The sequence below is a fragment of the Anarhichas minor genome, unplaced genomic scaffold, assembly GCF_050575085.1.
Source record: "Anarhichas minor isolate MPS153535 unplaced genomic scaffold, ASM5057508v1 ptg000028l, whole genome shotgun sequence".
Classification (NCBI taxonomy): domain Eukaryota; kingdom Metazoa; phylum Chordata; class Actinopteri; order Perciformes; family Anarhichadidae; genus Anarhichas; species Anarhichas minor.
The window spans coordinates 11,422,081-11,542,500 of NW_027466474.1; the positions used below are offsets into that span (position 1 = coordinate 11,422,081).

The window sequence follows — 120,420 nt, forward strand, 5'->3', positions numbered from 1 at the left end:
CGCAGTCTTCTGTCATCTGCCTGATGAGAGACCAGAGCAGCGCCTCTCTCCTGAGAGATCCCCAAATGGTCCAGGCTAACAACGCTCTCCCATGGAATTAGCTGGCTCAACCGCCCAACACACACACACACAACTTAACCACCAATACACACACACACACACACACTGAATTGTCAGATTCTGGCTGGGTCTTACATAACTGAGGCCAGTCCCTGAGCCCGGATCAAGGATTCTGATCACTGCTTTGTTATTCTTGCACAATATCATCTCTCATATGACGCAACTTCAAAGTCATGCTCCCAGTTATTCATGTAAGCCATAAATACTGTAAAACCATTTCTCCGTTATTTTAATTTCATGACATAACAGGGCAGCAAACGACTGACTACAACAGTCTTGTACAGTTTAATTATTCAGCCATGCTTGCGGCGTGTCTCTAGGATGGCTGTCGGTTGGTTGATTGGTCGGTCGGTCCTCTACCTTTCTCAGACAGTATAGCAGTTTTTGACATGTTACATTTTAATTGATATTTGTATACTAATTAAAGAGTTTATCTTAATGATGCAAAATTAGCATATTGTGTTTGTAAACTTATCATAATTAAGCATATTGAACAGTTTACAAAATTACTGTTCTAAAAAAAGAACTTTCAAAGCATCAGGAAACATTAATGACTTCAAGTCCTCTGTGGATCATGAAATGAAATAGATCTATAAGCCAATACTCATTGACGAAAAGCTAATCACTACTCCCTCATTTTAAAGGGCAATGGACACATATTAATGGCTTATTTGGATTTTTGTGGTTGCTGTCAGTCGGTACCTGTAGCCCATGTAATTTCCTGTTTTGGTCTCTTACTCTCCAGACTTCATTGTATAAAACAGGAAACCAGTATAATTACTTTCAAAGGAGTTCATCCTCGAAGAATGTGACTCATCCAGCCTTCACTGGACTTCAAATGAGCCATTGCATCACTTCTGACTGGGGATTTCTTGACGCCACTTCACCCTTCCTCTTTCAACTCAGACAGGCAATTTACTCGAATTCATTACTGAGTCAACACAGAGTTTATCAAAGAGCTCAAATATTGTTTATAACTACATTCGTGGATTATGGAGCCTCTGTATTTTTAAATAGCGTTCAATTTAAGCTCTAGTTATATATTGAACACTGGTGAGAATAGGGAGTGAAATCAAGCTGTGAGAAGAAGCGAACGTGTGAATGGAAGTGACAGTGAACATAGCTTTTACAAATGCCATGGGCTACAGTACCTAGTGGGCAGGAATAACGATGCTCTTTATTGTATTGTACCAATGTAGTAAGCTGTCAGTCAAACAAGGACATCTCGGTGCGTCTTTACAGCTTTGAAAATGTTTCCAGTGTATCAGTAGTTTCAGGAGAGTGAATAGAAACAAATGTGTACAATCTTTAAGATCCAAGAGTAGACATGACGTTTTATAATAGTGCAAAACCTTTTTGTGGTTGAGATGATACTTCTTTCCAATTGATCAGCTGTCATTTTTATACCACAACTAACGACATAACAGCTACTCTAAATCTATTATAAGGCAGAGGATGTGAAATGTATTCGTTGAACACTGAAGGCAAACGGACCTGCATTTTTAAATACGGTGGGCTTCAAATTAGATTCCCATCAGCAAAACTATTGCATCTTTAAAAAGAAATTTGTAAAAGTTTCATGAGGTCAGACTTTTATTAAACTTTGTGATTAAGTTTGAACAATATCTGGGTCTATTTGGGTTAAAAAATGACCACGCAATCATCTATTCAATTTGTCAGAAAAATTGGAGAATTCACTTCACAGGACTAACATTTAGGCGTCACTGACGAATGAATGTCTCTGCCTCTTGGCGCAAAAATAAGCTTAACTTCAAAGGATGTTTCCAGTAGTTTTCACATAAAAAAATGGTGCAGATTTTTTTTAGGGAGTAAGCTCAGATATTGACATGAAACTCACAGTGCATTTGATCTGAAAGATCTGTGAAAAGCCTGGTAGCCTGGATTAGCACTTAAGATCAAATTGGTGCCACTGAAAGTCATTGTAATGTGATCTAAGTGATAAGATACTTTCGGGAAGTCCTCCGGGAGTCCTCTGTAGTCTGTGCTGGAGCACCAAAGGCTGGTGAGTTCATACACGAAAGGTCCACTGACGCAACCTTCCACTGCCACCAGTAAGCCACATCTGAGAAAGGCATTAGTGGACTGCCATCTGATGGTGAACTCCAGCTGATGCAACCAAGAGATAGCGGCTTGGGTCCGGGCTCAGCTGGCTATAGGAACGCCTTTTCAAAAATAGCTCTGCATCTGCAAGATAATGCTGTGAATAATGAGAGCAGTTAGTGAAGGAATGAAACACTCTCGACGTTGTGAATCTTGCCGTGAAAGTCCCGCTGGAACCTGGACTAACAGGCAGGAAAAATTAGCCGTCAAACAGCATCTTGTGGTAACAGGGTTTTCTGGACAGGAAACAATAGATACCATGTAGATGCTTAAAATGTGCTTGTTGCCTGCTTGTTGTTACTTCTCTCACACACACACTGAGAGCGTGCAGGCTTTAGTTTCAGCAGCCTCAGTGGTATCTCCGGGCCATCCATCTTACAGAGGGCAGATCATTATGTAGTCGACAGGCAGCTTTAGGCCGGTTGCAGGTGGGACTGCTTGTACTAGATGAACTATGGGCTGCCGTTGTTCTTTACTAGACCTCCATAAAAAACAAACCGGCCCTTTTTACTGTTGAATAGTACATTACACTCGAGCTTGTTGCACTCTTACAATGCTGCTTAAGTTTGTTGCACCCAAAGCTGCGGTAAAGGACCAAGTTGGTGTTACTTCATCTTTTTTTATTTTGACCAACAAATCCCATTAAAAGAACAAAACACAGCAATGAATTTATCCTGCTAACAAGTGCTGCCTGTGCAGCCACAGCTTGTAGCTTATGCCTCTGTGCCACAGATCTCCATCACCATCCAAACACCATTAAAACCATGTAAAACAGCCTCACCGTTGGGTGATAATCTAGTTTATTTTGACACAACTCTGCAGCAGCATCTTCTCTGGACAGAAGCTCCGTGTTGGGCAGACAGAGCATGCAGGGGGATGTGGCTCTTTGCTTTAGTTTGACGAGCTGTGAGGAAAGAGCTACACTGTCTTTATTCACTGTAATTAAAGAATATGTCACCAGTCTGGCTCTTTTTTCTGTCTTTTTATTCGTTTTTTGGACTGCAATGAGTTCAATGGCACAGATGCATACCCTATACCTCTGGCTGTGAAGTCTTGTTAGCAGGACACATTCATTGTTGCTTTAGATCTGTTGGGGGATTTGTTGATAATAAAATAAAAGATAAAATATGCCGGTCTTATCCTTTAATGCAAAAGCTGTGTGATTTTTTTTAGGAGGAACAGAGCACTCAAATACACTTACAAAGATGCTCTCTTGGATTGCAAAACACTCTCTATAATCATTTTGTTGAATGAAAAATATACAAAACCACTATTATCAGCGCCAACCGTCCTGGTCTCACGCCCAGTGAAAGTCATGTTCTATATTCATGAGAACCACAATAAGATACAGAAAGAATAGATATTTTATTTTTGATTACTCCAGTTTGCGAGATTATAAATACATTCTATGGACACAAACATAGAAGTAACAGGGCATCTTTAGTAATCTGTACAATGACACTGAGATAACAGAGATTTATCATGATGTATTTGGGCTCAAACGCCATCGGTTTTGTTGTATCAGTCCTAGTTTCTGGTGAAGAATGTGTTCGAGTGTCTGGGTGTGGTGCCACCAAAAAAGCTCCAGTGCAGGTTGGCCCTTGTATATGTATATGACAATAAAAATGGTTTCTTTATATGAAATCCTGAATATGCCAATGATTTGTCTATGCTCTGTGGGTACAAAAGAAAATTGTCTAGAGTGTGTTTTTCACATGGAAATAATAGATTATTGATGTTTTGACAGAAAGCAGAATGATTTTCCTTTGGAGAAAAACAGGCTATTTACATTTGAACTACAAGAGTTTTGGTTCTATTTGGCTTCCCAATAAGTAATCTTGATTAGCGTCTTAGTCAGCAGAGAAGCGTAGTAACTCAACAAAATTAGACCTTAAATGATTGGAAATGAACAGGGAGTCCACATTATGGCACTTACAAAGCAGAAGAAAAGGAAAATAGGCCAGTCGTCTCCGTGTGAGACAGAGGTAGAGCTGCTCAGATTGCATTTTGGATGAGGAAGGATAAAAAAAACAAAAAAAAACTGCATGAAAGAGGAAGGAGAGAGTAAAGTCGAATGAGACGCAGGAAGAGAGAGCAATGAGGGTGAGTGAGAGGAAATATAGGTAACAACACGTTCGCCGCGGTAGAAATAAAATTCTCAATTTCTGCACACACACGCCCACGCACACGCACACACCTGCAGCTCTCTCCCAGCGGGTGGCACTGTGTAATTTGGCACATCCATTTCCTAGGCTGGGTTTGTCTTCCATGCTGTCGAGGCAGGAGGCAGTCACAAACCCCATCGGGCTATTCCAGCCAATCCCTGAATGATGTCACTTTCGAAACACACTCACTGAACTGCAAACAAATCTCGACTGTGGAAAAAGTGTCTCGCTCATAACTGTCCTATTTTTCTACTTGTGGTGATTCTTGTCACAGGAGGTTTGGTCTGATTTCATCCAGCCTTCAGGTGTCTGATTGCTCAAGGAGTTCGACCCCGTTCTCTCTCACTGCACCACACCACTGCACTTTACATGGTCTTCCCCTTTGGTCAGGCACTTTATGTGGCTCTTCACAGGGCCATGTATCCCAGACCGTGTCCCTGAGGCCACCAGGTCTAACCCTGCCAAAGTGAAATCTGTCTGCTTTGACAGCATATGGGAAAATTACATGGCAAAAAACAAGTTGCCCTCTCATGACATTTCTTCCCTTTGATACTTCACTCTCAACTCCGCCACTCAATTTTAGCCCTGTGCCACAGTATGTGTGTGTGTGTGAGTTGGAGCCAATGGAAACTAACCTCCCACCACGGCAGACGGATCAGAAGAGGGGACTACTTTGATTCATATTCTGTCTTAAAGGTTTGGGTCACTGGAATAGAAAAAACAACAACAACAACAATAAAAGAAAAGACAACATATTTTGAACAAAAGATCTTCCGGGCCTTTCAGCCACATCTCATTGTCCTCACTAGCGGATGGACTTTTCTTACAATAAATAAGGAATCAATAATAAATTGAATGGCAGATGACATCTTGTTTGTGGCGCAAACAGCACAACATTTTTTAAAATCTAAACTCAACAGATTTTTTGGGCCACACAACACTGACATATTATCATCCTTTAAGTTGATGAAGTCTACTTGTTAGCAAACAGTTGCGTATTTGCACATCCAGGAGCTCTATTCACTCACTCACGCCAATATTGTCTGTCTGCTGTTTGGTGTTGGTCAGGTAGCGTGCAGTGGATTAGTGGCTTTTTTTTTGCTGAAAGCCTGCTGTGTCTTGAAATGAAACAATGAGAGCAGTGAAAGGAACCAAAGGTTGAAGTAAAGTTGCCAGCCATAAACCAAAACAATGAGCTAAAAGATGGTTAAATGCTCTGTAGAGCTGCAGAGATAACTATGAGTGGGTTCGTCCCCATGACACACACGAGTCATTTCAACCATTGTTAGTTAAAAAAATAATGATTGCAGCAGCTTTAAAGAATTCAACGGTAACTTGTTTTTCTGAAACAATGTCCTTGTGACCTCAGACCTCACTGTGAACAGTTTTTATTGGAACTATTTTCAACCAAAGAAAAAGTACCTCAATCAGTCAGAGGAATGTGTTTTAGAACGGATGTTTTCTTTCTGGAAATACATTTTTTCTTTTGTTAAATGTGATATTTCGATGCTGTGAGCGCCACAAACAAAATTCCTTCAACTTCCATTGTATTGAGGTGGCTGCTGAAAGAGACACATTTCTAAAAAGCTTGACCAATTAAAAAACCCAAACTCTCTGCATGGTTAGATGTCACAACAGGTAAGTTAAAAAAAAATATTATGCTTTTGAGTAATTTAGGTGAATCAAATCTTTAAGGACACATTCCAATTAGAAAGGTTCAAATCTATGTTGCAGTCAGGAGCATTTAAAAAATATTTTTTTGCTCATCAACATGCCATCGATAATGTTTGTTCATATCAATGCCGGAAAACAACGTATTTACAGATATTTCCGCTAACAAGTTGAACTATTTGCATAGCCTTCTTCTTACGTAAGCCACAAGCACAGAGATATTATTAAATGTTTCTGTATGTGTGAGACAGCTCCAGGTAGAAACCAGCCTGTTTATCTCTTAGCGGCTGGTGCTCAGCTGAAGACGGTATAGCTGATTAAGAGGTGAGACCATATAAGGCACGATGAGCAGAAACAAGATGACTCACATGGATCAGTCTCCGAGCAATTTCCCTCATATAACCCCTTCTCTCTTTCTGCGACTGGCAGGATCGGTGATGAGCTGACCAGGCTGTGCTTCTCGCTCTGCTGCATCTCCAATCATTAACTACTAGGGGAAGTTGTAATGGAATACTTCATGAAAATGTTGAGGTCTATGTGCATGAGCTATAAGGATTGAAACACTGTAAAACTGGATCACTAGGATCACTGGTCAGGTCGCATTACTGCACTTCGCTGTAGGACAGGAGACAATCTGTGCCACGCCAAGTCACTTAATGAAAATTGTCAGTTTTACTCGCAGAATCAATAACTCCAGTTTTGTCCCCGAGAATAAAATATAATAGGATGCAATATGAGTACATCAAGGCAATCTTTTCACAATCTCCCATTGCTGCAGCACTACTTTGCATGAATTACAGTAAAATCTGGAGTTATGCACGCAGATAGGCCCCAAGCTGTTAGCCTGTTTTTCCTCAAAGGTTTCAGCAAGTGAAGAGAGGGAGGGGGAGGAGGAGAGGAGAGAGGAAGGGGGAGGTAGAGAGGAAGTCCTGGGGGGGGGGAGACTTGCACTTGCTGCAAGAATGTTTCTTTTTAACTCATTCAAAATGGAAATAATAAAAAGTCATAAAAGGGATGGAAAATAACTTTGATCAAGAAGAGAAAAAAGTTTTGTAAAACTTTATATTATTCATTTTTTACAGTTTTAATTTGGCACATGGCACAATCAGCATGTATGCATCTGGTATACATAAATAAATATTAAATATTTTATACATAAATATACATATAGAGCTCTTACAAAGACACCTGGAGAAGTCTTTGCTTAGGATGTTTCAAATGACAACAACAATACATAGAAATTATTTGTGTTGGTGCTTTGCAGTCTGAACATTGTCTGAATTGTTTTTTAAGTGGGAGCCCTATACATATATGTATGTATGCCCATATTTATATATATATTCAAAGAAATACAAGTGTGCACTGATGGAGGTTTATTCAGTGCAAACAGGCCACTGTCTGCTTTTGAAGAGGAACTCTTACAAAGTCAATGGAATCATGTCAGTTAGTTCAGTTGAATCTTTAGCTATTTTTTTTCTCTTACACGTAAAATAATATATTTATTTTGTAACCTTTAAGCAAAATTAGACATATATAACTTTGAAAATAACGAAAGTGCTATTTCGCGAAGACATACACCCAGAGACGCAGCAGAAACACTACTGGTGGTGAACGAAAATCAACAACATGAGAAAGTACTCAGCCCCCCCCCCCCCCCACCACCCCCACCCCCCCAAAAAAAAACACATTATACAACCTACAAACAAAAAAACAGGTGCAGCGACACACACACACACACACACACACACACACACACACACACACACACACACGCACACACTCTCTCACTCACACTCACACACACTCACTCACTCGCTTGCTCGCCACTCTTGCTTTTGCAAGTTCCGACAATGAGTCTCTTCCTTTATCTTGGCCTCTTAACCACGCTTGCCCTGCAAGGAACGAGAAATCATTTTCACATGCACACAAACACACAGGTGCTCTAAGCAGCATGTGTACGTGCACACTTTGTGGAGATATCAGATAGCTTAACAGATAAATTGGCTGTAAAAGATGCACTTTTTTTTCTTAACAAAACAATCACAGTAACATAGTATTTATCTCTGCCTTCTCATCTCCCGGCAAGAGCTGTCCCAGACAAATCATTTCTATACGAGATTTAAAAAAAAAAAAAAAAAGATAACACCATTTGTGTGGCTGTTGTGTTGGTACGCAACAGAAAGAAAAAAATGAGTTGCTCAAAATGGGTTTAAAATCTCTACATCTGCATATCCTCTAGATTCCCATCCTGGATTCAGTCTCTCATCTTTGAGTCATATCGGTTTCTAACACACTCCACTTGGAATAGTCTCAGGGAATAGAAATAATGACAAAAAAGAACAAGCTTTGTAAGGCATTGAAACGTAAAAGAAAACAAAGAAGCAATTAAAAACATTTGCGAATATTGACGTAGAGGCCATTGTTCGAGATGTGTCCCCCGCAGGACGAAGGGATGGGAAATAAAAAGCACTTCTCTTTGTTTTTGTTATGAATTCAAGATAAGTGTTGATATCTCCTTAGTCTGCTTAAAAAGGCTTTTAAAATGATTATTTTAGAAAAAAACACTGCAGAAAGACCCCCTCCCCCGATCAGGGGAAGGGAAGCAGTTTGATTTTGGCAGCTCTGCACAACTTGACATCCATAGAGAGCTCTCAGCAACTCTCCTCGTAGTAAAAGTCTAGTTAAATCTCTTCACGTTTTAATCCGACTCATGCCCTTCCCCGCCCCTCCCCCTCCCTGTGATATTTATAAAACACAATCCTCTCCTCCGTTCGTTCATCCTGCTTCTCCTCCTCCACCGCCACCACCGCCGCCGCCTCCTCCTCCCCCGCCTGAGCCGGCTGCCCCTGGCCTCCTTAAAGCTATACGCGGGTGGTTGAGTGGGAGTGCGGCAGGCCGGTGGAGTTGAAGCCGGTTGTGAAGGTGTTGTAGGGGTGCAGATTGGGCATACCCACCAGGGAATTGGGGATCATGGTGATGGTGTTGGGGGTCATGAGGGGAATGTCGTCCGGAGAGCGCCGCAGAGTGAGCGTGTAGTCGGGCAGCGAGGCCAAGCGCAGTGCCCCCTCGTTGCTGTTCCCCGCCTCGCACTCATGGTGCGTCTGGTTCATCTGCAGCGACATGATCTCCTCCTCGGGCGCGTGGTGGCCAATGTCGTTGGAGGTGGTCTGACGTTGCGGGCTGGGCTGCCCGTGGCCGGAGTCCTGCCGCCGCTTGTCCTTGCGGTAGTAGAGGGCTGCGAAAGCCAGCACATTGAGGAACAGCAGCGAGGCTCCCACAGCGATAGTGACGCTGAGCTCTGTGGAATAATCCCGCTGGTTCTCCACCACTAGCGGCCCCGTCTCCTCGTCGTCACCCCAAGAGTCTTTGTCCTCACTGTTGTAGGCCGGGGACATGGGAGGCCGCTTGGTGTTGAACGGCCAGGTTTTCCCGTTTCCCTTGGTGGACAAGGTGTTCTGGGTGGTCTCCGGCGGGGGCACTTTGGTGGTGGTGGAGGTGTAGTGGAACATGTCGTGGAGGTTGTACAGGTGGGGCACTAGGTGTTTCCAGAAGGCCACTTTGGTGGCGCGGTAGTGGTCCCGCACGCGTGGCTTCAGGCCGATATGCAGGTAGAGCTGGTCCTGGGGGTTGTACTTGGACCAGGCCACCTCCTCAAAGCGGTTGGCCTTGGTGTGGATGAACTTGGTGTCTTGGGGTACTGGCTTGTTGGGATCCCTACAGAAAGAGAGTTGACAGACATGATAACGTGTTAAATGGGATTCTGACAGTACATTTATTTATTCATGCTCCCACATTCATGTGGGAATATGAAGCGCATGAAAATACTCAAAACAAAACATAACAGTATCTGTCACAGCTTCAACTTTTTGGTGAGAAAGAGGTTCAGCCTCCACTGGAGAATTTATTGATCATGCTTGGCGAAAGCACAAACCCACAACAGCAACTAACAGGCTGCAGGTAATAATTGATCAAGGTGTGTGTGGTACACTTTCTGTCGCTGCATCAACAGACGCTGATTTCAATTTATTTCCCCAATCCACTAACATTTTTTGTTTGTACCACAAGATCTCCATACAGCCCGACCCAATCCTCTTCCAGCGACCTCTGCGTGGGCATAATGTGTCTCAATGTCTGTCTCATCCTCCCCTATCCTCTCACCCCAGATGTTGTTCTAAATTCAGTTCTGATGCAGCCCACCCACAAAAACCAGGGCAGAGGCTTTTAAAGTAAACACATATGAATAAGTCAGCAGGCTTTAGGGCTCGCGTCAGGAGGCATCTTGTTGTTGATAATCCAACGCTGGTGGAGCCCCTCTGCTAATTGCTTAGGGAAGGCAGCACAGTGTGCATTGGCATCCAGTGTACTGATGTAAAGTGGACCATATTAATCAAGACACTAAGAGGGAACTGCAGAGGAGCGTGTGTGTGCTTGCATTTGAGGATGTTTGCGTATGTTTGAGACTGAAAGCGAGAGACAAAAGGGATGTGTGAGAGTGTGTGAGAGTGTGTGAGAGTGTGTGAGAGTGAGCGAGAGAAAGAGAGAGAGAGAGAAAGCAAGAGATATTTTCTGGATGCAGTACTTCTTTTGATCCACAGAGTTCACTGTTCCACTTTTCAGTTTTTTGACACGTTGCTTCAACACCGGGTGGCCAACAATTTCAATTACAGTGAAGTTATTGATTTATTGAATGAATTAACATATAGCAGGGTCCCACAATCACACAACTCCATGTTGCCCTGTTGCCATACGATGTCGGGAGTGGGAGTTCTGCGACTCATTGCTATAGCCTTCGGTACTGAGGAAATTACTTTCTGCAAAAGAAACAGAAGAATAGCGCTGCGGCCTTGAAAACACAAGAATTGATGTTGGAACCGAAAAGTTAAGACTGTATTTTTGCAAGGAGGAAAGGATCTTTGCAGCATTTCTCTAAATGTCATGAAATATCCCTTTGCGGGTCTGATTGCGATGTCAGTGGCAAGCAAAGTTCAAATTCAATTCGGGGTTTAGGGATATGGCGCCTACAGTGTTTTTTTGGCACGGGCTGAAAAACCTCTAAACACAGCCAAGAGAATTAAAAGCCATGCCAGAAGAATTCACCCTCCATCCTCTCTCCTGTTCGTTCCTCTGCTGTCATTTTTTCTTTTCCAGGTCAGTGCTTCAGAGAGAGAGAGAGAGAGAGAGAGAGAGAGAGAGAGAGAGAGAGAGAGAGAGAGAGAGAGAGAGAGAGAGAGAAAATAGGTAAAACAAATTGAGATGGCTGGAGCTGAATCCCTGGACCTGGGCCGGTGTCAGCAGAGCAGCCCGTAAATAACCTCTTTTATTAGGCCCGTAATGATCCCCAATGAATATTGACAGCTAGGCTATGATGACTTTGTAGCTGAATATCTGTAATTAAGTTTCAAAGGAGTGGGTGGTGGAGGTAAGGTCATATTGATCTCCCCGTGTGCAACATGCCAGAGAACAGGACGTCAATGGAGCAGCCTGAGACGTGGTTGTCTGCAGCCTGCGTGCTTCATGCATTTTCACAGCGGTCTTGTGCATCCTGTCACACACACACGCACACACACACACACACACACGGAATGCAAATGTTCTCCCCCTCTCTTTTTGTCACACAAGTATACATACACGCACATGACAACAATGATGGGGGTCAGAGCAATCTCAGTTAATGGGAATTCTGGGCATTTCCGAAACACTGCAAATGCTCTCTTTTCAGGAGGGTCTATTTGCCCAATTGTTAGAGCAAAAATATTGAAAAGGTACATGGATGGATCTCACAAAACAATCAGTGTGTGCAGGGAGCAAAGGAGCGGTGGTGTGGAGGAGTTAGAAAAGCTCTTTGGTGGCTGGCTGGTTCAGAGCAAGTGAAGATGAATAATTTAGGGAACACAAAGAAATCAATGTGGCATCTTTAGTTAATTTGATTTGCCGCATTAGAGAACAACTGGCTGCCTTATCTAATTACACACACATATGCTTGGGTAATTGTTGCAAAGTCAATAGTAAACAGGCTACATTCCTTTGAACAATTTCTACCACCGCTGCTCAACTCTGGGCTGCATGCTGGCTTTGAAGTCCTGCCCTGAGCTGTGGAGAGAGAGAGTGATCTCTGCTGCTCAATGTGGTGAGGGATACCAGGTTACCCTGCTGCATTTGTACTGAGGCTTACTGGGCGCTGTGTGATGCGCTGTAGTCAGATCCACTTTATAATGGTTCCTGAGTGCTGCGCTGCTGCGTTTTCCATCTGAACGTGGAAAAAACGGAGATGCAATCATTGCCGACGTTTTCTGTAGGTGGCGGAAATTGTAGGTGGTTCAGCTTTTAACTGTTCAATATGATCCAACACAATGGTTCTATGCTGAATAATGCCAGAGTGGAGCTGATGATCTAGAAACCTTACAGACATCTTACAGGTCTTAATTTGTCTCTCCCTTGTATGCGTGTGAGGACAAAATAACATGATAAACTTTCTACATAATTAAGAACAAAACAACAGCAAAGCCCACAGACGTTCTTTGCAACAGCCACAATGTGACGCACGATGAATTATAAGCTGCACAAGATATTATTGTGTGCACCCTTTGTAGATAATAAATAAATAAATAAATAAGGAAAGGTTGAAGCTGTGATACCGAAACTGTGCAGTGTGTCTTAATCTCTACAGTGAGCTTCATGGTTGTGTGAACAGCAACATTTAGTTTGGGCTCTGTGCTCTTATTACTTTCAAACAATGTTGTGACTATGACGTCAACTGGTCGCAGCTGAACACTCAGACACACCGACGGAACAAAATAGAACTAAATCGGCCGGAAAGATAAGCTCGGAGATAAGATATCAACAGTCTGCTGATCTTGATGGGCTGAAGACTTTTAGAAGTCACTGCACAGTAAAGAGTTTTTGTTGGAGATTAAAAAAAAAAAATAAAAAAAAATAAGTGAAAACACTTATTGAACATTATCTTAAGCTGCAAGCTGAAAAGAAGAGATGTGTCAAGGGTACAATTACAAAATAAAAGGCTGCATTTGCGTTGCCTGTTCGTTTGAGGTGCCTGAATAGCCTCAAATTACAGCTGCCATTCGAACCTGCTGGTCATAATTTCACATTCAAATATTTCAACCGGGATAAAACGCTGAACACTGCGTCGCTGTCAAAGCACTTCCCCGAGCTCGCTGTACGTGTTCAGCTCTGTAGCAAACGCCTCGCTGAGACTTGTATGAACAGCCCTGGCATTATGTGATGTTTGTGGTCCTGCTGGGCTCTCAGAGCTCCCCTGCATTAGCTGATAGCTTGCCTCCTGTCAGACCTCCCACTTAATCTGGATGGTCATTGGAGCTATGGCTGGACTCCCAGGCAGAGGAGAGGGATTATTACACCCATAAAAGCAGGCGTTTTAATGGCCTTTCGGATTTCCTCTGATGTGTTCATATGACTGCGGTACGATAAACCATCGCCTTCGTCCCCTCCTCAGTCCCCCCCCCCCCCCCCACCCTCGCGATGACCTGCTGACCCCCGCTAACCTTGGCCTGTCTTGCGTGTGTAAGTGCTCCCATGTGTTTGTATCTGTGATTGACTGAGAGTTTATGTGTGTGCTTTTCATTGTGTGTGTGCTCTTCATCTCCTGTCTGTCAGCTTGTGTACCTGTTTGTGTGTTTGTATTTGTGACGCATCATGGTTTGATGACCTCTGGGGCCACACAAGCGCGGCACTTGAACACAAGACACGTCGCATTTCACGAAACAGTACATGTCGTGCAGTGATGATGACGAGCCTCTCCAGGCTGATATGAGAAAAAAAAACAAGGCTTCTGTAGGTGTTAAACTGCTCTTCTATAGGATGCTGCAGCACCTGGATGACAGACACGACTCCCAGCTCTACCCAAACGTGTGGCAGGACGGGGGCCTGAGCTCATTACCTATTCTAAGCCCCATCTTCACGCACTGATGTATAAGGTAGATAAGGGGGAAGAATGAATATCATTTTCTTTCTTTTTTCATTTCCCATGTACCTCCTTCCCCTTCTCATCCTGATGTAATTTGAAGCGCTTGAATGATCATAGACCTAGCCATCACCAAATCTGAAAAGACACGTTTAGGTGCCCCAAGGCAAAAGACAAGAATCTATTTCCCCTACACTCAGGGTCTCTGAATCTGCAGCTATAGCTCCCAATATAAAACAAGGAAAATGCATTAATTCAGCGGCACTGATGCTCATTTTGCGTAGCTGCTAAAATATGCGAAGTTGAAGCCTGTTTTTGAATTTTTTTTTCAAATTATTGTTGTTACTGTTGTGAAACAAATCAATCCCCTGAAGTTGTTTATCAACTTACCAGGTAACACAAAATAAGCAGCTAATTGTAATTTTCAACTCCAACAGAAGGTTCCCAACACCTCTCGCTGCATTCGGTGTAAATCTTTAATAAATACACTCTTTGTAATTCCCTTTGTAGACTTGGTCTCGGCTCGGTGTAGGGGGCAACTTCAGCACTGAGCGGGCAAATTACAAGGCTGTGCTCTTTTACCCTTCATGTGGCTGCACGCTGGGGCGGAGGGCTGACTGATGCGTGGTTCATATTTAATGGCAGCCTCCGGTTCAGCAGGCTAAGTGATGCAGGGCGAGGCGCTGTGACTTTGGGGCGTGCCGAAGTCTTGTAGGACACATCTCTCGGACCACTCCTTATTATGGATGCTATTGATTTGTTTGATTAGATGAGTGGCAGCCACCAAAACACCTCCCACACCTTCCTTGCATCCCCATTCTCCCTGTTTAAACCAATTAGCAGCTTTCTACCTCTACCTTCTAATGATTTTAGCATTTCACTTACATTTAGGATAGATCCCCATTTTAATCTGACCGCAACATACACATGCAGATCTACTTCCTTTTCTCCTCCTCCCCTGCCGCCCTCCTCTCATTACATACAGCTCACAGCATGGACACCGATCAATGGCAACCAGGCCCCTTAACAAGCCACACCACTTCCTTACCTTCTCTAATGCAAATCAGAGTATTGGCTACAAATCTCCCATCAAGTGAGTGCCTATTTAATGGAGTAGCTAGGTGGCTGTGCTGTTCCACAATGCCGAGCATTCACAGACTCCTGGTACAGGTTGAGTACGGTCCTAACGAAGGAAGCTGGAGGGAACAGGGGATAATCTGGAGAAAGGACAAGGAGGGGGATCAGGGATGAGTGATGTAACTGCTAGACAGCTGGGGTAAAAAAAAGGAGTGCGTGAATGAGGTCAAACGGGAAAAACAGTTGATGTATGCATTGTTAACCCGACAGAGGAGGGGTGTCTGATTGACAAGCGGGAGGAGAACAAAAAAAACATCAACTAGCAGTGTTGTAAATCAAAGAGCTGGCTGTTTAACTGCACTGCAGACACGCTGTAGTTACTTCTATCTACATTTGTTTGGTCGACAGCCGTTGTCACTAAAGACAAAGCAATCCATACTGCATATTGCTCATGTTGTAAACGTAAAACATGAGTAGACTTTCTTTTTTTTTTTGGTATAGATTAATGAAAGAGAGGGGGATGGAGGAGAATGAGGAAAAATATTCAACACATGACAGCGCTCTGCTCTTTAACTACCTAGCAAGGCCGTGCGCAGCATGTGGCACAGCTCACACATAGAACAGGGGAAATGAGCGCCAGCCAGCAGGAAGAGAAAAAAAACAAGTAGTGGGAAGACGGACCAACATATTTACGGCACTAATGATATATAATGATTGAACTTTTCTGGGGCTTTCATCACTTTGTCTGTTTTGAAGTGTTCTGCCAGTGTTTTTGTGTATAGTCGCGCTGCTGTGCTTGCATTTGTGTTCCAGAAGGTGTGGAAGTCGCAGTATGTGGACTTGCTGCAAAACTTTCGGAGAAACTGTTCAGAAGAAGAAGTTGTGGCAATAAAGCGCAGGCAATTTTTGCCTGTCAATAGTAAAACAAATGTTACAGCCAGAAAAATAACTCTGAGGTGAGTAAATCCCCGGCTTCTGAAACATCCCGAACTCTCGTACTGTAAACACACACTCTCACAATCGCACTCACACGCACGCTAAGAAGATTTGACAGCATGCACTCTCTGTATGCTTTTATGCTTCACTGACACTGATGGAGGAAAAAAAATAAAAAATCAAGCGCATGGGCAGGGATTTGCCCTGTAAAGATGACACATGAGAGCCCGGGACAGGAAGAGCTTTGGGGCCAACGCTGCTATGATATACACTGTTGACATGCAGTCCAAGTGTCTCAACATCATGTCACACATGTTTCTACAGCCAATTTAGAGAGGGGGCAGGAAGTGCAATCTGGGTCAGTTCATTACGAACATCTGGAAGGGGAGCGAGAGCTGCTTTACAGATATAGGGAAGATGGTTGTTGGACGGCAAGGGAATTCAACTGTGTCTTAATTAAGAGGATGTCCTCTCGAGCCAGACTGGGTTGGGTGGTGTTGGGGGAGAGATCTATATCCCCTAGTGTGGTCTAAATGAGGAGGATGAACTTCAGAATCTATGAGAAATATCTCACATCCTCAACCCCCACCCCCCCACCCCCGAGGTTGATGGTAGATTCCTATACTAGATTCCTATAAGCAGCATGGCTGGGTTTTTTATTATCCTGGAATCTAATCCCAGTCTCTTTACCATCTCAGTGCCTAATTGTGGTCTGCATGTAATCCCCCAGTCTGGAATTATGCCAAGGCGACACACCAGAGTGTGGATACTACCCTTTACATGGTGAGGTCTAGAACCACTTTACTCTCTCACAACTCTGTTTCTTTTGTCTCAATAAATTAGTGACGTGGAAATCTACAAAACTGACATAGGCTACATCCACACTACTACGTTTCCATTTTAAAATGCATGTCTTTTGCTTCGTTTACTTTGAGTGTCCACACTAATATGGAGTTTTAGAGCACTGAAAACGAAGGAGTTGTGTGGACAGGCGTAACCGCATGAATTTTTAAAATGATGACGTAGACACCCGCGTTCGCTACTTGATTGGGTCTTAGCAGTCACGACGTGTTCTTCCCTGATTCGTCACGCCCCTATCACATGACCCTTTTCTGGAAGAAAACAAAAAACAACAGCCTTGATTGAAGACCAGTGGTTAATTCAACATAGATCACGGATTATAGGCATTGCTGACCTTGTCTATACTAGCAGCTGTTGTGCAGTTAAAGTCTGCATTTTATAATTCTCCCACTGCCGACATGCGGAGCAAGCATGCTGTTACTGGAGCGATTAGCGAGCGGCATGTCCAGCGGCATTATCAGCCCTACAGAGCGGACGTTTGATGTCACGGTTTTGCGGCTTTGAGGAGGGCGATGGACACAAAAACGCAGAACTATTGTGAAGTCCACACAGAAACTGTAAAGGAACAAAAGCATGAATGCTCTCCAGTGCAACAGAGACTTCAGCCATCCGACAGAGCAACGAGTGTGAGAACAGACAACAACAAAACAGGAAACAAGTGAGACGTGTGCTGACCAAATCGTTTTTTTTCTTTTTAAACGTATTAGTGTGGATGCAGCCATAGGGTCAGGAGTGAAAGTGCTTTGTTTTTTGACTTTTGATACTTGCCAGGTTGAAGGCCAGGTCAGGGTTACGAAAGGCCTTCTGCTCATGGCATTGTGTTGAGTCTGAATGGTTGTGGGTAAGACAGGCAGGTCTGTCTGTCATCATCCTTTAGTATAAATTTCACTGATGTCGCAAGATCCAAGTTAAGCACCGTGCATTGTTACCTTGAGGCCTCAACGTTTCTCATTAAAACTAAACACACTCGCTCTTCTTTAAACAGCAGATAATATTCTTGAAAGGACGAGTAAGAAATCTGTATGTACAAATTGCAGCCTTGTATGTGTTGACACAAGATGGTTGCCTGGCAGGCAGAGGAGACAGCTGTTTAGTCCCAGCATCACTGATGGACCTCAGTGCTTTCCTTGAGGTGCCGACATCAGTCCATCTGCACTAGTCTGCCATTAGCAGTTCAAGGAACTAGCAGAGCCGGCGGCACGGGGCTCAGCCTATCAGACAGATGTAAATGCCACCTGATTGGACAGCGGATGATAGAGAGACAGATAAAAAAAATAGAACAAGATTTCAGGATGCCTCCCATTCAGGGTGGGATCAATACCTCTCTGGTAACGGGGAATGTCAAATTAAATTTCCGTTGTAAGAAATGATTACTAGTAGTCATACAAAATGGCCAGGCATTGTGATGGGTGGGGGTGAAAGTGAGCATTGTGGGGAGCGGGACTCACCCAGGGCACGGGTGATCGACTGGGTCCACGGTGAGGGAATCGATACCACTGAGGGCAAGAGTTTGATATGTCTCCCTGATAAGTCTCTGTGTCTTTTGAGCCTTGGTGTAATAGAGCATAGATAGTATTTCCAGCCAAATACACACACAAGCACACACATGCACACAGAAGGATACAGAAGGGCAGGCAGCCATGCACACATACTCAACCCAAACAGGCAGCCAAGCACAAATAGCACACGCTCTGGAGGAACATTTTATCTTCCTCAGATTCAATATGTCTCAGGTTTTCAGACTAGGACCCAGGAAGTCCAGGCAAAAAACATCTCTGAAAAAAATGTTGAAAAATGCCTTTTCTGTCCAATACCATCCATTGTAGACCTTCGTTTTTCCTGCAGCTTCTCTTCTGTAGCACAGACATCCTTTTAATAGGACTGAGATAGAATTTCTCTCCGTGACTTTCTATTTATAACAAGTTTGTAATTGTGTGATCACTGGTTTTACTAAATTGAAGGTAATGCTGTTAAAAGTAATTTAAAAGACAAACTATGTGTGAATAAGTTTTGTTACAACTATTATTAGACCCAAGATAAAAATAAAATAAATTGGTATTAGGGATGGATAGTGATAACAGGTCTTAAATTGGTATTGATTGGTTCCTGATTGCTCAGATTCATAACACTGTAATGATCCTTCAGCAGTCAGTATGGCTAACAGTATTTGAATGTCATTCATTCAATCGACATTTTCAGTTAGACTACCGTTAAATAATTTTTTCCTGGCATGTAGCCATCTGCTAATGCCGATGGTCTTTTGCATTGCGCAACTCCATCATGGTTGTGTTAACAACGTGAGGACTGAAATACCATATATATTCACCAAAGCAACTGCAGCTCCACCATCACTGCAGCCAGCCCACTGCCCCTGATTCAATACATATATACCTGTTTTGGAGGTCTGGTTGCTGGTTAATGTTGGTGAGAGGCTTGTCACTAAAATAAGTACAGCTGTCCACCTTAATGGTCATCCCACCTTAAGTGAGCCTGGGCAGAAGTCACTGGCCTCGGAGTTGTAGCATTTATTCACCAACAATTAAACTGTACCCAATGCACTGCTATGTTCACAGCTATAACATTACTGATACTCACGGTCACACAAATGTTCTCTTTCTCTGTCTTTGCCGACCACACACTCGCTCATATTACGCCGCTAACCCCGCTCGTTAACCCCGCTACATTGATCCAGATTGATGGATCGTTACACCCTTAGTACCAGCCATCGATCTCACAATTTTCTCTTCCTCCTGATGGACTATTAAAAGTATACTGAACACTGGTGCGTCTAGTTACACATTTGAATCCTATTAAAATGAAGGAGGATTATTGATAAGATTACCAATAAGTATTGATACCGATAAGCAGTATCGGTATCAATACCAGTTGGGATAACTGATGAAAAAATGTACTCACCCAGTCTTGGCAAAGTTGGTCCAATAGGTCATGACCACAGCACTGAGCATGACATCATTCTTCGAGAAATTACAGGGGAAAAGGTCAGTGGGACCAATCATAGGAATTCCGAAAACATAGGGCACCTCGTCCCCGTGGGCGGAGTCTGACCAGGCGGGCTTCATCAGGCTCTGGCAGTGGTGGTAAAAGGCGTAGAAGTAGGTGGGTGAGCCGTAGCGAGCGTGGAGATCAGCCGTCACCACCGAAGGCTCCACCCACTGGTGGTCGGTGAACAGAGCCACCAGCGTCTTGCGCCTGGTCTCTGGATTGTCTCTGTCTGCCCAGTCGGTATACATGAACTTAATGGTCTCCCTCAACGTGTCCTTGCCCTCCGGATACCCGTACAGACTGTCCACAAAGTCTGACACTGAGAAGTCAAAGTCATTTCCAGACACGCCATCCTCTGAATCCACCACGTTCTCCACAAACCGCAGCCCTTCGCCCTGGTTGACCCCCAGCATGATGTCGTAGTTGAGGAACTCGCCCTGCTCCATCAGGATCTCGGGGTCGTCAGGGATAACATCCCCATCGATTACAGGTCCAAAGGCCACGTGGTACCTCGCTGGTTGTATGTCCTGCTCCACCAGCTCCCTGGAGCTCTTCTTCCTCAGACAGTCCACCATGTCTAAGGTGTCCAGGACATTACAGCCCACCTTCTCCGACAGGAGACGTGTATACTTGACCGGCTGGTAGTTCACCGCCCAGCTGGAGAGGGCTGACCCGCTCTGAATGATGGCTCTGTGGAACAGACCTGCACAAGGACACAGAAAGAAGAGACAGGATGATGTTCACTGTGTCACTACTACGGAGGATAATTCAGTTATGTGCTATACTACATGATTGTTAATTTTGTTGCTGCCATGATCAAAAGGGGTCTGTCAGCTACACAGTTGATAAGAATAACAGAGGCCAGACAGAACAAGTGCTTGTTGCCACACAGAACAATAATGGAATCGTGGCTGTGATAATGACTGTGCAGATGGCCTGGTCTCTCTGACAGCTCGCAGACAGAGAAGGGAATCAGTACTCTGTCTGTCATCTTCCCTTCTTCCATCCATCTCTATAGGCTCTCTCGATATTAATCCCTGCATGTTTGTCAGGAGCAGATGCTGCCAATGTGGCTCGATGGGTTTTGTTGCAAATAGAGGATGGACTATACCATACCAAAAAAATCAAGTCATTTCCTTGTATGAAATGCAGAAATGCAGTAAGAGTTCGTCTATAAACCCTGCACACATGCCATCCCCCCTGTTAATGTACTTTTCAAGGTAGCTTGAATTGGATGAACCTCAAACACTACAATTATAGACACAGATGCTCCCTTTTGCAGTCATTACATACACACACAGTACCTCTGCATCAGTTATGCCTCTCGCAAGTTAAAAGTCATTTTTACCTGAAAGATCACTAAATTCTACAGTTTGTGGGTGGATTGCTATAAATAAAACTAGACTCCTACTCGCTACATAAGCAGAAGGAACGGAGCTGCACACATTCACCCGGCAACACAATGCAACATAGTGGCACACAATGAAAGAAGCTGAGCAGAATAACCACGGTTTCCTGCATCTGATATACATAAATAGACTTATGTTGCACTCAGAGTCAACAGACCATTCATTATGTGAATCTACATAGGAGCTTGGTGTTTGTGCATGGGTGGGCTTCAAAGGGGGGCGGAGGGGGTTCAGAGACGAAGGCAAACAAACCTACTAATCAAATGAAATTACATTTTAGTCGCAGGGCAGGATGAAGGAAATCTTCAATGACTTTGCACCACAAGGAACAGATCCCTAACAACAAACATAATTTCCTTAGAAATAATTGAATTGCTTCCCCTTTGAAAAAGAATCCTCCTTCCGCCTTACAGACAGTAGAGTGAAGGTGACATGTCATCCTCTTTGTCTCGGGGCCCTCCTCCACATCGTTGTTGATGCCTCGCAGTCTCTGTTTGACAGCCCCACTCATCCGTCCTCCCGGGGTTTTCAAAATCACGAGTGCTGTTTTACCAATCTCAAAGAAAATCAGAGACCACTTCACCATGCCACTTTATCGCTCATGGCGGTTTCACTGCCAGAGTCATGGAATACCACTGAACTCATGATATTGAAAGCCACAGCAGATGAAATGCTCCAGAAATGGCACGCAGACATAAAAAAAAAGAAGAGAAAAAGTCAATAGAAGATCACACATTTAAGCCACAAAGACTAGCAGAGAAATATACAGGCACGCAGACTCGGTTTGTGATATTTCAGCGTCAGTGTGGGTGGCGGTGTTGAAGTCTTTGTGTTTATGAGGTAAACAGCAGACTTAAGTGCCAGATATATCACTTTGGTAGTCTTAATCAGAGGCGGCGGGGGGCTTATTTCTTCTTGGCGAAGATGAAGCGTTTATTTACAGAGCTATTTACATTTATTTGTTCGCAAGTAGTAAGTAGAATTAATGTGTCTGGGTGAGTGAACTGTGAAATGTTTCTGTGGTGAGTGTGTTTACTGGTATAAGCCACAATTTGTGTATTTGAACAATGAGTTTGGGTCTGAATGCGGCAGCTGTTGGCAGCGAAGATTTCACAACATGTCCTAATATAAGTTTTTGATTTAACCGCAATGAAAGAAATGTGTGTTTATGTGTTTCTGCATCTTACTACGTGGAAGAGCTCGTCAGCTCTCTGAGGCCTTGCCAGGACGCTGACCTTCGAGACGTCCTGTGGTTGTGCGTCTCTGCAGGACGGTGGCCTATGCCGTGTCCCAGGGAGCGGAAGCAGATGTCGAGGGTTTCACCCACTTGAAAGCATTAGAGGGGCAGCCGCGAGATGAAAGATGGCCGCTCGGAGGCAGAGAGGGGGGCTGGGGCTTAATCCTGCAATCCCTCCCCTCTCCTCCTCCTCTCCTCCTCCCCTCGCTCTTTAGTGGTATTGCCTCGCTTCACATCTCAACTCAAGATTGCGCTGTGCAAACAGAGCCAGTCATGGTGCAGGGAGTCCGTCCAGAATTCCAATGCCGACAGACAGGCCACAGGCACTTTCTAAATGTCTTTGATCAGAAAGTTGCTCGAGGAAAACGTTTGCCAACAGAACCCTGTGATTGGCAAGGCGATTTTGACAGACATATGTATATCAAATCCCTTTGCCGTAATTGAGGAGAGCGGCTTGAATGCAACTGGGCTTGTCTGAACCAAAATATGGCCGACTGCTGAGGAGGCTGCAGCCAGGTTGACAACGTTAGATTTATCTCCTGCTTTGGTTGATGAAATGGAGGACGAGTGACTGAGGCTTTACAATTGTTTGTCGAGAAACATAAATCCAGCGCACATGAGCTGTCACCGGACCGATGAATATGCATTAGAGCTGTGTGTGATGAGCCCCACTGTGGTAGGAAGCTCACGGGGGAAGGTCAGGGAGAGAGGAGAGAAGAGCGCAGGCTCTCTCACCCACTGAGGGAATCCACTAATTATCCACACTGGGAGGTGTACATGTGTGTCTGTGAGTGCACGTGTGTGCATGCACGTGTATTTATGCTGACGTTGATCGATAAGAAACGGAGATGATGAATGGACCGACAGACGACAGGCATCATCATGATTGGGGTTAACCGTTTGGGACATTGTTTTGTATTCAGTATCTACTCACATCGCGAAAAAATTTAACAGAAAGGGCATGACGCAACATGTGTGTCACATTCATATCTTGCATATTTCACCCTGTAAAAGCAACAGATAGCCCCCTATCATTATCTGCCTGTGTTTGACATGCGAGAATCCGACACCCAAACTGCGAGCAGATCCATCAAACCATAGTGTTGCTGGCAGATTGAGGTCACGCTGAATTATGAGCGGAGCTCCGAGGTAATCACTCATTGGATCCTTGCTAAAATGCTGTCGCGTCACTCCGCAGCCGCCTCTGTGCTGCGGTATGCCGACCTCGACCGCGCTGCCCTCTCACTAGACACCCGTTAAATGGGCATGCAGTTCAGCCCTGGATTGGCCGAGTTGCCTGCGGAGATAATTCACAGCTGATAGGGGAAAGAAAAAAAAGCTTGACCTTGAGGGTATGACGACCGCCGCATAGGTTAGAGAGCCACAATCCACACAAACACACACAAGCTCAAACAAACACAAGTTGAGGCCATGTTTTGACAACAGCAATATGGATAAATTGCTGATATAAACAAGCCAATGCCGCACCAGTGGAGAGAGAGTAACACGACGTGGCTGGATCACTGCTAATGTATTACATGGCAACTATGGGCATGTGAGAGTGTTCAGTCCGTGTTAATGGACAAGGATGTTCTGTTGGTGATGATGCCAGTAAGCGCCGTAAATGACTGTACTTTGTAATGCGGAACAGCTGGCAAAAATCACTGAGGCATCAGCGGTGAGTTTTATCAGTCTGGCCCGGAAATAAATGTGCCTGTAAAAAATGCACGCTGCAGAAACCCCACTACAACCTCAACAATGTCATCCGCATGAAAAAACAAAAAAACAAAACAACTGCACAAAGACGTCTATCAGATGACCTTGAAAGTTTGGATCGGTCAAGTTTCATTTTATAGGTCAGTGATTCATTTTCTTAACAGCATTCCACATGACTTTAAGAGGTAACAGGATAGAAAATATGCAAAGCAGCAAAATCTTATCGGAATTCTTCTCAGACACATAAAAGCCATCGCAAGAGAGAAATAACGTGGCCACAGGGACACGTCTTTCTCTTTTCTTCCCCCCTACAACTCCTCCTAAATCTTGTACATGCCTTTTCCTCGCCTTTCAATCCTTCCTCTGCTCTGTTTTTCTGTCTCTCTCCATCTCACTCTCCGTGTCTCTTTTTCTGAGGGACCATGCTGAGTCCCTCCCTGCTGATTATTAGACATAAGCTCGCGTTCAGCAGAGCCTGAATCCTCTGAGCCATCTTACCTCCACCATCACTTCACTGTAAGCAAATCTCCACAGACCCGTGGACCCGTGCAGAGCTCCCTCTGTTGCAAACATTTCTCTCTGTCTACAGTCAAACTAGGCTAGCGCTCAGTTGGACACACTCAATGAATGTTGCTCTGCCTCTGTTGCTTCATTTCACTCTTCTTTATTTTCTCTTTGTCACTGCTGTTTTTCCCCATTCTTTCTTAACTCAATCCACAGTGTTTTTTTTTTTATCTAAATGATAAATATGAAGTACTTTTAATCCAACCTGAAATATTTTAAGCCCGCTGGGAGATGAACACTTATACATTTTGCCTAATTATACATCCCTGGCCATTTGCAGTCTCATAACACAGGGTTAAAGCTGCTGTCTCCATGACTACAGCCTACAGTACCACAGGCTGCATCCACTTAAACACAAGTGCCTTTGGTGTGATCATGCATTAGTCCATGGGTAATTTCACATTGGTCTGGCAGCCCTGAAACAACACCTACATAGTTTTTCTGTTTCATAAAAATTAACGCCCAACATCAAACTCGTCGACTTCAAAACCAACGAACGCGCTGATGGAATCAGCAAAAGGGCAATGCTCTGCTTTCTGAGACAGTAGTCACTTCCTGGATTGCCTCGGTCCACACATATACTGTAAATTAAAGCACAAAAGAATCCAGGCAGTGTGTGTGTGCGTGAGCTTTAATCCGAGCAAGGCTGTTATTTGCTGTACTTGTTTGCTTAAACATTAAAAATGAAAAATGACATAAAGCGGACCAAATAGGACTCACTACTTGTGATTCATCGTGTGCAGGGTTTGTTGTCTTGCTCTTTTATGACTGTTCTTGTTACCTGGCTTCACATGTTTCCTCTGAACCAGATTTCCACTGGACTGATTTCATAACAAATGATCCAAAAGGATAGCTGCCAGAGAAAATGCATCTTCATCCCAGAAACTGACTGTTTTGTTTTGCATGGATCAGAGCACAAAAGCGACTGTTGCCTAATTCCTAGAAAACTTAAGTCTGTCTTCCATCCATGGGAGGTGTTGAAGCAATCTACAAGTGAAGAGCAGTGGGCTTCAAAACAGAAGGACTGCCCTGCTCATGTTACATCATGTCCATATAGAGTGTCTGAGGGACCATCAGTGTGAGACATGCTTCATGCCAGCCCTATATAATGTTGTTTGAAGCTGTCGGTCTTCTGCTCCAGCCTCTGTAGAGACAGCCTGCTTGCCTGCAGGCTGTGGCTTAGGCCAGATAAAGAGTTTGATCCATGGGGGTGGATGGAGGGAAGAGGGAGGGAACGGGAAAGCAGAACAGAGGAGAGACAGATGAGAGGGGGGAATAAAAGACAAAGAAAGGATGGGATGGGAGAGGAAGAGATGAAGGTATGAGTACGGGAGAGGATAGAAAATGGAAAGTAGCAGGAGGCAAAAGGGGAGGGTAGGAGAGGAGAGGAGGATAAAAATGACCCCACTGACAGGCTGTACCCAGGTTGCAGGATCGATGTGTATCTGAGCCCAGCGAGTGTGATACCTCCTACTAATCACGACATGACATCCACTGGTCAATACCACACACTCCAGGCGTCGTCATCGCGCGCACGCCGGCCTCCCTCGGTCTGCACGCACAGCACAACAGGGCCACTGCTCCTCCTTGACCTCATCAATCTGGCTGCTAATCAGAGGCATGCACACCACACATGTGCCAAACAGCATTTGTTGACTAATTCTCAGCATGTATTTTCAGCCTAGAAATTGGCGTCGGCGGGCGGGGGTTTACCTATCTGCATCAGGACATTTCAGATTAGTGCATGTCGTCGGTCGCTGTAAATGTAAATTGTAATAGAAAATTCCAATACCCTTCTGTGATTGTCGAAACTTTTTGGTCCTTCTGTGTTGTATTGTCCAAATATGCCAAATTGGATCCGGTACTCTTCGTAGGATAACAATGCTATTTATTTGAAAATCCTATGTGATCCAGTTTTGGTGCCCACCGACTTATTCATAAGCGTGAATAGGCATGAACCCATTCACTTAGTGTCTTATGACACTTAAATGAAAGCAAGGGCAGCTTTTACTGCACTGTAAGTAATTTGCTGGTAAAGTGTGTTTAATTGCAGGGTGCTAGCAGGTTCTCCTTTCTGTAGTTGACATTTGGTGACTGACAGAGTCATGCAGAATATTCAGCATATAAGACATACAAGTCACGGCACTTGAATTGTATGAGGAAAAACTACAAGATGGAAAAGTTTCAACAAGGGAAGGAGGAAATCACTGAACAATTTTCTATCATTATCGATCGTATGTGCACTTAAATCATGGCAACAAAATGCCCTTTACTGCATTTACTAATTCTTCAGCTGTTTCCTGTATTTTTGGGGACGTTATCTGTGCACGCCTGCACATATACAAACAGAATTGATTTCTGTCCTCCTCTCCCCGCGCAGCCTCCCTGCCAAACCAAGAGAAACAGAGAGCCTGCACGGCGATTTTTTTTCCATTTGCACTCATGCATGTGTCACTAATGCTGCAGCCTCTGAAAAGCAGAGAACGCTATCTCCGTGTCCTTCAACTGCTAGCTCTCGTTGTGCTGTCGCATTCGCAGCAGTATATACACCGAGCTCACTCCACGTTGCTGCAGTGCCTAGATTGGCCTGATAGCTGTGTACGCACAACAACACGCACTGTCAGCGAGCCTCGACTAGGCTGTCGATGTGGAAATGGGAAGAATAATGAGTTATTACAGGGTTGTCTGTGTGCATCTCCATGTCATGACTGTGTAAGCGGCTCCGCTAATCTCATTAGATGGGACAAGTTGTTAAATATGTTTTCTGATTTCCTCTCTCTTCTCCTGCTGCGTCCACAAATAGATTGCAGATCAGCGCGCTGAGAGGAAGTGCCTTTAGCTCCCAGAGAAGCTGGTTTTCATAGGAGCATTGTGGCTGCTGTTTAGTAACCATGCAAACATCTGACTCCTGTTGTTTCTAAATATATGCAGCCATGTTTTACACCCCATGTGCATCGTATAGCAGCCCCATCGCTTGGTTCATTTTTATATATGCAGCAAGCAGTGACAGCAAAAGACAAAGAGTGCACTCACTTCAAGGAAGCAAAGCTCCATCAGTACAAATCAGATGTAAAATATGTCTAGCAGGGGCGGGTCAAAGATATAAGTCACACACAAATATGACAATTCAGCCGTGAAATGTGGAAGGATGGGAAGCTTCTACTCTTGGCGACATCTTGCCTGTGACAGCCAGATGGGATGGCTGAAACTCATTTTTGGGCCAAGCAACGCCACGGAGACAGCGCAGTTGCATTTGTGACAGACAAATTATCGCAAGGGGTGTACACACCCCCCTGGGGGGGGGGGGGAATCAGAGGAATTCAGAAGGAAAGAAGGAAAGAAAGAGTGACAGAGAGCGAGAGACGGAGAGAGAGAGAGGGAGAGACGGAGAGAGAGAGAGAGAGAGACAGATCTCGGCCTAAGTGCCTAAGTCTTGCAGAAACAGATTAGCTGTGAGCTGTAGGGGTACAGGAGGTGAAACTGAGATGGATACACACATCCCAGTTAAAAGTAGGAGGTAGGTGGAAGCTTACTGCTTACCCTGGCCCTTTTCACAGTCTTCCAATACAGAAGATCACTTGCTTACAAGCCTTTGCGTCTGGTTCAGAAAAGGATATGTTCCCAATTTACATCTGATTGTAGCTTACGTACAAAGGCAAACAATTTAAATGTGCATGGTGTTCATGCAGACGCAGAGCATGAACATTTTGGCTTAGCTACACATGCGCATCCTCTAAATACCGACTGTTTCTAGAGGGAAGTCCAATTCTACTGTAGCTACACAGAAAATACCAACATGTAATAAATGTACTGTATATTATACAACCCACCCACATAAATGATAACATGATAGCATGCACACACACACACCTGCACACAAACACACGCTCATATAATTCAGGAAGCTCATTAGGCGCCACACACACACACACAGAGCACCTAGCAGGCAGCAACCTTTTTTCTCTGACCAAGAACATCAGCAACCCCTTTAATCTAAACCACCATTAATGAAGCAGAACCAGAGGAGACGTTAGGGAGGGGGGGGAGTACTCCCCTGGATGTGCTGTAATTCCTGCACCCCGCTCGAAAATATAGCGGCCTTCCTATTAGCCCCCCCTGTTACCAAAGCCTTTTAGGGTCTGTGGTCACATCAGCAGCAGCGTCCGAGCTGATTAACTATTGTGCGAAGCATGAACATGCCAGGCCGGGCGCGGGCTGCAACAGTGTGAACATATTCTTCTAGCTGTGCCTGTGACACTCTGTGTGTTCCTCCCTCACAGCGCCTGACACCACTGTTCCCTGCTCTTGCCCATTGTGCCAGCAGCCCTGCAGCCAGAAGCCACACAAGCTCGGTCTAATTCAAGGCGGCACACCATGCAAACAGCGGACCAAAATAGGATGGATACGCGTCGCCCTCGCCTCGCCCTCATTCTTCGGCACGCATTAAAGATTGAGAGCGAAGCTCAGGCTCGGGATGGGACGGCGCTCCGAATGTGATCCCAGCACCTGACCGTGGAACTACCTGCTCAGCGGAAGGCTGCTGTGTTTGTGCCTTTATTGAGCGTGTGTGTGTGTGTGTGTGTGTGCGATGAGTGGCCTGTATTCTGTGTGCTGAAAGAAACACAGTTGAGGGATAGCAGCACTGTCACAACAGCCCATCCCTGGAGAGCACTATGTCTGCCTCCCCTGCCTCATTCTTCATACTGTAAACTCCCATTGAGTCAATTACTGTGGCAGAAGCTTTAGTCACCATAGCCATTTACTGTAAGTGGACATTGAGACAATTGGGTTATGACATGTCGTACTGTATGTCCATTGGCAGCAGCGGCTCCCAGTAATTCTACTTGAACAAATCAAGTCGACTGTAAATCCCAACAATTAGGAGCTATTTGTGCAGCCTATCTGAACTCTGTATTCGGCCACTGAGCATCGATGTGCTGCACAACTAATCTAAATCAATTTGTTCAAATGTTTTTTATTTTGATTAGGGAATACGCCGGCCTGCTAAGATGTTGACTTTAGCAATAAAGACGAAAAACGTGTCGACCAAAGTGTCTTCATTTCTGCCTCCTCTGAACAAAAGCGTGCTGACTACACATTTATCTGCGCTACAAAGTAGAAAATACATCTTAGCAAGACAAACAGACAGTCGTATGGATGAACTAGGCTGCACACATCTATCCTCATTGTGTCACCGACTGAGAGAGGGGGGAGGAAAAAAAAGGGGGAGGTCATGGGAGGATAAGAGAGGAGGAGAAAGTTAAAAAAGAAAAAAGCGAGAAGACTCAAAAGTCCTTAGTGGGTGCTATTGTCCCAGTGGAGTATTCACAGCAGGCAAAGGCTCTCTGCATAAGGAAATGGCACTCTGCATGCTAACTGTGACTTTGCATTCATTGTGAGGAAGACACAGGCATTTCAATGCATTGGATGACTCATGCAACCATTTCATATCCAATATGCGCTGTTCTCGAGCTCAATACCCAAGGCTCTGAAATGATTTCAGAGTGTGATTTGGTTGAATTAAACGTCTTAACACCAACATCTTTCTATACATGATATACCACAGATTCAGAAGTACATTTGTCAGACCTATTCAACAACAATTTGATTATTGTTGAATCTAAGACGATGACAAAAATGTGTTAAAGGGCTTTTGGCAATGCATTGGAGAAACTACAGTCTGAGCTAGTTCATGGCTAAGAAGCTTCAACGGCTTTCGGAACAGTTTGCTCAAAGCATTTTCATTTAACTGTATTTTGTGCAGCTCCGCCACCCCTCTATAGGGTCATATTGGCTTATGACGCTCTGCAACTGTGAGTAAATATAAGTCTGTGTATTAGATCTGGGGGCCTGAGATGAAATCTAATTTCGGTGAGCTCAGAGAGAGAGAGAGAGAGATTGCTTGCTGATACACATCCACATATCCAAGGCCACATCTGGCAGGCCCTATCAAATATACATGGGCCTCAGGAAATCACGATATGGCTGCACTCCCATTATTTCCTCAACGCCACAACACATTCTTGTTCCTTGTAAGGTGTTTGATACCAACACCGTCCGACCTCATGAGGATACCATTTAAGAGATGAATATTGTAATGAAGGCAATAAAGCACGAAGATGACTTGGCTGATATTGAGAAGTGACAGTTAATTTCAGTCATTGGGGTAGCCAGCTGATAACAGATTGATAGTGTCACAAACCATAATGGACAAGTAATTAATATCTATTGCACAGACTCATTTGGGACACTAATGTATCATATTGAATTTTAGATTACACACAAAAAAAAAAACCCCGAAGTGACAGAAAACATCTCAATGTCTGGCGCCGTGTCAAACTCATTTCAGACCAGCCGGCCTAATAACAAGGCCTATATACATTCCCCTTTCACAGCAGCACTCCAGCAATTTGCAATTTTGGCAGCACAGAATGCAGTGTATTTATTTATTTTTTTACCTCCGGCCCTTTCTGTCAAGCTCTGAAAAGGCCAAATGGGTAGTGGAGGACAGTTTCTTCACCATCTCGATACACAATGATGTTGGTTGCTTACAGAGGAGTGGTGGCGCAGGGAGGAAAACGCAGAGTGACATGGCAGAGATCCCCGGCACAAGGGCAGAGAGCTGTGAGCTTCGCTGTGGTGACCTCGCCGCGGCTGCCTCGTTCTCTATTTATTTGTGTGCGTGTATGTGTGTGTTAACATACTGCCCATGCTAGCTAGCGTCCTCCTGTTAGCCCACATTGTGTGGGTCCTTGTGCGTTCACACACGTCTGCCATTCTGGTGAACTTTGAGCCGTGCGATCGCCTCGCAGAGGTCAGAAAGGCATTCAATAGTTGCCTTTCCGCCTCAGCGGGCACACTTCAGATTATCAGTCTTTTACATTCAAACCAGGCAGTAGGCAGTGGAAGAGAGAAAATAAAAAAAGAGCAAAAAAAGAATCACAATCGTCCAAGAGAGTGCACAAGTTCCTTTCTGATGTTGTTGTCCTCTTTTCCATGGTAACATGCCTTTTACTGCAATCTGCCGATTTCCATATCTCCCTCTATATTATCTTGTCTTTGTTGTGTCTCTTGCTGCCAGTGCCAGTGCCAGTAGGCACACAGCTGTAGCCACATGAAATCCCCTGGAGTGGAAGAGTATGTGGACGTACATGTACACATGGACTGTGTGTGTGTGTGTGTGTGTGTGTGTTTGCTTATGTGCAGAGCTGAGCCGGTGTATAGAAGTATTTGCGCAAGTACGTACATGTTTGTGCAGTATTGATGTGAGTCTGTGGAGATGAGTTATATGTGTGTACGAGCCTGTGTGTGTGTGTGTGTGTGTGTGTGTGTGTGTGAGAGAGACTGAGTGTGCTCGTCTATCAGTTCGGCTGCATGCTGGCACGCTCCACTTTCTCAATGTCAAGCGAACACATATTCAACAGCAACTAACGTCACAACACTTGACACATATCTCACCCACAGACATTCTTTTCAAGCACACATTCTGAGTGGCATTGGTGAGCCTATTGCCATTATGATATAACGTGCCATTGTCGGCTTCCATCACCACATAAAGAAATGACACACAGGTCTGGTCTGTATCACACAAATTAGCTCCTCAGCGTGAGGGAAATATTAATCTATACACCAAACAGCAGGAGCTCACTTTGGGTTTTAAAGTATAAATATTACAATTTATTTGTTTACATTGATTGCAGTAATTTATGTTACTTTAAATGTAATTACTTTAAAAGGTTTTACATGTTCTGATCATTATTATGATTGTTATTCTTTTTTCCTTTTATAGGTATTTAGGGAATATTGGTTCTCTATGTGTTTTGACAATTTATTGCAACAGGCTTTTTTTCATAGAGGACACATTGACATGAAACAGGAGGAAAATCATCACAGGTGTACATCATAAAATGAATGGTGACTGAATTCCATTTGGCTGCTTTGGTTTCAGGGTCCTGTTGTCATGCTGGCTTATTGCCACAACTTAACGGGACACTTAAATAGAACGGAGCCATCGTTAATATTATTGGTAACGTCTGGGCTTTTTCAACTGTGACAAGTCAAAATGTCTGCTGTGAAAAAGACGTATCGTAGGTTGTTTATTTTCATCTAACAAGGATCTAGAACAGAGATGTTCACACAGTTCTAATGAAAATGTATTGATCTATTTGATTACAGTGTGAACTCTGTTCATACCAACGCTTACAGATCTCATTCAGTTTGACATCTTTTCAATATGAAATAAAAAAGTTTGACAACAACGAACTGAATGACGTATTGGAGTGGTATCATGTTGATGTTGATTTTCTATTAGCATACTAGCCTAAATATAAGACAGTGTGAAAAACTGATGTCCATCTGTGTCTCTCCCTTCGTCTTCTCTTGGTGGAGAAAAATAAAGCATTAGTTAGGTGGGAAAATATCTGAATAAACTCCATTAACTGAGCACTGATGACAGTTAATAAACACATAATTAAATTAAGGATACTATTACTCTAATAGGAAATAGAAATCTGACAAAACAATCCCACCGTAATGTCCACTAAGTTGCTTTTTCGGCTGCTTTCAACCAAATGACAGGGTCTTCATCGATGGATGGGCAAGTAGTCCTTAAAGGGATATGGATAAAAATTGAACAGGTACAAAGTACAAGGATTCATCTCCGTGAAAACAGATTGAACTCCATCTGTTGATTAAAGCACAGATTTCGTCCAAAAAATTATATTTGTAAAATAAATGTTGTGGTTTATTGAATGCTTGCAACGCCCCTATGGGACATTTGAGACTTGAACAAGAAAAGATAATCGGAAGGACCTCGATAACAGCGGATTTCCTTATAATTTTGACAAATAAAATCCTTTCTTCCAACTGATGTCATAAAAAATATCGCCGTCATTATGCTTTTTTATTTTCTGAATTCCCGCACCCCGTTTTTGCATCGCACTGGTGAGAAACGACTTTTGAGCTCCAGGATAAAGCTAGTTAGTGGACCTAGAGTTGGGATTGTTTTGTCAATACCAACTGTCATCTTGTTTTTCATGATAATGCCGTTTAATTAAATATGTAATCACCTTATTTGAATGTATTTTCGCAGGTATACTCTATTTTATTTTTATGAAATATGTCCATATGGATGAAATCCAGTATCACTGTTTATGTCATTTTAAACTGTCATATTGATTTTTATTGTGATGTAGTAGAAGAAAAAATATACTAAGAAAGTGTTTTGGAGTGAAATAGCCAGACAGGAATGTCTGTAGGCAAATGTAGCAAAATAGATAACTGACAAGTCCCAGCACTTTTGAGGCACATCACATTTGAGGCAAACATTCTGAAAGAAAATCCACTTTGACAGAAAACATTCCTGCTGATTGATTTGCAACATTGCCCACAATCGTCAAGTAACAATATGGAATCTCTGACAGTTCGTCTAATCATTAACCAACCTTAATTTAAAAGATTTAAGATATAAATCTGCCCACCTTGTCTCATTCAGAGTGCTTCTTATCTTACAAAAAAGTATTTATCAACTACTCCCCTAGTACATTTCCACATGACAGCAGAATCTACAGTTGCTGTCATTTACTGTAAATAGCTTGGAGCACATCAGTTCTACCACACATTGTCCCCCTCCTCTCATGTCGCTGTGCACTTTGTTTGCCTGCATTTCTGCACGGGGAATGTTAGCGAATGGCCTGTGTTTATTCAATGAAGTACCTCCATGGTAACATGTTTTCCCGTTTGGATTTTGATCAAACACGGGCCACCTTCTTTCAGCCAGGGATGTGTTTTGGCTGTGACGGGGGTGCAGTGTTTCTGGCTCTGATCTGTAGCTGTTCCCATGAACACCATCAGATATTCACAGTGCCAGCTCTGATGTCGCAGCTTTCCCTCCTCCTCCTCCAGCTTCATCGGTTTTGACACGGAGAAATAGACTGGTGCTTTTGGGTTACTGACAAATTACGGCGGCACAATCTACAGTGTTTGAATAATTTAAAACCGTACCGCTTGGGGAAATTTGCAAAAAGAAAAAAGAAAACCTACACACCAAACTAACCCCTTCTGTCCTCAGGGTTTGAAGCAGGAGGTGTCATCCGACTTTCCTCTGGGATTGTTTTATATCTACCATGTTTTGGAATCACAGAGGTTGGGTTTATTTTATACAGTGCTTTAATAGAGACCAGAGGGAGAGGAGGAGTTGTAGGAGCTGGTAGGGCTGCAGCAGAGTGGCGCTGTTTCCCATCGAGTCTCCCTCCCCTCTCCTAATGAGCATTCTATTAGCAGCTAGGGGACGGATTTAGGCAGTTAGGCATACGGAGAAGGCTGGCTAACAATGCAAGTGGTTAGCTAAACAGCTGTTCTCTCTCTGCTGCCACCTCCCATCCCCGGCTAATGAAGCCCTCACCGATGAGCAGGAGTCCCGGGACATGCGGTAGAACAGCCACAGACACCCAGACAGGGAATCTGAGTCACTCACAGGCCTCGTAAAAAAGTCTGTGTGGAGGATAGCTTCAACGACAGGACAACCAAGGCTCCAATTAGATAGTGGCTCTAAGGGGAACCCTAAGAATAGCACATTGGGCAGCGAAGACATTTTTATGAGCACTCTGCGCGGCTCTGTGTTTGGAGATTAAACACTCTTTTGCATTGGTTTTTTTACCGAGTGCAAAACAGCAGAGGCCATGATGCCTTTCATAATGGATAATAAACAGATCACTGTGATGATTTTTGTGAAATGTTGCATTGCTACACTTCATTATCCTCTACAGTGGAAGAAGTGTTCGCAGTGGTGGGCATCGATCAAGATTAGTGGCATGCCATATGGGTATGTCAACATCTGAAATACTGCGGAGGATGCATGCTCTCCAAACAGCCTTCACTTAAACAAGGAGTAATGTTTCAGCAGCGATGCCTATTTTTCATTTGATGAACTTGATACAGCATTATGTTTGACTACCAAAAAGCCACATTTGTTTTAGTTAGATGTCGAGTCTGTCAAAGGAGTGATTTTCTGACGGGGGCTCAGGTCACCTTCGAATGATACATGCGTTCACTTTGCAGCTTTTCTTCATGCCACAGTTGAGCAGCCTCTTCAGCTGTCAGGCATGCTGCATGCTTTGAATGAAGAGCTGTTCTGAACGTGGGACCGCATCAGAGCTTCTGATTCTGAAAGTCTACACCTATATTTTTGCAGCAATTAGCAAGGTGTGCTTAGGTGTGAAAATAGGCAGAGTTTCCAGAAGTTAATTTCGTTTTTTTTTGTTCATTCTTCACACAGCTACACGCCCGCCACTGTGTTGAATACTAAACTGCTCATCATGAACAGCTTTGAGGAAGCGCTTTGCTTTTCGTGTTTGCTTTAATCTGCATTTGTTAGCTCATGGATATCTTAAGAGTCGCACTGGGAGTTTTGCTTTACTCCTACATTCCTGTTCGTACCTTTCATCTAACAGATAGCAGCCTCACTGGTTTCTGATCCACTTCATTGCTGCGCTTTGTCAGCAAACACTTCCTCAGCACTTCCTGCAGCTGCTTCACAATAAAAGCCTTCAGGCTGCATAATCAATTTTTTTTAGGTAACACTATTTTTCTGGTTGCTTGATTGCTGTTTGTATGCCTACCTTTGTGTTTCTATTGAAATCATGGGAACACCTTCATGAAATCTGACCAATACAAAAACAGTAGTGTAGATGTATCGTGTGATTACAGCAACTTAAAAATGAATTTTGATGGTATATGTTTTTGTTTGTTGAAAAATGTTGCATTTTTATTATTAAAATGGAGAAGTTATTACAAAGGAATTATTCTGCAAATCAACAGCTGCTTATAAACTCAACCAACTAAACTATGACTGCCTAAAATGACGATCTCTCTCTTGCTTATAATTGGCACCAAATTACATAATTCTTCCCAGAAAACCTCGGAAATGATGGACCCAAAAAATAAAGCGTGATTTCATCTCCCCACATGAAGGTCTAAATATTGTTTCAAAACCCTCCCCATGCTGAAAGAAATACAATTCTGTTAGAGAGATACTGAATTATTTAATTCTTTCTTTCTTTTATTAGAATAAGCTTATAAAATAGCCATCACATACATTTTTACTATTCTGCAGTTACCAAAATTAGACATTTTTACCTCCTACACATGAGGGCTGTAAGGTGCCCTTGAAGGCCTTTTCTGTTAAGCTGTTGTAAGGATAGCCAAGAACTTTAGAGCTACAGTTAAGTTTGTATATAGTTAATGCTACAACAGCTCGGCATTTTGGGACATTTCTTTGCAGGCAGAAGATTTCTATCTGATTAGGAAACACAGTGCACAAATCTCCAAAAGGAATCCTGGAGCTGCTCAGGTTCATTACCTTTCCTGTTTACAACCCAACGCCTTTCTATGTCAGACAGCTTCTCACCCCACCTTCGATCCAGCTAGCTGTGGAAAACATGCGAATGATTTGCTGTCACACGTGATCGGTCGTGCAAGCGAGTTTGTTCACAGCTTGCAGGAACCCTTGCACCTGAGATAATACTTCATTTGTAAAATGCTATTTTCAGACTGTCAAACTGCATATATGTCTTTTCGGTCTGCAGCAGCAGGTAGCCTCTCTGTCCAGGTGTTAACCTAATATGAGCACCGCAACTTGATGTTGAGATTCCTACCCAGGAGAAGGAAACTGTCTTCAAGTTGTGAAATAGCACTTGTGCAATATTTTTCTCTGACAGTTTCAGACGCATTGGCGAGTAACTCCCTTTTACCACTGAAAAAGGATCTATAGTGTATGTTACCTCTCTAAGCTAAAAAAATCTATCACAGCCTTGCGGCCCTGAAAGCTAAAGATTTAGTCTTTTTGTCAGGTTGCACAATGTTGGCCCTTTATAGTAGAGGTTTCTGCTCGTCAGCATGTTTGCTGAAGTTCCTCTCATTGGGGATTTAATTGTGCTCAGACTATGCAAATTTCACAGCTAAGGCTAATGCATTTGCACTGCCCAGAATTGAACGTCTTGGTAGACAGGCTACAGCTTGTGACTGCATGTGCACACGCACACACACACACACACACACACACACACACACACACACACACACACACACACACACACACACACACACACACACACACACACACACACATACACACACACACACAGGTAGCGGACAGTTAAAGTGTGCACTTAACGCAGTGAGAGGGATCCAGATGGCATACATGAATTCCATTCTCTATATCACGTTGTTATAGGCTCTCACCAAGCATATCACACCAGCTTATTCCATACAGCAAAGTAATTGGACTGATGTTTTTCCTATGCGACATTTCTTATCACACATTGGAAAAACAATTTTCTTTCCATATCATTCTGTCTGTAAGCACAGACTGTAGCAAGCAGACTCTGTGTAAACAGAACGATATATTCCTGGATGCCTATAATCATGCAGTAAGTATTTGTTCCTCTCTGTGCAGATGAAGTGGTTGTACCAGAATTGGGTGAGCACAACTTCATACATTTCCTATTTCAAAAATAATTCTGAAGTTTCCAAAAACACCACCCGAAACAGTTTAAAACACCCGGTAATGTTCCCTTTCCCGCTGCAGAAGATGTCTATAAATCACATATTATGCAAACCTGTGAAATTGATGATGAGATGATGTGTGTGGCGTGGCTTCATAGCAGCTCTCTCTCTGTTATTCATGCAGAGGCTTTTCTCTCAGCACGGATAAACAGATGTACGGAAAGTGAACGACTGACCTGGCTCGCCGCAGAGGTGAGCTGTCAGCAACAACAAGAAAACACAGAGTGCTCGTGGTCATCACTAAAGGGCAAAGTTCAGCTAATTATGCTGGAGTTGTTCATCTGGCGGACAAACAGGGAAACAACAGTCTATTTAACAACATATCTAGCTGGCTGTGTTTCCTAGTGCGGAATGCCAAATGAATACACACTTAATCGTGGGTAAAAAAAAAAAGCCCAAACAAATAAAAATGTGCAGTGAAGAAGATGGTGCAAAGGAAAAGATGGATAGACATGATGAAATGTGAAAATGGCGAAAGGGAAACTAGTGAGTGGTGGCAGAAATCGGGCCAATATGTGTGGAACAACAGGGAATAAAGGGAGGGTGAGAAAGAGAGGGAGATGGAGAAGGTGTGAGAGGAGGAGGGAGGTCAGTAGAGATGTGGAGATGGGCGGAGGAGGAGGGGGAGAGATGAGCCCCCAATGTTCAGCTGTCAGTGCTTCCTCTGCAGGTGGGGCAGGAGGAGTGCCAAGTCCCTCTCTCCCACTCACACAGACACCCATGCATCACTCTATAATGGATGCTTTACACTGGTGCCAGAGAGAGAAAGACTGAGGCAGAGAGAGAGGGAGACATGGTGAGAAGACGAAAGAGAGACATGGGGGAGGGTGAGTACTGGAAAAAAAAAAGAAAGAAACTGCTATGAGCAACAGGGAAAAGGAGCTAAGGAAAATGCCAGCGAGGATTAAGGCAGTGGAGTCGAGGTAGCAAGGAAACAGACAGACAGACAGACAGACAGAAACCTCCATCAAGTCATTAGACCAATCAAGAGAGGAAACAGACGAGACCGTCTGGGAGCAATATGATGCAGCTATTGGTTTAATTGATCTAAAGCCTAACAGGATCAAAGCACGCCAGCCAGCCAGGAGCTGCAGCCACCGTCCCCCCTCCAGCATCCTGTCACTGTCCATTAGGAGGTGTATGAATGCGCCCATGACAATGATTTATCAAGAATGATTCATAGATGGCATCTACCTGAACTAATGACTTGCCAGCGTCTTCACTGGGGATTGCAGGTCATCAACAGATGACATATTCTGTAGTCGCCTCGTTCATCAGCTGCGATTAGATTCCAAAAGCAATCTCAGCGATACATCACCAGATGGGTCTCATTGTATTGTCTTGGAGAATATTGCTGAGGCAGCCCATGTGTGCCACGTGTCGCTCAAGCTGCCGAAGCCCATCCGTACGGCCGTGGATCTGGGGCTACAGGTATATGCAATGCTCTGAGATATTACCTCGGTTGATGGAGGCACGGATTTACTAAAGTACTCAATTATCCCCTGCTTCTTTCTCTGACCCGCTGCTCGGCTCTTTAACACCTATAACTCCATGCTTTATAGGCTCAACTACCTGCTGCAAGCAGAGACAGACTGATGGCTGGACTACCTGAATGAACTGCCTCCACCGTTTTCAGGCCATTTGTCAATTCTTCATTCCTCTGCTCTCTTCTGGCAAGGGATAGGTAAAGCTGCCTCACTCTGATGGACAGCCCAACTGGATATTATTTTCTAAAATGTGTTACCTCAAACAGGCTATCTGACCTCAGTGGAGTCATCTTTACCCCAATAACACCCCTCCCACCCCACATTAGTCGGCGGGGCCCCCTTTTCTTTTTTCTTCTGCTCGATGCAACTTTTCTCTTTGCAACCATGAGTAGTGAGGAGAAAAAAACCTATTTGCTGCTTGAATTAGGCCGTTTCCAATTTCTTACGAGCCCAAAAGAGAGTAATGTTTTTTAGTTGGTGAGTAATTCTCCATCTTTAATATAAAGCATTTTTTCTCCTGCTGTACAAAGTCAAAAGACACTGCTGTTTCAAAGAATGACTGGAAAATGCCACATAGGCCACTTGTTAAAAGCAGTTTGCTTTTTCCACACAATGACGGCCACACTATATGGCAGACAACAAAGCCGGATAGTCAGCGTAAATAAATACAAGCATTCTTGCTCCGCAGAGATGGCATCCCCCTGGTTTAATTATCGCTCTTGTCAATCGAGGTGGAATAATACCTGACGCACCTGACAAGGCGCGTCCCCATTCTCTCATCTCGCATAGGCCTTTTTCACACCCTGAGATGCACAGACACCCTTCAGCAAACAGCCAAATCAAACCTCGAGATGGAGGCATTCTGTTGCCCCAAACACCCATGTAACTTTACAGTGTCGAGTTGCTGAATGCCTTTGACATCTCAGAAATAGGGTCTATTCAACTTCGACAATTGTCCCTGGTTTTTCTTAAGCACAAGGCATTTGCACAACAATGGCAGCTGAAACGTGTATGAATAACATCCCAGGGATGTGGTTGTGCAGCTATCTTTCTCGGTGACTCCAATTCACATTGCAGCTCTTGCAAGGTGCCTTTATTTGATGCTGAAACTCTACAGGAGATGAGCGGCTGCCACAGGATGACTGAGCCAACAGAAATTAAGTCGACATCGAATGTGGATGGATCGCACCTCCATATCTCAACGTTAAGAGCTCAGCACAGGGGCACTATGGAGTGGGGGTATGCAGCCCTGTAGGCCATTCCACAAGGAGAAGCTCCCACGGGTCTCGTTTCAGAGAGGAAGCCCACACTTGTTATTTCCAAAGGTCATAGCCAGATATAACATTACGGTTGAAGCAGTGATGTAGAGTAACACTCGCACATTCTTCATCTATATAGCCTGCTGGCCTCCTTCCCCACTCCGTACGATAAGGTAATTTAGGGCAGCATTTTACATTAGCCTTGGATTACCTGGCGATATCTCAAGATACGGCGATGAATGAGTACACAAGTTCTCAAACACACCCGCACAATTCCCCAGCAGCCTCACTACAACCGTTTGTTTGTAGTGTTCCCTCTCAGGACAACTGTTAGCCTACATGTACATGCTAACTGATTGTCAGAGCAGAGGTTAGGTGCTCGTGGCAATGCAGGCTCTGAATCCCACAACGACAGCACGGTATCAGCCAGATTGACAAGAGGGAGATTGATTCGAGTTCCAATAAACATTGTTGTCAGTCTTACTTACCTCCTCTCTAGGTCCACGAGGTAAATACATGCCAGAAACAGCACAGTAGTCATTTGCACTGATTTGTGCGGTGAAATAACAACAGGGCCCAGACAACACCTTAACAAAGAGGTCTGTTCCAGAACCTTCTACGTGATGTCACACACAAAGCCGTTTAACCCCCAAAATATTAAGCGATTCAAATATAATTATCAAAACAGTCATGAATAATGCGCCGCTTCACGTCAGGTGGGGTGTATAAAAAAGTGTGACACGCTGACAGTTATTTTAATCATTGATTCATTTGACAGTTGATCAATTTATAATTTGGTCCAAATATCTCAAAACACCCACACGACTTCCCAAAGCCCAAGTTGACATATTCATATTGCTTGTTCTGTCCGACCAACAGACGGCAACATATTAGAGTTACCATCATGGAGGTTAACCAGCAAATATTCACACGTGTTGCTCTGGAAGCAGTTCATTTTTGATTTATTGATTATCAAAGTAGTTTCTAGATAATTCTCAGCCAACTGACTAATCGACTAATTGTGTCATCTCCAGACATGTCAGCTCTTGACATATATTAGAAAACATTATGTTTGTGTGTGTAGCTTATAACTGATCGCTCACCACTACAAAAAAGTCAGACTAGCGCAAACTCAGTGACAAATGTTGATGTATTGGTGTTAAATATCACAAAGTTAATAATAAAATCAAGATAAATGTTCAGTATATATTTAAATAAGTCTTCATCAAATTAAATGTATCCATTGGATAATCCTTTATCAACTCCGCTTTATTATTTAACAAACTAATCCTCTCATAAGTGCAAGTCTACATTTCTGAAGATCTGAAGCTTTTCTTTGCCAGCCATTTGGCCTTCAGATGATTCACTGAATGCACATAAGAGTACTTGACCATACTTGATCATAAAGGACACGGCTGTTTGTGCCTCCCTGTAATCACAACATCACGCTGAAGTCACTCTAACAGAAGCTAGTTTCTCACCCAATCAGCAGAGGAAAGCTGTACAGTAATACATCAATTCCTGTGACTTCCAAGCCAGATGCTTTCCAAGACTGCATGAATCATACATTTTTCGTCCGAAAATCCAGAGCAAGTAGTTCACTATGGAGAGCAGCCGTTAATAAAGATAATATTTCAGATTTGATTTGAGAAAAACATCCTGCCACGCCATTTTGTTTTTTTCAGTCTCTCTGATCCTCGATTCCTACACATCCCACGTTGCATTCCTCCACTTAATCAGCTTCTTTGCTATCCTTCACTCTAAATGGATTCAAAAACTTCTTACCCTTAGCTGAAAACAGAGTACCTGTCACACTGCCCTCTTAATACTCGTGGTTCAAGCGGTTTCAGCTGTTTGCTAGGTGGTGGTCTTGCATTAAAAAGCCTTGGTACTCATTGCGCTGCTGTAATAAAAGCCAAGCATTTAACATGAACATTTATGGTCCTCAATAACCCAGAAGTCTTAATAAAAATGAAAGCTGACATTGGCATGAAGGATCCTCCACACTAGCTGTCTTTAATGTCCAAGACGTTCCATTAAAAGGAGAGCACTTCCTCAGAAGCGGAGCTTTTATCCTGATTGCTTACAGGAAGAGAAGAAAAAAGAAAAGAAACCGAACGACCTTCAGCAGCTCCACAGCTAGCCCTTCATGAGAGCTCTGTGAGCAGAGGCGTGCACAGCCGGGACGCGAACGCCGAAACATGTGCATAGATAGACAGCAGGCTTTCTGTAGGTTGTCAAGAGAGAAACAGATAAATATATATACAAAATATAGGCTTCACCTCTGAGTCATTGGCTACTTGGTATTCTTTTCAAGTGCAGAGAAACTATCTTCCATTTTATATCATAATGATTATTACGAGATAAGGAAAAAGCCAAATCTGCATGTTCAATTAGTGCCTGCGCGATGCCAGATAGATAATACATGGAACTGGCTAATGTCCTTGCTTGTGAACTTCTTCAGCCGTTTCCTGTTTGAAGCCCGGGAAAAAGAAGATGGGGACAGAGATTTCCATCTGTGATGAACACAACTGTTGAGCTATATTTAATAAGCTGGTCAAAAACACTCTGCTGCCGAGAGGGACTGCGCTTTTAATGACCATTCTGCTTCCAAAGTCTCAGATGTGCGGCTAGATTGCTTGCCACATAGCAGACAAGGCAGCCATCTTATTAATAGCAACACACCACACATGCTGCAGACTAGGGAGCAGAAACCCAGAGAGAGAGAAAGGGAGAGAGAAACACTGGCACATGGAGAGAAAGCGTGTGTCCCTTGCATGCTTTTATTGTGTGTGAAGGCAGGGAGACAGATGGGTGCAGTGAGGAGGAGATTAGATGGAGGAGGCAGGGCACAGACCGGGGTCTAAAATCCAGCCCTCACGAGAGTACGTCCAAGCCATGCCTCCACACAGGCCAGAGGAGGGGGGAGGTGATGGATGTACCCTGTGACTGGAGCCCTCGGCACGCCCACATGGAGACGCCACCAAGGCCAGGCCAGAGGAGCAGGCAATCAAAGAGAAAGGCCAGAGGGCTAGGATGATATAGTAGGATCCAGCTTATTAAATAGGCTTCAGGAGGAGCACGGAGCATCTGAAGTAAGTTGTCACTCTGCCACCAACGGGCATAAAAGGAGTCTCTATTAGATGGAAAGTCTATGTACTGTAGGCAGCGATGACAGACTGTGTACAGTAAGGGTGGGAATACTGTCATTAAATGCACCGACACACCAGGGAGCTCCAGAACAGTGTGTCACCCCGCTGATTTACTTCTTTTTTAGCCGGCGCCTCGTTATCCCGCATCTGAGCAGCAGGTGAAGGGAAATGTTTGTGTGAGACGCATGAGAACCCGATCCATGCTATGTTATCATATCCTACCGTGTGCCACTCCTGAATTCAAACGCGCCGCATTCAATGTGACACCACTGCCTCTATTTCTAGGCGCAGAGTATGAATTTATATTTCCTGACTTAATTTCCATTCAGAGTGCAAAGTAGAAAACTGAATCTAAGCTTCTCTTCACACAAATCCTTTACTAGAAGCCACCTGAAACCAGGTGTGCTCACGCCACAGTGTCTAATTCATTTGATTATAGATTTTTGCATCGAGGATCACCACGAAGCAGATCCAGACACTTTGATTCCTTTCTTGTTTACTGCGTTGTCTTGGCAACAAGAACGTCCAACCAGGTTTCAGCTCAACATTTAAGACTATAGGAGAGGAGGAGGAGGAGGATGAGGAGAGGAGGGGTAGAGTACAGCGGAGGCTGTGAAAGCAGGTGCAAAAAGACTTTTCTTCACTTGGATTTCCTGTCACATCCTGCAGCCCACTCCAGTCCTAAACTTTATATAATTACAACAATCTGTGCTCCGAGAGAGACTGTGTGAAATCCGATTGCCATTGGTAACATTCGCAGCAAGAGTCCCGGCGTGATAGAAGGCTTCCTGTTTCAATTTGCTAGAATCCCTCAAGTTTTAGTGGCTTTTTTTTTTTTTTTTTTTTATCCCATCAGCGGGGCATACATTTCCATTCACGGGAAAAAAACAGACCCGGTAATATCCAATTTACTGGGAGGCGGAGGATATGGTTTCACTGGCAGTATAATAACATGCTACATGGAGCGTAACATTATGGAGTATGAATAAAAAAGGCATTTATGGTAAAAATTCAATCGAAAAGCAGTCATCATTCATCGGAGGAAATCAAGGCAATTAGTAACACTTTAATGCAAATTGGAGAACGCAAAACAGATCACAAATCCCTGGCACTGTATTAGGGCCCGAAGAAGAGCAGCTCAAATGACCTCTTTCAAATGCACGTGGGCCTACTAATCAAAAATCCAAGAACACAGCATCTCCTCTGCCTAGTGACAATAAAATGAAATGTGCGTGTATGTATGCAATGCCTGATTTATATACCTCTCACGCACGCCAGGCATACATACTGCGGTGGATTGCGTGTAGCATGTCATTTTTTTACAATTTCAAATCCTTTGTCAGGCGTCTTTCATTTAAAGTATTCCTTTGGCGTGATACAATAGTTCCATATAAGTTTGGCCCAACACAACTCCATGGCTGTAAATAAATTGATGGAAGAGTTGGATGATGAGGAGGGGCTCCTGGGCCTAGAATTAATAAAGGAGGTCGTTGTTGTAACAGGATGTGAGGTACTTATCAGGAAAACCCATCTCCCGGCTCTGATGTCCGCGGTGCATGTTGCGAAAGTCACATTTTTCAGGAGGTGCGGCTCTCTGCCAGCTCCACAAACCCTCTCTGCACAAGCTTTTCCGCAGAAGTATAAATTAGGCATTAGTGTGTGGTGTTAGGGAGTGTGCCACTTAATAGCTTCCTGACCACAGTACCGCCTTAGACCGATCCTTTATCTCATGCAAGAGTGATTTCTTTAATGCAATTCACTTATATGTGATGTAGAGTAAAAGCCCCGTGTTACATTTCCAATCATGCATGTCCAAAGCAGCATGTTTGTGGCTTGTTAACATGTTCACAAGCAGCCTTCGTGAGTGTAAAGATTTTCCATTTGGAATATTACCACCACATCAACAAAGTAGAACATAAACATTGCTATACACACCAACGCCTCAATATCCTAATAGCCTGTCATGTACATTGTACACAACACCGCTATCAATTAAATGCTAAACAAACAAGCCAGCTTTTTAAACGTACGGACGAATACGTGACTGACGGTAATAATTTCAGGTTCAGGATGATGCTGTGTTGATTTGGCTCTGCAGGCTGCAATTCATGGACGGAGCTCAAAGGACCAGCTCCTGAGCCAAAGCACTCCCTGTAAGAACGTACCAATAAGGAGTAATTCAATGACGCATTAGAGGAGAATGAGTATGACGAATGTTTATCGCATGTCCGGGTTCACTGTGCATGCTGCAGTCAGTATTTAAGACATGAGGGCAGTTAATCATCACGAAGGAGCACTAAGGTAGCCAGCAGATAAACAACATTGTTGACAAAGAGACGGTGTGTTATTTATAATGACACTAAAAAGCTCTCCCTAGTACACCATGTCCCTTTCTTTTATCTTGCTTACAAAGACACATTATAGCTACATGTATATTTCTGACAGAGAGGGATACGAGGAAACCAGCAGAGTACATCAAGACCCATATGTGGTTTGAAATCTGCCGTGCAGTTTCAATTTCCGGATGGTAATGAACATCACAATAATTTAAATGCAAACACCTGCTCCTACAGCATTCGTTATGCTGTGCAGTACAGTAGAATACATTAGTCAATAACTCTCTAGCTGCATCGCCAGTTCCTGAAATCAAGCAGCCTACACACCAGCAGGCATGAGCTCCACAGCTGTATCACCCACCCCCCTCATTCCGGCTCTACTGTACCTTCAGAGTGGTGGGAGAGGGTGAGCAGGCTGACGCAGGAAGCTCCAATGCCAGAACCGAACACAGTGATGCGGTTGGAGTCTCCTCCGAAGAAGCCGATGTTCTCGCTAATCCACCTTAAAGCCTGGATCTGGTCCAGGAGCCCGTAGTTCCCTTTAGCAGCCTGGTCACCAGTACTGAGGAAGCCTGCAACACACACAGACAATAATTGATTAAAAAGTCACCCAGAGACAGCTAGGCTAATTAGAAGAAGAAAAACAAATCACATTTCATACCAATATATGCACTTGACCAAAAATAAAAAAGTAGGTGTTCTGCAACTTGCACGTGCAATAGGCCACAGATAATTATTTTGCATGCGCACCTGCAGCATAAAAGGTTTTCTGCAGGGACTAGCCCCACCCCAAATGTTTTCAGAAGAACAATCAAACCGGGTGACAGCGGCGCTGAAACCAGGACTTATTGGATGACACGGCTGTTGGTCAAACCACATGTCATCTGCACCTTATGGGAAATCAATGGCATGTCTCCCCGGGTGAGCACCCATCATCGGATGTATTGAGCAGTCCTGATGAAAACCTTAGGAATCTATGAAAATTCCACAGATGGAGAGAAAAAGATGATAACAAGATTTACAATCATTTTGATGCTGCAAAAACCCTCCATATGGACTGCAACCTCATTATATATCCCATCAGAGATACCACCTTGCTCTGACATATTTCAATTGTCTCTCACGCTCTGAAGTCCCACACACTTCCAGTCCAAACATTCACAACAGGCACTATCCGCGCACTTTTTCCCTCCGTGTCTGTGTAATTTGCCATATGATGTCTTGAGTTGAACAGTGAGTCTCTCTTGGGTACATCATAGCTCATGTTAACACACCACCCTCTCCCAGCTGCTCTCCAGGGCCTAAGCCCAGCTGAATGATGGGTAATCGAGAGTCGTGGGAGAAGATCAAAGGCAAGCAATTCCTGAAGTCCCCACGGTGGACTCAGTGTCCATCAAACCCCTGAACGTGTATACGAGCTGACAGCTAGGAGACGTGCGTGGAAACCGAGACCTATATGTGGTTTGAAATCTGCCGTGCAGTGGCAGCACTTCACCAGCAATAACTGTGTTGGTATCACACGATTGTTTCTAACATCTATTTCATGGTCGATGCCTCATATAATGATAAGCTCTCTGTGTTCAAGTCCTAAGGGGGCAAAAAGGAATACTTTGGATATCAACAATGCAAAAATAACTAAATAAATCTTTGTTTTTTTTGACTCAGCACCGCCATGCTCACTTTAGATAAACACCGATTCGATTAGCAGCTGCTCTGGTCTCATGTATGTACAAAAAGGATGCATGTCCGCCAGTCCCCTGTTTTGTCTCTTTGTGTGAATCAGAGACTATGCAGGGCACAGCCTCCTGCCCCACCCCTAACAGGACACCCGCCTCTCCCCGAGTGCCTGTTGGCAGCAACCAAGAGGGTGGGCAGGGAAAAGGCCAGGCCTGATCATCGATAGGAGAGAGGCGGTGGCACAGTAAGCAAAGCAGGAGACAAATGGATCAACAGATGGTCTCCTTCAGACGCATCCCTGAGGATGACAGAGCAGCAGGGCACATGCAGAGAGAGAGTGAAAGAGACAGGCAGGGGAACAGAGACGCAGACAGAGGAAGAGGGAGAGAGGAGAAAGGAGGACTCCAATTGAAAAGCTTTTCTTTTTCTCTTGCGGCTCCTCCTTGCGTCATACTCATAACTAAAGGACAACAGCTTTTACAACCCTCTCCCGGGTGCCGTGGAGACGTGACTCTCCCAGAATAACCCTCATTTGCGAATTGGTTCACACTTCACCAAGGGTATGTCAGATGGGTTGAGGAAATGTCAGGAGACCGGCATGAAAAACGGATTTTCTGCAACTGTTATTCTAATTGAAAATATATAGCAAAAACGTTTTCCGTTTGGCATTGTAATACGAGGCATCACTAAGTGACAACACGTACATCATTGGAGCTGGATCCCCAGCTGGCAGAATAAAGCACTGCTCAATGTTCCAGTTTTTTTGTGATTTTTTTGTTTTGTTTTGTTGAGCAGTGTTGGTTCCTCTGCATCTATAAATTAAACTGGTCATTAAAATGTAGAGGTGGAGTCCAATGTCTTAGACAACAAGACATGCTGCAGGCACCATTTTAAAATACATCAAATATGGCTGCTGGTTATGTTTTAATTGGAAAGGTGACAGAAAGTATTTTCTTTGGAAAGCAATTAAGATAGCAAAGTAATTGTTTTCATGCATGGTTATTTCTATTTTTACATTTATAGAAGACCATTGACTTTACGCTTGTGCTCCGGAGGTGTTTGGTCTTTTTAGTTTCCTGCATGACCTTGGGTTATCTAAATTTCCAAACCTCCTCACTCATCAGGGATTGGTTTATAGATTTCCAGATCTAGCAGATGATCCCCGCCTCATCAGCACTGCGTGGGCTTTGGCCACACGTGAACCATGATGTGCAGTGTATCTGCTCACAGCTCCCTCCTACACAGGACCTTGGGATTCTGGGCTGCAGCTCAGTGCTTCTGAACTATTTGGTCAGGCTGACTATGTGCTTGACTTCGCTACTCAACCTGACATTCAATTGAGAGTTTTAATACACACTAGGTGCCGCTTTACAATAAGCATTTAATTATGAACTGTAATCACATTATATCCATCTTTGTTTGCGGCCTGAACTCAAATCGATATGCAAATTCTCTTCTAAATGATCTGACCAATTAACTTTGGCACAAACAGTAAACACAATCACAGTGTCCCAGTCAAGTTAATTCAACCAACATAAAATAATCATTAAATTGTAAATAGTTCTAGTTGTTCTGATACTTTGAAAGTGACGTGCATGCAAATCAATTTGTGCTAATTCAATTTTCTCCGCGACATTATTGTGGCTCTTGCTTGTTCTGTAACGGATGTTTGTTTTTTTTCAATTCGGTCTCAATAAGAGAGAGAGAACGCTGGAGAGAAGAAATCCCACAACTTATCTGTTAGTCAAACCATCTTGAATCATGTTTGTCAAATCCAAAACACATTTGAGAAAACCGTTTGTATAAGTTGCAAACAGTCATGCCAACCGATAACATCTGAAATTGTCTCGACGCTTGAAACAAAGATACTCCAAAATGGAATCCAACCCATCTACCCGTCACCTGGATATGATGTGAAACTTGCAAGAGAGTTCCTTATTCACAGCAAACAAACTGCATGAGTTAATAACAGTGATCCTGTGCTCTTTCGCTGCACTCTGAACTGTAATTTGTCCTGAAGGATTACATGATGTGTTTTTGCATGGAGTCTCAGAGCGGCCCGTCCTTGACAGTGATGCGGTGCACTGTTGCTGTATGAAGACCTGGTATTTTCTTGTTGTGGCAGCACAGAGTCAGAGATTCAGTCCTGATCTCAGTCGGAGTGGCAGCGGCGGCCGTGGTCCGGTCGCAGCCGTGGTCAGGTCGCACCTGTCACCTTGCATCGCCCATTGCCGGACAAAACATTGTGTGTCTGCAGTGCGGCTCTCCCTACGAGGAACTGAGCCCGCCCTTGTCATTCTTAACATGACCAGAGAGTCAGTTAATGCATACAGCATGGCAGCGTCCCCCTCTCTGCCGTGTTTGAGCTTCAGCCAACGTGCAATACACGAGCAGCAGAGACCGGGAGATCACCGCTCGAATCCAACACCTTCCCAATTCCACACATATTCACACACCAGCCAGAATCGTTGCATCACCGTCATATCAACGAAAGTGAGTTTATTTTTCAGGGAAAAGGCAGCGCCGAGCGTGATGCCACATAATGCATTTTGCGGCTTGATCGTATTTTATCAATAAGCGAGCACCACTATCTCAGTCTAAACTGAGCTTCTCCGTTTCCTCCTGAGCCGCGGCAGTGATTTCCTTTAGCCATGCCTCTCAGCATTGATATTGCTCTATTGATTATGATTTAAATGTCTGTTTCCCATACGGTGGGCTATAACTCAGAGTGTTGCGGCGAGAGAGGTGATGATAATGATCGCTCCGACCCCAGACATCTCTCTTAGCCTGGTCTCCCGGATAATGGAATGTGTGTAAAGTAATGGCGGAGGGTGAGAAGGGGGCGAGGAAGGGTGACAGGGAGGGCAAAAGCTTGTTATTGAGCTGAAGAGTTAGCTTACATAGGGACAAATGGAGGGAGCGGATAGGGAGGAGTGGAGGAAAAGAGGAGGAGGAGAAGGAGGACGGGAATAACAGCGGTGACGTAACGGAGGGAAAGTTTTTTGGCTTTCATTCATTCTCGCTGTTACTTTGCTTTCTCCCTCTCATCCTCTCCCTCTTTGGGGGTGCCTGTTAACAAGGCCGTCTGTGTCCAAACTCTCCTTTGGAACCCCCCCCCCCCCCCCTCCTCCTCATCTCCCTCTTGCCCTCTCTCTCTATCGTTTCTCCCCCCTCCTCTTCTCTGGGGAAATAAAGGTCCACACAGTTGCAGCCTTGACAGCCTCCCCTAAGAATCCCCCACGACAAAAGAGCTCCAACTTCCCCCCAGCCAGGCCCGGGCTGAATGGGAGCCTCTGGGGTGTGGATGAGAAGCAGAGGAGGGAAGGGGGCCACCCTCCACACAGCCACATAAAGGGCCTGTGTGTCATGCTCCCGATGAGCAAGGGACATACCCAGCGATCCATCCTCCACACAGGGACTCATTCCAACAAGATTTTTCATCCTCATTTTTTGAGGATGGTTTCAGCATGCCGACGAAACAAAACAAAACAAAAACAAAAAAAAGCTGGGTGAAGGAAGGGAAAGGGGGCAGGAGGGGGGGGGGGGGGGGACGAATGAAGGTGATTGCCACTTGGATCAGTGTACAGCTCCTGTTTACAGCTCGCTGCCCAATAGCATGGCTGGAGCGCAGTCTATATCTGAGGGCAGGAGAGCGAGAGAGATAGAGAAACAGAGAGAGAGAGACAGAGAGAGAAGGGCAGGCAAGCACAAGAAAGGCTCTTTATGGTAGCCTGAACACTGAAGGCCATTTACCCAACACCACATCCTTGTTTCCGGTGGAGGAGAAAATAAAGACTTGGGAAAAAAAACTAAAGAAACCCAACTTTTTGATTGTCATCCCTACTAGTTCTGTATAAAATTAATGTAGCGTAATAGCATTATCAAACAAAAAAATGGTGAAAAAGAATTTATGCATGAGCCCCTGATTCCAGCTGGCCTCACCACGAATCAATAATTAAAGAAAATATCAGACGGCCTTGAAAGGAAACAAAGTCATCCCATGTTTCAGGGGCCTGCCCCTCGACACTGGGCGAGCTCAAACTGAATGAGAACACGCTCACTAAACTGTAGGTCTCAAATAGGACTAAACCGACGACGAACAGAAACCTAAATAGTTCAGCTTGAATATTCGTCCCCTGTGCACACAATGACACGGATAGATGAGGCGTACGAAGCGTGAACCAACACTGCGACTCCATTGTGTGTGCTGAAAAGGTTGTGGGACAGTGTGATGCATGATGCTGGAGATAAAGCTTAATGCATACTGCGCTGCTGTATAAAGACTGAGCCACTCAAATGGAAAATGTGGTTTGTGTGCAACAAACCACTGTAAGGAGAGAAAAGAAAAAAAAGCAAACAAAATGTCAAGAGTAAAAAACCTGCGCCGCACAAACACCAAAGCCCATCTGACACATATCTGAGCCCCTAAAACCCAGATCCCTTACAGACAGACAAGGGCCTGTTAGAGCAGACAGGGATGAGAAACAGATACTGTAAGCAGTGCTGGTGGTGCACGTGGCAGCTGTTGGTCGTCCTGCATGTGACTTTGTGGCTGCTTAATCTGATTGTTTGATGTGTCCCGGTGGTCAGGCGACACTATTCAAGGGCTCTGGTGAGCAGCAGCACTAGCAGCAACTACAAATGAGCAGTTTGCATATGTATGACCCCTGGCACCTGAACGCCACTCAATCAATCACACATCGTCTATAGCTGCTGTCGGCTTTCAGGTTTGTTTTTTTTATCTTCCCTTTGCTTCCCTCCCACCCTCCCTTCACCATCTCTCCCTTTGCTCGAGTCATGTTTCCTGTCGTCCTTCGCTCTCAGTGTCTCTCTCTGTTCTCCGTCTCTGCCTCCATCGTTTTCCTTTCCCACTTATCACCTTCTCTCTTCTTTGTATCTCTCGACATCTTTTCCTTTCAGTGAATAGCACAGACAGTGGATTCTCAAAGACAGAGAAATGCTTTTACATTAAAGGAGAGCTTTGCATCTCACAGCTGGTGCGGAGGCGGGCCTGCATGCTCCTTCCTGCAGAGGGAGAGGGAGACGCTGGTGCTGCAGAGTCACAACTGTGAGGTCAAGCAGCTCTTTGGTTCCACTTGGAGGAACATGCATCGTGGGGGGATTCTTCATAAATAACAATTTGCCTTTACTTAATTCTCGCATTTAAAAGAATATACATTCTTAAAGTATACTCTCGATCCTTTGTTCACACAACACAACACTCTGGCAAGGTGTTCCGTCTCAATTTTTGGCCAGTGGCTGCACAAGTTCAAAGGCATAGTGTGAAACATGACAGCTAGCCGGGGTGATGTAATTTGAGGGCGTGGTGAGAAAGTTTTGCACCATCCAGCTCGGGGAGGCCGGGGCAGTTGTGCAGTGATGCGCCGTGATCCCACGGAGGAGATCAGACGCCGGCTTATTAAAGCATATCAGCGGAGCAGAGTAGGACAGAGAGGTCATCATTTAACGGATCTTCAAAGCCCGGCTGCTCAGGTTTCGGGAGCCCTGATAGCTGGCTATAATGAGTTTAGTTTAGGTTGACCCCTCCTAGGTTGACAAGAAATAAGCCCAGACAGCCCGTTCTACAGCTTTCATTCCCGCTAGTGTAAATCCTTTCTTCTTAAATTTGTTCATTTGTAAAACCCTGCCAACTTTAGTTGCAAATCAACGACAGCAATTTCAATGAACATCTGTTTTCCTGAGGTTTAGCACTGTGGTGTGTAACGTGTGAGTGATGTTTTATTTGTCTTCAGAAGGGTGTATAATATTTCTGGCTACAAAAAGTGGTGCTGCTGCCAGTGAGGTTGTGTTCCGATTTAGAACTGGCTCCAAATTTAGAAGAAGTAATGATTAGTAAGGAAGCGTGCATTTTGATTCTGCTCATCATACACGGAAAGCTTGGACCTGCTCCGATTTTAACTCAATCAATATTTTTTCGTGTATAGTGTTTACACAATGCCACACAATTAAGCACTTAAATAAAAACCTGTAAAATGTAGGTATGGTGACGTACGTATATGATTCTATTTACAACAAATCAAATAACATTGTACCCAAAGGCTAATATATCTTGTTCCTATGTGTCATAGACCTCCATTGTTGTCTAAAAACTATAAAAAACACATAAATCAGACACAGCGTAGCACTGGATGACATGTTCCTCCATTATGATGAAAACTGACACTGTCGTTTGTTTTTGTCAATCTCACATAAACTGCACTTCTGCTTTTAATACCAGCACACCAAATCTTTGGCTGAAAGAAATGCCCCAACACGTTTTACTCCCGTGTAACATCTCCTAAAAACAACAGTGTCAAGATCTTATGAGGAATTATTTGGTATATTCGTGATCTTTTTTTAAAAGTGATTTACATCTTCAATAGCCACAAATAGGCTTGGTGTTGGTGGCAGAGATTACAGCTTTATATCATTACGTGAAAATAATTACATGGGCAAAGTTTATCCAACATGACGGTAGCATTTCCTGACAATATAAGAAAACAGTGTTTTCATGCCATGTTGCTTTAAAAAAATATCGAAAAAGTTGTATTATAATAAAATATTGTAAACCAGAATTCAATAAACACTGGAATTAGTAAGCAGAACCAGAATCAATCAAATGTATACGCAACCAAGGAGCAAGGACAGTTTGTGTTTGGAACAATTAGGAAGTTTGTATGTGTGACTGGCTGCGCCCTGATGGGCTCCAGCCATGTGTGTACGAGAGAGTAAATGGGAGTGCCGTGGCACTGAGTGTGGGTGAGTGCGCAGCCACTGTGTGCATAAGTGAAGAAGAGGGCTTCCAACAGAGAACAGTGTGTGTGTGAGTATTTGTTTGCGGGTGAGCGTGTGTGGAGCCGCAGCAGTAGTGTGCGAGTGCTCGGAGGGGGGGAGGTGTATGCAGTGCGGTGAGGGAGGTATGGATATTAATCACCAGGAGGAGTATGGTTCTGTGGCGCCGGGCGGAGATGGATGGGGTGTGAGTGCAGTGATGTCACCCTGACAAATGGACCGGCCATGTTGGCTGAGACTCGCACATCGCCTCTCATTTCAATTAGTTCCTCACACAACAACCCACCTAACCCACAATCTGCAGGTGACACACGCACAAACACGTACACTTTGGCCACACAACACACAACCCCCACCGGTGCCCCTACCCCACAGCACAGCCCTCTAACAAGATGCACTGATCTGCAGGAATACAGTGGAGCTCCGTTAATTAATCTAACTCAATTATGACAGCACTTTTGCTTTCAATCCCAGCAGCCAGTCACTCATTACCATTCATATTATCAGCCAAGCACACTGACTAGGTCTACGGCCAGCACGCTAGCCAGTGGGAGCTGGCAGAGGGTCTGCGTGTGTTTGCGGACTAAAGATTGGGCACTGCCCGTGTGTTTTCCCACAACATCAATTTGATGAAGTGCCGGCGCGACGGCTATATGCGAGCGGTCTCCTGGGCCAATGGTACCGGCGTGCGTCTACTCTCGGTATAAGACCTGTACCAGCCACCACAGTGAGCAGTGGTGCTGACTAACTGAGTTCAGGTATAAAAGGCCTCGCCTCCTCACGAGCCTTGTTCTTAAAAGCCTGACACCAATAGCGAATGGAGCCAGGGCTGATTTTAAAGTGTCTGTCAACTACACAAGAGCTGTTAAGGCCTGTTTTCAAAGGTCTGATGCAGCTATCTGGAGCCAGTGAGCCTCATTTCAAAGTCCTTCCCGTCTCGAGTGAACTTCGACCCTGGAGGACTTCACTATGCTGTGGACTTTCCTCCTCGCCCTTCATGTTAAACTACCTCCCAATCACCATCTTACTTCTCCCACACCGTCTCTCTTTACGCTTCCTCCCTCTTCTCCATCTGATCTCTGTCTCTCTCCGCTGCGATCCTCCTCTTCCTCACTCTGGTGGGATGGTGCAAGAAGATCACTTTGGTGTAAGCTAGGGCAGGCTGGGCCATGTGAGGCTGAACTGGGCTACGCAGCGCACACTCGAGAACTAAGTTGGGGATTTGATCAGAGCCTCCGGGGGTTCCAGCTCCGATTTCCAGCTTAACATCAGTGATGGGTATCTCTTCATCTGCCTGTGAAAGCGTCAGGAGGTTAATGCCAACCCTATAGAGAGGAGTGAGAAAGGGAAGGAACTTCATTGTGCTACAGATCTAATTAGACCCCTACACATCTGTATTTATAGGTCCATCTAAATCTGAAGCTGGAGAAAGAAATGCATGTTTAGGAGCTCCATAATTACAGATGTTCTATCAGTGTGTCAATGCAGCAGCCCTTCTGTGAACTGTGATCAAGACTGCAGGTCTTCATCATACAATCAAAGGATGATATATAACTCGAGTGCCACCGAGAAAAGCAATCAAAGTGGGTGACTTGGGAATATGAACCTGTGGTTATGTGGTTTGTTAACAACGCTCGCCAACACTGCACATATTTTGATATGTCGATATTGGTGGTAGGAAACCACTGAAACCACTCGGTTTTGTACATGTGCAGAATTTATTACCTTCTACCTTGAGAGGGTGCTTGGCTTCACATAGTCCTTTGTTGATGAAACATGCCTGTTCTCTCACCCCGAGAACAGTGGGAAATGAAAAATGGATGAAAAGCCTTTGAAATAGTGTGTATGATTACCATAACACTTCTACAATAGGGGTAGTGTGCCTGTCATGTATTGTTGCACGTAACACAAGGGGCCCGCCCGATACAAAAGACACTTGTACCCATGTCCTACAAAAGATGGCTTATTTGCTTTATTTTCTTCCCTTTCAATTGATATTGAAGTCCTGTTCCCAGCGAGGGTCTCCACAATTGAACAGCTGAAGTTAGTCAGTATTTCATTTCACTTTGCCGTTCTTTCTTTTAATCTAGCAGCACTAAAGGACGAGGTTCCAGCAACAACAAAAAGGTTAGATCTCGCTTTCCGTTTCATCTCGGCCTCCTGCAATCCCCAGGGACGTCTCTCTGTGCTCGTCTGCACTGCTTGGCGATGGGAGATTGTGCCAGGGCTCTGTTTGTTTGGCTTTCTTCCCCTTCCTCATCGCGCTGAAATCTACCTGACAGTTTCGGCAACATGGCCCCAGTCCCACAGGAGCTACCGTCAGATAAGATGTCACCGTGGCTTTGTTCCACGTGCCCTATAGGCTGGCCAGATGCACTATACACCTGAGAGCCCGAAAGCCAAAGCACAGAGTGAGACAAGACAGTGAAAGAGAGCAGCATCCAGTCTTGTTAATATTGCTGCATAACTGCTCACGTTTTATCTCCATTGACAAAAAAAAAAAGCTTTGATGCACAATTAGGTAAGAGGGTTTAACCTTAGAGATCATTACAGATACATCATCATCAACATCACTAATTTAGCAGGGAGACGTGATTGGATAAGAGCCCCGTATGCTCACCACCGCTTAAAGGGATAGTTCGGATTTTTCAAAGTGGGGTTGTATGAGGTACTTATCCATAGTCATTGTATTACCTCCAGTAGATGGCGGCCGGCACGCCCCCAGTTTGGAGAAACAGGCAGGAGTACCAGCATGTAAACTGAGCAATGCACTGCTGTGGAGGGGGGCAGTAGAAACACGTATTTTACCCACCTAAAAGAAATGGCCACCTAAAAAAATCTGTATCAGATTAAGTGTACCATAATTTGTACAGAACAAGGAAGTTGTTGGTCTAATGCTGCCTCCAACAGTTAGTTAGTTATTGTGTGACTTTAAAGGGTTAGCCCGGATTCACCACAGTCATACGTGTTCTAGAAGCTAAAATTATTGTTTCTGTCAAAGGAGTCTGGTGGCTTTAAAGAGAGCTTAGATAATGGCTCCCTGTTGGAAAGGGTGGTCTGACGCAAGGCAGAGCAGTGAAAATGCTCTAAATATAGTGTACATTTAATCTTATTTTTGTATTTTTTAGGTGGGCTTTTCCAAGCTTTTACTCCTGCCTGCCTCTCAAACCTGGGGGGTGACTATGAATTAGTACCTCACAGGACTCCACTTGGGAAACATCTGAACTATCCCTTTAAGATGACAGCTTCTCAGCCTCAAAGTCTTGACAGCTACAGTCAAACCTGATCCATTTTTTTCTCAGCAGCACCAGAGCCAGCTCCCGTTCTCCGAGCCTCAGATGACTCTTCTCACAGTTTCCCTAAAGAGGCCCGAGCGAAAAAGCCGACTGGTCCTCTCACAGTCGAGCAGTAGGGCGGTTGCCGCTGTCAGCTCCCGTTAGCTCGGCCGTCTCTGGTACACGTTTCAGAGAGCACAAACACACTCATCCCAGAGGAGCTCATCTGTGCACCCTCACCCACCCCGACTCCCCTCACCCCGCTTCAATAAATTAATAAAAGGAAGGAGCAGCTCTCGCAGGTAATTTGATTAAATACGACATCCCTGCTTTAAAGAGCATGCTGACGAAGCAAAAATATGACGGGACATTGTCGGAAGAAATTGTCACAGTACTCGTACATGACCCCAGCCCCGGCGGCTATGTTCTCGTCCCTCTCTATCAGCTGAGCATCACATACATACCCCATTTTCCAAGGACATCTCTGAGTTTTATCGTATGAAAAATGCTTTGTGCTCCAGATTTCAGGGCCTGTCAGTCACCTAATTTGATGCTATCCCCACCAGATCTCTTCCCTTAATTGAGTTTCTCTTGCTTTATTTGATAGCCGACATCTATAAATGTATATGTTTGAACCGGGGCTGCATGCTGCATAAGCCTAGGGGCTTGTCTAGCGCACACGCTCACACTTTTCAGACAGTGTAAACAACAACATTAGCTCAGATATTTATTATACACCAAGGACGTGAATAAGTGTAACCAATTTCTGCCGAATATGCAAAGGGAACTGTATTAGCATTTATGAAAAAAAACTTAATTCAAATGATAAATTCTCATATGTCAGTTAACATGGTTACTCTGTAATTGCGATATTATAATCAAAGCAACTGAATCAGTGTGATCATTTATTTAATTTAAAGACAGTGTATGTTGCTCTGTCCGTTGGTGAACACTTCATCTTTCTCTGTGTGTATGACATCCCCACTATCTTCTCTTCCCCCCTCAGGCTTAAGAGGGCAGATTAGAGCGGGGAAGGATGTATCGAGCTACGACGTATGAATGGAATGACATCTCAGTCAGAGAGGGAAACCACTCATTATACAGATTGCTTTGTGGAGTTTCTGGGTAGTCAAGGCCAATGTCACCTCTCCTGAGTCCAGCCCAAGCCTGAACGAGCATTGCCCCCCCACGCTCGCCATCTCCCATGTGACACACTTTGTTGTCAACTCTGTATCCTTCAGAGTCAGTTTGCCTAGAGGTTAGGAGGGTGGATTGCTGACCCGACAACGATGCCAATAATGGGAGGGAAACAGACATGTTCTAATGGAAGGAAGGACTGTGAATCTTATTAGTGGGACATCTTGTTTCAGTCAGTGCTCCAGTATCCCCTCTGGCTCCATGATAGCATCAGCAGCAAACAGTTAGCAGGTGCAGAGCAGAAATAAAGCCAATTGTCTTGATCGAATCATCCCCCGTTCTGCCACCCCACGTCTATTCCTTCACTTCAGTGTCCACTAACTGGCTGCTCTGTGGATAATGCTCTATAATGTCTATTAATGCTCTCTGTGGTGCTATCAAGACATATGCTGATGACAATACTTTCCTCTTTACTTTGATAGGTTAACTACGCTGCAATAGCTCCCGTGTTATAAGACAGGTGGTTAACTGCTCTTCGTGTCTGGGAGTTGTTGCTCACTGTCGGTAACGTCCCTACCTGTGGCTGGAAATCATGCAGCCCTGCTACCTGTCAGCCGGTGCAACGGTGGCAGGTTTGTTCCATACCGAGCTGCCTGAGTTGAGCCTTATCTCCCCCAGCCTGAGAATCCACCTTTCTGTCCTCAGGATTGGCGTGAGGAACAGCCCTGAGTGGCAGGCTCCTGCTCTAATTAAACCAGCAGAAGCATTAGTCCCGCTTGTGAGCAGTGTGAGAGTTTTCATAATTAACCGTGCAATTCATTCATTATTTAACTTAACAAGGTGGCTCAGTGGCCAAACATACAGTGGACCGGAGGCCTAATTTGGGAAAATGCCACAAAGATATTGAATATCTGAGATTTTATATCCCAGCCACCTGTAAAGCTCCCGGATGATGGGGGATCAGGAATAATGACTGCATATTTGGTCTTATTAACTTTGACAGTGTCTGCTGTGTAAGCAAACACAGCAAAGCACTCGTATTGCTTTGTCTATTAAGTTCAAATGAAATGTAATTCTAACCTTTCTGAGCTCCTTAATTCAGCTAAATTGGCTCCAGAGGAGGCTAATTTAGCCCTTTACAACACGGGGGGAAATGGGCATTAGAGCAGTGGTGCCACCAGCAAATGGCACTGAACCCAGACTTGTTTGCATAGAAAAATGTGTTAGCTTTCTATCTCAAAGAGGTGGGACTGTCCCTGTTCTTAAAAGCCTTACAGCCATTTTTCCTCCAAACTACTTATTCACACACAATTGCTGGCATTACCATTATCGGTTTGACGACCGTGGTATTGTTAGTAAATGTAAATGGCGGGGGGGGGGGGGGGGGGGGTTGACATTAAAATGCAAATGCAGCCCGTAAAAACATATGGAGTCAGCAATTTATAATCCCGCATGAAAAATGTTACCTTAGGAAGAACATGCATTTAGATACCAGAACTATGATACCAAATCATACCGGGCTGTACTTAGAACCCAGCCTGCTCTTGCCGGGGAGGTAATTTATACACAATTCATGTCTAAAACGATGGGGGCGGATGATCAAGTTAGACTGGTGTGATACAACCCTGCAAAATTATTGAGTCAGTCGATAATCTGTTTTGATGCAGCCCGTATACCACTTATGATAATTCATACCGTTCCATATTCTCAGTCATACATAACAGCTGGAGCCACTGATCACAGGCACCGTGTGACTCATCCCGCCTATGCCCTTTCTTATTTCACGAAAGGCAGATATAAAACGTGTAACATCCTCCATATATTGTTGTTGTCGGGTGAAAACCTCGTACAGCCAGCTTTTGGGGATCTTGACGTTTCAAGGAGGTCAAAGAATTTCACGTTTCCTGTTTGAGTCACGGACAACAAGTGAGACACAACTTGAAATCTGAATTCAGCTTACATGGTCTGACACTTTTAACAGTTCAACTAATATGATCTGTGTCATTGAATTTCTGCCACTCAGGAACCCATATCCATTTTAATCCCTGTCAAGCATTGTTAACTTGTTTACTGCTATATAAAGCAGCAGATATGCTGCCTCAGAGAGAGGTCTATAGCCCGTGGCAATTTGCTTCCAATGAAAGCATTAGACTCACAGCGGTGTTACAGCAACAATGGATTGAATTACACATGTGTTCGAGTCGGCAGACCCTGTATTTTAGATTTCATCAAAAATGTATGGAATACTGAGGTCTATTTTCGTGGCAATATTACTCAAAACGGTACACGGTACAGTGTACTGTGCACATGGGAAATGTTGGCCTTGTTTACATTTGTCTTCGCTTCCTTGTAGCTGGGTTACTGCTCATGCATTTGTATTGTCACTGCTGTGTTTGCGGCACAGATTTAAGGACTGCTGAGATGGGGAGAGCAAGATTGGAATATACAGTATAAAGTAAAAGCCTGGAAATCTATGGCATTGTTGCGAGTGTAAGCCAGTTTAAACAAAGCAGCAGGCATGGCGTTTCCAGCACAGAGATATCACAACACAAATCAGACAAAAGCCAGAGTAAAGCCACTTCCTCTGCCTCTACTGTCAGGAAATAGAATAGCATAACCAGACTTGTAACTGTGCTCCACTAACCCAGAAACACACATTTCTAATTGTTCTAGCTGGCCTCTGGGGCTCCCTTCACAAAGCTATGACCTCTTTGCAATCGGACCACGGCGCACGGCCCACCAGCACCCACAGGAGAGCCCGACTGAGTATATACGCTCCCCTTCGGCATGGGAGCCCTCCCCTGAGAGGGCAAATCCAAATGCCACCTCCATATCTGTCTGCGAGTCATGTTTTATGTGGCGGTGCACACACACACACAAGTACTTGTACACGCGTCAACATCAAACACACAAACACACTTTTGCACCCGCGCACACAAAAGTCAAACACCCTCAGACAGCTCTATTTGTTCTATATCCCCTTGAAAGTGCACCGAAGACCAAATGAAAGGCGATATGGACCGCATATGTTTTTTCAACCTTTCTCCTTCCTGGACAATCTAATAACATCAGACTGCGGTGATGCAGCAAGGTCGGCCCCCGGTCCAAGGTCACTCTCTTGCTGGGTCCACGGCTGTGGAGGTGTGCACGGAGGGGAAGGGAGGGGAGGGGAGGGGAGGGGAGGGGGGGGGGGGGGGGGGGGGGTGGCAGGCACACGGCGAGTTAGATGAGGTCTGATCCCGGATCCAAGAGCCCTTGTGATTACAGTACAATACCTTTATAATTGAGAGCGATAAGGTCTGTGCCATTTGAAATGTTGCAAGTGCGCTGTTGATAATTAGTGACCCTGGAGAACAGCTTAGTTGTTTTTTTTTCACAGTGCAACGAGAAGCTCTTGGTGCTTGTGACGAGGTCCATGCTGATGCCGACAAAATAAAAGCCACCTAAACAGCTGAGCGATGAAGAATTACGCACTTATCAACTACGATCTTATCGGCGGGCAAGTATGATTTGAAAGCAGAGCCACGACTTCTTATGCAATGCTGTTTGGGAGTTCGAAACAATAATCTCTATATTTGCCTTCTATCTCTATCCACTAGAGTCCTCTCTATCTGTTTTCTGGGGGACATGTCAGGGGCTAATTGTTAAAAATTGAGTTATTGAGCTGTATGCCCTTCTTCTGCCCCTGAAGGACTAACACCAATACAAATAGCTTCTAAACGCTATTGGAATTCCAGTGGAGTGCCCCTGACTTACCCCCGCCATAATATTGTTCTAATAATTGGAGCTCACAGGCCATCAAACATCATGCTGGTTTGTTCAATTGATTCAGACAGGCTCAAGAAGGGGAAAAAAACACGCATTTGCAATTTTTCCATTTGTAATCAGAATGGCATTCCTCTGCTCTAATTTTTAATGATGGGACATTTTGCGAGGTGAAAGCGTTTTGAAATGTTGTCCTTTGGGCTAACTTTGGTGTAATATGTTATGCAGGGCTGTACAGGTTTTGACAGGACTACAAACAAGAACACATGCAAACAATATGCACAACTAAGCTGTGTCATTTGGCTCTAAACACAAGGTTGACATTCCCCCTCCCCACCTGCCATTGCAAGTGCCTCGATGATAGCCGCACCTAAACACTGTAATTGGATGTATAACATAATCAAGTAATTAGGTAGGATTCACGTTGATAGTGTTCTGTTCAAATTTAATAGTTAATAAGGCGGAAGCGGGGTGTCAAGCGCCTGTTTGCCACATTCTGTGGCCATCGCTGCAGCACTGAGACGATGAGAGCCATATCACAGCCCATCAGTAAAGGCAGTGGATTACTTTTTGTGCGAGACTGCTGACTTGGCGCGCAGCAGAATGAGGGTAAGTGAAGGTAAGTGGCTGAGCCGAATGATAATGAAAAACAGTTGTGATAAAGATGTAATGGATGTGGGATCGGGTTAAAAAACATTCGTGAATAATATCACAACGAAAGTGTGTGACGCGGATTGACTTGGTTCGATAACGCGCAGACAATCTGCACAAAATACATCCCTGCCGACTTCTGTCGAGCACGCTGCTCTTATCACCTGCGAACAGGACAGAAGCAGCAATGTGTCCTATCAAACAGTTGTCGTTCAGAAGTGTTTGAACATGTTTTAAAGCATTTCAAGTGCAAACTGAGTTTAATTAGAACGGCTGCTGATTAACACTGCCGCGGAAAAAGACGAGTGTCGAGAATATCAACGGTGCCTCAGCCGCAGTGTGTGCCTCTCGTCTGGCTGGGCTTTAAACATCAAAGCAAAAAAAAAAATGCTGCTGTATGAAAGAAACTGTGACTATAGTGGAGAGATGAGACTAATCAATAATATTAAAAAAAGAGCAGTTGATGTTTCAGTTTGTTTGCATTTATGTATTCTTTTCAAAGCATGGTACAATATTGTGCTGAAGCCAATGCATGTGGGTGTGTGCAGTAGTAAACAGGGATATGTGCCCGTGAGATCAAGTGAAAGGAGCATGTCTTTCTGCTGGTGTGTTGCTGCATGTATGAGAGAAAACTCACCTTTTTTTTTTTGTATTTCATGTATTTGTGCGCTTGAAAATTCTTTGTTGGTTTCCCTCAGCAGCGACTAAGTGCTGTAATTGCCGAGTGTAAATGTGCGAGCAGCCCTCCTCCGTGCTCCCCGGTATACAATATACCCAAAGGGAAGCGTGAATAATAAAGACTTCAAATGACAAGCACGCAGCAGGGTTAATGATAAAGGTCAACTTGCCAGCATGCAGCCAGTGAGTGTAAAGGACAAGTGGCATGGGGTCACAACTCACATGGGCTCCTGGCCAATATATGGGAGCAGGACCCACAATTCTCCCGAACCAGATGAGAGCTGCTACTCTGCAGCGACTGTCCCCAAGCGGCTGCCATGTGCTGCACACTTCACTGATGCTTTTATTAGCCTGCTACGTCGCGTTAGCGGTGGTAGAAACTAATACAGTTTGATATGGGAAAACACAGCAAGGCTCATATCTGTGTAAACGAAAAAGCAACAGACGATATCTGGGAATATAATGGGTGGGGAATGTGGATTTTCGGTATTACACTCATATTGCTTAAGAGCAGCAGGATATTCAAGTGCAGCGATTGAAAAATAGCACGGAAAGAGAGAGACGGTTCTCCAGAGGGCCAGCATCGGTTTGACAGGCAGCTCCACGGAGAGAATGTCAGCCAACACCTGAAGCCACGCAACTCCAACAAGACATTCAGGATTTATCAACACATTTCGCTTCTATTATTCATGAGAAAAACTGGCATTCGCTCACAACAGTCCGGAGTGATATTTACAAGAATCCCTTGAACTTCTTTTGCCTGCGAGGAACAAAGCCTCTTCCTGTTCTATGGACTAATCTCAATTAAGCCCTGCTGTTGATTAAGTACCCTGTTTTTTTGAAAAAAAATTGTACAGAATTAACACTGTGAAATAAAAGGTCCAACAATATGAGGTTTGAAGGAAATCATTTTTTTCCCTCTTCCTTGTTTTAATTAAATTTAATTATATTTCTATAGCTTACTATTTCATATTGCTATGTTCATTTTTGTATTTTTAAAAAAAATCTAAAATGGACTATCTGGTTCAAAATGTACCATTTCATCCCCCATCATCACAGTCTTCCTGTGATTTATCAGTGAGTTATATTTGTGGTGAACCCTCTCAACTCTTCTGCTGGTCAAACAAACCCTTGATCAACGTATTCAATCCTCTGATAAACATTACAAATCAAATGAAGTGACAAAAGCTTAAAAGGTAGAACTGTAGTAGTCAATTTTGACGGAACCATTTCCAATTAATTTCCCTGCATGCATCACACACACATGCAACCGCTCAGACCATGTGCAGGGATTCAGCTTCCTTGGTTGAACCTGATTCTCTCTGCCTATCATGATGGCATTTTAATTTATTTCCCATGATTTTTTTTTTCCAGTTTATCCACAAGCATGTCAGACTTACACTGTAAATATGTCACTTTCAAATGAATTGTTAGATATCGTCACTACTTTCCTTCCCCTGTAAGCTGCTTTTTCATGGCGTTATTTGATATCCTCTCTTCATGCTGCTGTTTCTTTTGTTGTTGTTGTTTTCTTACGTTAGAATCAAAACAAATCAATCCTCAGCAACACGCTGATGAGACATTTTGAATTCTGGTCATGAAGCACCAAAAGGAAGGTCAGTCTTTCAGGGATAAGATTCCGGTTTCAAGGATTTTCTACAAGTGCTGAAAATGGACTCTGGTGCAATGTTAATTTTTTTATCTTCTATTATGCACAATTATTTCACATTGAAACCTTCAAATATGCCAAACTACCCTGTAAACATTTAAAACTGACCTATTTCAAAGCATCAAATGCTACTAAATATTCTGTCCGTCTCTTTCTCCATATCAATAATCATAATTTATACAATAGTGTAGCCACCCATACCTAAAGTTAAATCAGTAAATGTCATGACCGCTGTCCAAGGTGCTGAAATGGGGCTTGTCCTGGGTGTTCACCGCAGGGATCCCGCTGCTGGGGACTAATGCTTAATAGTTACTTTGACTGATCAGCCTCATCATTTGCTTCACCGGCAAAGCTCCTTATATATACACCTTGCTGCCCCAGATCCTATTTGCTGAGTCTTAGAGACGCCAACGCAGAGCTCCCTCCACTCCACAAAGTTCTGCCTTGTTAGGAGAGTTTTTTAAAGTTAATTGGGTGCCTTTTGTCGGTGGCCGCTTCAGATACTTTCGCCTGCCTATTGTGGCGGAAGACTCTCCTGTTTTTTTGTTTGCTTGAGCAAAGAAAAGATTTACCAAGGTTGTTTGAAGTCAGAAATGATGCATGTGGTGTGTTCTCTGCACTCGGGTCATGTTGAGCAGCATTGCACTGTAACAGACACAGTTATGTGTTATTGTAATCAGACACCTACTGATGGGGTAGAAACGATATTTACATTGTGATTTGAAGTGGCAGAAATTTCACTGTTAATAATGTTTTTTTTTAAACTTTAAATCTCCCAATTAGCCGCCACCATTCCCTTACAGTTTTGCACATTCGACCTTTACTATAGGTTTATTTCTAAAAGAGCCAGTCCTAAAAAAAAACACTGAAGTCAGATTCTGTTTTTCATCCACATTTCCACAAAAAAGAAGAACTGATCAGGCTCATACAATGATGCCTACAGACAGGTACAGCCCCCACTACCTGAAATGACTGCAAAAGTTACATAAGCAGAGGGCACTCGGGCAAAGGCAGTGCCTGCAAAAATTCCTTGTACACTGGCTTACTACAACAAAGCCCTTCCAGTGTGTTCTAATTCTCTACATTTCCCTGCAGAGCATCTCCTCGTTCCTGGGGTTGAAAGGAATGGACGGGCAAAGGAGACGGTGGGAAAATCCCGCTTGGATCAATTTTATACCAATCAAGGCTCCTAAATACTGAAGGAGATGAAGTTGGACTAAGCAGAGCTGCAGCCACGGCTCAGTTCGCCGCAGAATGTAAGGATAAAGAGCACCTCTTGTTCACACCGCCGAGGAAATTATTGTATTTTCCTCATAGCAGTCAGTTTGAGTAGAAATGCCCTCACACACTCCTCCGTGGGGTTATGACACATTCAAAATCATATATAGCCCTATAAAATTAACTCTCATAGGAGAAAGATGGTACTTGCCGGACTTGTAATATAACCTGTCGTGGATATATTGCCATCTATTTGCTTACTATGGTCCTTCTGTGGATATTTGTGTTAAGTGTAAGCACTACACTGGATAGCTGGCTCTGTATTCTGCTACATTAGCAGCACCTTTATCATCTGGCATCTTTCACAAAGCTCCAAGCAGTCACGATTCTCCCTAAATGGGTATTCATTCTCACCTCTGTCCCGTTCTAATAATACCAGACTCCTACTCGAGGTGTGATTAAAAGCATTGTGACCAGACCTTGTTCACACGCTGTCCCTCCCAACCTTCCTCCCTCTGACTGGTGCAGTTCCACCCACTGTACAAGTGCATCGCATGCTGTTATTGTGCTCCCCCTCCCCAGTAGTGCTGCCCACTCCAATCCATTATCCCAAGATGTCCACCTACCTTTGCTTAGCAATCTCCTTCACTACCACCTCAATTGGCGCTGTTTACCAACCACGCCTACGCCCCCCCCCCCCCCCCCCCCCCCCCCCCCCCCCAGGGTCTTTACTGATTAAACTATGATCTCCTCCCCTTTCTTCTGGTCCTACTTTCACCTTGTCAATTCAACACCCTACTCCTCACCCTCTTCAGACTCCTGCCTCCCGCCTCTGTTAGCCCCTCTGCTGCAGTGCTTTGTGGTGGCAGCTGCCTCCCACACATGCTAAGACTGCTGACCTTGGCGGTTAGGCTCGGCCGCTGCTATGATTAATGCCTCGACAAGACAAGAAGCTAGTACCTCTACCTGCCTGGCCAATATATATCTTCTTACACATATCATTCCTGTCTCAGGACACACCTGATAATGGACAAATCTTAACCTCCGGCCTTCCTCCTGTTCTTGCTCTCTATCCCCCCCCCCCCCCCCACCCGTGACAATGCTGCTGAGAAGGAGTAAGAAGCTGAAAAGGAGGGAGTTTTAGATTCAAAGAATTCTTTTTTTCTTCTCTGAATGATCAAACATGCCGCACTGGGCTCATCTGGAAGGTGTACATGCTGGCTTCCGCTCGATAAGGCTGTTACCTGTACGTATTTTGCCCTGAGGAAGAAGAAGCGCTTGTGCGTTTTTTTTTTTTTTTTTTAGTTGTGAAGTTAAAACTCCCTCAAGGACAAATGCACTAAGAAGAAAAGCAGGGCTGCCATTAGAAGCCCCATACTCCCTCCTAGAGCCGAGAATAAAGCAAAACAAAGCATTCAAGCAATGAATCACCACAGATAGATCTTTCAGGCGCCATAAACAAGAAGCCCAATACGAGATGGGAATAGACTAAAGTTATAAAAGTCTCAGAAATACAAATATTCACCTTCGGGTATACAATATATCTCGCTTGTGTCATCTTCTGACAGAGTGATATTTGTTCAAAGACCTCGTACAATGATATGTACTGTTTTCATTTAATTGATTTTCGTTCCCACAGTCGGTATCTCAGTGGAGAAACAAAACAGTAATTTGCAGTTCCCATTACCCAGACTGCAATGCTTTTTCTTTTTCTGTGGCATTTTGAGCCCCTCAGTGTACTTTAGTTTGGTAATGCTCTTGATTTTGCATTCTTTAGTGCTACAATCTGATCCATTTACTGTTTTATTGAGAGTCTGGAACTTTTCAGATGTGTTCAGAAATCTCAGCTCAGTATTTATGTGGTTTCGTATGACCCAGGGGAGTACGCTGATACATCAACTATAACAGCTACACGTTGAACGGTGGTGTTGTTATAAAGCTGATGCGTTACGCAACGACGCATTAAAGCTTGAGGTGACCTTCCATTGCAAACCATGGTCATCTTGCAATTGCTGGGCAATAAACCAGCCCAAACACAACCAAGTATAGCAGGTCACACAAAAGCCCCTGTTGGTGTGAATATATTTGGGGATTTACTGGGGTGGCAGGGCATCTGGCTCTGAAAGCAAAGGCGAAGGCCAGCCGGGGATTCACAAAACTCTGAAACGTCTATTTGTGCGAGTTAATAGCCTCTGCCACGACAAACCTAAGGTGACAGAATAGCTTAATCACTACGTTGTGCATTGCATTGTGAATTGCCTCTTGGGTACTTGATTTGAGGCTCACACTCAAATACACTCAATTTAAGGACCACTTGAAAATATGTAAAAAAAAGTTTTGGCACACAGGGTCACACCTGGAAATTGCAGCTCTACCTCTGAATCAGTGTTAGGTCAGATTTTGCTGAGGTGGAAACATAAATGCCATCTCTTGCTGCTCCACCGTGCCATGTCAGTGCAAGAGAGATAGAAGCTCAGTAAGTACTCGTCTTCTTTCTGTTCGTCTTCCGCTCAGATCCCCCCCCCCCCCCCGCCGCGGAACTCTTTAGTTTTGCCACTAGACTGAATAAGAATAATGTTTACTAATGTTTAGGAATCAAATGAAAGCTTCACAAGAAGCACATCTTCCATCACAAGCAGTAAAGGTCAAACATCCATCAATAAAGCATCTCAACCACAAACACTGACACAAGGTTGACATTTTCCTTCAGCGATCCGCCGTTCCATCTGTGCACTTCATAACGGGTGAAGTGCTCCGTTCTTACATGAGACGCTGCAGAAGACCCCTTGACCGGATGAAAGCAAATGTTCGGGTGAGCTCTTTGATGTCTTTGTTATGCATATTTGCTCTTTCGGTGGAAGTACTGCGATAATCTAAAGATGTTTTCATCTCAGGGCAGTGCTACGGCAAAGCTTGTTTTGCATAGTGAAAATCACTACTGTACCGTAGAAATTGATTTCTTAATGTCACAGTTTTCTGAAATGTCATGCTTGTGAAATATAATGAGCTTTGTTCCTGTTTCCATTTGTTGTAAGATGAAAAAGAAGGACAAAGTCTCATTAAAAATACATCAGCAATCTGAGTTCAAGTCACAACAGCGAGGGGGAAATGTGTTGTTCGTTCAGTGTAGAACATCTTTACACAACGCTGCTGTGATGATTCTGAGCAGGTGGTTAGACTCAAAGAAACAGTACGTAAAAACAAGGTATTTCTTCTACCAGCCGTTCAAGATATCACAGCTGGTTATGCCTCATATCAATAGAAAATGGAAAAAGTAATTAAGCATTGTGTCCGTCAGCAGTGGGGTTGGGCTGACCATGTCAAAGTTGGAATTGAGTTAATATTCATAACATCAGCCTGAATACTTGTTTCTGAGCGATCAAAGGTGAAATAAAGAAGCTTTTATTCTGCTGCCTCTCTGTGTCCATATTTCCTTTTCTAATTTAGTAAGTGTGATTTTTTTAGCAGATGTAGCCATGAGACTAAATGAAAACAAATTAATTCTCCACGACTGTGAGCTAAAAGGATCTGCTGGTAATTTTTTGGGGGAAATACAAACCAACAGAATCCAATATGCAGATCTTCATGTTGCCTGACCATATGTTAAACTGATCCCCCATCACAAAATGCCGCAAATGACAACGTCTTGTTCTGCATTTCCTGTGCCTGCTTCACATACGCCACAGCAGGTTTTGCCAGTTAGTTGCTTTTGATGTGAGCTAGTGGCAGTAGGAAATATTTGGTTTGCATGAGCAGTAACTTAATACACCTCTGATACGACTTCAGGATCCTTTTGTTTGAATATTGTGCGTGAGTATCAATCAATGAATCAAGTCGTACTGATATAGCACATTTCAAACAAATCAAATGTAATCCAAATTGTTTTACAAATGATTGACACAAACAAACAGGATGTTAAAAGAAGAAAAAACTAATCGAAAACAGAAAGGAAGATGAAGAGTCTACTGCGCACCAAATGACATACAACACTGAATAAAGTGATCATGGGACATCAGTAAAATGTAAAAATAAAATAAAAGATAAAATATGTAGAAATACCAAAACCATAATAACACATAAAACACTTTATGAAATAAGCGTGATTAAATAATAAGCAATAATAATGAACACTTTACAATTATAAAACACTACATAAAAGCCAGACTGAATTTTAGTTTCTGTTTAAAAATACCAATATTTTTATCAACTCTCAGATCCTCTGGAAGGCTGCTCCAACGGCTTGGAGCGTCACGGCTAAAAGCAGCATCACCAAATGTTTTTGTTCTGCTTTGTGGAACAGCTACAAGAGAAGAACCAGAGGATCTGAGGGGCCTCACTGGTTCATAAACTAAAAGCATTCCTGAGAGGAAGTCTTGTGCATGGCCATGTGGTGCCTTATAAACTAGAACAAGAACTTTAAACTCAATATGAAAACTATCAAGGAACCAGTATAAAAATATAGAAAATAGGCAAAATATGTTCTCTCCTTTTGGTCTTAGTTAATACTCGGGCAGAAGAATTTTGAGTATATTGTAGCTGTCTTTGGTAGACCAAAAAGGAGAGTGTTGCGATAGTCCAGCCTGCTAGCTATAAAAGTACGCATCAGTCTGTCTATGTTCCTCAGAGAGAAATGGCCTCACTTTGGAGATGCTCTTCAAATGATAAAAAATTATGTTTTTATGATACGCCACATGTGAGCCTTGAAGTTAAAATTAGAGTCAAAAATCAATCCCAGATTCCTTGCTTCTTGGCTTGGGTTGAGACCTAGTGCGTTCATTCATGACAGCCAGTTTCTCTCACTGAGCTACTGAACCAATTATTAGTACTTCTGTTTCGTCCAGGTCAAGCAGCCCCACAACTGCTCGTTTCGGACCCGTCCTGACATCATTCACTACTTTTAGTCGGGCTGTCCGTGCTGTGATGTGTCCTGGAAACTGATTGAAACATTTCTAATCTAGTGTTTGCATTAAAAAAAAGGTACTTAGCTGACTTAAAACCAGTTTATCAAAAATGTTGAAATCGGTCTAAAATTGTTGACGTTAAAATATCCAAGTTCCATTTCTTTGAAAAGCAATTACACTAAATCAGGTTTAAAATCTGTTGGGAAGACACAAAGCCGTAGGGAGTCATTTAGAATGGCAGCGATGTCTTCAGATACAGAGTTTAAAATGGTTTAAAAATTGAGGCTGGAATTGGGTCAAGGGAACGCGTGGAGGGCTTCAGCTCATTTCCTGAGAGTTCCAGCATCAAACATTCAAACCTGACATCATTGTGTATACAAGATAGATTAAAAGTACACTGTGCCCTTTCAGATGCTAGCTCTCATGATTATATGCAGGAGCAAACCATCATTTTTAGAACTAAGAGTCTTGATACTGTGGTTCGTTGTGGTTTACGAGAGACTCTATTGTACTGTGTGTTGGTGTTTAGCAGATTAGAAAAATGTTTGCTGTGATGTTTGAATTGCACTGTTTTTTTCAACGGGTATATTATGATGGATTACTAATTTTCTTGGCTGCCATCTGCGTTCAGCAATTGAGCAGTCTCTTCTGAGGTCCATTGTTTGATTATTTTTCCAAGAGGCAACATTTCTTCAAGTAGCATTAATCTAGTCTTCACAGGATGATGGTGAGACGTTATTTTTTTGTAGGCTGCAATATGTGATGTAAGAGTTGTGGCTACTTCGGGGGTAATGTAGCGTTTTATGATAATACGTTCTGTGATGCTTTGAGAGAATGATCAAAACTGTTAAAAAAACACAGAGTGGTGGTCAGAAAGAGCCGGATCAATGACTGAAGATATACTAATGTTAAGACCAAAATGTACAATAAAATCTAGGGTGAGTGCAAGCATTGAAGCGCGTGTGGATGACAGACAGTGGGTCTGTAGATTACAGCTGTCCCTCCACCCTTATTTCCTTAACGATATTGCGGCAGTACGGCAATCTGAGATGAGACAGGAGAGGAAGAGGGTTGTGTTGTAGTGGGTGTGCGTCGTGTAAATGGTCATGCGCATGGAGAGGATTGGACAGGATGCCGAATGTTACCCCGCTTGTTTGGATGAATCCCGTCTCTTTTTAAACAAGGAGGCACGGCCCCCGGAAGAAGTTATAAATGATGGTTAAAAGCCATGTTGTGAGATCTGCAGCCTGGTGTGCAGACGGCTAAAACGTTTGAATCCACGACCGAGTAATGGAGGAATGGGTTCTGAGAAAAAAAAACACTCTCTTTCCTTTAAAATAATTTGTGGTGCACTCAGACTCCCAATGGGATGTGTCGTTTGCCCCCACATGCAGCACTATTCTTTTGATGGAGCGAGGGAGTGAGGGCGGGAGGTCCAAGAGTTTATCCAGTGTGACGGGGACTGTGGTACGAGGAAGACGGTGTGTGATGGCGTTTGTGAAGAGCATGTCCCTGGTTATTGAGTCTCCAATGATCAATGTTGTGGGGGGGGGGGAGAGGTCTAGGGGATGATGTGTGTGAGCCGTATTTCAGTCCTGGTTGATTTAGAGGTTCTATTTGAGTGAAAACAATGGAATTGTACTGAGGTTTAGCAGTCTGGAGTATTATATATACATGCAGGAATGGCGCCACAGACACACAGACGCAAAAACATAAATATTGCAATACTTTCATCAGTGGGACGTAGGGTTAATCACCTTTGTGTTACCTCCTTCAGCGATAGTGACTGAACAGACATTTATCTCAATGAAAATGTTCAAGATTGCCACTTTAACTGTGAGAATTGAAGTTTGCAGTCCACCCACAGCCATTGTAGTTTAGAGAACAGACGTATTCTCTTCAAGAGGAAGGAAGACGGTCTTTTAAATAAAAGAATAGCATTAAAAACATATTTTGCTTCGCAGTAGAGAGTGGCGTTCTCGGACGTGTGCTCTCGCACTAGCAGAAGACTAAAAACAACTTTAAAATCCACATCCGATGATTAAAATCTGTTTTCCAGTTAAAAGATGTGGTTATGCAAGCAAGATCTAAAAATGTATCATAAAAGTATATGGCCTAAAACTGGATAAAAACTGGATTCAAGCTGAATCACGACAGAGCTTCTGACAGGTGCACAAACTGTGGAAGTGGACATAAGGCTCATGCACGTAGGAGAGGTAATCTGTATGGCTGACTATGCCACTAGCAATAAAGATTACTATTCAGCGAGGTAATTATGGATGTAAACATTGAGAATACATTGAGTGGCTAATGCTGAAAAAACACAGACTATAAGTAGCATTAAAAACTTTAACCATATTACCCTGTTAAGTTTCAAAATGTCTACTTATGTTGTTTCATGTCTGTATGGCTTGAAAAATGAAGGCGATGCTGCGAGAAACCCAGTTGGAGGTCCCAAATTTTGGACGTTCCCATCAGTGTGCGAAAACACAATTAGTCTTGATTGGTTCTCCTCCCTCAACATCGACTAAATCCTTTCAATCAGGGAGGTCTCCAGCATTTGAAATTTCACACTTTCTGGATGTGGCGCATAATTGCTTCGTGAGCCAATCAAAGCACAGCGCCACGACTGCAACTGAGAACTCACTTTATAGAGGATTTAATATAGTAATAATTATTCTAAAGTGCGATTTGAGAAACAACATAAGCAAAAAAAAAAAATGTCATGAAAAGTTGATAACACACAATCTATAGATTTTTGTTAAGTGCTGTATTTAAAACTCCTACATGAGGAAGATTTTAGTTCCTGCTGTGTAAGCACTGTTTGATATCAATTGCAAAGGAACTGAGTCCTACTCAGTGGTATTTCCACTTTATCAATCAATACTTATCCAACAGTTTTAAGCTGGAAAGCAAACTTCTTCTTGGGGGACGGTGAAAAGCCGAGCACTGGGAAACAATAGGCCCCATCTGGGCCCTGTCTTGCAGAGCCAGACGTTTGTTGCAGTGTGTCTGGCAAGAGCGGCTTAAGAGTTAATTTCCTGGCAGTGATTTGTAGGAGAGCAGCATCAACAAGCGGCTGCAGACTGGAGCATGAAAACCATTACTTCAATCCCTCACTCCCTGACATTAATAGGATGAATAAATGTTTTTGTTCTCTGCTTAATTTGGATGAATTCATCCAAATGGCAATGAAAACAAGTAAATATCCATCTCCGCTCTCTTCCTGGTAATAGAAGACAAAGAGAACTCGCTCTGCCTTCGCTTTTTCTTCCACCTACTGTTTGAGAATTCCTCTGCTTGGCGCCAAGCTCATACATCAGATGATAACCGAAATGACTGTGACTGGGAACACTTACCGAGGGAGGCTCTTTATTTTAAGTTGATTCACCCTCGCCACACGGGAGGTTGTCATGCTGAACTTTATTCCGCAGTAACTCACAGGGCGATTTTTGTGATCCCAGACATCCGATGTGACAAATTAGATGCACCCAGACAGATTATATCCTGCATATTAACTTGTAGTAAAACAAAACAAAACAACAAATGTCCATACTCATTTTATAAATGCAATGATACAATAACATCATGGGGCCAGGAGCATTTTGCATTTTGCAGTTTTAAAACAGCCTCAGGTGCATTACCGCTCCTTCTGGACTGGAGGAGGGCCGAACCTGATTTGCCTGTAGCTTGGGAAAACCTGAAGATTGGAATGAGATCTGGCCAACCGAGACGTATATAAGTGTAAATGGAAGTGTATTAAATCACATCTGGACTTAATCCGGATAGAAGACAGTTGGAGTGACAAGTGTAAATGGGGCCAATGGTTTTAAACCTCAGACAAGTCATCCTATAGCATTACTACTTAACCAGCATCCAGCAGACTACAGCGTCTGGGTCAGGAGGCCGTGAGCACACGGCGCTCTTCAGCTCTCAGTGGACCTCCGCAGCAATTCTTCAGTAAGTGGAAAACAACTATACAAACTTGTGCGATAGACTATCTTTTGCTCTGCAATATTGCTCACACGCAGCCAAACATATCCTCTGCTCCCCAAATCCCTGGCTGAATTACCAACAGTCACCATCTTTAGTTTGGGAGAGGGACAGGACAGAAAGTCAGAGTCACTTTACCACACACAGAATAACTCCGGCCAACGAACAAATCAATGCTACAACACCTGCGCTGCTGCTTCAGCGTTGCTTCCACGTACGCTCTTACAGTAGGCCGAGGTTATTTTGATTGGATCTAAAACTATTCCTTTGAAGGCCCGAATAACTCGGGTGTACTGAGGTGACAGTCCATAGCTTTGCGGCGGTCCCACTATAAAATGGCTGCGATCAAACAGATATGGGAGATAGACATCAAAGGTCACAAATAAACCCCGTCGAAGGGTGACAACTCTCCACAAGTGCAGACCGCACTTGACCATTCTCCTCTTTTTTAGAGGGAGGACAAATCTCACCTTGAGTTTTGGCCGGAGAGGCAGCCTTTGTTAATTTTTAATGCATTTTGAAACTAGTAATTAAGTCCCCCCCCCCCCCCAATGGACTCGGAAATTGACATGCTCTGGAGAGCCAGTGAGTAATTATATTTGTAAAGAGCAGTGATACAAGATACTCCCCTCTGACTGGGACTCATTACACATCATTAGAGAGGCGCGGCAACTAGGCACACGCGCGTGCACGCGCCTCACACGCACATATGCGGGCGGTTGAAAAGTCACACACTTTGAGACAGACACACGATGTCTACACACACACATACAGATCAATGAGCAGAAATCCAAACACTGTTGCTCTCTGGTAAAACAAACTCTGCTCCTCAGGTCCACTGACCCGAGCAGAGTGTGACAAGTCCTGACAGGTCAGTGAACAACTCTTCACATCTCATCTGGTGATAATCATACTGCAGTGGGTAAATTAGTAATTAAAGATAAAATTTAAAACGAATCCTCATTCATCTAAATAGTTAAAGGTTCAGATATGAAAGTTTCCAAATGGTGCCTCAGGAGAATTGTGGTCCACCCTTTGAAGCAATAATTACCATTACAGCAGCGTAGGGCTAAAAGCTGCAGGGGGATGATAGAACTGGAAACTTCGTGGACTGCTCTTTAATTGGAACTGTGAGTGGCCGAGGGTCTCCGAATACAATTTGTCTCCACCATGTTACCTCTTCTTTCTAGATTTCTCCTCGCTCTCTTTTTTTTCTCTCTTAGCTAGTGTTTGAGTTTCACTGTAGAACGTGAAGCCGCCCATGCACATATTATAAAACCACGCTGAAAATATAGACCAGATCCACTGCGGCCTGTCTTTTGGAAAGCACCAAACAAATGCTAAATCTATATTTCATAACGCACTGAGCACCGTCTTTCAATAACTTTGCTCCATTTTAGTGAAAGTTTGAAAAAAAAGCACCGCAACGCTGGAAATAGTGTTGCTACAAAAAATGTTAGATTGAAAGTGGAAATGAATGCAATAGATATATAACACATTCGTCACGGACATTTACCAATGTTTCGCTTCGGTCCGATTTGTTGAAGTTTGCTGGTGAAAATGTTTTTTGTTCTTCGTATTAAAAAACAGCTTTCAGAGATTTGCTAGTGAAGGCTGCTGTTGCGTAATAGTTCTGGGCCTATTGTTTCTGTGAGTTACTATTCAGATTGTTGTGTGTATTTCAAACTAAGGTATTTAATGCATTATTAATGCCATATTCAGATTGCCCAGGGATGGTGGGAGAGCTGCATTAGTGTCAGAAAGCGTAGCTTGTTGCCTTGTCTGCTCTCCCTTTAAACTCATTATCTTGTCTAATTCTCTCAGCCTTCATTATTCCCTCATCCCTTTAAGCAGCCTAATTAAAAGAGCTTTCATTTTTTCATTAATATTTATTTATTTATTCTGCATTTCTACATGGAACTGCGTCACCCAGTGTGGAATCTAAATGACTGACTTTTCTTTTCTTGCACAGTACTTGAGCTGAAGCCACAGAGGAAGTACAAACTGGAGTATTTGTTCTCATCTAGCCGTCAGATGACCTGATGTTACACTCCGTGTGCAGTGGCTAATGCACAAAACGCTAATCTACTCCACGTAATGCTGCCTAGACTAGATTAACGCTGAAAGTGTTAGCGGTACCCATATTCAATAAGAAACTGCAAACAAAAATAAAATAACAGACATGTAATTACAATTTGTTATGTTCTGAGTATTGCAATTCACACTTTATGACTGCAAGTCTTCAGACAGCTTAACATTAATTGGCCCATCATGGTCTGATTTCTCTCTGGCCTTGGTTTTATTTGGTTTATACGAGTGTATCTGTAATAACAGTTTAGAGCCATACCATGGGGAGATTATCAGTCCATGCTTCAGCGGTGGACATTATCGTTCAGCTACATGCATCGCTTCTTCTCTGCTCATTTCTCAGAATGGCTGCTGGGGAGCTTTACCAAGAGAGCCGCTTTGTGAACTGTACAAATGTGTATGTCTGTGCATGGTTCTGAAAAAAAAAAAGAAAACGCAACTGCATGTGTGTGTGTGTGTGTGCAGATACCTTTTGCTTGTGTCTCACACACATGCTAGTGTGTGAGCATGCACACGCTCAGAGCACTCGTATGTGGCGTTCGAGGGTGTGTGTGCATGCATGTAGAATGACATTTAGTGAAATGTGGCAGCGAGAGAAGAAACATCTGACTCATAATTGAAGTGCCATGAAAGAAATATGATCATGAATCTGTGTTAGGCTTACGTGCTCGGCTTTAAACCCAGCAGCAGTGGCGGCACGAGGCAGCGCGCTCAGCCAGTACTCCGACTACCTTACCACCCCGAAGGCTGATTACAATGCTCAAAGTGATACTGCAACAAAAATGACAGGAAATGAGGAAAACACTGCGCATTCAAGGCGAGCAATCCTGATGACAAAATCGATAGGCCGCAGCGCTCTCATCTCCATCAAACAGAGAGTCTCAGGATGAATGAAGCTGTGCCTGTGTGAGTCAACCCCACCAGTCATCTCAATGTCCTGAAGGGTAAGGAGGCATCTCTCCTCAGTCACCCTCTTGCTCTCAACATGTGGAGCAGCAAGGCTCTGCTCCTTTAAGGATGAGGCTGGTCATATTCAATATTTTTCTTGTTGTCACCAAATGCCACGAAAAGACCAATGTCAACAACGAACTGATCCTAACAACGAGCATGTGCTGCCGCCGTCTGATATAGCTCAGTGCCCCCGATCCTTTAAGACAATGTCTAGTGATGGCACCTTGTCACGGATTGTTTATTTCATACATTTTAGAGGTCTGAAAAAGTAAATCTATCCAACGTATAACAAGAAAAATAAGAGACGGGAAAAAATGTAACACACATCTTTATGTAGCAGACACTTCTCTTCTTCTTTCCCATCTTGCTAATCATCCTGTGACCTTTGATTGAGCAACCTCTTATGGGGCTCCGACCCTCAGGTTAGGAGAGACTAACTGGCCATGGACACTGTCGTGTGTTTGAGTCAATGCTGCATACAGCCGTCCTCCTGCTGTTGACACTCGTTAGCACACTAGTGAATACAAAAGCGATACAATGTAACTTTTAAATAAAGAGGAAATAGCACATTCTTTCTCTTACAAATAAAATACAACCTATTATAAGTAATAAAAAACACTCTTCACTGCACTCAGGGTAGTGTACAGTGGTTCATGTTAGCTTGTCCTTGCAAACTTTAAATAGATAGTGCTTTATAGACAGTACGGAGTCAGTTCTCTGCTGCTGCTCTTCTCAGCTAACCTGACGCGCCGGATGGTTTGTCACACAGAACCATCTGAGGAGCCGTCATTTGAAACGGTTTGGAAAGGGCAGGCACTTTAAAAAAATACATGGCAGGTCCAACGGTTGAACCATCGGTCAATCAAACTCTTACCGAAGCGAGACGTGAGAAGAGCAAAAACATCTTTTCCATTTGGGGAAAAGCCTTCAGTGCCGTTCTTTGCTCTTCTATAAATGAAGAAAAACTCCTCAGTTCTGATAAAACTGATGCTGTAACAGCATCTACGCTAAGCTATTCCGGAGCCAAACACGTCCAAATCTAAGGCAATATTCTCCACAAACGCAGACAACAACTCGGGGAAATTCTATCTTCTATCCAAAGTGTTTGTACTCAGAACACAACCTAAACCTCTAAATGAAAATCAAGAGATGGATGGAAAAGCTACAAAGCTTGGGTATAGTGTGCTAACAAACTCCATTTTGTGTCGCTGCAGCTGTTTCCATGGAGCTCCCTCTCCTTCTCTTTCGCTCTCTCTCTTTCTCTGCCTCTCCACTCTTTTCTCACACTCTCTCTCTCACACACACACACACACACACACAATCCTGAAAGAGGATTCAGCTGTGTGAGTCAATCTGCAACCAACTGCAACTCAGAGAGAGAACCCCTCGTTCTCTCTAACAGACTCTTCTCCTCTCTTCTATCTCACCAGCATCACGCCCATCTCATCATTTCTTTTTTTTCAAACTCATTACAATAATTTCTTAATTTATTCAAAACCCCAATCACAACAACAAACCCACATTCAGCACACTCAATTACTGTGATTTTGATACACGAGCACCACATCAACAAGAAGCACAGGAACCGGTCAGTGTATTTACAGTGCCGTGTTTTTCCCTCGGCCTTATTTGGAGTGCATGTGGCAATCAGCAGCGCTCATTACACCTAGCTGCCCTATTAAGATGGCCCAGAAAAATGTCCTTGAAGGAGGAGCTGGAGTCAAAAAGAAAAAAAGAAAAAAAAGGAAATAGACAGGAAAAGATGCTTACCGAGGACGCCGACGCGGTAGTTGATAGTGATAACGATGACATTTCCGTAGCTGGCCAGGACGCTGCCATCGATCATGTTGCCCGTCCCCTCCATGTAGGATCCTCCGTGGATGTAGACCATCACAGGCTTGGCCCCGGTGTCTCGTATGTCTGCAAGAGCGGCCATCATTAACACATTCACATTGTGGTCCACCCACTCCGATCAAGGGGTCAGCTCAGATTCAGATACAGCAGTTACAGCGCATGGGGGCCACAAACAGACAAGCTGACGGTCACCTCTCAGATACCAGCTGTGGGATGATACAGTCTGCTACTACCTGCTAATGGAAATGGAGGCAATATTATTTCATATCTGCTCTATGAGATACAAATTAATGTCCGCTCATTATGTCGACTCAACTCTATTATCGTAATTGGCCATCTCAGCTGAAAATGTGGCTTGCATTCACAAGATAAAATATTTATCATAAACCAAACTATTAGGGCCGTATTTAGCTTTGTGTTGTCTTCCAGGAGGCGGACGCACGTTTCCAATATAGACACACAGGAAGCCATTAGGGAGGATAAAGAGAGAGGTACTCTGACACATCTCCTAACTGGGGAGAAGGCTAATCTGGCTTGACAGTGAAAGGGGAAACGCACTGGCTAATTACACAATGCTATCACGTGCCTCCTTTTTTACACAGGCCTATCTCTGTGCAACAATTTATTTGCACGGTCTTGCTTGGCATTGCAGGCAGTTACATTTGTGCTTTAGTTTTGGTAAAATGTTGTTTATTCTATTCCCAAACCAGGGCTTGATACCCAGCTGGAGCGACACTCCAGCCAGATAAAGCACATCCAGAGGTAGCGGGAAGAAAAAAGCCTCTGTTTGAGGAATAGACTGAATTACTGGCCGGCTAGCTCGAGCTGGGAGACAAGACAAGAAACTCTCTCTCATTTTCACTCCTGCTCCCCCCGTGTTCTGTGTAGCTTCTCGCCTTCCCCTCCCTCACTTTGTATCGCTTTCACTCACAGACTCTCCCCTGTCTCTCCCTGTTTCTCTCCCGCCTTCCCTCCATCTCTGTCCAACTCCCTGCCTCTCTTCCTGTAAGCCCTGAGAGTGGTGAGAATGAGACGAGGTGGGAGGGCAAAGAGTGAGGAAGACAGAGCGAGAGAGAGAGAGCGAGAGAGAGAGCGAGAGAGAGAGAGAGAGAGAGACACAAAGACATACCAGAAGGAAGGAAGATAGAAAGAAAGGAAGGAAGAAAAATAAAAGGGGCAGAAAGGAATAAAGATATAAAACAGAAGGAGAGCAAATGGAAAAAAGAGAGAAAGAAATGGGCTCAGATTTAAAATGGTGGTATTGTATTCTGGTTGCTATGGTGACTGAGAGCCAAAATTCAAAATCCTTAAGAACAGCTAATCGCAGACCACATCCTGCACAGCTCAATCTGCATCCATCTGCAGGCACCGCTCGTCGTTATGCACCCCATCACATTAGCATGCCTAACACCGAGGACAACTACTTAAATGCATTTAGTAGAGACACGGTTCGTCTGTAACCTCTATAGCAGAGCTCAGCCGTGATTCACAGGTTTTTGCGTTTTTTCTATTATTCCCTTGGTTATTCATGGCCCCGTTACGTTTAAAAGCAAAGCCATAACTTGCATATGATGTGGCCTTATTTATGGCTTTCTTTATCTTGCTGGTATCTGAGAGGGCTACACAGTGAAATGTGATTTACGGCTGACACTTCTCTTTGCACACACTTATCTTCTACAAGAGGAGGAGGGGGATGCATGGGGTGAGAAAGCATGAGAGGTTCAGTCAGAGAGGGGAACAGGGGGGAAGAAAGGGAGAAAAACAGCATATCCTACACAAGCTACTCAAACAAATGGACCACAGATACAAGGGGAATGGCGTAGAGGAAGACGGAGCAGGGGGCAGAAATAAGAAAAAGAGATTAGTCATGTCAATGTTATCAGTCACCTCTTTTGTTGATTCACATCAGGTCTCCATGACAACAGTTAAATCCCTTGGGAGAGCGATACAAAACATCGGAGCTCCACTTGGTCTAATCTATTTATTGTTATGTGGGCGGCGTCACACAGATGTAATATAGAGTTCCCACTGACTCTGATTTGTGTCAGAGAAAAACATACATGCAACAGATCCAAATTGGGCTTAAAGTGAGCAATAATAATCCTCTCTATACACCCACATGTGGGCAGCAGCACAGCATGATGTGGAGGTAAGGAGGTGAGTAGCTCTCCTTAACCAATCAGATCAGAGCTTTTGTCGGCCGCCGCAGACGGCCTAATCTGGTGTAACAGGTGACTAAGTGGCTACCTCGAAACGCTGCCTCCTGATTCACTCACTTCTCCGAGGCAAACACATCATTACATCAACATAAGTATTCACAGCGTCAACATGTAGCACAGAGCTCTGTGCTAGGAGAGAAACAGTGATAGGTTCATTAATGCACACGGTAGTATATTTGCAATAAAATCACATGCACGGGTTGAAGATAATAACAAATTTAAAAAAAGACAAATAAATTCATGTTTTGGTGATGAACAAAGAAATCTGTGCGTGACAGAAATGCAGATGAAGCGGATGTGCAATGAGGAGTGAGCTGAACAGAAACAAAATTCACAACACATCATTCTCTCTCACATGTTTCGCTCAATCAGATCACGCAGCATCTGCTATACAGTGGCATACACTCCCAGCAACATGTCATACGAACAGCCAATACTTGTATCGCAGTAGAGGAAATACATATCAAAGTCCTCAGTTCACTGCACCAGCTAGAAGGGTTGGGGACAGTCACACCTACAAATACATCACAGGGCATGAATTTTAACAGGACCCGAGGAGCACAACCTCTCACAGGTGCATCACAGTGGCTCTGGACTGATTGGAGTGTCAGTGGGAGACATAACTCAGGCCTGAGCCTCTAAGTGTTGCTGCTGCAAGTGAAACCCACCAGGAGGGCTGGGAACATTCGCTCCTTCCTCCTCCATCATATTTTGTATCCGCTACTGTATCTCCACCTTTTTGTCCTTTGCCTCTCCCTCCATTGAAAACAGTCGGTCATACATCTGACATTAAGCGCCCCCCAGAAGCGGCCTTGACACTCCGGATCGGGACAGGAGAAAGGCGAGTGTGGAGATAAGTGTCGGTGGCATTCACTGTGTCAACACTTGGTGAAACATGGTGGCTGTCAGCAGCTATCAAGTGAGGTCTGAGGTAGGGGGGGGGGGGGAAGCGGGTGACAATGTCCTGATGTGGCAGGACATGACATGCACCCTACTGTAGTGCTCTTGTCAGGCCAAGCTTCACGCTTCACTCATGACAAGTCCATTACTGGCCATGTTCATATTTAAGAAGTGCATTTCGTTTTAACGGGAGAGCTCCTTGCAAAACAGGCAGTGTAATTACACCGAATTATACAGCGGCTTGTGCCGCTGTACAAGTCACTGGCAGTATTCTGAATGTCACCGAATGTCTGCTTAATATTCCCTTTACGTTGAATCAAATGAGCTAGCGCGGTGTGGCCAGGCCTCGGAGGCTGCAGTGAAGGAACACACAGGAACACATCTTCTATTTTGGACCTGCAGAAGACAGTGGAAGAAGACAATGGAAACAAAAATATGCTGTTGCATTGCTGTTGCTATTTTCAGCCAGCGGACTTTCAGAGCCTGCACATCCTCAGGAGCGATGGGATGGACATGAAAAGAGCACCTTATAGTTAGGGTATGTCAGACTGCGCAACACTTGACATTTCTGAGAGCAACTGAGGTATGACACGCGTAAATAAAGAAAATCTCAACGTGGCATTGGGTATATGAGAAGGAGACGTGTGTGTGAGGGTGTGCACGTCTGCTATGAATCTTGACATCGCTACAGTAAAAGTAATGGGAGGAATGACCTTTGTGTGAAGGTGACTTGCGGCTCCCTCGCTGGTGTGCTTGTGTGTTAAATATGATGTTGGCAACAGGGCAGACAGAGAGCAGTGTGTTTGAGGATAGAGAGAAAAGAGAGGCGGGGATAGACGTCGGCTGAGTCAAATAAAAGGAAAGACGCGGTGAGAAGCCTTTTAGGCTATTAGCCAAAGCCCCCTACAGCTGGCCAGGATCTAGATGAGAGGACGGGGCTGTAGAGGTGCTGTCATCTCTAAGACTCACAGACAGCTGTTTACTCCTTGAGTGAACGAAGACTAACCCTTTAGTCTTTCAGGGAAGCCTGCTGGCGCAAGCCACAAAAGCTGACGTTATACTGTGAAAGCCCACAGAAGGGTTGAGGACAGCACACCAATAAAGCCATTACAGAAGTGCACACAACACGAACCTCCGCAGACGTGCAGTGGCATTACACGAAAAGTGCCTCAGTGGACTAATCTTCACTCCTGTTCACTTCTCTAGATTCTTCAAAAAGCAGCATTTTTTACATGTTTTTGCCTTGCCAATTATTTCGTGCCACTGAAGAGTAAAGGAGAAGTGGGAAAAAAAGAAAAGAAATTGATGACAGCAACAGTCTTGGGTCTCCCCATCCTTTGAAATGGCTCAAATGATGCCCTTGTGGATCAGCCATTAGCAGCAATGCTTATCTTGGAAAGAAGCTGAGCAGCAGCGTTCCAAATATCTCTGCATAAATGGGCTTCAAAGGGACATGATTCCTCAACCCTGCCACATCACAGAGAATAGGCTAGTGGCAGAACGGAGAGAATGGTGTCTGAATTGCCCCCACTGTCGATTCACCAGTCTCCAGCCTGCCTGAGCTGAGGGCTTTGCTGGATGGGGATCCAGTCAGGCCTGTGCAATGGAATTAATGGTAATACCCAGGCAGGTGGAGCTCAGCTCTGCTCCCTGGCACAGCAGCAACGGAGAGGTTCTCCAGGGGTTGGGGTATGAGTGTGTGTGTGTGTGTGTGTTCTCTATTCAGTGCTTGCGTCTAAAGCTTGGAAGCAAGCATTGTTTATGTGTACGAGTGCGTGTGTGTGCGTGCGTGCTTCGCTGGTTTTAAGGATGCGGGTGTAGATGCCTGAGTGTGTGTGCACGCTCACGCTGGGTGGAGGCATTCCTCCTGATTAGAGCTGGAGTCTCAAAGTGCCAAATGACAGACAGACATACACACACATCAATTTTTCATCAGTGGGAGAGGGCCGAGGCTGCAGTGGTGCGAGACGCTCTCGAGGTGGAGAAGGGACGGCTGCCTCTCTCTCTCTCTCTGCCTCACACTGGGCACAGTACCTCGGCACCACTGCCATGTTCCACCTGGGAGATTTAGCTCCTACACAGCCTGACTCACTCTATTTACATGCCCACCTTTATCTAACGACAGCAGGTAGGTGATTGAAAGCTTGCGCTCCTTTTTTTTTTTCTCTTACAGTGTAATAACTGCCTCGGTAAAATTGAGTCTGGATTGTGGGCCGATGTAAATCACAGCAACTTGGCCCACGCGCTTGTGTTGCTGGAGGGAGTGTTGCGTAGAATTTGAATGCACTTTGGGGGGGGGGTTGACTATTGCTCAGACAGACAGGCGGACGCACAAAGGGACAGATAGAAAGACACATGAAGAGACGGATAGACAACATGGCTAAGAAGGACAGCCAGCGGACAGAGTGAGATACAGTATTAAAATAAAGGTAATTATATTCCCAGCTACAGTTAAGGTTTTATTGGCTGTTCCACTGCCACTATTGTAAATTTATACATTACTATTCAGTTACATATGTTACTTATATTTCTTTGGCGTTGTGCGAAATCCTTTATTGTTCCAATAAAACTTATTTGAATTTAAGAGGGTGTCTGGAGGGTTATAACAGGCAGGAGGGCGGCTCAAATATGGTGGAGGGAGGGAGGGAATTAGCCAAGGATAGACAGACTGCCAACTGAGACAGCATGGTAATGTTTGGATGAACAGACTGAGAGATGGAGGGGGTTAGACGGAGAAACGAGACAAGACAGCAGCTCTCTGGACAGAATGAGAATATGTGGATAAGAGGTGCATCAGCGAAAGAGTGAGAGAGCGAGGGGGGGGGGGGGGGGGGGGGGTGTGAGGAGTGAAGTCTTTTTCCTCACAGAGGTAACACTCCTCTTTGGGGGGAATTAGGGAGGGTGCCACTGAACACCGACTCCATGTGATGGGCCATGTCGCTTCAAAACCGACACGTTCACCAGAACAAGGAAAATCTTCTGGATCATGTTTAGGGATTGATGGCCAACTCTGTCACACATGCATTAGTTACAGCACTCTGGCAGAGACTCTGGGACTGCTGGGACTGTATTGTGCTTCTACGGTGATGCTCCGTAAATAGCATTAGTTGCGCTCAGTAAAGAATAGACTTGTCACATTTTCAGTGAGGCTAGTCTTGCACAACAGCTTGGAGACCAAGCCACTGTGAGCGCACGCAAAGACTTGCCAGACAAAGGGATCCACACTTGTCAGCAATTTTGAACGGACTTAGGGCTACACACACACCGACGCATGCGGGCTTGCTTGAGGGAAGAAAAACATACACATGCGCGCGCAAGTGTACACAGAGTCAAGACAAAAACTGAAGGCAATTTGGCATCACAGCTCGCCCTGGGCTTGAATGAAGAAACACCTGTGTGTCAAAGTGGTGCCATGGCAACGCTTCCCGTTCTGTGATCAAGGCCAGCGAGAGGCTTCTTTCTGAAAGAAGAGCCCACCGGCGACGAGGAAGGAGCTCCACTTCAAACCCTTAAACATCTGGAAAGGAGCCGGGCCAGCCGGCCTCCAGTGGCTCTCAAACCGAACGCAGGACCCGCAGCAAGGCCGGCATTAGGTGAGCCAACATTCATGAGTGAAAGGATACATGGCAACTTGTGTGTGACGTGTCAGCTTCCCTGCCCAGTAGAAGGTCCATTATGCCCTAAACGCGCTACGATCGCAAAGGGCTTCGCTCCAGACACGCAATCTTGCTCACCGAATATACACGTGATGTGCAGAAATCCAATCTGTCCATAACAAACAGAGTGCGCATCAATGGCTTTACCTTGATACCCGACATCATGCTTGCATCACCTGCCCTACTGTGGCAAAGGAAGACAAGGGCGGGGCGATATCAAGGGGTTTGATTTAGATTCAGAGACTTAAGCCGTTTCTGTTGCAGCACAAGAATCGTCTCTCACTCTAATCTCGGCAGAGATCCACCCTGAGCCAGGAATATCCCAAGATAAATATGGAAAGTGAACAATGCGATTGCTGAGCAGCAACTTCCCATTTTCAACACCTCTCGCCTCTAATCCTCTCCAGCAGCACTCCTGAACTGCCGCTCCTCATCTAAATCTGCTGGCAGACCTGGTGAACAGCCTGATATTACACTGCTGCGTCTCTTTCCCTCTGCCATGAGAACCACAAAGACAGCTGCTGGCCTCACCTTAAGAAGGGGCCCTCACCTCTGCCTCTGCCCTCATTGTCACAGTTGCTCCAGTCACTATGTGAGATATTAAAATGAGTCAATCTGGGTTTCGTTATCTCGACAGCTACTGGATCCCATCTGACTCCCAAGCCAAACATTCTACTCACTGATAGAATTGTGATGCTTCGACACAGGAGACTTCACATTCACTCACGCAGTCAAACATTTGATCAAAGACGACATTGTTCTACAGAGTGCCATGTGACCGGAGTGCTTGATGATTGCATTTATAATTAGAAACTAACATAAATCAAACAAAAAACATAAATGATAAGAAAACGGTGACATTTTTAGAAAGAAAATAATAAAATAAATCATGCATCATCTTTGTTCACCATGGAAAATACCTTCATCTTCATCACCGTCGTTATCCGATAAATCCTCGCCCTGTTTTTTTGCATGGGCCCCTGTTATTGAAGCAGGGAGAGACATAGAGAGGCACAGGGACATTCAAAATAGCACGTTTGGCAACACAGAAATGGGAAAAAAGGCAATTCAATACAAATCAGTATTTGAGACCACATGTGAGTGATATACAATGTTAATTCAAATACACATTTCCCATTAGAAAATTTGGCAGTGGACATGTCGAGGGCAATTTCTGTTAACACTTTCAGCACAAACAAAAAGAGAAAAATAAACGTTTATTTAATAATATATACAGATTAAAAAAAAGACTACACTGACTACAAATCCGTTATCACAATACACAAATCAAAACATAGAAGGTACCTAAACATACCATAGCATAGTTGGAGCAGAGTCATACACCACTGGCAGTTTCAGAAACATTTTTTATTTTTTAGATGTATCCGGAAAGTTTGGGGAACAACACTACCAGCTTAAAAGCTTTTCTGAAATAATGAATAACTGACTTTTTGAGCAGGGTTTTGATGTGTTCAAATAAGATTCAACTGACCTTCTATTCTCTTTGGAATATGCACCTATCATGCATTTCTAACTTGGCCATCAAAAGGCAAAGAAAATGATAATGTGGGGATTGGCAAGTTAAAGAATATAAAAATCAGGATGCAGGAAACAGAGTTTTTAAAGTGAAAAAAAAAGCATGTGCAGGATTGCAAATTCCCCGGAGGTGGTAGATTTCAATAAATCATAAGACTGCGTGTATTATGTATACTCAGTGATGTGTGCAGTCACTTCAGCTCGTCTCTTTGCCCAAATCAGTAGGTAATATGCTGTTGTCCGTGTGCTACATCTTGGTATGAAAATCTAGAACCCTAGCGCGCATGCACACCATGTACAGATATAGTGAACAAGTCCTATCTTGACCTACTGCTCACACAGTGCTATTCTAAACTAGTTGGTCTGATATCCATGTGTAATCATTTGTAATGCCCACTAGCAGCAAGGCCTAAGGATTTCAACGCTGGCTAGTCAGTTGGTTGAACCCATCAGTCTATGCATTCAACAACTGATCATCTTCTGACAAGAATTTAAAGAGATATGGTATTTTTGGAGAATTATCCAGTTTTGGCAGTACCCTGACCTTTCATCTAGCACCACTGTCAGTTCAGATTGTCCTCCTGAGCAATTCTTGACACAGTAAATCCTAATATTTTTGTGACCTTGGACTTTTCCTCTGGTATAATCACCAGGCCACTATGAATACAAATTAATATCAAAATCTAATGGGCTGACTGTCAGGGAATTTACTGAAGCATTCATGATTTCCATAAGATGTCTAGCGTTTCCCAAAGTGCTGAAACAAACACCACCTCATCGCACATCATGTGGCTGTTGATTAAGCCGTCCTCTACAAACTATATTGATATCGGGACATGATGCATCAGGGATATTCATGGTCCCTAGGAGATGATGCGCAAACAGGGCAGTGTGGGGAAATCATTTTGGCCCATGATGCGCTCAGGCTCTTTGAACGATCACGATGTCAAATGTTACATTTACTTTAATTCCTTAAAAGTCTTTAAAAGACTATTTCATTCATGTGGGCAAGCCAACCTGGCATAGGCACCAGTTAAACAGCTTATATTTGAATGGATGCGCCTCTCTGTTTGAACACCTCATCCATTGTTAATTGAAAGATGCAATATATTGCATTATGTAACAGGCTGAGTGTCATGACATTTACTGAGTAAATTCAAGCTCTTTAAGTGGAGAGGCTTGAATTTGTTGACTCCACAGTCTGCGCGGTGACCTTGTTCAGTCTAATAAATGGGCATGATGAATAATGCAGTCTCTATGGGCAGCTGTGCGAGCTTTAGATAGACCAACATAATCATACGACTGTGACAACTTCAAGCTACTACTTTGGCTGAAACAGGTTATTGGACATAATGTTGCAACAGCAAGTTGTGGAAGATGTTGTGGAAGGATGTGCAGAAGCGGGCTTTAAATCTGTATTCGCCATTGGGAAGGGGAAGGTCAACGGCTCGCCAGGTGTGAAAATGTAATCAAAACGTATAATTGTAAAATGGTAGGAGTCCATCATGTGGATATTAGTATTTGAGTTGATGGGGGGGGTGTCGTTACTGGTAGCGGACTGGATTTTACAACTCTGGACTTTTTAATCTTTCGTCAGAGAATGGACAGAAATATGGCGTCCGCGTTACAAAGGGATCTACAAGGAATGTACACTTGCAGGTATTTAATGGGCCAACGCAGCGCCTTTACGAATAACGAATAAAAGCCAGCGTTTACTACCGAAGCCCTCTGCATTTGACACCACTGCCAACACAGTGATGCCATTGAAGTGATAAGACGGCTGCGTTGTTTCACAAAGTGTCAGTCTAAAAATGGCCTCAGTCTCAGAGTTATAGCGCTTTAAAGCCGGAAGAATTTCAGAGCAGCAACAGGTCAGACAAGTGCAGGGAGTGACTGCCATTAAAAGGCAGAACCAGCTGGATTTTCCTAAAAACAATGTATCGACTCATACAAAAATAATCCCTCTCATTCATCACTTATGAAGTGTGTGGCGGTGTCTGTATCTGCAGGGACCCTGCCCTCTGCCTGTGCTTTCTTATTGTGCTTCTGTTTAGGTCGTTTCTGGGCATCAACCTCTATAAAAATGTAGCGACCTCATGCCAGATTGTAAGCAGCGCACGGCAGACACAGCGCTGACAAAACAAATGAACAAATATAGCAAGGCAAAACGCCAAGCGGGGGAAAAAAAAAAGGCTTGTTCCAAAAGAAAAGAATGACTCTGGGGTCAGCTGCAGGCGACAAATCCTACTCATTCTGCCTAAAAGCTATCAGGTGTCATGTCTCTCTTGTGTGGGTTTCAAGGGAACCGCCAAAAAATGGTTTAGCAAAATAACAGCCAGCACCCTAACAAAGATGCCTCACATGCTGAACCAGGCTTCTATATGGCTGGTTAGTGATTACGGTTATTCTAGCGTTCGCTGTGCCGTTGACGTGGCAGAACAGTGGCGGTATCGAGCGCTTTAGACAGGCATAGATTGGATGGCAGGTGTCGACGGGGAAGCTCCGTCACGTTGAATCTTGTTGTCTGTGAGCCTGTGTGCGTCAAATGCTGGATCTATAATAGGAGCTTCTAACACAACACCCTCAGTGACTCAGCAAAAAAGCCTATATTTGACCTTGACTCTTTTAAAGTGATGCCGCAGTAAAAGACTGACATTAAAATCAAACTACAATGAATTGACAGGTTTCTTCGCGTAGCGGGCCTCCAGGACATTTGCATCTCTTCAAAACAGGCGGCATCTAGAATAACGGCTTTTATTCATGTTCCTTGACAAGCAAAATAGAAACCTGTTGCATTTATCAAACCAGGTTCAAAGAAACTGCGTTTGATGGGCTTACTTGTTACATAAAGGCTGCTGAAATTTAACATTTCAGCAGGATAGAATTCCAAACAAAAGACACAAGTATGTGGCTGTTGAGTTTTACATGAATAAACCAAAGCATGCACAGACACACACACACACACACACGTGAAGATATAGAGTGCTGTGAGACCCTAGAGACTTCCTTGAATGAATCCAAAATTCACTCAATACATCGTGGAGGGGCTGAATGTTAACTGCCTTTCCTTTGCTGGAAAAAGGTTCGCTGACAATAGGTGGGCCTTAGAGTTAAATATCAGAAAGGTCAAAATGTGGAAAGGGACTTAGCGAAATGTTGCAGCCTTGACGATTTAGAGCAGTTATATTCGGTCTCCAATCCTCAGGTGGCCATTTTTCTCTTTCAGAGTGCCCGGATCCGTGTCTCTTCCTGTCTCTCTGCTCTCCGTGTCTCTCTCCCTCTCTGTGTCTGTCTCCATCTCTCTCAATCCGTCTCCCAGTGTAGAGGTTAAGGAACAGCTTGGGAGGGACACATAAGAGAGAATGATGGAGAATACAGCTAAAAGGTTAAGGGGGCTGTAATCCTGCAGTAAAGGACAGCCAAAACTCACACTGCGCTTCAGCTGTTCGCAAAATGCAAAAAAAACAAACAAAAAAAACCCAAATAGAAGGCTGCCAAGTTGTCTTTCTTCCTGTCTACAGCTCGATAATGGAAAGAGACATGTTTAACAGAGACCACAGGCTTCTGAGTACGGTGGCAGTCGAACACACTGGGGTCTCTTACCTCTGTGCTAGGTCCCTAATGAACCATTTATTCCCCATATTAGGGAAAAAAGACTACGCTGCACAAATATCTCACAGAAACAATCAAGACTCACCAGGCTTTCGGCTTCTTAATCTTTTGTAAGACAAAACAGTCATTTAAGTATCTGCTGCACCACAGTTGAATACTGTATGCATCATTACGCATTTCCGATGCATTCGACGCCATTGAAAGCCAGAACAATGCAGGTATGTAGCCTTCAACACAGTTGGTGGCGGAAACACCCCGAGGAACGGCAAAACACAGCCAAAGGCAGTGAAGAAGAATACTGTAAGCAAGCAAACATGGATGTAAATTTAAAATATGAAAGGAATCGGAAAACAAATGTTCCCGAAGAACGTGTTGAACCTTGGGGATGCAACACTGTGTTTTGGTGAGAAATACTAAATAACTTATTGGTTTACAAGTCAACTCCGTCGGGCACCTTAACCTCCAGGCCAAATGTCAAAAATCCCAAAGATACCAAATATATTAGCCTGAATTGCAAGAGGATTTGTATAAAATGATGCATGTTATGGTGCAGATGTGTTAGGTCAACTTAAAGGAGAAACTTAAAAGGGAAATTAGGAATCAAGAACCTGGCTCTAAGCTATCAGAGGTACCAGAATCAACAAATAAATTGTGTTTTCAATTTAACAGGGCTTTAAGACCCCACAGGCTGTGTCCTCTATTCCTTTTTACTTTGGGATAAACAAGAGAGATATTGAGCCTTGGATTGACTGGGGAAGCTGGACAGCACAGCGGCATGAGGCTTCTGAATAGGGACTTCCTGCTCGGGTCGCGTCTTGCATCTCAAGTTAGAGTGACTGGATCCGCCGCTGGCTGGTTACAGCCCTCACTCGCCGGGGTCACAAACAGTCACAGATAGATGATCACAGGAGATCGTGGAAGTCATTTTCCATCAAACAAAAGCAGACATCTGCTCTGTTTTCAAATCACACAAGCCAATATTTGTTCTCGTCTTCTTGGAATGTTTTTTGCGCTGTCTGCTTGCCGTACAGATTTCGTCTGCAGCACTCGGGGGGGGGGGGGGGGGGGGGGGGGGGAGGGATTACCATGGCGTGTTACTGACTGCCATGGCCCAGACGCGGCCTCCCCAGGATCGGGGGCTCTGTCTTTCACAGCTCTCTAGCATCTGGAGGTCATCTGTTAAGATGGAAAAATGTCCAGTGTTTCTGCTCCGGGATACTTAATCTACAGGTTTGGCAACTGATGGGGCTGTTCAGTGCTGGCACCGAGCTGCGTAACACATGGCAGCCTGCTGCCTGTGAGGGCGGCATAAGAATGATATTTGAGTGGTCCAAATCAAGCCAAAATGTACAACAGATTTTGTTGCACTTATCTCAAATAGGCTCATGATGAGGGATGATTTTAGGAGTCAGGAAGTGTGATCTAAGAGTGTCTCTCGGAGGCTGTGTTATTCAGAGAGACCAGGTTGAAGGACTCTTAGGGCATTTTTTACGAGAGGGTTATGGGCGGTGAAAGAGACGTGCCGTAAAAAGCCCGTAGAAAATCATTTTCGCGTTGCATAAACAGGCGGCATGCAGCACAGTGAGTGCACCTAAATCACCGGATCCTCAATGAGGATCTCATCAAAAGCGCGGGAATTTACAGGTCTCCTTTAAAGTCTGTCAATCAACTGAACGTAAACCTTTTTTTAAAGATAAAGATTGACCTCATCAAGGTGCGTCCTTGCAAAACTGACCAGTCTCGAGCCAATCCAGCACTCTGAAGGCTGAATAGTGCTTAGCTGTGTCCCCCGCACATCATTATCCCTCTCTTCACTCCATTCACTCCGACTCAGAGAGGAGAAAATGACCGAGTGATAAAACCAAGGCTCCAATGTCTGCTGCTCTGTGCCCTGTGCCCTGTGCGCGCGCTATAAGGCCACTTCAGAGGGAGCAGTGGGCTACGGTGCTGATCTCGCAAATTAAGACTACCTGTGAGGACATCTTGGACACACGGTGCTGCACTAGTCGAGCAGAGGGAAGGGACGGCCATTCTCTTAAATTGCATTTTAGTCAGTGCAAAGAATAATCTGTTTCCTGAACAAAGAGCAATGCTCTGTTGATTTTGGAGAAGCAAAATGATCCGCACAACAACCCCTAGCTCTGAATACCAACCAACCATACTGAAAATAGTTACATCTACTAATTTTGTCTTGAGCCTTCCATTATTTTCTCAATGAGCATGTCTTTGATCTTTTGTCAGGCCACTACTGAGCGGTTTAAGAGCTTTCCTCCTGTTTAATGGAGGAAAATGATCCACAGCTTTGATATCAGCGCATTAAGTGGCTTCACAATGCCAATAGGATGGTAATAGCACAGGATCTCCAAGGCAGATTTTCTTAATAATTTTCAATCTCTAAGTAAGATGAGAATTATTTCTTCAAAACCAAATTCTACATATATTGTATGTTACCACCACTCTTCCAGATTTACACAGGCTATACGCCGTACAAATCATGGCATACTGGCTTCTTGTCTCATGAAACAGAAGAATCACGTGTGATGCATTTTACAAGGTCCGTGGGTGACGTACAATATCTTTCTCACTTGACAAGCGACAAAGGTGCTTCACACGAGGTAAGAGGGCCATCTACTCCACTCCTGTCACAACTGCATACTGTTGCTTGGCAACAATTACACAACCGTTTCATCAACAGTCAAATGCCCTTCTCCAGAGGAAGCACGTTCATAGATATACAGAGAGGTGTTATTAGTACTGAATATGCACAGTGTGTGTATGACTCTACTGCCGTATACAGGTCTCTAGTGAAAGCATTGCAAAACTTTAAATACAAAACATATACCCCTAATTTTATGGATCTGATTCAACTATTAAAATATTTAATAAGAGAAGTTATTCCCGATTCAGGCTTTCTTTTTTGGAAACATTTAACCAAAACCAAAGTATAAGGCAGTGCTTGCTTTGCCTAAGAAGGATAAATTATGCTTCATTTGCACTGCTAATTCAACATAAGCCAAGATTAGTCGAAGCACTTTAAAAAAACGGTGCAATTGGAAAAGAAAAAAGAGTTTCCAGCAACCTTTGTGTTTAAAGCGACAGAGGAACCATGCAACAATCATCTTTCTGCACAAAAATGTGTCACAAACCAACATATAAAACTTATGATAAACCGTTTTTCTCATTACCAAACATGGGGGAGATAATTGAAAAATTCCAAGTGGAAGGGGAATATTAAAGAGATATTTCTGTGTATACTCCACAACTGGGACTAATTCGGAAGCAGATGTGCCTGGAGGGCCAGTCTTTCTCTCACGAAATTGGTTTACCAAAGCAGAATTTATGAGTGCACAGAGGGAGGCCAATAGCTGCCTCTTGCCTCCATGGAAATCAACAGCAGAGGTCTCGCCGCTGAAACAGTAGCTGTACTGTGGAGCGAGATATGCTCCCTGTCTTAAGGCTACTCGTAAGGTCCTCTATTGCCGGCAGGCAGGCTGAGAGAATTAGCCTTCTGTTGTTACCAAATTTTAGCTGCTGCTAATGAAATTGGACTGCGTTTCGACGTGGCTGTGAGCATTTGCCACATGGATGGATGAAAGCTGTCATGCCAATAAAATACCCCACCGGCCCCTATTTGAACAATTGTGAATCATAAATTCAAGAGAGAGAGAGAGAGGTGGCCCTCCACTTTTTAGTGTAAATTTAATTAACGGCTGAGGCTCCGACGCTTTCAGGTGTCACGTTTGACAAATACTTCCAATAAGCTGGTGTCTTAAGTGCTGTCAGAGCCGTCTGAAACATGACTAAAGTTCTTTGCACACCAAGTCAGATTTTATCTTCTAGTGTTTCAAAAGCAGCACTCATGCCTCTGATTTAATCAACAGTTGTATTTGAATTAAAAAGGATTACACTTTAAAACATGAACAAGCTATACAATCATGTAAAAAAAACAAATAAAATAGATGTTATTCTTAGACATCACGATCTATCGCTTGACAACGCCTCATTATTTATTTAGAGACCTGCATTGTCGCTCCTTGACACACACTCATAGCAAAACCACACTTCAGCATGCGCACACACACACACACACACACACACACACACACGTGCAACACAACCACTCGCTCATCTCTCAGACTGGTGTCAAGGTTGATCTGAGTCACAAGTCCCACGTTCATCCCAATTAGCACTTTGATTTGGGAGTTGACAGGTGGTGATATTGGCGGCTTTGGAAGGATGCACCCATCACTCTCCTCTCTCTTTCACTCTCTCAATTCCTCTCTTTCGTTCCGTGATGGCTTTCTCTTTGTCTCTTTTTCCTTTTTTTTTTTTTTTTTTTTTTACATACCTCCTTTTCTACACATTTTCTTGTTGGGTTTCCTGGCACATTCCTTGGATATTCTTTTGACTGTAAAATGAATGGAAAAACTACAAAATAACAGAGAGCTCTGGAAAAGATCCCATGTGACATGCAACAACTCAGACTGAGTCAGACCCCCCCCCCCCCCCCCTCACCTCCTCCCACCCTCCCAGTCATCATCAACAACAAGAACAACAACAGAGGACCTGTTGAGAAAGTAACTGGGGTGTTGCTGCAGAAATATTCCAAAATGGTGGAATGAATTTGCTGCATCCTGGGACACAGGAAGCCCATATTCACATGCACTTCTATTTAAGACCCATTACAGCCACACAGTAGGCAGAGAGGCTACATTTCCAACGTTTTGCAGTTCGCATTGTAATCTGATAAGTGAGAGTGTTATTTGACATTGCCCATTTGATTCTCAGAGCACTTAACATTTCAAGCCTTTTTTTTTTTTTTTTCTGTGTGGGTCTCCTTCAAGTGGTGAAATAATGGTGGCCATTTAAAAGAGTCGACATCAAGACATCTGAAACTTGTGAGACTTTTAGTCACAGTGGAGCCCAATCTATTGTTTGCCTTTTGCACAAAACCTGCTCTTGCTTTTAGCTTTGTGCAAGGACAAACCGGATGAAGCAAGGAGAGTAAAGGGTCTTACATAGGTCAGGCTGATGCCACAGGCCTCTCGTGTACCAGACAGAATATTTCACCAACCCTACAGCAGTAGATCATTCACTTATGAGGCAGGCTACTAATCGCTAATGGCTAATATCCCCAGAACAGTCAAGACAGTGAGGGTAGGAAGGTGCACCAAGTATTTCCAATCTGCTCTTTGTATGATTAGATTTCTTTTGTTTTTTTGGGGTCATATTAATACGTCATTTAGTCATCAAAAGAGGAACCTCTAACAGTGGCATGGAAAGGGAGAGTTGATGAAAAGACTAAATGAAGGATCAAGTCAAGATGGGAGGTTGAGATGATGGACACAGACACGGCATGCGCCACACAACAGGTCATGCTCCGCGCAAAAATACAGCGGTGACACAAAATTTAAGAAGAAAGACAGAGCGAGGAGGAGGCAAGAGACAAGAATAGTAGGAGAGGTTTGTTTTCATCCTGTTTACTCGACGCACTCACCATCCTCAGTTGGAACATAGATGTTTAGATAAAGACAATCCTCGTGTTGATCCTGTATGTACGTAGTAACTATATCCAGGTTGAAGGAGAACCATACAGGCATCATGATCTCTGGCACCGAGTTGTGAATATTTTGGGGGCAGACGGGAGCAAAGTGAGTGGCGTTCTTGATCCCTGACCAGGAGGAAGGAGGCTCCGGGGGCAAAAAGCGTTTTTCTCCCACTGGGGAGGCGGCGTACGGAACCCCCAGATACTGGTCCACCGGCCCAAGAATCTCACTGGGCAGGGGCACCCTCACCCCTCGGAGTTTGCCATACTGCGTGTTCACGGTGGGGTGGTAGTTCTCGCCTCTCACGGCCGGAAAGCACCAACAAAAACTTAACACCCACAAGGACACGCTGAAACCGGTGCAGCCGCCGGCACCGAGCCAGTTCTGCGAGGGGAGACGACCTCTCCTTGGAGAGAACCACATGGTCCTTGAGAGTGAGTGCGACTGTAATTGACCAACATACAAGCCGGGGCAACCCCTCCCCCCCCCCCCCCCCCCCTACTCAGCAAAAAAACTTCCCGCGCTCAGCCCTGCAGTCCAGCCACCTGAGGGACAGTCATCAGCTGGGATACTGGAGCCAGCCGGCTTGCAGACGAGGAGAAGCAGTCACGGTTACGCGGCGAGTTCCTGATTCACCGCCCTCTCTCCGCTCGTCAGATCTTCTATCCCGTGCTGCAAGAGAAGAGGACAGGAAAATGAATGACATTTCCCTGACAGCCCACCGGTTTTGCAGCTACCATTTTTAGTCAGTCATTTTTATTGACTTGTGGAGTTCTTCCCTGGTAGGACATTAAACAGCTCACATAAACATGACAGAGCTCTCGGTGCTGTCATCAATCCACATAATCAAGAAGCTGCCTTTGACTTGGATATTGCAATTAAATGCCGGGCAACTTGTCAAGATGTTCCCAACAATGCTGATGGGACAAGTGACATGTGAAAGGCATCAACTGACAGTAGGTACTTATTCTTCAAAGGCCAACGTTTACAGTAATAGTTAAAGAATAGGTTAACAATTTTCCAAACGTCAGATGCAAGTGTGAACACTAAAACAGGTTAGCTGTAATATTGACCCATTAAAAGATCCCACTCATGCCTAGATCACGAGACACAAATTAAGCCCAGATTTTCCACTCGCCGACAGCTTTTTGAGGCTCCCGGTTAAAAGCCCCAGATGAAAGCCAAATCTGCATCGGCATGTCGCCCGCACATCGGCGCTCGAGCGCTATGTGTGAACTGTTCGAAGATGCGAGCCGAGAGTGTCGCCGGTGCATCGCAGACAAAATCCAGATATCTAACATGCTGCAGCCAATGAGGGCACGAGACACGGGTCGAGGGGGTATCCTGGCGAAGGGGTTGTCCCTTAACAGTAGGAACTTTACTGCATGAGTTGCATTTGCAATACGGACCAAAGTTGCACATAAGCGTGTTGGATGTTTTCATAACACACAACACAGTGACTGATCTACGAAGGGGAAATAGTAAAGACGTGTGGAAACAGGCAATCAAGGAAACACGTGTGCTGAAGACGACATCATCAACAGCGGCTACACTACCCTCATGTCACTTCTCATGCGTGGCTTTGTGATAAAACATCGTTTGGAGGCCAGACATACTCATTGGGGATTCCTCCTGGAGAAAGATCTTGTAGTGTGTGACCTTCTGTCGCCGGTCAGTCATGTAGTGTGACAACCCCCGACGACTTAAAGACTCCCGATTACAAGACAGCACGTGTAGTGTGAACAGTACAGCGACCTCACCACTTTGAGAGTCGTGTAGTGTGAACTTTTAACATGCTTCCAATGGAAATGATGGAGGTCAGTGAAAATACATATATCTAAAAGGTTTATGAGGATTCTGCAGTCTGAATGAGTCAAATCAAGTGGGCGTCGTCCAAAGTTACAGTCTGTTTAAGTTTCACTTTAAACAGACGGCGTAAAACTTTTCCTGTTGAGCTGCAGTGAGAGAATAGCAACAAAGAGAGAAGGGTTTTATAGTAAAAAGACGCCCACTTGATTCAACTAACTCAGGGTGCTACAGCCTCATCATAACCGCAGAAACACTTTAGAATGTATATTTGCAGAGAGATAGGACTGTAGATTGTGTCCGCCATCACGTCCATTGAAAACACACGAGGAATGGATATTAGGACAGTACGAACGGATGCTTTAAGATTATCTACATTTACAGGAAAGGCACTGCTAAAACCCATCAGCAGGAGTCATACACAAGCACATTATAACATGATAAAAAAAGGCATGCCCTGTTTAATTTCATGCAGCATTTCCCTTTGGTTATAGATATGAACGGGGCAGAGTTTAAATGTCATCTCCCTTCTTGCTCCTACAACGGATCTCTTTCTGGGATGAACAGGAGACGGGAGGATGCGGCTACAGGCGGCACAGGTACCTCCAGCGGCAGCGCTATAAATGCTAAACAACAGTCCCAGGGTGAACCTGTGGTGCCAGTGACAACACCTTCCCACACTGCCTGATCAATTTTCAATTTCTGTGGCTTAGTGTCCCCCTCAGCCTTGTGCGCCTACTGCAGTATTCGCTCTAATAACAATGGAGAAGAAAAGCCAGCATTTAGAGGAGGATATTGCATTCCAAAATGACTGTGTAAATGATTTATAATGTATCAGCAGCCGTTGGAGGGCCACTAACCACTGATATAAAGTAATCCCGACATTCCTGGAGGTACCGTTATCGCTATGCAGCTTTCCCATTTGCTGCAGACGTTGATCAACAGAAAGCCTGCCTGGTGGAAGTTGTACATGTAAGCCCTCCCATACAGTACATATTGTAAATACTGCGGATGTGCTCACCTTCCCTGATACTTGTGCAAATGAAATGTGTGTGGTGGACTATTCCCCAGAGACTCGGCACACCGAGCACCTGCTCAGTCATAATACATGAAAAGCCATCCATATCCAATCCAGGGACTAAAAGGCATGCATTGTTGGGGGCTGGCAAAGGCTTCGAAATGCAGAAAAGTCACATTGACAAAGTCCCTTCCGTGCTCACGAGGGTCTCTCTAGCAGGAGCGGAAAACCTAGCAGACTTTACTGCCATATCCCCAACTTCAAATACTATATGAAGTATATTGTTAAAAGATAAATATATATTGTTAAAGACATATAGCATCGACCAGTGCCACAAACCACAGCCTTTACAGCCTTTGCTAGAGGGAAATGCTTGAACCAAGACAGACCTTTATAAGAAAACACACCTACAAACACCACAAAACACAACCAGTAATATATAAACCATTTAATGCACTCTGTTGCCAGCTTATTGGCTACTTCTAACTAACTCTGTTTAATACAACAGTCCTGCAATAAATCCCACCTACATGAAGGTTATACAGTAATGTTAAGCTTTTGTTGAAACCGTTTCAGAGAAGTGTTGATTGAACTTTATGGTCATTTTTGAAGCTGTAGTTTGTTGTGCTGTTGAATTGTATTGCCTCACACTGAGAGGGTTTGCTCATAGTTTGTCCACCCATTTACATCCACTCCATTTCTATCAAAAACCTATTCTCCGTATATATCAGTGACTAAATATTGCAATACAGTTCAACAGAGCCATAAACTACAGTATAACATGATCATGAAGCTGGTTCTGGAAGTAAAAGTCCCATTCATTTTTCTCATAGACAGCATGACATTGTCCAGTTAGAATCATTATTAAAAGAGATTAAGAACATATCTGGTTCTTTGATAGAAAGTCAAGGGTGGCGCTTGAAGCTTGGAGCTTGAAATTCAGTGGAAGCTAAATATTATTGCATCTGAAGCTTAGATAAATTCACTCTTAACTGTTACGACGATTGCATTTTGAATTTGTTGCTGCTCTGGTTCGTGCCCCGGAATGGCCTCCTCTCCATGGCAACCGCAGCCAAGGCTCTTGGGTATTGTAATGTTTTGACCTTTGACCTCTCCTCTATGCCAAAATGACGGACAGAGCAGGATTTCTCAGAAACAAATTTGATATAATGATGGCAATTACATACATTGCCATTTACATACACTGCTCCCTATATACAGGGATGGGTCAAATGCACAGGTCAAATTTCGTGTATGTGTATATGTATATGACAATAAAAAGGGTTTCTTTTCTATTTCTATACATACGTAGGATCGTTACATCATCCGGGAGAGTGCTGTGTTTCTATGTTCAGTAACACTGAGAATATAGTTTAAAAGCCTTTCAATCATAAATATAACTTTATAAACTCAGTTAGAAAGTTCATTCCAATTCAGGTGAAAACTATAAAAAATATTGCACTCGCTCTTGATATATTTTTTAAATGAACATTTTCTACAAAAACAACAGAAACAAAAATTGTTTGAATATTGTTTTTGTTACAAAAACTGCAATAACAGAAATCAATTGATTTACAGCCCAAACAGCAGATCCAGTCTTTTCAAGAACAAAGTTGCAGTAGTAGTATTAATTGTAGTTGAAATATAGCCAGCAATGCATGATGCCCAATTTCGTGGACCGACCATTAATCACAATTTTCTCTCAATATTAAATAAATACTTGGACATTTTAACAATTGAAATACTCCTTTGTTGTTACTTGCCTTTCCCAAATGTTATTTACCTGCGAGGGTCTAGTACTATCGAAAGCTTGGCAAGAGATCATGGGTTCACGGTTTCTGGCTGTCCGTCGGCCATCTTGGCTTTGAGACATTTGTGTTGCACTTTCAACAGCTGGCCAGTGTGTGGCAGTGTCTGGAATAACGCAATGGTGTCCATTTAGCTACAGCATCAAAGCCCATGCATAAACAAGAAAACAGCTTTTGAATAGCTGTCCACTGTAGTGACCACTATGCCTGAAATGGTTTTAAAGGAAACATTTAAATGGGAACACAGAATGTGGAAGTAGATAATGCTTAATTACCACCAACTGACGTCAGGAACTTCTTCAGAGAACGCTCAAAAAGTCACTTTCAGGCAATTAAACATATGTTCATGGGAGTATTATCTAATGTGCGGACTACTTTTTCCATCTCTTACATGTTCTTTGTCCAGCACCTGGTATTTATCGTCTGGATGTGCGTTCTTTTGTAAAAAAATAAATAAATAAATAAACACAGAATGGGGAAAAACACTTCCCAAACTACAACATTAAAGTACCTTAAAAAACAAAGAAAAAAAGGCTATGACCGCATTTCTGATCCCTCTTCAAAAACTGTTTCAACAGGAATTTAAACTTCTCATCACAGTTGACCATGACTGATCCACGTATTAATCCCGCGAGCAGAGACACAAGATTTTCAATTTCAAGTTTAACTGAGACCATTCATGTTTAGATCTGCACACACAGCAGCAGAATAAGTGTAATAACACTAATTCTTGTCGAGATAAACTACATCAGGTCAAACTTTTTAATCAGGACACAGCAAGGACATAGGACAGTGTGATGGAGTGTGTGTGTGTGTGTGTGTGTGTTTAGAGGACACGCAGCACAGAGGACTTCATCTGTCTCCCCTCCAACAACATCTCAGAGGTCCTCTCTGCTTTGATCTCTCTACCTGCTGAAGCACTGCCAAGGGAGGAACAGAGAGAGAGAGAGAGAGAGAGAGAGAGAGAGAGAGAGAGAGAGAGAGAGAGCGATTGCATGAGTTCTCCCTCATCATCACAGAAATATTGATCGTCTCATCACCGTGGCCTTGCAGCCCATAATAAATACAACTGGTGTGATGGAGGCGGGGGGAGGAGAGAAGGAGGGGAGAGGGGTGCCGAGTCCAAGGGAGGTTATTAGCCCTTAATGCCAGACGGCACTCCACCAAGTACAAGCAAAATCCTCCCCAATTCTCCAGACCCTGATTAACAGGACATGTTAGATTCTGCCAGTCCAATCCCTATTCATCAATATTCAAAAAGACGCCATTGGTACAACATGTGAGTTGTCCCCATATACAGATCCCATATTTAGAAGAAAATACATAAGACTTCATTCCTCTTTATTTTGGTCCGAGCCCACAGCCGTGTACGCTTATTGTAGAAGACCCTTTGTTCTCCCGCAGCGGCGAGATCTCTGCATCGCAATAAAAGTCTGAGCACAGAGCCAAATGTACTCCTACGCCCTGACATCCCTTAGAGGGAGGCTGAATGGGCTCTGTTAAAAAAAGGAACCAATAAGAGTTCTGAGTAGATGGAGTTTCTGACTCTCCCCACTCTGTTATTATTGCAGCTAGGCCGCAACAAAAGCATTCACAGGGCTGCATTAGTCCTCTGTAACATCTCACTTCAAATGAAGTGAGCCGTCCTGACCTGAGAGAGTGTAATCACTGATTACAAATGCTTCTGGTGCTGTTACATTATAACAAAAGGCCGAGAGTGCCATTATAGAAACGATAAGAGACAGGCAACAAGATAGGAAGCAGTAGACAGAAACCTATGTACCAGGGCGGTTACCTCGGCTGAACTCATTAAAATGTGAGTCGGCAACGGCAACAACTTCATTTAGTGTCTTCACCTCCCATTTGTGCTCCAGAAAGACACCAATCTAGATCAGTGCGAAGGCTCCATTTTGAGACGAGCTCAGCTGATGATAGGATTGCTCTCTGGCCTCTGCGTGTCAATAATGTGGACATACATATCTGCTTACACGTGTTTATTTCAAAGGGGCAAACATGGATTTCAGCACAGCAAAATCAATAATGAATGTACACACATACGGTACAGCTCCCTTCGCACCGCATGCTTTGTATATAAGCTCCTGGGCTTGACGAACAACAGCCCCGGCATATCAAATCAAGGAGATTGGCATGTTTCAGAAACAACATTCACAAAAATGTCAAATCAAACCGCGGCTTCATGAGGCCCCTGCTGAGAACCAGTGGCGCCATAACAGTGAGGGATGAGAGCCCACTCTTCCTTGCCTTTTTCCCGTCAGAGACAGAGCCTGTGCAGTGGTTATTACTTAGGAGATTTGGCATTAAATCAAGGACAAAGACGCAGCACATTCTGACTGCTAATCACGGCGGTGATGTCGACATATTTCTAAAGGAGCAAAAGGGAGATGGTAAGGAATGACGGCGCCGGCGCTGTGGCCGCCTTGCTAAGCCGTCCGTCTCCACCCCTTCTCCTGGCTGCCGGATAAATGCTGCCGCGAGTATCATTAGCAGCCAAACGGCCGAGGAAACACGGAGAGGTGAGCTTGGCAGGCCAAATAAAGACAGATTCCAGGTGTTGAGATGAATTCTGTGGCTGCGCAGCAAATAAATAATGGCAATTCTCTTAACTGCTGACGGCGCTTGAAACAACTGTTTGCTCTTCATGACTAAAATAATAGGGACAGATTTGATCTAGAAGTCCTAAAGCGGTAAGTCGAGGCAGTGGCCCGTCCCCACTCCTATATTGCTTCTTTTTCTCTTCACCGGGTGCGCATGCCTCTGAGTGTCAGATACGGTTGAGGCAGTAATACGATATGTGTAACAATATGTGGGCCATCAATTAGATGGAAAAAAAAGAAATTTCCCCAACAGTTCATCATCCTAACTCCTATCGATCCACTGCAGCATCCCACTAGACACTCCTACTGGGGGAAAGAAACTCAAACTAGCTAATCACTCAAAGCAGCCCGCAGGGATTCCTTGAGAAACCGCAGGGGCAAGTATTGGGTCCGTCTCTAATCTAGCCGTATGTAAACACATTAAGGCTTTACACATGGCATACTCATTATCCACCCTCCCACAGATGCCGTTTGCAGAGTGGGATCAGTTCTCTTGACGGAGTGTTTTGTGTGCACTTTCTATCACCCTGCCAACGCAGCTCCAAAGTGCTGCTAACGAAAGAGCACAAGGCGAGGGTGGCCTCTGTTGTGTTTTTAGAAGTAACCAAATCATGACTATAAACAAGGGTTCATTTTACACATTTCACATCATCCATCACAAACTATTTCATCTAACAATATCTAGGCTATGTTGTTACATCTCTGCATTAGTATCACACTATACATTTTGGGGATTTCCTTATCTACACTGACAGTTTGGCTCTGCGATTGGCAATGTCAGTCTGCTCAGAATTCTAGTAACTTTGGTGATGTCCTGAGTTTTTATCTAGCACCACCATGAGTGTTGGGTTTTTTTTAGTGAAGTATTTTGACATGAAAAGGTAGGAAAGAAATGTGTGTTCCCCTCAGTATGAACTGTAATAACTTTGGTGATACCCGGACTTTTTATCTAGCACCATCATCAGGTCAAAATTCCAATCTGTCCAATCTAGCTCAACGCACCTCTGTGTAAGCGAAGCCTCACAGAGATGCTAGCATGACAGTAGACCGTTTATTCAATTCAACGTTATAAAGCGTCAAATTATAACAGACGTTATCTTGAGACCCTTTTCATATAGAGCAGGTCTAGACAGTATACTTTGTAATTTACAGGGACCTAACATTCTCTTATGAACCAGCAAAAAAAGTCTCCTTTAACGGATGGACACCTGGCGCTATTTTACTGCCAGATTCAGACAATCAGAGAAGCGAGCAGTTTTCTGCAGAGAAAATGTTTTTCTGAAAGGCTAAATACCAACAAAATGGATTAATACAAAATATGAACATATAGACAGAGATATGTAACTGGTCAAAAATGTTCTCGGTGGTCAACAAATTTACACTTAAATGTGTTTTTAAGCTATAAACTAAAATATATGGCTGTACTGTGAGGAAACACATCAATGCTGGTGTGAATATTGACATTTCTTCCTAAGTTTATAAAAATGTGCATTTCATGGTTGAAATAGAGTCGACCGCTTGGGACTAATCCATTGCATGAAATAAAAGAATGTCAAAGCCCTTAACCCTGCAAAGACAGCAATGTGTATTTTTGTCCTCTTCATCTTTGACACCACTTTTACAAGACTGGTCCTGATGAGAAACTAGAGGGAAAAAAGATTCAAAGTAAAGAACGGTAGACCAGAATTTCTATGGCTTCTGTGCGCTTCATACTCAGCATGACGACTGGGTCAATATCCAAAAGAGCATTTTCATCAGGCGTGTATTATCTGATTTTACTTGTATGTTATGTGTCCTAGTTGTCATATCATCCCACAACTGTGAAGTGGCAACGCATTTGATTGGATATGGTGAGCACATGTGAAACATGATTGAATTCCTAGAGAGGATACACTCGAGCATACCAAGGAGAATTCAGCAGATATTTCAAGCCGCTCCTCTCATCTCCTCTACTGTGAGGACAGCACGTATAACATGGCAGCACTAACATCAATTTCTGGCTTACAGTTGAAAGGAGGATGGATTTCTAGCCTTCTGGGATGCATCCCTTATAAAATTCAGGCAAGTGCAAGGAACCTGAACAGCGCTGGCATGCCACTACATATATAAAGCCAATCAAAGTTTACGACAATCACTTTAAACTCCTGCTGTATTCTTTGGACGAAATGCTGCTCGTCATGGAGCTCCTCGCTAGTTATCGCGAATTACTGTCTGAAAAAAAAAGAACATTTACACTGATCGATTGTGGTTGGAGATTAATGACAGTATCGTTTGGGATAAATTGTTTGTTTTCCTATATAAACTCTGTATTAATTGCTTTAAGTGTGTGTATCTGAAGATGCAGTGCAATGCACATTGATCCAAGTGGAGCAGCCGCACCAAAGAACTGACAGAGGGACGGGAGTGTGGGGGGGGGAACATTTTTCTTAAAGCAGCTATTAACACTTCACAAACATATAGAGTTGAACCGAAGGTTTGCTGTGAGTTAATTGAGGTCTGGCTGGTAATTACAACAGGGAGTTGATCTCTCGCAATCAGGGCTCCAAGTTCATTGGCACTGCATTACAACATCATAGCTGGATCAGCTCCTATGGCTAGTACTGAACCTTCTCCTCCGGGTTAAAGAGACCGAGCAGTTGTCCTTGGCCTGAATAGTCATTTGCAGAGCCAGTATCAAAGGTAGATATGCAACTAAGAGCAACGCACATTTAGGGGGCAATTATTTAAACAGAACAAAAAAGAATTCCCTTCCGGCCAGAAGAATGGTTGGGATGATAACGTGATTTACATCGTCTCTGCAGTTAATAGCACACAATATAAATCTCAAACTGGGATTACGTGGGTAACTTACAGTGCAGTACTGTCTACAATTTGGTGGACATTTCCTGCTTGGAGTGGAGAACATAAATTCTCGCGACACCCCTTCCAGAAAGTAAAACACAAACAGAAGTATCCTCATAAACCACACAAAGCCAGGCCTTTGAAGAGCTGATCATCCTGAGGACAACACTTAGCTATGCACCATTTCCAAAAAGCAGCGAAGCCTCGCAAAGAGTGCATGTAATTCACCACTTTCAGCCACTGCATTTTGAATTATGTTTTCTGCAGAGAAAGATAAAAAATTCAGATCTACTTGTCCAGAAGAATATGAAATTCTTATAAAAAGAAATGTATCATAAAATGAAAGCTTTCACTGTGAAATGTAATTTCCTTGTGCATGTGTGTGTGTGTGTGTGTGTGTATGAGCAAGTACAATATGTACTGTAAGTATGCTGAGAAAATGAATCTTTCCATGGCCTAATAAGCCAAATAACAGCTTTAATTTAAGGTAAGTAGGCAGCAGTTGTCAGTGAAAATTAAAAGATCAGCTTTATCATTCGGTGTGAAAGGGCTCCACAGAATAATACATATACCAGGCATGACCCAGATGCTGCCTGTAGAATTAATGAGGTAATAATGCATTAGGTGCCTTCGCATTTTGCAGCAGTTACAGTAATGTGCAAACACAGAGCTATTCCACATTCAGGTAAAATATGGTGTTAGACTGCTAGAGCGGGAATTCATTTATTTGATATGATCTAAAAGCATCACAGTGTGTTGCATTATATACAGCACTTGTGTAGCTTCTCCTTCTCCCTCGAGGCATGCACTTTAAGATGTTGCATGTACTTTTAAAACTGAGTTGCACGTCGCAGCGTGCTTAATTGTGATCGATGATTAAATGAGCCGAGCTGATTTTTTTTTTTTGAGAAAGTAACGTGTTAATGAAGCCAGCGACGCCCAACACATTATTCTGATGTTTCTCTCACAGAGACCTCCACTGCACTATACCTGGCTCCCTTTCAGACTATTCACAAATGCCAAAAGCACATTGGTAGACTGATGCTATTGACATGCAAATGCCTGCTAGTTGCAGAGAAGTGAGAGGTGCCAAAGTGTATTGTTGTGTGACAAGCAGGATTTCTGAATACATAGCTGAAAGCCGAGTCCTACACGAGCGCACTTGACACAGCAAAAACCCTCGGCATCTATTTTCTTATATAAAAAAAAAAAAAAGGTGGTAATGGATTCATGAGCATTATGGTGCGGGCCCTATTTACAGGGTTACTGTAGCCTAATGACAACAGATTAAATGAGGTCTGTCCACTGCACATGATGCTGGGAGTTTTATGGGAGCATAATTAAGTTTCGAACCGACCCGACAGTGATGTGCTTTTAACTAAAGGTCAACAGTAAACAGCGATGTGGGCCACACTTGATTACTATGTATATCGCAACATCAAAAACAGAGGCCGCTGCACTAATGAGGCGGTGACCTTCATCTTCAGCGTAAACAAAAAAAACAAACAAACACATGCCGCGCCACATGGCCTCTTTCGGCCATTAATGAGAGGCGTTTAAGAATTTGATAGCACTTTAATATCCAGAAGGGCTATATGGCATACAATCTTTGACATTTCAGAGAAAGGTTTAGTGTGAAATGTAATCCGATCTTTAACCTGTGATGTATAATACGTCATTTATAGCATCAGGAAAGCCTGACAGAGGTATGAATGTAAATAAACAGCTACAAAATATGATGAAAAATAGAATCCTGACTGCTTTCATTTAAATAATATACGATCTACATTTATAAAATATGACAATCGGAAATGGGAATGCGGTCTGAGCATTTACATCTTAATTCATCACTCTACAGGCTCATTCAAAGCTGCAGCCAGGTGGATTTAGAGGAGATGTGGAGGGATTAAGATGATATCAATCACCACATTTGAACCTCCCCTTTATCCAGCAGCATTACAGCCTGTGGCTGTTTTCTCCAATGCTCCCAGGCTAGAGGGCTGAAGCTGGAGGCGAGGTCTTCCCTTCAGGGAATCCTAAATTTTTGGGAAATAGCTAAATTCCATTGAGGATAGAGTCAGATGTATATTAAAATGTTCGCTTAGATTGGGTGTCTTTGAGTGTTAGAAATCAGATGGCTGCATTGGTTTAGCTGGGTAAAAAAATAAAAACAGAACGATGTCCTGGAGGCAAAGAAAGCAGCTGTTTTCCTCCAGTGACTTTCCCAGTTGTCTGTTTAGAAAAGCAGCCGTCTTCCTCTGCTCACCGCATGTTCACATTGATATTCGAGATATTATTAGTAAGGCCGGAAACTCCAGATGATAATGAGCTCCGAGGGACATTTTAAATGACAGTGCCCTTTCTTGAAGGGAGTGTAAACAACAGAGGCGACCAACGCTGTCTTGTTACTAATACTCATCTGCATTTGTGTGACTGGGGGGCAAGGCCAGGAAGACGGATGTGACTTTTCAAATACACAAGGGCAGGGGGGGGGGGGGAGACTGGTTGTGTGGTTGTGTAGGGGGGGTGAAGCATAGGCATGCCTCAATATCACACATGGAGGAGGGAACACTTTCCCCTGACAAGAGTCCTTTGGGCTCGCCCTGGCAGATATGTCCACTCTCCATTCACTATTTCTAATCCTGTCTGAAAGCCTATCTTGAATGTCAGGCTTCTTCCTAAATTGGCTCGTGTTCTTCGTGATTGATTAAAGTACTGTAACCCAGCTTTATCAGAGCGCCCTGAACCCTGCATTTCTGCCAAATCCATTAGGTAATGCATCTTTTGTTATTGCAAACCCCCCACCCCCATCTTTTGGGAAACGCACAGATCCATTTACTATGATGGAGAATACCGAGTCGTACCTGTCCCTGTGTTAGCGCAGCAGCCTTCAGATCAAACAGGGGAGCAGCTATAAGCTCACAACCGTTTGTGACTAATGTGGCATCGTAATTCGTGTTTCACTATTTGGTGAAATTGGCTTAAAATTCTCACCAGAGCCCAAAACAGTGTGCACAGCGACATACTCACACACACTCGCCCCCCCCCCCCCCTTTTCTAGCTTCTGACTGATGCCAAGGTGGTACCCGAAACACATCTATGTCCCACGACATTGAGCTTACAATACGGCCATAATTCATGAGTTCTAATGCTGTAATATCCCCCATTGCACACAGAGGAGAGAGCAGAGGAGAGGTTGCCCTGATATTACTGCTGACGCCTGAGTCCTAGACGTTGCACTTAAGAGTGTCTCCTGCAGGACATTATTCAAACGCACACGGGCACTACAAAGTCCATGAGACGAGAGTAGGCCGCTACGGAACCAAACACGCACTTCCTCAGACACTGCGGCTTACTGAGGGTACTCAAGGTCATGCAGCGAGGCGTCACACGTACAGGGTGCTCACTTCTTTTTTTTTTTTTTATCCAGGTTATCTGAACGTCATATGCACATTGTCATGGTGAACTGCAGCACTGAATTTAGTAGGATGAAAAGACTCGGCACAGACACTCTGCATACGGAACTCAGGGTATGAATTAAAATCCCATTTGTGTACTTTAAACAGAGTAGGAGACCACATTAATGCCTGCACGCTTAGAAGTAGGCCACGTCCAAACACTGGAGGCAAATCTGGCCTCGGGTTGTCTGCACTTCCTCAAAAACTGCACACAGCAGGCACTGTGAGCTACAACTGTATCTTCGCTTCCAATTCGGTGCCTACTTTGCAGCAAAGGAGCCCCGAGCAATGACAACACATACTGTAGATACTGTATGTACTCACAGTCACAGTGATCATGCATCCAGACTTACACATGATGCAACATTTCCGAATCAGTTTTGCTTTCGTGAGACAACTTTTCCCATCTGCCTCATTTTCTTAAAACATTCCTCGTAATGTTTTTGTCGGCGGAACGACTATAAACATCCTCCCTGTTCCATGTTTCCTTAGCAACCTGAGGGGGAGAAAAAAGGGGGGTTTCCTCTAACATCTGGATGTTAGCTACCTTGAGTGAAAAGTCATATCGGATCAGATCCCGCTACATCAAATGCAACTTGAGGGCACATTATTTATTCATTTAGCAGCTGACATCCAAACCATGCCCTAAACGGCGACACTTTGAAAAACTATTCCTCTGTGCCTGAACTGTGCCGATACGAAGGCAACTAGCAGGATCTGGCAGGGGGACGAGTTTTATGTTCCTTTCAGCAGGCATGAACGCAGATGAGACGGAACAACGAGGCCATTGTTGTTTTCTAGCTGAGGAGCCTTGGAGCTTCTGCGAGGATGCAAACACAACAATGAAAGCGCCTCCATGCCTGCTGTAAAATTTCATGTGACTACAAGGCCCTAGCCGCAATTTTCATATCCACTAAAAGCAAAGCCCTCGGAGCCACAATGGCACGTCACATATTACCAATATTTACCCCTGTGGCGAACAGAAAGCCTGGCTAGCATAAATACTGGCCTGTGTGTCTCAGTTTGTGTTTACGTGTGCGTGTGGGTGATTTTTTTATTGTCCTTTTCCGTGTTTTACGAGTTGGCAGTTAAAAAATACGGAGATAAATCAGGGGAACTCAGCCGGAGTAGAATCCAGGTTTATATTCAAAGCTTGCCTGTATGACAGAAGCAGAGTGGAACGCTTTCTGGAACAAAAGCATTCGTCAGTAGGACACATTCTCTTTTCTATCTCAGCGCAAGAATTCTTTTCACTTTTCTGATCTTTAGAATAATTTAAAAAAAGCATCTGTATACCCACCACCCTTGCGGTGACCTACAGAGGGGCACGACGGTGAAGATTGCCCTCAAACTCAAGAGGTTAGCGTCAGCGACTTGGTATGCAGACTTACTCCGCGAAGGGAATCCATATGTGATGGATACAAAGAAAAGGTTTTCAGAGGAAGAGGAGAGCCGCCTCTGCAGGATTAAGTGCTTTAGATCTAATGATGAGAAGGGGCCTGTTTTTATTTGTTTTCAAACAGGCATTTTGCTCTTGATGGAATGCCGTCCGTGCTCCGTCTCCGGAGGGTACAAATGCTCATCGAAGACCTGGCTTTGTCAAACAATCCATAAACTCTTAATGCCACATGGCACAAGATACTTGCTAGACAAGTTCAGGGAAAGAGCAAAAATCAATGAGGGACAATTTATCCCAATTTACAATGTGATTATGGAACATACCGTTTTATGTCATACGCCTTTGGTGTTTGATCGCGCACCATGAGGGGACAGCTCATGTTTTGGGAAGTCGGCCCCTCCAGCTCAGAATTCCTTGGTGGGATTCTCGCTCTTCCTATCAATATCTGCGGCAGTGGCTGCCAGAAGATTTGGTGGCTCCGGATGCCCGGGGCTGTAAATCTGGGCCAGGGGTTGTGTGGGATGCTCAGATAAATGGGCTGGGCTTTGTTTTATTGCAGCACTGCTTGTCTTAACTTTCTGTGTCTACCAGGGATTTAGAAAATGTGCTACTGTCCTTGGGCCTCTCTCTGCAACAGCGGCTCTGAGTCGGGTTTGAGTCAGCCCTGGTGCCCCAAGATTACATAAATATCCTCTATGAGCCATTCACCACTATATCCATGCTCTACTGTTTTCGTCGCTTTTTATCTTGAGCAGTGTGTGTTGTTGGTTTTTTTTTTTTTTGCACGGGTATGGGGTGCAAGGCTCAGATTAAAAGGGAAACTGAGGATCTTCATTAACCCAATTTGATGAGTCCTTTCACAATAACATTTCCTCAATGGAGGATATTCTGCTCTCAAGTCCTCTGCTCTGAACCTTTGCTAATGGATTTAAATAAAAAAGACCTTAACATGTGATGCAGCTGTTTGTCATTCGTGTGCAGCAAAGCATCAATGTGAAGGAAAAGTGGGCCACCGAGACACAAAGCAAAATTATCCCCCGAGGAAATATGTCACATTTCCGACATCTTTTGTGATAAGGTTTCCTCATTCGTGCTTCCTAATGTCTCCTTTCAAACCGCACAGCGGGAAACAAAGTCAAAGCTATGGCTTATTAGGTCAGTCCTGGATTCCTTTTTACACACTGAGCATGGATCTGCTGGGTAAATCACATGGGTATCATTAGAATCGACCCTGAGGAGTCTCGGGGTGCCGCACGTAAGTGTGTGTGTGTATGCTGGAGTGTGTGTGTATGCTGGATAATGACTCTCCTTTGGGTGTTTTTTCAATAGCCAATCAAGTAAAATGATGTGCAGCAGTTGGGCAGTCTTGCTGAAAAATATTGTAACGTTCGGGATGCCTTTTTTGCACTGTAAAATATGAAATACTTCTTCCTTTCAATTATATATTTCTGATGAAGACTTGGAAGATATCTTGGTCATACAAATCAAGAAGAGACTCAAAGAATGTCAATTCAATAACCTCGGTAAATTGTTATTCCTCAGCAGCAATAGCAAATACCTCCATTCGACATCCCATTAGTTAACATATTACTGGATGCCACGCTACCGAAAAAGCTTCAACAATAAAATGCTTATTGTCGCGTTTTTTGCTTTTGGAGTTGGGGCTCCTGTCGAATATTAAATGCGTGAATGTGTGTGAAGCAGGTTTGGATTGAAAGAGGATGCGATTAAAGAGAATAAGAGATGGGAATGCCAGTTGATTCTGGGGTTGTCAGAAAACCTTGAATCATTTAGTAATTTTCAACATGGCAGGGAGATCTGCCTCAATCAGAAATCTTCACATAAAAGGAGGAGCGCAGAATACAATTCGGTAGCATTTGTGTTCTGCTTATTCCACTGTAAAAAAAACTAAAAAAAACAGATAGTTAAGCTGCAGTTGTCCACAGAATGAATAAAACAAACTTGGCAGATTTTTGTTTGACTGGCTTTCTCCAGCCCAGAGCTCACTTGTCAAAAGGCTTATCCGGGCTTACCTTTCTCCAACCTAACCATTTTCCTCTTGTTTCCTTTCAATCTCGACTCTTCCTCCTGTCCTTGCACTTATCCGCTCTGATCCCCGCTCCGTTCCCGCTACTCTCCGAGAACCATTTCTATCCAACAGTATCATTTCACTCTTCAGCTTCAGGACCGAACTGCCCACCGTTATTATGTCATTCAACACCTGTACTTAAACCTGGCTGAAATTCACAGCGGGCGCCGGCTGAGAGGACCTATGAGAGAAGCTACGACTCTGGAGTCTCTCGTCTCCAAATCTACCTTCCTGTTGTAGTGACTCCAGAGACGAGATCAAGTGTCACACAACAAAAAAAAATACAAGTTGTATTTAAAATGTCTTTTAGCCCATGAACTGCAGCATATGAAAGATCACGGTTCATCCCACATAGTGTTCGCATTCTACAAATACTATGCGATTATGGATTTTGGAGCGCACAACTTGGGCAGTTTTAGCATAAACCCCTCAAATCTGTGCTACTTAAAGGATCAGAAAAGTGCCTAAAGGATCCCTCCAGTGTTATGTGTCTTCGCCCACATCACCAAACTCCTCGGGAACAAAACTTCTTTGCTAGATAAAAAAAACGAAAACAAGAAATTAATCAAAATCTCGGGCTGCTGCCCCGGTGCTCACTTTTTCACTCAAACCTTTGTCATAGTGACCTAGAGCCACCAATTCATCAGACCTGCCGTCTTGGGAGAGCAAGCCACGAGGCTATTTCTGTGGTGACCCAGATTTTCAGGTGAATCGGGATCCATATCAACGTAATGAGCTGCAGCGAGTCAAAGAGAACGTCAAATCAAGGTCAAATCAACTATTTAGCATGGATTTTAAAGCACGACGTGGATACACCCTCACAATATCTGGACTGATCAATGAGCTACGTGTTCTATTATTTAAGCTCTAAGGGCCAATGCGAAGTGTGCGTCTCACCTTTAAAACACAACACAGAGAGAACTCCCCAGTCTAATTTCCTTCGATGGTAATTTTTGTCAGATTATTATCAAGTCAATTTCCTGGAGTCTGTTCTTACACAAAGTGATGATGGGAATCATTGGAAGGACGCTATAATTGTGGAGGATGGCTGCTTTTGGGAGGAATGCGGGCACAGATGGGCCCCGGGTTTGATGGAGGTATTTTTCCGTCCTCAAAGGCTATCAGGAGGCAGTGCCAAGCTGGCAAGAGATATAATTAGACTGCAGTCAGGAGCAGGTCTACATGTAAGCACCAAAATAAACCAATCCCAAAGCAGGTAGCGACCCATTAAGGGAGAGGGTTTACAGTGTCATCATGGCACATTTAAATGCTTCCACACTGTAAAACACATTACTATTAAAAAGACTGTATAGATTTGGTTGCTTGTTATTTACTGATCCGTATTGCTTTACTCCTGTTACCCTATTAAGGTTACTGGAGACTCTACAACTACCTCCATCAAAGGGCTAACACACACACACACATCTCACAATTCATACCTGCAGGCAAGTCAGAGTCTCCAGTCAACCTGATTTGCATGTATGTGGAATGTGGGAGGACATGTGAGTATGAGTACGGACAGAGATGTAGCTACCACTGAGGACACCAAGGACATGTCCTCGGGTCATCAAAACGGGTGGTTGACATTCTACCGTATTTAAAGCTGGTTCTGGTAATGTTTTTAGAGTTTATATTCTTAAAAATGGACGGTTTGAGGCCAGAGAAATGAAAGGGATTTAGGATTTCTCCACCAGAATTGTATCCCTGGCATCGGGGAGAAGGTTTTGAAACATTTAAAGAAATACAATTGCTAACACTCCAATCAATGGTAAATGCAGAGGAAAATCATGATTTGCTTTTCTAGGGGTCTAGTCAAACAGTTCTAAGAGGGTGGGGTTGCGGTGGGAGAATTTGGACTATTTCTATTCTGGCTCTGGCCCTGAGTAAAAAACAACATATAGTCCACACAGGGAAACACCAAACACCCTTTGGTTGACTGAGCTTTACATTTACAGAATGACACACATACTCATTTAATTTGGTCTCCTGGATCCTCAGTAGCTAAAATAGTGAGATAAATAAATGAAAAGCTTTAAGTAGGCAACATCTCAGAGAGCAAGAGCTTTGAACAAGTCCTATCTCCTCCTAATGCCTTCTCCGTGTGCTGTCACCAATACAGGTGAAAAGTGCAGTAGAGAGTCTGCCTCAAAACAGACTAAAGAAAAAGAAAAGATATAAATAAACGCTTCTCCATTATTTACAACTTGCCTTTAGACAGAAACAACAAGATAAAGCAACATGGCACAGCCGCTGGACTCAATTTCAGCACTGATTTGGTTAAATGTAATATCCAATCACGAATCGTCAATAATGGCAAGGGGAGAGAGAAAAAATAAAAGAGTATAAAAGAGTATATGTAATCCTTGAGTCTACTCGTGGTCAACCAGTTTCAGAGGAGAGTTTATGTGTGTGTGTTTGAAGTCTGTGTGTGTGTGTGTGTGTGTGTGTGTGTGTGTGTGTGTGTGTGTGTGTGTGTGTGGGGGAGAGTGAGGAAGGATCTCTATTAATCTCTTGCATTACTGCAGTTATTTCCACTCTCTTCATCACTAGCAGCATGTGCTCTGTGAGATTTTAAATATTTAAATCTGTAATCTGTCAGCATTATGAGGTTAACACACACATCCGTCACCGTGCCTCGCGCTTCCCGTGGCCCCCGCAGAGATCACGAGGACCTGACGCGGCCTTTTGTGGTTCGGGCTGGAAAAATACTCAGCGACCGGGGTGTCTGTAATTTCTCAACAGCAGTAAAGACATTGCTGCTGGACCCTTGAGGAAATTAAGAAAAATGCGTGCAGCTGGACAAAAAAACCAAGCTGCAGCACTGCGAAGCGAGAGGAAGCCTCTAATTGTTTCCCCAGTGTATGTGACCCAGTGACTCCGGAGGAGCTTTTCCTTGTTCCTTTACTACGGATAAACCAGCATTCATTATTGATTCGGTGGCACAGACTCTTACACACCATGCTCTTATGAGTGGGCCCAAGTGTTGTCTTAGTTTGGTGCACAGTTGCCATCACAGCCTCGCTAATACACCCTCTTTCACCTCTCGCACACACAGGGCCTTATTTTCCTAAAACTCTGAATTAATAACCAAGACTGAATAAATTGAATGGGATTAGAGCTTGAACGACAGTGACCCATATATGAATATTAGGTTGATGGAAGACACTCCAACGTAGCCCATTTAGCCAGCTCCATGTCATGTCTTCATGCGACAGGCTTTTACTAAGCTCCTTAAGAGCCTGCCCCTGGGGGATCCATGGTAGGCTGGAGGTACTGACTCAGGCCTTATCTTCACTAATTTACCCCACGAATTAGACGGGCCCCCTCGCTTCTGTGTCCTGCCAGACCCACACAATACTCACTCCACGCTAAGAAAATGAGGGGAAGAAAGGGGCTTAGCGATTGCTTAGTTGGATAAGAAGCGGGGGAATCGACGCACACTCTGCCACATCTACTTTACCTGGACAGTAACGTTCATCCCCGGGATTTGAAAGTGTTGACTCCCTGTCACTTGTCTGTCTATTCTCAGGGTGGATTAAGCGGAATAAAATGCAATTTGAATCATATGGATTAAGGTGAACTTTTCGCAAACAAACAGGCGGGGCTTCACCCCCCTGTCAGCCACAGAGTACCGCTCCTTTGTTCCTTTCAGACTTACCTTAAATTCTTTTTGACAGACAATTTAAAATTCAAATGAGATGGCAGGCTGCAGATGTGGACTTTTAGAGGACATGAAAGTGCAGGGCCACAGAAATCTATACATAAATTTAAGAGTTAGTCGTTTGTCATATCCCACTGCGTTGTGCAAAGTCTATGCAAATCACAGCCTGCAAATAAGTGTGACACTTTCCCGAAGTACAATCAATGGAGCGTCAACCAACTTGCACACACTGCTTCAGCGGACTGACTCCTGTACTCCCGTTAAAAAAAGGTCATTCATGTCTTTTGCATGTTCCACATGAATGAAATGAACTGAGCTTCATCCCAATCTAAGCTTATGTAAGTCTAAGTACAGCTTTGCATCCGAGAGCCTCTCCCCCTATCATGGCAGCCTCCCACCCCCGCCTCTCTCTCTCTCTCTCTCTCTCTCTCTCTCCTCTCTCTCTCTCTCTCTCTCTCTCTCTCTCTCTCTCTCTCTCTCTCTCTCTCTCTCTCTCCCTCTCTCTCTCTCTCTCTCTCTCTCTCTCTCTCTCTCGCTCTCTCTCTCTGTGATGCATTTTTTAAAAGTCTCCTTTAAAAAAGGGAAACAATTGAAAATAGCTCCTCGCTGCTGCTGCATATTTGGTTTACGTCCCTGATTTCAACTCAGCAGGCTTCGTCCTCTGTCTCGAGTATTACCGAGTGTGAATTTTATAATTAATAAATAAATAATGAATAGATAACTTCTGGCAGACAGTGAGTGGAGACATACTGCGTGACATCTGCTTTGTAGTTAGAACGGCGATGTCCAAAATAATCTTGTTTACTAAGCAGACATTGGTCTTTGGCAGGGAAACCTGTTAGTCAGGGGAGATGTTTTTGGGCCATGAACAATGGAAAATCTCTCTTAAATATGTTATGTGCGGTAGACTTGAGGCGTATCTTTGCGCCTCAGGCCAAAACCATTTTGTTAGTCAAACAAAGACTCTTTCATTTTCTCACAGTTTTAACAA

The 120,420-nt window shown here is 43.9% G+C and overlaps 1 protein-coding gene across 6 annotated transcripts; it reads right to left on the reverse strand.

Moving 5' to 3' along the window:
- Positions 1-8,938: 8,938 nt before the first annotated feature.
- On the reverse strand, positions 8,939-98,806 carry nlgn3a (neuroligin 3a). 6 transcript variants are annotated; one of them, XM_076103842.1, is made up of 7 exons: positions 98,686-98,806; positions 95,004-95,017; positions 88,961-89,000; positions 81,182-81,331; positions 47,003-47,188; positions 19,807-20,596; positions 8,939-9,791 (listed from the first exon to the last, which is right to left on the reverse strand). In XM_076103842.1, exons 1-7 carry the CDS (start codon positions 98,789-98,791, stop codon positions 8,939-8,941), a joined length of 2,139 nt encoding a protein of 712 aa, XP_075959957.1. In that variant the 5' UTR covers positions 98,792-98,806. The 6 variants fall into 6 exon arrangements, with proteins under 6 accessions (XP_075959957.1, XP_075959954.1, XP_075959958.1 ...); XM_076103839.1 differs by lacking the exon at positions 95,004-95,017 and adding an exon at positions 97,537-97,596 and having other exon boundaries at positions 88,961-89,020; XM_076103843.1 differs by lacking the exons at positions 88,961-89,000; positions 95,004-95,017 and adding an exon at positions 88,515-88,526 and having other exon boundaries at positions 81,182-81,322.
- Between the last annotated feature and the right edge of the window lie 21,614 nt (positions 98,807-120,420).

What these genes read in the sequence shown, in the direction of transcription:
- nlgn3a (XM_076103839.1), bottom strand. Translation starts at nt 98,791, where the DNA reads ATGATGCCTGTATGGTTCTCCTTCAACCTGGATATAGTTACTACGTAC. An exon ending in CTATGTTCCAACTGAGGATG is followed by an intron (nt 97,597 to 98,685) that starts GTGAGTGCGTCG and finishes TTCATTTTACAG; the next exon opens with TCAAAAGAATATCCAAGGAA. An exon ending in GAAAATGTGTAGAAAAGGAG is followed by an intron (nt 89,021 to 97,536) that starts GTATGTAAAAAA and finishes CTTCAATAACAG; the next exon opens with GGGCCCATGCAAAAAAACAG.